General features: G+C 39.5%; 1 protein-coding gene across 3 annotated transcripts; it reads left to right on the top strand.

Moving 5' to 3' along the window:
- The first annotated feature begins 31,846 nt into the window (after window positions 1-31,846).
- KCNK2 (potassium two pore domain channel subfamily K member 2) lies at window positions 31,847-114,918 on the top strand. 3 transcript variants are annotated; one of them, XM_030499881.1, is made up of 8 exons: window positions 31,922-32,003; window positions 32,604-32,661; window positions 34,271-34,581; window positions 47,666-47,783; window positions 86,745-86,905; window positions 89,848-90,034; window positions 98,234-98,373; window positions 112,758-114,918. In XM_030499881.1, coding segments are annotated over exons 2-8 (1,236 nt in total). In that variant the 5' UTR covers window positions 31,922-32,003; window positions 32,604-32,660; the 3' UTR covers window positions 113,076-114,918. The 3 variants fall into 3 exon arrangements, with proteins under 3 accessions (XP_032776088.1, XP_030355741.1, XP_030355742.1); XM_030499882.1 differs by lacking the exon at window positions 31,922-32,003 and adding an exon at window positions 32,107-32,494; XM_032920197.1 differs by lacking the exon at window positions 32,604-32,661 and having other exon boundaries at window positions 31,847-32,003.
- The last annotated feature ends 18,998 nt before the right edge of the window (window positions 114,919-133,916 follow it).

Raw genomic sequence — 133,916 nt, 5'->3', positions numbered from 1 at the left:
TGAGTTATGCTGTCTCTTTCTAGTGATACAGTCTCCCAGTCTTCAAATTAATCCTGTCTCTACAGACCTGTTGGGCACAGCAAGTTACTGCAGATATAGCTGCCAACAGCATCCATCTGATTCTATTCATCCAGGAGGAACAGAATCCAGCTCTTTAAATCCATCCTTGGCAGGGCTGGAATTGGCAGTTTACAAGCATGTATGAGGAAATCAGCTTCTTAAGGAAAGGCAGTTTCTGTGTTTTTTGGAGGAGGATGATCTTAGAAGAAGAAATGAATGCAGTAAATAGCTGAAAGCTGCTGCACCAAACTAAAACAAGGCAGAATGGGATTGTTGGTGTCCCAGATTTCCCCCTTTTCATGCTCCATTCTCTCCTCCAAATTGCCAGCTGATTTTGTGAACACTCATTCCTTCCCCTAACTGTTGGATTAGAAGCCATTTCAAAGACGGATGCAATATCGTTGAAGATGAGAGTGCTTTTCTTTGAAACACGAGTTGTTGTCATACTCCTATCCTTCCCCCTAAAAGGCAAATACGTCTGTGTGCCACACCGTTCCCTGTAAAATGGCCGTAACGGTTAATTTTTCCTTCCCAGACCTTTCTATGGCCACAGCATAAATGTTGTTTTAACACCAACTTTGTGACTGCCAATATACTTCCCTCACAGTTATGTAGATTTTCCAAGAAGACATGGGAAGTCTTATTCTTGGAGGGAACTCCAGCTTAGCAAGGCGAGACTGAGTTAAAACTGAAACTGTGTCAATTGCATAGTCTACCTTAGGCTTCAAACTTCTGAGTCATCTGTTTGCTTTTTCCTTTGTGAAGTAAAGAGTCTGTACTTTCCTTTGGTTTTCATTCAAAGTGTTAGTAGGATGATCAGGGGCCTGGAGCACCTCCCGTATGGAGGCAGGCTGAGAACGTTGGGGCTGTTCAGCCTGGAGAAGAGAAGCTGCGTGGAGACCTCAGAGCAGCTTCCAGTGTCTGAAGGGGGCTACAAGGATGCTGGAGAGGGACTCTTCATCAGGGACTGTAGTGATAGGACAAGGGGTGATGGGTTCAAACTGAAACAGGGGAAGTTCAGGATAGATATAAGGAAGCAGTTCTTCCCTGTGAGGGTGCTGAGGCGCTGGAACAGGGTGCCCAAGGAAGTTGTGAATGCTCCATCCCTGGCAGTGTTCAAGGCCAGGCTGGACAGAGCCTTGGATGACATGGTCTAGTGTGAGGCGTCCCTGCCTGTGTCAGGAGGGTAGGAACTAGATGATCTTAAGGCCCTTTCCAACCCAAACCATCTATGATTCTATGACCTTCATTTTGCTTCTTAGCCTTTCTGACTCTGTTATTGCCTTCTCACACTTTTTATATGAGTCTTCATCTTAGATATTAGCAAAGAGAATTTTTATTAATTTCTACGAATTATTTTATTTCTTTGATGCTTTTATAAGAAGTACATGATTCTGTATGTAATTTTACGTAAAAAATAGTCATGTAAATGCCTACATTAAATTTGATCTTGTAAATTCTTGTCAACACCAGGATTTTTCTCTCAGTTTTGAGTTCATCACCTTTTACTTTCACTGTGGTTGTGTGTCAGTGTGGTGTGATGTTCCTATTGTGTAACAATACTTTTTGTGTCAACATAGATGTCTGTGTCTTTAAAAATGTAATTTTACATCTCAAATCCATAGTTCAATTCCTATGTTTCCCATTTCTTAGATGGAAACAAAATCATCATCTGAAATAGTTGAATTACACCTGAAATCAATGGTGCCACTGTATGATGGTGTTGAATGTGCTTACATTCAAACCTTTACCTTCCAGCAGTGTCACCGTTTTGTAGGCATTGCATGACTTTTCTGTAATTGATGTAATTCAGGGACTGAGGTATAGAGCAGGAGTTTTATCCCTAATTCTTTCAGTTCTGGCACAGTTAAGGTGCCTTATTTTGCCCAAGTATTTGTAGAATAGACTAGAGTCAATAGTACCTCAGTAAAATGACATGAGCTTGAATAGAAGTGCATTATGGAACCTGTAAAGAATACAGAGGATTGGCTAGATGAAATTCATATGTCTTCAAAAGGAGACGAATGTTTATTTAGAAAAATAGTTTATATTTCTAACTCTGAAGGGTTGTATGTGGGCATTTTCCGAAGTGCTGTTTTGCCGTTGATTTCAAAAGGAATTGAGATTTTCATGGAGTCATGAATCACAGAATGGTTTTGGTTGGAAAGGACCTTAAGATCTTCTAGTTCCAATTCCCTGCTATGGGCAGGGACACCTCACACTAGGCAGTGTAGCCCCAGGCCCTGAATACTTACTTTGCATATTTTACTAATGACATAACAACCTTTCAGTTGTGCACTTTCTCTTTATCTCTATAAATGCCATGCCTGGTATGGATGTGTAAAACTTTACACTTTTAGGAAAGTTACATCTACACAAGTTCATGTCTTTAAATGGAAAACACTCAGTGTTTAAATAAAGACAGCCACAGATGCAGTGAAAGAGTGCATTACTTTATTTACCCAAGCTCACTTGGGGCTTGCTTGCTGAAATGCTGCGTTTGTCTCTACATTTCATGGATTAACAGGTTTACAACCTACCAATAGGACTATTGTCAGGCATTGTGCCTGATGTGAGAACTGATAGCTGGAAGATTAGAAGCAGCAAACAACAGCTTACTAAAAGCTCATCCATTGTAAGGCAGTCTGTGAGCAGTCCTCACTGTTTCAGGGCAATGTCAGACAGTTTAGTTAAAATCAACTCCAACTATTCCTGAAACTCATCTGTTTGATTTTGTGTGGAAGCAGGAAAAGGACATGATACCTTCAGGTCCGAGTGAGAGAGGTTTTAGAAAGATGTTGAGAACTGATTTTCTTGTTTTGGTTTGGTTTTTTTGGTTATGTTTTGTTTTGTTTTGTCCCCTCTGGATGGACTAAGTGTGTTAATGGGATGAAACTTTGAGTGAGAACTTCGCCGTGTGCCGGTGTGCTGAGCCCGCAGGAGCTCACAGCCTGCATGGGCAACCATCCCCTGCCCCTGGGGCACCTTCACCCCTGGGCAGTGGCTTTGAACCTGGGCCATGTTTGGAGTTGGCCCATTTTCAGATACTGGGAATTGAAGCCAGTTACTCCAGATAAGGAAGTAAGGGGATGTCTTTAGCCTATCATTTATAGTAACCGGCTGTTATTAATTGTCTTGTGATAAGCAAGTGTTTCCTGCTTGTCTCTTTAGTATCTTTCCATGCCTTAGGTGTGAGACAAGCATCTGAACTCTGTTGAACTTTGTAAACAGGAAAGTCTTTTATTACCTCCTTCAGAGAAGGGCAATTTGAGTAATTTGTTTTATTTGTTACAAAATGTCAACGGGTTTCTATTTGATGGTAGAAGACCAAAAAGGCGTGAGAAACTTTGCATGTTTTCTTGTGTTGTCTGCTATCGGATAGTATATCTAGCCAAGTAAAACTTTCTCTTATACATTAGGGAAAGTGCTTCTGGGGTTTATTCCAAGGTTGGGTATATAATGCTACTGTGCTCAAAAGCATAGATTGCTATGCATATGCATTGCATGTGAATGAGAGATGCGTTTGCGGTACATCAGTCAAAACTGACTATTTGCATGTCCTAAAATTCCATTTAAAAGAGAAACTTGGAATTGATTCCTGAAATTTTTGATGGAAATGGAGAAATAGGTAATTTTCAGGGTTTAAGAATATTCTTCAACTCTGTTGAAATGAATAATTCATGCTTTTTTGAGAATATATTCAGAACTGCAAACTGCACTCAACACAGTAAAAAAATTACAGATAAACGAACAAAATATGGAATTAAGCAACAAATATGGCCAAACAATTTCATAAAGCAGGTAAACTTACGGAACTAATTATTATCTTTTTTAAAATCTAAAATTGCCCTGAGATGAAGATCTTCTGGGCCATCTGATGTAACTATATTCTACAGCAGAGACTAAAGAGATCCTAACAAAATGTTTTTGAGCACAGGGTTGAAGAGAAAAGATTAAGATGATGATGGATGTCTCCAGGGTATGCTGCACAAGATATCTCATAGAATCATAGAATGGTTTGGGTTGGAAAGAACTTTAAGTTTACCTAGTTCCAGCCCCTGCCATAGACAGGGACGCCTCACACTAGACCATGTCACCCAAGGCTCTGTCCAATCTGGCCTTGAACACAGCCAGGGATGGAACATTTAATTCTCAGGGGACAACTCAGCAGCGTTTTCATTCCCCTAAGAATTCCAAGAAAACCTGTTAAATAATCTCTGATTCATAGAGTCAGACTCTTTCCCCAGTCTCGATTTACACTCAAAGATTTTCATTAATGGACTCCTATTAAGTGAACTAATTTCATACATTCCAAAATATTGCCAGTACTCAAGTGCAGGCACACTAGATTTACAGAGAGTTGTTGCAATTGCTCACAGAAATGAGTTACACAACTTACAGAAATGAGAACAGGCAATTTGTGTGCTTGTGTAATAACCAAATGATCAAAAATGGCCTAAATAAAGAGAATTGATCATCTGAGAGCATTTCTGTAGAAATGCACACCAGGAAATTGTTTTGCCTGTAGAAGAAAACTCAAGCAATCAAAGCAGTGTGGAAAATCTCTCTTGCTGACATATGTTTTCAGCACACAGTGTCAGGCTGCTTGACCATCTTTGATGCTTCTTTTGATTCCTAGAACTTCTTACTTGTTTTTGACCTGAAACTCCCGGGGTTTGGTTTTCTTTGGGATTGATTTTTCTTGCTTCTTAGGTGGCAGCATTTACATGTTTGTTTTCCCAGAGAGGCAGAAAACTGGACCAAAGAGCTGCGTCACTTCAAATTAAATGGGAGCAGAGCAGCATTGTCCGTCAGAACTGTTACTGTGAGCAGTTGCTTACAGAGTAGCTGGGATCCTGTGCTTAAAATGGACAAAAATATAAAATAATCTCTAATTTAAAGAACTCCGTGCACTAGTGACTTATTAGCAAATAGTACGTTACTAAGTCTTGCTGCAAGGCAGATTTTCCTCTAATTTGCATCTACATCTTCATCATAGCTGTCAGGCTGTTGGTAAGTATGAAGTTGTAAAGTTAATAAAAAGTACTACTACGATCTTATTTTATGTGGTGTTTGTCAACTACAACTTGTATTTCCAGCTCTTCAATGCAAACACCAACTCAAGAACTCGAAGAAAATCACGTGGTGCTCTAAAATATTTGCCTGAATTCAGGCATCAGGGCTTTAAGCAAAATATTGTTTTAGAGCTCCTGGTGGAAAGCTGTGAAAGTTAGGTATGTGAATACCTAATGTAACTGAATAGGAGTGGGAAGGAGTTCTCTGTAACACAACCTTCAGAAACAGGTGTTTCAGATCATTTTCTCTTTGTTTAGAGAAGTTCATTTATTGGCCATAAAAGAATTGGGGTTGTAAGTAGTGGATTGGGAAGCAAGCATGCACAAGTGTTTGGCTACAAGTTAAAGTTTCAAGGGTCAAGCCAGACTTTCTTTTACTGATGATAATCATAGAATCACAGAATGGTTTGGGTTGGAAAGGACCTTAAGATCATCCAGTTCCAATCCCCTGCCATGGGCAGGGACACCTCAAACCAGACCATGTCGCCCAAGGCTCTGTCCAGCCTAATTTTGATTTGTTTGTGGATGCCTATATTTACAAGTGGGTTACAGAATGTTTAAGAGAGAGATAGTTACATTCATTCTCTTAACCCATTGCCGTATCTTCAAATATTTAAAATGATATGTCAGAAATTTAAGGTTATATGACTGCCATACAAATAGTATTATTTGTCTGCTTTGTTAGGTGACTGTTCTAACAATTACGACTAACAGACCAGTTTTTCTGTGTCAAATTCCTACATGATTTTGTGGAATAGCTATGTCATATTATTTTTTTAAGGAGTCAATAAAATTGCAAAGAGTATGCCTCAAATTACTGGCAGCTGAAATTGGCAAATCTGAGTGCAGCTGAAGGTAGGGAACTAAATAAATCAGGATCCTTTGTCAACATTTAGAATTGGGATAATCATGATACTGCAGCCCATGGGTAGGAAGAGTGGAAGTAACAGAAAATAAGATCAAACTCTACAGAGTATTTTATTCCCTTCTCTTTTGTCCTGATCAATAACTCTTGATGCAGTTGAAAGAAGATGCTTAAAAGCCTGGTTTGTGACTGCTACTTGGGAAACTCACAAATTAAAAAAGAAATAGTAGCAATGTAAATCTTTCTTCTTTAAAAAATGGGGAAAATTTTATACTTCAAGGCACACCTGACTCTAAAACATACTGGGGATCTTTCAGCAGCAATTAGACTACATGCTGCATGTGTATGTTTCATATAAATGATGTTTAAGAAAGGAAGAATTAGTGGGAACACTGATTTTTGTCTATTAATTTATAGTAAAGAAGCTGTGGTCTTTTAAAACCTTCTGGGACATCTGACATGCAATTATTCAATCTTTTAAGGGACTCGAGGCAATTTTGGTTCAAGTTTCTAAGTGCTTCTTAACCTGTTCAGTCAGCTGCCCTTTGTAAGGTACTATGAAAATGTAAAACATGATATAAATGCCATGTATCATAAATAACTTACCGGTTTATTTTTGTGTGTACATTGAGTATTTTGGACAGGAAATACAGAGAGAGAACACACATGTACTGCAGAAGAGAATATGTTATGACGAAATTACTTGTTTGGAAGACTCCTTAGAAACAGCAATAAAGGAAATGCTTGATCTTAGAACAAAAGCATGGTGACTTCTGACTATTACATCACCAAATGAGGAACCCACAAGCAAGACATAATTTTTACTGTAAGTACCACTACTATAGACAAATTCTTAATTAAGTCAAACTTTACGGTTTTTGTAGGTTCCGTAACTTGAGATGGCGGATTAGATTGTAGAATTGGATTATTTGGTTAATAATTAAATCAGAGAAAATGCCACAATGATGTACATATCCATTCTAGATAAAGGTGTTTTGTTTTAGTTGATGGCCTTTCTTTTGAAATCTTGATTTTGTAGTAAGGTCTGTTTAGACATAAAGCATGTATGTATGCATTGAAGATTTGCTATATCCGAATGACATAATTGCATCAGGTATCCAGTATGCTGCTACTGAGAACGCTTATTTGGGAAGTTGGAGATATCCTTAATTTTGCTGTGATCACAAATATCACTTAAATACTGCACATAATTTATTTACATATAACAGTGTGATGACAAATTTGGAGCTTGGAGATTGAGAAACTGTTGAACAGAGTGATCTTTACCCAAAAAAGCCCACTTAAAATGTGTTTTCTCTTAAATATCTTAATGTGAGTAGTCTCTACTGCAGTCAGGTATTGGAGATCCTTGTAATTTTATTTAGAAATTATCAGCAGTTATGTAAGTTCTGGCAGGAAAGTTTTCTCAGGACCTGAGGAAAATCTTAGCCAAAATCTGAGAAAAAAAAGATTAATGCTGTGGCGCTTAGACTGCATGAAAGAGGAAAATCTATTTGCAGATCTCTATCAGACTAGGGACTTGCACTGTAGGTTTCTGAATTAGAGATGAGTCTTTCAAGCCACCACGAAAGGAGCTTTTCTAGGTTTAGAATATTTCCTTTGCTTTTGTCCATTTTTTGTTCTTGGTTGTTGGATTTTTTTTGTCTTTTTTTACCCCTCAAAATAACTTCAGAAAATGTCTGCTTCCTTCCAGTGTGATGCATGTATGGTTTTTGTTTGCGAGCAGGAATTTTCGCCTTCTGCTTGGTTGTCTGCAGTCTTCATTGAATATAAGAGTAAACACAATCATGAGTAATTTTGTTGGGTTGGGAATAAACAATTTGTCACCTTCATAATGAACCTCTAGTGCCATGTAACAGAACTTCAGTCTGTGATGCAGTTCTGTTGTTTGCAGAGTTATGCGTCTCCTTTGGATCAGTGTTTCAACATTTCTGAAAGTGAGCTAAAATTTATCTTTCTTTTAAATGCTTGATTATGCTGAAATGATGCTTTCAAAAACGCGTAGCCCTTTTTATTTGTTTTATTATTCACTTTTAACTTCAATTAGTTGGTGTCTATTGGGTGAAATTGCACCAACACTATATTTATATGTGAAAAGTACTTTTCAGAAGAAAAGGGAAGGAAACAGCAACTCTGTTCTCTCTGAAACAAAAAAACCGTAACAGAAACAAGCCAACAAGATCAGATGTGATTTGCCTTGAGGATTGTGTCTAATAATAGCCATTTAATCTGTACATCTTTAGAGTTATTGATCTGAATATCTTTATGGTTATTGGTGCTGTTTCAGTATTTGCAAGACAGGTGTTGCCACAAAAGCCATGATCTAAAATGAGAAAGGTGAATTAAGAGCAGAAGTAAGGAAAAATCATAAACAGCCTAATACCACAACCAGCACATCAGCTTCTTCCTCTGAGGGTACTGGAGAAGCTGAGATGAAAGGTTGTAAAGAGAATGGAGGAGAAAATATTTCCCATATTTCTAAATGCCTTAGAAATAGGTATGTTTGAAAGCAGAGGAGAAAAGTAGAAGGCTATCCCAGAACTGGCATTGATTGATTGACTAACTATTAACCTTGCAAATATTTTTGGTACATCCTAGATCATGATCCAGCCAAATAGATGGTATTTTATTCTTGTAGCCTCTGTTCTGTTATTCCATTAGTCTTCAAACTTTCTAGTTTTCTAGATTAGTTAAGGAGCTGCATCAATAAATATAGGCAGGCATTTGTCAGCCCACTACAGCTGTAAGGACTTAGTTTGCAGAAATGTTTTAAATTTATACATGCTTAGTATGTATGCTTTGTGTTTCTCCAGGCCCTTGGTGAGAGATCTACTGTGATCTAGATTTTAAATTTGGATGTATACCAAGTGCAGGAACAGGGGAAAGCTGAAAAATGTCTGGGAGAAGATAATGAGACAGGGTTTGAAAGAGATATGAGCAAAAAAAATAGATGGTGATTAATTCCTAATACCTGTAAATTTTATGAAGTCAAAATGATAAGCAGTGCTGACAAAGCATGTTTGAGAAGTTGAGAATCATCATGTTGAGATTAAGTAGACCTTTCATACTTACTTTTAATGTGATGGATTGACATAGATAAAATATATGGTGGTTTAATTTTCTCATATGCATAACCACTTCCCATCTTAATTAATCTGTAATTAAAAGAGAGCATTTACTTTCTTCACTTCTGGAAAAGGAAGGAACCACTCTATGCTGGCAGGCAGATTCATATAACATTCAATGCTGTATAATGCAGAGATCTTCAGTATGATGCAGTAAACCACAAAATAGCATGAAGACAAATAGCTTTTTGGCCTCTTTCCAGTGTTTTATTTATTACATCCTTCTTTATTTTTGACTGGTGGAGAGAAAAAAAAATACATGACTTAAAGTAGTCATGACCACTTTTTAGCAATTTCATCTTTTAAGATAACACTTACTACATGAAACATTACAGCAAATGCATAGATTTGTCCATGCATGATATTTGAGTTACTCAAAGAGAGTACATCTTTCTAAAGGGAGGTCAGAGTGGGCTGGGAGAGGGATGGTTTCATTCAAACAGTGTTCCCTGTAAAGATAAAATGCAGATTCACAGTGAAATGTAATATACCATAGTCCAGGATTCTACAGCAGTCTGGTACAACTTTCCTGGGTTTGGTTTGGTTGGTTGGTTGTTTTTTCCTGCCTCAGTTTCACATCCTCAGGATTTTAGGCCAGATCTAAAAACCCTTTTCTCAACTGTTCTGTCTGCATACTTTGACTATTCAAGCTTGTCAGGTTCAGGTTCCTGTTGATACAAACAATCCCAAATGTTCGAGCAAAAGAGCCCAGTGTGATTTTTCTGGATAGGCACTGAGTTAAAATAGCCATGACTTTGAGTTTTGGCCTCCTTGTTGCAATAGCATTTTGCAACAATTGAAGCATTGTTGCAATAGCACTCTACTAAATCAGAATCAGTGGCGACTGTTGCAGAATGTCAGCCTATCTATCTTCAGTGTTCAGCTTCTGTTCCTATAGTGCTTTGGAAGAAGCTGGAGATCAGCTTGCTTTCATCACTGTTTATTCTTTGAAATAGTATGAACAGCACTTGATGGAGTAAGTAGATGCCGTGTTCTCTGTAAATTGCTGTAGCTGTGATAGATGTAATGCTGTTTTGCAGCTGTGCAAGATTATAGTGTCAAAGCAAGGGGTTCCAGTGGTGGGACCGAGGGAAGGTGAGTGGCCAAAAGCCAGCAGTGACGAGGCTGTGGCATTTAGTGCTCATTCTATATGGACTGGGGAAGAAGAGAGAAGAACTGAGTAGTAATACAGGCAAAAGAGATCCCATTGCCAGAAAAAGGATGCCTGGTGATAGAGCTTTCTACACAGAGCTTTTTAACTCTCGCCTCTGTCAGACTAGATCATACTAACCTGAGTACAGCTCTGCAGCTTTCCATCCCTGTATGCTTTAAAGAATTAAAGTCCTTTCTCTGATTAGACTGAACAATCCCACTTCAGTAAAATAAGAGACAATCGTGACAGGCTGAGTTCTGGATTGTTACTTTAATTCTTTTGCTGAAATGCCAATGATTAACAGAGCAGCATTAACAGTAAGGTTTTATCTTTCTCAAACTTCATCAAAATCAGCCCTTCAAAAGGAAGACTATGACAATGTCTTTTAATTCTTGAAATAAATCCATTGCATTGCAGGGACACTTAAATAACTGATCAATATGTTTTATTTTATATTTTTAAAAAGACTAATGTGTTCTGTGTTATGACACACTGAGAAAGATTTTAGAGTCGCTCTTTAAAATATGCTGTATGCACATACTGCAAAAATCTGCATTCTCAGATCTATAATGACAAGTTGTTCTTAGGCATAAAAGCAAAATTCCTGTGTTGGTTCGTAATGTTTTAAGCAGAAATTCATTTTCACTGGTGCATTTATTGAAGAAAAATATGAAATAAGAAACAAAATTCATGATACATGAACCCACATGAAACAGCAAAAACATTCAATTGCCAACTAGTGAGCTTGAAGCAGCACATTTTGCAAAGTTCTACTTAAAAAAAGTAGAGAATCATTCTGGTTTTTTTTTTTTTAAATTAACAGTTTCTTTGGTTTGTAGTATCTAAAATGCTTCAACTAATGCCTAAGCTAACAGAAAGGCATTTCCCCGCCTATTTAGGGCATATCATAAAGCTAGATGGAGTGTCTTTTTTCTTAAATTGAAACTAAAATTTCAGAGCTTCATTCTTTTTCTGGATGAATAGTCCTCTTGTAGCAGATAACTTTGCATGTGGCCAGGGGCCACAAAGTAGCACTTTTAGGCAGCTTTCTAGTTTTAACTTTGAGGCAGATCTTTGATTCTGGCTTATGAAGCGCATTTACAAGCAAGCAACGACAACAAAAGTCTACCTTGAAATTCTGATTCCAGCTGCCAAGAAACTGCGTTCTAGAAATGCATTGTCTTCTCAGGGATTTGTACAAGTGTGAGGCCACGGGGCTGGTAACACTAAGTGAACAGGAAAGGTTCTTTCATGAGAGGTTGGTTCATGTCTCTGCCTGTTTTGGGTGAAAATGGGGATATTTTAAAGACATGGTTTGGATTTTAAATAAAGATTTAATACATTTGTAGATCCATGAACTTTACTTTTTCAGATAGAAAAAATCTATCTGAAAAATGTTAAAAAATAACTATAATAAAGAATGAAAAATTGTTTTCATTAGGACAGATATTTGTTATTGGGATTAATAGCCAAAAGAATTATGATTCCTGGAAACTAAGTATCAGTAAAGTGATAGTCATCAAAAGCTCCAGGTTTGATCTTTGGGTCAAATTAAAGGCTACTACCATTATCTAGAATGTCTTACTTCAGAGGATCTTCAGGGATATCCATATATCCCATATTAGTTTAAATGACCTCTGTTAAATGAAGAATGCCTGTTGTAGATTGCATGCACAAAAAACCTGCCACTTCTTGTGAATTCTGAGTCTGCATATGAAACAATTCAAATGCTCCAAATATATCCTACTATCTCTTTGGATCTCGATTAATTTTTGTCTTAGTCTTGGACTCTTTACAACTTAAACCAGCCACATTTAAAAGCTTGATGGTGAAATCAAGTGATTCAAAATGCATAAACTGAATTAGAAAACTATTTTATTTACTTTGGGATCAGGGTTAAGATTATAATATAATGCTTTTTACTGATGATATGTGGTGGGAAGAGAAGCCCAGAGAAGAATAACTTTTTTTTCCACAAGATTATTTAGTAATTTTAGGAGTTGTTGTACTGGAACAATATATTGGACACAGATAGATCAGCGGGAAAGCAACTTAATGGAGCTCATAGGCTCACTTTTTCCTACTCCTGATAAGTATGTAATTCTCAGTATATAAAATCAGTTGGATTCTATACAGGCATAGCAGTCCTTTCAGAATTGATTGACAAATAGAAGAAACCCTGCCAATCCCATGTTCTAAGCCAAAATATGTTGCTTATTTCTGTATTTAACTGGGACCAAGCCTTGCACCAAAGCTGAAAAAAATTATTTTTGTTTCATATCTTTGCACTAAAAATGTTAAGCAGAGGTTATTTAGGAGAAAAATGATTTTGGCTCCTTCTAAGATTTGGAATAATATATGATCATATTATAAACTGAGTATCTGTTAATACCAGGAAAAAATCTTTCTCAACAGTCACTTGAATGATGGAATGGTGGTTGCTAAACTGCTCATTTGAAAACTCATCGAGTTGTGCAGTAATCTCAGAATCTCCAGTTTTATTATCCTTTATGCCACTGAGAAATGCCTGCTCTTATGTTGCTCTGTTTTCATTTTCATCATGTTCCAAACCAGAAAGGTATCACTGTCTAAAAATGTGTTGGTAGGTAATAGAGAAAGACAAGCAAAAGGTCAAATCCTCTGCAAACAGGTAAAACCATGTAACTTAAATTTAAATAGAAACCACATTATATGGCCAGAGATAAACAACTTCTGGGTATAATTTATAAAATAAAAAACATTATCATTAAGGGCACCTGGGACTGTAGCACTGACAAATAAGGCAAAATTCCCATTAAGTTGCCTGTAGATGTGTGCTGGGTCCTTGCTTGGTTGAGGTGAGGGCATTTGTTTGGATTTTCTCTGCTGCATATAAATGTCTTATTTTTTCCCACTCTTCACAAAAACATATGAACACAACAAAAGCTCCTCAGTGGGAGACATGCCTGCATAATGACTTTATCTTGCTAATACTGCCTTTATTCCCTCAAACAGATCTTCTAATTTTCCCACCTACCATTTGCTTTATATTTGCTCACAAAACAACTTAGTGTATTGTGTGCACTTACTTATGTACACAGAGGAAAGTTAGTAGAATGCTAAAGAAAGTGCTGACACCATGCTCTGTCTTCTCAGATTTGTAACTTTACCTTCAAAAGACTCTTACAGAGCTGCTGCAGGATGCCTTCAAAGTCTCATTCTGCCCCCATTCCTGGGTTGATGAGGATAGCTTCAGAGATGTTACCACATGGTGGGAGGGATGCAGAGGCCATACCAGAGGTTGTGCAGGTGATCTTTGTCATGTGGAAGACAGGACCTCAGCTCATATCCCCATCTATAAACACATGGCTTGAAGTTGTGCAGCCTCAATAGCTCTGAGAGTTGAATCTTCGCCCCCTTTTTGGAGTACTCTAACAGTGTAAGTCAATGATGCCGTGGTAGCTGCTGACTGTACATGCTAACTCACACATATACCAGAAGAGGTCTGCTAACTGATACATATACCAGAAGAGATCTGCCTTCAGCCCCACTAACATGGGGGGCTTCAGCCCTCTAACATGGAGAAATCAGAGCCTTAAACACCTGATTACATATCTGAAAAAGAGACTGTATTTGACTATTACAGTACCGGTGCTGCACAAACCGCTTCTGTCCAACTCTCCTGTAGAAAAGGAGATAGATAGATCAGCAGGGTCCATCTGTAGTGTGCCTGTTGCTGGCTGAGCCTGGTGTACATAGTCTGATCTTTCACATTAACAAGCATTTCCTTCCAAAGAAGTCTAGGCAGGCAGAAATCAAACATTGGGGCTGAGCGCAACATCTTGAAAATCACAATGAACTTGTATTTTATGCTTTTTGTGAAGGTGTGCTACCTCCAGTGTAACCTCGGCTATTGCAAAGGACCAAATCAGATACTGAGATGATATCCACTACCAGTTCATCTAGGAAAAGGTTTCTAAAGTTTTCTTGAGGCCTTTTGTAGAATGTTGTAGTGCTTCAGATGAGATATTGACTACTTTGAAATGTTACTGTAATTATTTTAAGGAACTTTGAAAACTGTTGGTCAAGAAGAGTATAAAAAACACAGTTGCAGAAATAATCTGGTCTGGGACTGAAGTGGAAAGATATATCGCCCTTGTTGCTGATGTACATGCAGAAGTAACATGATGGAAAGTGATAGGCATCGTTGTACTTTTGCTTTAATTTGGAAAACCCATGTAAAGAATAATTTGTAGGAGACTGACAGTAAAATCCTATTAATGTATGAGTCACTGCTGCCTTGGATTTGATGACCACTAGAATACAATGAACTATGAACTCGCCTATAAACTGAACAGTTGCAAGAAAATGGCAAGAAGGGCCTCACTGAAGAGCTCTGGTGATGAAGCTCTGCCCTGCTGTAATCTCTATTTCAGAATATGAGCTATAATTCACTATCTGTCTTCTGGGCCATGATCATCCCTCTTCATAGCATCAGCAAACACAGAGAGGCAAGACGCTGAAGAGATGTTGCACGCTACTGCTTCCCTTGTTCTTTGTATCTGCTGCTTGGAGTTGAGTCCCTTCTGAGACTGTGGCAAGTACCACCTAATGTGGCTGCAGTGGCTTTATAGTGGTTCTGTGACTTACTGACCAGCTCTCAGCCTGTGCAATAAAAGCCACTGAAAGTAACAGTACTTGTCCTCTTCAAGGTGGGACAGAATTCTTACCTCTAACAATCAATATTTCATTGCAGATATTTAACTGGCCAGTTTTGATTCATCATTGCCTGGGTGCTGCATGTGAACTCTGTAGCCATTTGCCTGTGCAGCAAGCGTTCTGGGAATCTTCAGCTACTTAAAGCTACTGTAAGAGTCTCGGTTCTCTTGCTACATACATACAGCCTCATATTAAAATATCCAAAAGAAGCTGATATATAATCTATAGATTTTAACCATGGCTAAGAAAAGATTAATGAACAAGGAATTGGTAGCAATGGTATACTTCTGGTATTCATAAAAGATATACAATATATAAAAAATGCATCTGAAAAGCCTATCCTTTATGAATATAAGGAGAAGAAACTGTTTTAGCATAAGTAAAATCCTCAGAGAGAAGAAACCATATGTTACTGACCTTGCAAAATATACATTTCATTTATACACTTAATTCCATTAATCCTGTCTTAATACTGACTGTAAGGAGGCTGGGATACTTCTATTCAAGAATCTACTTTAAGTTTCTATTCAATAGAGAGAATAACCAGCAGAAGTGGATACCACCACGGAGAAGAGCTCACCCAGACTGTTATTGTGTGGTAAAAACAAGGCACACAGATGAGGAATGATGTTCTGTGTAGATGTTTTCCGTAAGTTACAGATCCTGTTGCTTCCATAGAGAATTGAGCACTTGTGCAAGCAACAGAACATCTTCACAATGCCAACATGCTTAACACAAGTGCAGAGCCATGGAGTAGGGCGACTAAAAAGATCAAATTGAAAACTGGTGGTCATAAAATGTCTCTCAACTGAAATGCAAATACAGGAAAGAAAAATGCAGTGATATCCAGGAAACATGTTTTTTGGCTTTGCAGAAATATTTGGGATTTCTAGTAACCCATAACAAACACTGCAGAAATTCTGGGTTTAGCAGTGGGCAGAGAACAACTTCTTCACAAAAATTCAAGTATATTTAAAGCTATGGGGAGACAGGACTGTAACAGGACAGTGATAGCAGAACTGTGGATGCCTCCAGCTATCTGACTTGAGAGTGTGCTGTAAGGCAGTCTCTATGAGAGACCTCTAGACAGAAAATCATCAAGTCTCAAGCAGAGGGTTGTTTCTGGCACAGGTTGGCAGTTCCCAGAGTTAAGAACGGAGGGGAGGCTACTGTCTTCTCTACTGAACTCCCCCCTGTCCTTTTGAAAAGGCTTTTCAAAATGTATTCACTGATCCATTGGATACTGTGCACTTTTTATTTGCAACTAGCATTAAAGTGTGCATCAGAGCTCTTTTTCCCATAATCTTTGGGAAAAATTATGGGGTTAGAACTTTGTTTTTACTGAGTTTATTCAACACTGCATAGTGCCTTAGCCATGCACAGCTTTTGTGCATAGATGCAATTATACACTGTAGTCTAGCTACAGGTGTCTATTTGCATCACTGTAGGTAGCATCTATAGTAATAGGGATGTACAACACTCATGGAAGACTAATGGCTTCATCCAGGTTGGTGGCAGACACAACTAGGCAGCAGGAATGCACATCTGACATAACAGGGACAAGGCTACCGTGAAGTGGAGATGGTGAGAAATTCTTTTGGGTCTAATAAAATGTCTTTGATGACAGAAGCTAGTTCTTCAGGAAAAACCCCTTTCCTCACGGGAAAGCACCAGTTTAACTGAAACTTCCCATGGGAACCTGCATTTCAGCTCCACCGTGGACACAATAGTGCAACTATTTGATAGGTAGTTGCCAGGCTAGTTAAGGTGCTGGATCAAGCAGATTAATACTGTCTCTTGACTCTTCCATATTCCAGGTGAGGGTCCTGACATACAGTTTAGTTGTTTTTGCAGGATGTGTGAGGGTCTTTTACTTAGTTCTTAATAAAAAAACCCCAAAGCAAGCAAGCAAGCAAGCAACCAACTAAAGCATTCATTCTCACAGTATGTGGAAGAGGGAATGTGAAGAGAAATATGTGTGAGAAGATCCAGTTTCTGACTACCTGTGCAGTCAGTGCACATGCTGCCTTCTTAGTTTAGCTTCAGCAATTACTTGGCTTCTTAGATCCTCCTCAGCAACAAGTAAGTCATATCAGGCAATGACACACTTTAGATGAAACAAGGAAAGGTTTTTATTTACCCAAAGTAAGAAGAATAACTCTTAACAGCACAGAAAATGGAGATGGAAATATCCTGAAAGGAAAACATTTAGATAACCAAACAACCCACAGTCAGCCCATGCCCACTGCTCTGATTTGCTTTCCTAGCTCTATCCACAAATACATATTTTGTTCCCTGTGACTGCCGCAGAAAGGGTTGTGTTCCTATTCACTAGCATATTTTTTTCTATTTCACATGGGAACAAGCAAAGCCTCTTCTGCAATTTCCAAACGTGTTATAAGCAGAAGTATACTGTAGGGGAAAGTAACCTTGCTAACCTATGCAAATAACAGAGAAGAACGTGAAGATTATTTTAGAAAGGGTAAAAAAGGGTTAGTAATATGAAGAAATAAAAAAAGCTGACAAGAGGTGTTCCCACTGCTTTTTAAATCTCTCTTTAAATTATTTACTTGGCACTTTGACTGCTCACAATTTAAATTTTTTCATTCATCTTACTATTTAATCACAATTTTTAATTATACTAGTAACTTGAGGCTACTTCTTAACTCAGCAATAGCTTCATCTTCTGTTAATAAATGGCATATATCCTTGGCTTTGACACTTACTTGCTGTGAGTGTTTTGGCTTTGGAAGAACATGCAGTCCAGGACACTGCTATTGCCTCTTAAGTCTTCTCAAGTTACCAGTACAATGTTTCACCCTGATGGTGCTAATTTAGCATAAAAATACTCAGTTTTCACTGTGGTTCTTAGTGCTACTGTTGCTAAAAATACAGATCAGAGAACAAATTCTCACAAAACCAAAATCTATTCTTAAAGACATTCTTCCAGATGATTTTTCTTCTCCTTAGTGTGGAAAAGGGACAGCCTGGTACCTGAGAGCTGTAGGGTGGAAGAGAGTTACATCTCAGTGTGTGCGATTGAGACATTTTGGGATTAAAGTCTTGGGTTTTTTTAGCTGCATGCCAAACGAACTCCCATGCTGAGGTTACAGTGCTCGTATAGGAGTGGCTGCACTGGTTTGGAGGCTGCTGGGGGACATGAGCCAATGGGCATGACTTTGTCTGGGATGCAGAGGCCATCCAGCCCAAATCCACAAGGGAACAGTAAAAGATCTGAGACTTGCTGAGCTATCCACTCTCCCCACAGCTCTCTGAAGTCCCGTGTGGCTCTGTGAAGTCTGGAGAATGTGGCTTATGGGTTCAGCAGGGTTGACCATCTCTCCACTACACTGAGCCCCTGAGACAAACCTCCTGTTTTTGCAGGCAGCTTGTCAGATAACTCTTTTTCATAAATTGACCAGCCTCTATTTTACAATGTTAGGTTTTTGTTCTCATCCTCCCTCGTGAGAGAAGCTGGCTCTTCTCATGCTTTTTGTAATTTCCAGCCAAAATTTATTCACAGTAAGGTTTCGGGTTTGTGCCAACATGGTCCATTAGCAAAAAAAGGTCTTTTTCACTGAGCTACACATTGCAATCAGATGTCTTCTCAGCCTTCATTTTGCCAGAATAAGTGATCTGAGCTCTCCCAGTTTCCTCTAATACAATCCATCTAGAAGTCTTTTCTGCTTCTCTTTGGGTTAATTTTTGTGGAGGACCAATGACTACAACTAAGTGCCCTTTTCCCACTGATGTCTGACGGGGGCCATTAGGTTGTCATGCAGCACTCAGATAGTACTAGCTGGCCAAACGCCACCTCCTATTGTGTTGTTAATACTAGCAAAAAGAAGATGGTGGTTTTAACCACCAAATTTAAGGACTTCTAACCAATTCAGTTAAAACAGACTGGAAGGGCCCAGCTTACTGTCTGGCACTTCTTTGTATTCATACAGTGATAACACCAGGATCAGGAACCAGAACACACTGGACCGCATGGGTAGTTGTAGGTGCCCACAGGCAGTTTGTAGATGGGTCTGAAAGAATCAGTACCCCAAATGTGTGATATTTGGTGGCTTTCTGCAGGGGCTGGCCACTTTGGGTTCCTTTCAGAAAGTGCTAACTCTCCCCATTCACTTATAGGAGATGTACTGTTCATAAGAATCTCCTTCCTATGGCCACAAAGCTTATTTTAGACTCAGGTTGAAGCAGGGGTTTAAGCATAATTGGACCCTGAATAACCTTAGGCAGAAGTGTAATATTCCCTGTGCAATGTGTTCCTTTGAAACAGAACAGATCAACTGCAAGAGGAAGAGGAAAAGCATCAGCTTCCCTCCTTCACAACCTCCAGCACTGCATACACCCAATATATGTTTGTCAGTTTACCCGTTACAATTAGAAAGATTTATCACAGTTACAAGATTCAGCCTGGGCACTTGCATTAATTACCACCAAGAGCACCCTATGGTATCTGAAAAAGATACAGAAAAAGAAGCATGCATTCTGCGTCAGAAAAGTAGAATAAAATGGGAGGCTTGAAGGACCTGGAATAGAACCAGCTGAGGACTACAGCTGTTGCATCTGGGCTTCTCAAGAAATGCGTCAGACAGAAGGATTAAAGGAGAAGTTTTCCTCTTCAAAAAGAAAAGTTTCTAAAGAGAAAGGTGGGCAAAAGCTAGCTACTCTTTTTTTCCAGTAACCTTAGGCCAGAGGCAGTGGATATTATTTCATAACCTACAATTAAAGTAGAGCAGTCTAATTATCAGGTTGCACTAAAAAAGTCAAGTCATACTCTCCGAAAGAATGAAATTCTGAGAGGATTAATTGCCTGTGAAGTGCTTGAAAGAGAAAAATATTTAATATTTGTAAAAAAAACCAAAAAAATCAAACAAAAGAAATAATGTGTTTTTCCCTGTTTGTGGGATCTTAATTTTGAGATCAGATTGCAGGAGATAGCCAAAAACTGAGAGAAAAATATCTTATGAGAATCTGCCTTATGTTTAGAAGCAACTGTGTTAGTTCGCCAGGCTGCAGAACACTTTTGGGTAAGAATGCAAGTTGTAAAAGAAAAGAGGTGATGGCACTGTAGATTGGGCTGACAAACAAGTCTTATTTAAAGAAAAAATGGATTAACAAAGTGAAAAATAGCTTCAACAGTTCAGTTTTCATGTGGAGTGAATTTACAGGAAGTAATGTGAAAGTTTTCACTTGAAGGAAAAAATGGGGAGCTAAACAATGCCTGATCTGTGATAGAGCTACTATTTTGGCAAGAAACAAAACTATGTGTGGGAAGCTGTACCTAAAAGGAAATAAAGTATTCTGCACAACAAAGAAGATTGTTCGGTGGAAATTGCTCAGATGGTACACTATTTCAGATGATTGAAATGTCCCCTTGAACATGAATGGAATTGTTGCTTATAAATTGAATATTGATACCCAGGTCAATATGAAATCTAAAGTCAATTTGAATACAAACGAAAAAGTCCAGGTTGTGCAGAGGCAAACTCAGTTCAATAATAGCTGTGAACTAACTAAATATAATTGCAAAGCAGTCTCTTGAAAACATGAAATTTAACTTATTAGTGAGGGAGACAGGAGCTGGAAATGCATGTGGTACTTCATCTCACAGGGAGAATGTATAAACTAGAAGGCCAGAAGCACTTGGAGGTAGAAAGAAAAACAGATTTTAAGAAACCCAAACTAAATTAAGATATAGACAGCAAAGAAAAAATTACAAGGCAAATTTCACAAAGAAAATAAGATTAAAATAGTCACTAAGTTGTAAGAGAACAATAAGGAAAAGGTAGAAGAAAGATCAGAAGTTGTTAAGCATAGATTCATGAGTAAAGAACCTTTCTACCCAGGATCATGGTATCCATTATATGTTTTGGAAATTTGAGAAACAAATGTCCATTACAAAAGAGGAAAATGGCCCAGGTCTCTCAGTGCGCGTTTACAATTGAGTACACAAAGAGCTAAACCACAGCCTGTTAAAAACTCCTTATCCACAGAGATCTCCCTATATAATGTTGTCAAGTCACTGTTTTCTAGGTCCCTTTGATAAAAATGGACATGGCAGCACTTTTCCACCTCAAAAAATTAATGAAATAAAGAACACTTCTTAGTGTTTAGCATATATATACTATTGTAATGAGGCCCATACACACAGCTTACCTAGCTACACTTCGAAGTCTAGTACTAGGCAGAAAATTTATGGTAAGGACTAAAGAAATAAGTCACTTTAAACAATTGGCATGCCCTCCATTCTAAATTAACAGGTGACTGTATTTTGGCTTGGGTCATATGCTGATTTTGATCATGATGTGTAAGTGGGTTTCTACTGTAGTTCCACTTTATTTGAACAAAGCTGCATATACTTTTTTTGTGCTTTCCTGCACTCAGTATTTTCTGAGAATTGTGCTCTGCTGAACACACATCGAACCTTCTTAAGCAGGTAGACTACTTCTGGTCATAGTATGTGTGAGCCCTTCCCATGCCTTGGACTCAGAAGCAGATGCAGCCTGAATGCCACTGCTGTACTGGGGCAAGACCCAGGCATGTGCTGATCCCTTGTCCCTGCACCTCTCAGACCCAGTTCCCATGCCAAGGAAAGCTCAAGCCCAGAACCTGAGCATGAGCCACGACGTGTTGTAGCTGGGCGTTGGTGTGAATGCTCTGTGGAGCAGGACCCTGGGATGTGCCAAGGCATGCATGGGAACATAAATATAGACATAGCCATAGATAATGTGGGAACTGAGTGCCTGTAAGTTTTCAGGCTTTCTTTGAAGTTGATGGGAATTTGCCTGAATAAGGTATGCGTAAAAATGGAATAAAAGTGTTCAGTTTTTGGCCTGTTAGGACACGGGTGCCAGTAGTAGATGTTTTATTGCCGAAATCATAAGCAGCTAAATACTTGGGGATTAAGAATACTCTACCCAATGGCTTGCTGGTTAAAGCATTCATAGGGAGGTGGAAGGTGTGAGACTAGATCTCCTCTCCTGTCTCCTGTGTGGATGCTTCAGCTACTGAATTCAACTGAGTAGTGCCTTTTGGCTCTTTGCTCTCTCCCTTTCCTCCATCCCTTCTTCCTTTTTATTCCATCCTTATCAAGTACTTTAAGAAGCTCACCAAAACAACATCTGGAATCTGAAGTGCAGATGGATCCTCCCTTGAGAGACTTAAATCCCAGTGCTTGACAGGGTTTAGTACACTTCTTTTCCCGTAGTGTTGCCCTGAGGCTGGTTGATAGCAACTCCTGGAAGACTGCTGCGAGTTCCTCTCGTGGGTGACTGACTTTCCCCATATGTTATACAGGAACCTCAGGCTCTAACCATATGTTATAACTCAGGCTCTAACTTTGGTCTACATCTGCTGTGGTTAACTAAAGCTAGATGCATCACTGCAGAGCATAGCGACACTTAAAACACTGTGTTGACTAAGCCCAAAGCCTGTAACAGTCAAGGTGAAATCACAAGAGATAATGACCAAAGCTGGGCTGACTTTATTTACAGTGGTGTAAACTAAGTCAGCGAGATCACATCAATACGTGGTAACTGACAAGATGTGAATCTGAAGTGGAAGAAAGACCATGTCACCTACCCTTGCACTCTCTTACTGCAGGCAGCTAGACCATGTAATTTCTTTCATAAACTGGTGACCCTCCAGCCTCCAGCTTGACATTACACATTCAGTAGCATTAATATGAGTCTAAGGAAAATACAGTTCCAGACTTTACTACTGCAGCATCTTATATGTCAGTATGTCTGTAGTAAGGGGTCCAGAGAATGCTTACAGTAAGATAGGGAGTCCCACACTGCAGGTCAGAAAGTCACCCATTTCAATGCCAGTAGTCTGTTCAGCTAAGTGGTAGCTCTAGCTTTGTTGCATTATAGCAGCGTATATACAAGTTAATTAAACTACTTATATTTCATTATTATAAACTCCTTCTGATATATCAATATATTTTTAGTATTATAGCAATAATTAGAACTTACAGCTAGTGTATAAATACAGTATGTGTGGACAATACAGATGTATACCTATGTGAAACGTGCAAGTGGTATATTGAAGGATGCATTGCTGTTAGTTCATCACTAATATGTATATCTTTAATGTTATTTACTTTAAGAGAAGCAAGGGTCTGATACTTTAAATACAAGTTGTTTTTTTCCATATATAGCTTTCTGTTGAATATTCTACACAGCAGCTACCATGCATATGCTCTTCCCAAGTGGTCATTTTGAATGGCTAATAGCTCAGCAGTTATTGACAGGTTGCTTGCTTGTCTAAATATAGAGGAATGTGTGTATCCTTGTACACAGCGGGTGTTTGAGTAATAATGAGAGTGATTGATGATAAAAAGCTTTCTTTCTACTCTTCTGTCATCAACAACCTATTGGGATCAAGAGAACACTAGGATAGAAATTAATCTTCCTTCAGTTATTCTAAACAGTCAACTGATGGGAGATTTCTTTGATCTCATTCAGTTCAAATTGATTAATTCTGTTAATTACTCTGTTTGAACTGAGTTAGCAGGAATTTGCTGCGTGTTGCAGCATCCTTGATGGTTTGTCTTCCTGCATGCCAAACAAGTAAACTTGGGAAAGAATTTGAAGGGAGGTGTTGTCGGTGTGCTGTTTTCTGACTAAGATTGATGATGACTATTAGTGATAAATATCTGTAGAGTGATCAGATGTAATTTGTTTCTGTACTTGGAATTTTCATTAAAGCTGTCATTGGTTAAAATGCATAAACAGTCCTTGGAGCAGGAATTCATTTCTTCCTCCTCCAAGTGAATACATAATCACAAAAATAGGAATGTTTTTTTTCTTTCTCCCTCTGTCCTTTACCCACCTCATGAATCCTGAATTCTACAGGAAAAACTGTGATTACATTAGAGCTCTTTAATACCTCCTGGGTTATGGGATTGTCATAAATTTACGGAGGTCCCTCAAATCTCATTCCATCTGTATATTACCCTGATGTCTGCTGAGTAGGTTCTGATTAACATTGGTAGTGGGGGACTAATCTCCTACCTGGAGTCTGTTTTTTCCAGCAAGCAGCCTAAATTTTACAAGATAGATGAGACACTTGGGCTGCTTGGGACTGTAAGAATCCACTGACATACACTGAAGGATTTGCCACACACTGAGGAGATGGCTGCTTAAGGTTTCTCAGTCGTACCAAAGTCCATCTTTGCTCTAACTAGCTTTCAGTCAAAAGCGAAATTATTATACTAAAATGTTAAGATTAAAACATAATAATAAAAGAAATATATGTTGAGAGATGTATGAGAAATGAAACAACAAAACATGTTGTAGATATGTCTCGTTCTAGTTGGGCTTCAAGGTGATTTGTCTTTCCCATGTAGCTAGCAGGCACTTAAACCAAAATAACTTCCAAAGTAATTGCCACTGCCCTCTGGTGCTGGGATCCAGTTCTCCTGCATCCTGCCTGCCACAGGTTAGTCTTTGCACTATAAAGATGCCTTTGGAATGCCCTTCTGTGATAGCGTGGGCTCAGCTGGAAGTCAGCAACTGACTCTGAAGAAACCTTTTATGCAATAGGGAGGAAAAACAAGCTCAGTACTGGCTCTGGGCATAAACAGATCATTTACCTGTTTTCAGTAAAACTCTTTCTGCTGATGTCAAGGGAGGTTAAACTTTCTAAGCACCCCTGTAAGTATATTACTATTTATAACACTGAAGTGTAAACCTTATTTTACACAACATGTGAAAGCAAAAAATACAGCTCAGTAGTATTTGCTAGAGACCAGACTCAGTCAAGGACAGCGCACTTGAGCCTGTCAGTGATCTCTATGGGTGGCTTGCTTGAACTGGGAGAGTCCCAGTGATAGGCTCTCTCCAGGAAGGTGAAAGATGTGCATTTAAACTCCTTTATGCAGAAGAAATAGAGTCCTTTTTCTCTTCATCCTGAGAGAGTCTTCCAATCATTGCACTATTGCATAAAATCTGGTGGAGATTTTTATTTATGTTTTAAAAGCAAGTGGTAATCATCCCTACATTTTGCATGAAGTTTGTTCTGCTGGACTTCCAGACAAGCCAAATAAACTCTCCTGAGGAGATAAGTAAGGAAGGCTTATTTTCTGGATCAGTTGGGTATAAGAATGCCATTAGTGTTGAGCAGCATGGCAGGAAGTGTATTTGTGTCCAGAAGCAGAAAGCTTGCTAAAAACCACCAGTGGTGAAAACTGAGCCATGCAGAAATATAAAGAAATAGTGATTTGGGAATCACAATTTTGCATATAGGTGCCTCTGTCCAAGTTTGATACCATGTCTGTCCCCTGCACTATAGTACAGGAAAATCCAAAGTAGCTGACATAGAGGTAACTCCAGAACTGGAGGCAACACATACATGCCATGGATGTACTTAGTGTGTTTGCTCCTAATTCCCAAATGGCTCCTTGTGTGGGGTTCTGCTGTGGCAATATCCCAAATCCATCACATCTGGATTAAGCGTATTTCTGTAGATTTGCTAGCAGCATGCAGAACCTACTCCCTGTGACCCTGTAAGTTAGGAATAAGGGATATTTTCTCCACAAGTCTGCTTTACTAGTATTGTGATTATAGCTGACTTTCCCAAATATTGGAGGCCATTTTTTATGAGTGAGAAAAATCATCAGATCTTCCCTCTAAAATAAAGAAAGAAATTGCCAATGAGCCCCCCAAGAACCTGGTATAAATGTTTAGCCTGAGGCTTCCTTACTCACTGCTTTTGTTGTATTTCTTCCATTGAGATACTCTTCCTGGATAAAGCCTGAAGTAATCCCCTTAATATCTGAAGTTGCTGTAAGAGAGAACATGAAAAGCTCAGAAAGCAATAATTTCAGGAATTGGTTTCTTTATGGCTTTTCTATTAACTTTTCTTGGCAATACTGCTTCTTAAATCGGTATACTCCCATTTAAAAAAAAAAACAAAACAGAAAGTTGATATAAATTGTTACAAGGATTATGTGATATGTGTTGCCAATATAAGTAATTTAGAAAAATAATAATTTTTATTGAAGAATACCTTTCATACTGGCATAATACATTTATAATCTCATTTTGCACATTTATGCGCTAGGGCAAGTGATCTTTTTTGTCAAGTGATTATAAGAACATGAAGTTGTTGAGGATTTTAGAAATAGGAAAACCTTCATGTCCAGGCTGCTAAAATGCCATGGAAATTTCCCTATAATGATTTTAGCTGCCTTATGTAAAGGGGTCATATAAAGTAACTTTCTAATCAGTCGCTGTCCTAAGTGTGTCTGGTTCTATTTGGTGCCTGGGGTATTTACATCTGAGGTGTACGTTTATTTGCTATAGAAAGAGGAAAATGTGGGCCAATCTTCCCCTGTATTTTGCAGCTCCATTGTCCTTGGAGCCAGAGACGAGATTTTAATGTTCCCTCTAACGACTGAAAATATACCAGGGAACGGTACCAAACAGTGGCTCTATTTCCTTGCATGTTTAACATCAGTGGCACGACACAACTGAAAGACTTTATTTCTAGCAAAAATGTGAAGATAGATTAGCAGATACTTTAAAGCTGAAAAGAGGAGTATGAACCTGTAGCCTGTTCTCCTGCCAACATCATCCATAGATGCCAGCCCAAGGTTAAACCACCAAGCCCAGAACTTCAAGGTCTACACTGCAAAGAAAACAGAGGGAAGAGTGTTCAAAGATGGAAGTGCTAAGCGATGCCAATGCACCATGCACCTGAATCGTAGCAGTTTATGCTTCTTGCTGTCCAACCACCTTATGAAAACTGGGCTCTGGTCACCCAGCTTTCTGCCTGCATAGTGCTAGTGGTTTCTTTATCACAGCAGAAAGCCTTACAACAAGCTATCAAATAATAATAATAATAATAACAACAATAATAATAATAAAAGACTACCAAATGTTGTCTTTCTGTAAAAAATCTGCAGCATCTTTTCCAGATGTATCTCCGTGTAGCTGAACATGCAAAGACTGCCAGAAAATAGAGAAATGGAGTCTTTCGTGCGCATTTGAAAAGAACTCATAGATTTCATTGCACTTTCTCTTATGGCTACTGCCATGTAGAGTAAGTCTGGTGTTTTTAAACCAGAGATGATACTTAATGTTCTCCATTTTCATGTCCTCATTTGTATTCTGTATTTCTGCTAGCAAGTTCTTTCATTATCCCTGCATGATACTGATTTAGTATTGCCTGGGCTATTTTCTCTTGTCTTTGTCTGGTTTGTTTAGTTTCTTCCAAATTTTATTTGTGGATTATGCTCCAGGAATAGCACTAATGCTATTTTAGGTGATTTCCAGTGTCCTCTGTAGTTTATTTTCAGGTTGTTGTGCCATACGTCTGTTTTACTGTTTCCAGAGCTCCCTCAAATGTGGGTGTAGCACTTTCCAAATATAAAAATCAAATCCTCAGCTCCTCAAGACATAGTTTAAAAGTAAGTACCTGCTTACTTACTCAAGGAAAACTACCTTTAGCATCAGCATGAACTTTGGCCATTCTCTTGTCAGCCCTAGTGTGTGCAGTGTCATGCATAATCTTTTTCTTTCCAAATGCTTTTTTCCAGTCTGCGAAGACAATACTGAGATCAGGTTTCCATCTCATAAGTCATCCAGTAGCACCATGAAAATCTATGAGGACAGTTGCATGATTGGTGCTAATGGGTGTGGGCAGCCAGATATAAAATCTAGATATTCCCGTTGCCAGTCTCCTGTTTTGAAGAGACCACAACTAGCAGAAATTAAAAGCAAATTACAAACCAACAGTTTTGTAGAACATTTTGATGATGACAGAAAACCATTTTGTAATCATCCCACAGCACCACTAGCTTTCCCTCAAGGAGATCAGAAACTCAAAGTAGTAGTACGTTTTTCCTGTGCATGAATAGTCCATAGTAAAGGTGACATATGGCAATTCACATTCAACATTCATGAGAAAGGCATTGAAAAGTTGGTTATAATTGTTGCCTCCGAAGCTGGCCAAGCATAACACATTTGTGAAAGCAGATACGAAAAAACAGTGGCAGAACATGTAACAGATAAATCCCATTAGGTCTGGTAACATGACACAGGCAGGGAGGAAACCCACTGGGAGTGGGCAAGCCAGTAAAGAAAAATACACATTCACAATATTAATTACAAAACCAAATACTTTATGGGTTCTAAACCAACTTCCCACTTCACTGCACATAGATAAATAGGTAAGAATTACTAGTGATGGAAAGAATTAGAACCTAATTAAAACTGGCAGCTGAGCTGTATGAAAATAGATGGGCACGTGTAAACATTTTTTCTGGTAATTGATGAGGTGAGAAACAATGGCTTTTCTGCTGAACAAATAATACGTCACACTGGAAGACAGACACTCATGGTAGATGTAAGAGCTTGCTAGTGAGGTAAAACTCATTAATACATATTCTAGCTGCAGCGCATATGCTTAAACTCATTTAAAAACGTGCACTAGAAGTGATCACCATTTTAAATTGGACTGCTCGAAGGATTTACTATTTTCAGAGGCAGATGAGGGCTGAGTATCACTTATCTGCATCTCCTGCCTCTTGCCTTCTCTTTGTCCTTCTGATGCTGGTGGTGGGCTGGGCAGGCGCAGTCTCAGCATGGTCACGGGGAGCAGCCCTGTGTCCTTACTGCCTGCAAAGCACATGGTCTTTCTTCTCAAAGGAGAAGCAGACTTTATGCCATTTCTCGTTTAATGTAAATTCCCATAGCAGGATATGACTAATGGTTTAATGGCAGAATACAATAACATGGCATGGCCTTAATATCATAATTATCTATAAAGAACTGACAGAGATCTTTTAATGTCTCCAAAGAAGTCAACAGACAAGTTATTTGTAAGTCCCATTGAATAAGTAGAATAAGCCTTAAAAGTAACTTACTAAATAAGTCTGGTAGTATTTCTGCTGAGCTCTGTTGTAATAGAACTTAGCAGTAGCAAAGGATCATCCTTGACTGTAACTGGGTATATGGTTTGGCCCATTGTGAAGAGAGGCAGAGATTTCCCACTCTCACATCATGAGGAAGTATTGTTTCCTTTAGAGGGGAAGGTGCTGTGTCCACAGCAAGACCTGAAGCCTGTAGTGATGCATTGTTTGAGCAAAGGTGCAGATCCCCTGTGGCAAATTAAATAGGTGCCCACATGAACAGTTGGTTGAAGTCAGTGAGGGAAATGCCCTCGCTGGAAGCCTTCCATAACAGTCCCTTGGGAATGCAGAAATCCTTGACAGCTAAATAAGAGTGAAGAAGCCTGGAACCTGTGGCACCTCCTACTGTGCAGCCAGTTAAAGGAGAAGAGCATTTACCGCACCCAGAAGTGGGGGTTTAGCAGAAGCCCTTTGCTCCAGCACAGAGCAAGTGCTCTTTGTGGCCTTCCAAGGAACTGCTCCTGCAGTTCCAAAAAGGAAAAGGAAGCGATAGCATCCAGGGCACTTTTTGTGGACTCTTCTCAAGTTGGTCTTCCAAGGGTGCTATTTTCTGGAATAACTATTTCCTTACAAGTGTGCTCCTGTCCTATCAAAGCTATGTTTAGATCATCTACAGCTGTTATTTGTATCAATGTATGATTGCTATGTTTATCATGCAACTCTGACTTCCTCTGCATGCTGCATGCCTGGCTCTCTAGGCTGAGACTACTTTTAACATTTCAAAGAGTTGAGCAGCTTCCAGCACCCACCGTCTGTAAGTAATGTGGCCATCCCAAACTCACGCCAATACATTTTTAGACAGCATTTGACAGTCCTGTACTTTGTAGGTCTTTCTCATATTAGCATGAAATACACAAACCTGCATGTACTTAATCTTACAAGCCTTTTTTCTTTCCTTTTTGATTTGTTCAGATAAATCTCTTTGGCCCAGCAGCAAGCCCATTTGCTTGCAAGGTGTTGCAGCTTGCTGTGTTGCTTGCTGTGTTGCAGCCTCTTTTACTGCTTAATCTCATCCGTGTTGGTTGGTGGTATGTTTTGTCAGTGACACACTGCATTTGAGTGTGTTTGTTTAGTAAAGCTCAGGCCTCACGCATCAAACTGGTCGAACGTCAGTTCCAAATTTGAGGGCAAAATGGTTACACACAATATTCAAGCAATATGTGTGGTGTACATTGCAATGAACATATTGGAGGGCATGACTCCACAGAACAAATGCTGGGTCTATAGAAGGTCTCCAGAAAATAGGAGCTGCTACACATGATTGGTTTTGTTGTACAGCACTGGCTTTCCTGCTGGATTTGAAGATGTCTGTCATTAAAGGTGCCTGCTGCATATGGACTGTGTATCTCTCTGATAGAAGTGAGAAAGCACAGCTCAAGTCCACTTTATGTAAGCGGTTAGCTCCAGCTGAGGATTGCATCTAGTATGACAGTAGGTGGAAAATATCAGCGAACTGGAAGTAGACATTGGAGATATTTACTAGATAATTAATGGAAATAATTACTTTCGCAGAAACAGCTCTTCAGCTGTTAAAGTGAAGGCACCAGTGCTGGACTGGATCTCAACATCCTTTCTGCCTGTTGGGTGGAATACCTAAATTTAAGGCCTGGTCCAAACCCCTCCTGAAGCTCTTGGGAGGCTTCCCACTGATTTAAAATTGTAGGCAGCAAGTCTGACCCTTTTTCAGCTTTTAATGATAATTACTCCACTCAAGTAAAACCAAAAATCTTGTTCCAAATATTTAGATTGCTAAAGAAAGGCATGTAGTACTATTTTCCACAATACTTTATACAGACACATGTGGAGGAAAATTTTCATGCCTGTTTTCCCATAGGAGAATGGTTAAGAAACCTTTTCAGGAGAAAGGGGGAAAGATTATGGGTTTTTTATTGGAATAAAAGGCAAAAAGGTGTTAAAATCTTTCACCTTCAGGAATCCCTTGTGCAAGGGAGTATCAGTAGGCAGGAGCGGGCATTCTGCTCTTGTGTTGTTTGAGGGCTGGGACTCCATTGATGAAGTGGAATGTATGACTGAGGGTCTACTTGCAAAGGGTTGGTTGGATTGGGCCCAACAGCTCTTCTAACTCGCCAACTGCTTTGCTACTTGGTGGTGATGGGGAGCAGTGAGCTCAAACTGAAATAGCAGAGGCAGCTTCCTGCCCTATGCTGCACCCCTGGAGATACTTGAATGCACTGGGGAAGACTGGCATGATTGATGCTGCTGAAATTGGAGTCCTAAGGAAGTCGGTGTTACACTCATTTGTATTATGTCACACTGATAGGGGGAAGCGTTAAAATAAGTGGCTTCTAAAGTGTTTGCTGATGGTGCTGCTGATTTAAGCAGGATTATGGCCCATTAAGCACCCCATGTATGACTAACTTTGGCCATTTTACAGATACATCCTCAGCTTTAAATGCTTGTGCCCTGCACCCATTTGTTATATATAGGCAGTAATTTTGTAACGTGTTTGCAGAGACTTTTTACAGAGTGGTTGTGGGAGCAGGTTTGGGTTTCTCTTGGCAGATCCTCTTCTTTTAGGCGAGTGTAGATGTTCATCACGTCGGTGCGAACAACTGATAGTGTCACAAGTGACAGATGACCGGGAAATAGGGGAGCTCGTCCGTGGCAGAGATAACAAGCGCAATTTCAGGCTTTTTAGTGGCAGAAACCACAGCTGAAGCAGCATTTCTGATGTATCTATCAGACTAAAATGGAAGGAGGCGGGACGCTGGCGGTGCGTGCGATAGGAGAGCAGCTACCATCCCTGACTCCCAGTTCCCACCTAGTTAACTCCTTGTGTTAAAGCACCGGGCTGCAGATCACACGGGTTAAAAATCAGGCCAGGCCGGCAAGGAGAGAGCCAGGGCCGGAGTCTCCCCGCTCGTCTCCCCGCTCCTGCCTTGACATTTCCTGCCGTCCAAAAGTTCACGGGAAGACGCTGGCGAGGCGCCCGCCTGTGGGGCTGCAGCGGGGACCGCCGGCAGGTCCTGCCTCGCCGGAGGGGCGGCCGGTGCCTTCTCCTCCCTCCCGCCTCTCTCCTCGCTCGTTTCCAGAGGCGAGACCCTGGTCTCCGCAGGTACCGCTCTGCGTCCCCGCCGCCTCCCGCCTCCCTTTTTTTCCCCGCGCCCCTGCAGCATCTGCCCGCCGCCCGGCCGGGACGCGGGACTGCCCCCTCTGCCGGCGGGGGGCGCGGACGGGCGGAGGGGCCTGGGAAGGTGGAGGGACAACCCGGCTGCCCGGCGCCCCACAAAAAGCATCGCTCGGGCTCGGGCTGCTCCGCACGCTCCGAGCACCGGAGCACGCACGGACACACTGCCTCACGCTTACACACTGCCTCGTACGGACACGCTGCCTGCACAGACACTCTGCCTCCCGCTCGCACACTGCCTCTCACACTGCCTCACGCTCACACACACGCACTCCGCACACGATGTGCGATGAGCGATGCGCGCCCTGAGGCACCTCGCACGCCCCGGGGCCGGGGGGAGCCGGCGGGATCCGCGCTGCCAGCAAGCCCGCCCTGCCGCTCCCTCTCCTCCAGACCCATCCATCAGCCTCTTCCCCTCGGTCAGCTCCTTCCTGCCTTTTCCTCCTTTTTTTTTTTCCTTTATTTTTTATATTTTTAATTTTTTTTTTTTTTTTTTTTTTTAATTCGCTCTAACTGTATCTACCCAAGCCCTGAAAAAATGCCTGCCCGTGGAGCGAGGAGAGGGCACCGGGTCGGTAAATAAGAAGTGAGTACGAGCACAATGGCGTGCCTCCCCGCTCCCAGCCCTGCGGATGCTGCATGCGCCCCTGCGCGGGGAGGGGGGACCCCGGGATGCTCCTCGCACCGCCGCGGCGGCCCGGGCCCCTTTGTACCTCGCCTGGCTGCTTTCCCTTCCCTTCCCGGCCCTGCACCGCGCCCCGACGCGAAGCATCCCCGCCGGCCGCGGCTCGGAGCATCACCCGACGCGTTGCAGCGGCCGCGGGGAGGGGGCGGCGGTGCCCGGTGCCCTCTCCTTTGTTCGCCACCGGGCGGGTCGGCGCTGCTCCGGGCGGGCGGGCTGCGAGATCGGCGGCCCCGGTCGAGGGGGGAGCGGGGAGCGGCCGCGGCCGGGAGCGCCGCGTACTCCGGCAGCGTGTGTGTTGGCTCGGAGGGGCGGAGGGCGGGGAGGGGGTCCCCTGCTAAGATGTGGGGCGCGGGGAGGGGGGGACACCGTGCCCGTCGTCTGGGTGCCCGTAGGGCAGGGGCAGGCGTGACCGTGGGGTGTGCGGGGACCCCCATCGGCCCGGGCTGGGGGCCTGAGCCCGCGGGCGCTCAGGAGCCACACACCGCCGCCACCCGTGCTGGGGCCGTGTCCCACCTCGCCGGCCTGAGGGAGACTTCCCTCGGTTTAGATGTGGGCTTTTCCCACGGGCAGCTGGGAGCATAGTGGCGGCCGTTCAAAATGTACTTGTGTTTCAATACGTTTTAAATATAGCTTGTGTGGTCAGCTGCTGGGGCCATCTTCCCACAGGAGACCTTTACCTGCGCTTGATGTGGTGCATTTGTTTTTAGTGCCTATATAGTTGCTGGTAGTCACATGGGTTACTGAGGTACTTGACAACGCGCTCAGCTGCTCTTTTCCTAACCTGGTGGGGTTAGGAAATTATTTTATGTAAATAAAATATTTTTTAATATATAAATGTTTAAATAAATGTATACGTGTTTAACTGAAACATTATTTTATGTAAATAAAAATACACACTCTAAAATATGCATGACTTTTCCAGTAAGTACACATATGGTTTACTGGTATGTTCTAAGAGGTGTAATCGATACGCAATTAATGCTTTAAAGCTGGTATGATTAGCAATGTATTGTTAGCAATGTATTGTTTTTATGGTCGTGTCTGGGGAGTTTGGACGTGATCATGTTCTCAGCATTTGTCTGCACACAGGATAACATAGAAGAGGGAAAGAAGGATTTGTATGTTTCTGCTACTTCTGTAATGCCAAAGTAGAACACAGGTGGAAAGCTGCTTAGCAGTGCTTAAGAGAGCATCGGGTGTAAAGAATCTACAGCAAAATACCGCCTTATAGTAATGTAATGAAATGCAAGAGTGTAGGGGAAATCTGCAGTTTGGAAATCGTTGAATATCATGAGGGGACAGATGCCTATAGAAAACGTTGCAAATGTGCGTATGCATGTAAAGTGGATCACACTACTCAGAACAGCAGGTTTGTTGTAAGGAGCCATGCAATTTAAGGGAAAGTTTCAACAGTTTAAGAATTGCAGTTAGAGGTGACCTTGGCAAGAAGTTCAGTTACTCATATCCAAGTGGCACTGTAAAAATTAACTTCCCTTTTCTGTTTTGCCAGTGGCGGCACCTGACTTGCTGGATCCCAAATCGGCCACTCAGAACTCCAAACCAAGACTATCCTTTTCCACCAAGCCTACCGTGCTCTCTTCACGGGAGGAAAGCGATTCAGCTATTAATGTTATGAAATGGAAGACAGTCTCAACGATTTTCCTGGTGGTAGTCGTGTATTTAATAATTGGAGCGACCGTATTTAAAGCCCTGGAGCAGCCTTATGAGACCTCCCAGAGAACCACCATCGTGATTCAGAAGCAGACGTTTGTATCTCAGCATTCCTGTGTGAATGCAACTGAGCTTGATGAACTGATCCAGGTAACCCCTACCAAACCCTTGTCGCCGTGGCTTAGGGGAACTAATTATATATGGCAGCACTGCTGTGGTAAAGGGGATAAACTTCATTAGCAAAGCTCTGGATTGGCCGAGCGATGTGACAAGTGTTAAGACCTGAAGTTGAGCAATAGCATTTTCATGCAAAGCCTCATGGTTGAAAGACTATTGCTATTTTTAGGTCCAGTACACTTGGTAGACAGGCTTTTCACCGAGGCCTCACATTATGCTAATTAAACGATTATTCGTCAGCGATATATATAATTAATAGTTCACAAAGGAATTGATATATTGATTGTGCCTTGCTAGGTCTGTCAATATTTGAAATGTCTGATTCTGAGGAAGAAAATACACCATCCATTGCCTTAAAGGATTTCTAATTTATTGTGATTGTATCAAGCTAGCTTTCCTTCCAACTGTATGTCTCTTCTCATTGATTTTGTTTTAAGTACAGGAAAGTACCACGGACTTGATATTTTGATCTTAAATCTCATTTTTTCTCCGCTTCTTAAAGGCACATCCACAACTCATTGACATTGGTGTGTTCCTACTAACATGACTACCCTTGCAGGTCACCTGCCTCAGAACCATGGGAAGTATTTACTAGAACTAGATATAGAACATTCTGAGCCCCCCTCCAACTTAAATCCCGTGTTCTTGTGAATATCCAGCTGTACTGCAGGAGGCTGCCAAATAAATGTCAGTTCTGGGGATAAGACAATGAAACATGAGGCTGGAGTGAACAATCAAGAGTTGGCGAGGATTGACCCTTCATGAACAGTAGCCATGGGACCATCTGGGTTTGCAGAGCTTGGGATGGGACAGGGGGGAGCTGGAGAGGGTGGTGGGCATCCAGACCCTGGCTAGCATGAGCATGCCAGCTTCATGGACAGCAAAGCTTCCTGGAAGTGGCTTTTGGCTGCAGATATGGCTGAGAGTTTAGAAGCTGATTTTACCTCTCTAGACCAACCTGCCTTGAGCATCAGCAGGGACGCCTGGGTTTTGTTCAGTTTTAAACACAAAGTACCCAATCATTTTTATGGCACACTACTTCTGAATTTTAAAGGCAAACCAGGGAGATGTCTTGTAATTTGTGATTTCTTCCCTGCCTGGTTGCTAAAATGCATTTCAAAGCTGCCACCCTTTAAATGACTGTCAGGCAGTTCCTACCTCCCTGTGTCCTGACTAGGCATTCCTGAGTTGGTGTTGTCGATACTAATTTCTATACTGTGTAATAACTGTGTTTCAGTGGGTTTACCAGCAGAATGTGAGATAATCTTTCAAACACATTCTGATTAAAACAGTCTCTTGTAGCTAGTATAAATATCCCCATATGAAATTTTTAGGTCAGATTCTGTACTTGTGAAGATAAAAATAGAAGTTTCAAAGCAGTATTATCTCACATCAGCTATGAGATAGTCCTTAAGGCAAAAACTGTTGAAATTTGCTCTGGAGTGCTTAGATATTTTAACATTTATGTTTCCCTACCCAGAAGCACAGATTGGTAATAAAACCCCCCACTTCATCAGCATTCAGTGCCCATTTGATGTTCTGTGTAAAATAAATGACAGTTTCAGTACAACCATCAGAGCACAGGTACCTATATCAGCATTACCTCCCATCTTCACTAGCGATGTTGGCATGACCAGAAGGGCACAGCCTTGTGAAGCAGAGGGGGGGGTGATGCAGCCTCCCACAGCACATGGATGAGAGAGAGCTGTGGAAAGGGTTTGCTCTGCTTGTTGTTGGGGTGAATGAAAAACTTAATTTCCCCTTGTTCCCATCTGCTTCTCTGTGAAGATGAACACCACAACGTGGAGGTAGGACCATGCTGCTACTCTCTTTTTATAGGAGGAGAGCTGAGGCATAGAGAGTTCATTTGGATGCTTTTCTTCATGCAGAGTAAGTGATAACGAATTACGTCAAGTTGTTTAAGGGTTGAGAATTAAGTGACTTGCCTAAAGTAAAATCAGAAAGCAGTGGTAAAACAGAGTCTCAAATTCATTTTTCTAAGTCTAGGCTGCTGTCTTCACCATAGGGTCATATTTCTTCCCTACTTTGTCACAGAAGCTAAATTGCTGGAATACGTTTTGTCTCTCTGGGTTTATGTCTGAATGCTATTACAATATAATGCAGTGTTTCTGCAGTTTTTGTTGGATGTCTCTATGAATAAAAATAAACAGTGCATGTGAGGAAAAAGTAAACGATATTTAAGAACTCACTGAAAGCTATAAAACTGAAAATTAATATGTACTAGTGTAGCGGGAAGCTGGAATGATTAGTGTGTGCGAAGAAAATTACAGAGTTTACAGACAGTAATGTCTTCTTTAATCAAGAATTTACCTTGAGTCAAACTATAATAAAATCCATTATAAACTTTTCCTTTTGAACTTAGTGTTCTGGGAATCCAGAAACTGGTTTGGCTCTGGTTTGTGCTAGTCATTGCTCAAGGTACTTATCTTGCCAGGCTTTTTCAATCTTCGCAACTTCTGATATGCCATTTAATCCTTACTCTGACTATCCCAAGACTGCTAACTGACAAGACAATATGTGGTGGCTTAGTCAATGTGCAAATTAGGGAGACTAGTTTGAGAGCACAAATTCAGCTAAAAAAGATTGTCCGAGAGGAATGAAAGTCCAGTTCACTAACACCCAGGGGCCATCCAGTTTCCAGCACCGTTGCTAAAATCTCCCCTTTGCCACAGCGCTGATTGCAACACAGAGTTGTGTGTTTCTATAAATGCACAAAGGATAGGGAATTTTCCCTTCCTGCCTTCACTATCCTTATTTTATCTCACTAATTGCCAAAAGCCTTCCTGGCACAACAATATATATGCTGTTGCCAACTTTTCAGCACACACGGCTTTATTCCCTGGGTTTTGAATTCCTGAAGTGATGTATTTTCACGCTGATTGTGTGGCTCCTTAGGTGTACTCAGTGAAAATTATGCTCTTATAGACTTTATATGTTTGATATCCACATGAAACATGGGGCAATGGAGAGCTGCTGTGCAGCGTAGCAGATGTGCAAAGTTAATGAGTGCTCTGATGATGACAGCCTCAGCTGCCTCAGAAAAATGACCTGAGTTTTCCTCACAAGTTTTCAGCCCAGTCCAGCAGCGTTGTTCGTGTGTTGACAAAGAGGTGGTCTTCATGAGCTTCTCCATCTCTGACTTCCATGGTCCAGTGTTGCAAATCAATTTCAGTCTAAACCACTTCAGTTACTTGTTGCCTTACTACAATAAAATACACCTGCAATGGGCAACATTAGTGTATTACCCTGAGACCTGCTTCCAGGTACATCATTCTTTTGATATTTCTTTAGCACTTCTATTTAGTACCATACTTAAAATGTGCAAAAGTCACACAGAGCATATCTGTACACCCAGGAGGCCCCTTTTCCCAGGCAATTTCAACTCCTTTTGCTTGTAGCCTGAAGCCAGTATCAACAATATTAAGTGAATCACTGCATGCTGTACGCGACAGTGCAGAGGTGGGCAGTGCACAGCAATCAGTGGTAGTGTATTGACATCTATGACTAGAGAAATATCCTAGGAGGGAAGCTTATGAACGTGCAAACATTACTTTGGTAAGTCTAATGAGGATACAACAGACCCACAAGCTGTGCATGGTCTGATGTTAAACATAATTTTTTAAAGTTTCAGTTGGAAGGTCTTGAAAGGATCTCAGTTATTAATAGATGAGAAAATGTGGGTTTGCTGAAGGTTATATATAATGTCTAATACATTATAAAGCTGTAGAAAGGGATATTGCCATATACTTTGCTACTATTCCTTCTTTCAAAAGAAGATCTCTTGACAATTAATCATGGATGGTGTTTTGTTTTCTCTGTCCATGCCTGCTCTCAACTTGCCCCTGCCATGCAATGCAAAGTAACTGCCAGGTGACAGAATAAAAGCATAAATGTAGTTCAGAGTGTGTGGATTTTACGTATATGTGATAAAATATATAAACCTGATCTTCATTTACACTAGGGATATTTTACATCTTGCATGTTACAGGTTTTTCCCCACCGCTGAGCTTTGTGTTGGCAGAAGCTAATAGAAACCTGCTAGTAATCCAGCTATACACATGCAAATAATAATAAGCATTAAAGAATGAAAAAATTCCCTAATTAGAGAACTTGTACCTAATTATTTCAATCCAGTTCTAGCTCTCTTTTAGTATGTTGACTTCCCTATAGCAAGCTTGCTGCTTAACTGTTGAAAACGTTGTAGACGGTTTCCAAACTCAGATGCACAAAGTGTATTGCCAAGTACCCAGAAAAATCTCCTGCCGTGTTTATGTATTTGCGTGTTTAGGTGTCAGAGACCTTGGGTTGCAGTGCTGATGTTCAGGTTGCACACATGTCCTCCTGCACACATGAAGTACACGCATGTACCATCATGTCATCTGGGATTGTTTGTCTCTGGGAATGGGTGAGACTGACTGAATATGATACCCAACAACTTTGTAGAGTTGTCCTTATTGTTGCTTCATACACTTCATTCCCTCTATAGGGGATTCTATAGAGGGGGTAGGTGTATGAAATAACAATGAATTGCTTTCCCCCTGCCCAGAACTCATGTTGTTCCTGTGAGGTAACATGTGGCCAGTATTGTGCATTGTGGGATGTCTTGACAATGAGAGACAAGTATTTGTCCCCCTGTCAAAGAGAAAGCTGATTAAAACAAAGATAAGAGCTTTTTACGTAAATATCACCTAATTATGTATTGCTCAGCAGTTATTTGTTTCAACGTTGACCTTTATAAACTATAAGGGAAAAAAAAACCCCTTTTAATCCCCAAGCATCAAGTTGTTTAATGTATTATTTTTGCATATAAAAATTGGAAATGAGACACATTTCAGATCTATTATTTTAAATATCTAGAATGTCCCAATAAGCTGGTGTGAATTATTTTAGTTATCTTTGTGAGCTAATTCTGAAACTTAATAATGAGTTTTCAAGTGAAGGGACACTGAATTTGAGGTTAACAACAGAACATACCTCATTTCTGCTTCTTTTAGCAGAAATAGCCTTCAAATATATTTATTCTGAAAACCCTAAGAAGTGGAAAAAATAATAATATCACACTAAACAGTATTTTAATGTGTTCCAAGTGCTGTTTGTGGTAAATTTTGTCTTTGAAAGCCTTCATTTTGAAATCTGAACAAGTTTCAGGGTGCTGCACCAAGCTGTCTGAGCAATATGGGACTCTTGTAGAGTTTTAAGTCCAGCCCCTTTTAGGGAATGCGGCTTCTTCTGAAAACTGAATGCCCACAGAAATGTGTTTGCATTTAAAACAAACAAACAAAGAAAGAATGAATGAATCGCCAGGGTTAGCTGAATTGGCCTTGATCCCACAAGCTGATCTCCTTGGGTTCAGTGTGGGCTTGTGGTCAGCATGAGGAGAAGAGCTCTCCATGCTGGGGCCCATGGTCGTGTCCCATGCCTGTTTTGACCTTACATTTGCATCATCTGCATTCTCCCTTTTCTTTCCATTAATCTCTTAGATTGTGAATGAGACCAAAACGTGTTTTCTTTTTATTTTCCTTGAGGAAATATGTGGGTTTTTTCTTTATCTCTCTTGAGAGAAGCCTGACACAGTTATGAACGACATGGGAGCAGTGTTTCTTTCATCAAACTGGCATCACCAGAATGTCATCATGATTTCTTATGTGATTAATTTCTTGGAAAACTATTTTACTTTAAAATACATGTTTTCTGTATCTTCATTTTTATAGTTCCAGGTAACAAGTTACATTAAGTTGCACTTCCACCAGTAGCTTATTTTGTGTCTTTTCATAGTTTTTTTACAACTTGCACTGTAGCCCCAAGAAACTAATTTTATGTCTCCTCAGGAACATGCTTTTTATTTCAGCCAAATAAGCTGCTTGAGCTTAAGTGTCCTCCAAGCAGGAACTTTTTGAGGGAGTTGGAATGTATCAGTTTAAACTCTAAATATTCTTAGTCTCTCCCTGTTGCAGTTTCTTCCAGCCTCTCCCAAAGGAAGCAGGAAGCATCCCAAGTCTGGCTCCTGACCTGCAAGCAGCAGGTGTTTATGCTTAAAGCCTTGAAACGATTGATAGACCAACATCAAAGAAATGGATGCTGCAGCATATTTTATTTATTTGTCTGGGAATTCAAAATACCATTCCATCATTTTTTTTTAGGTACCTTCTGCATTTCAGACGTGAAGCTGATGACAAATTGCAAATGCTGGTAGCAGAGCTGCCCACTGGTGTTTTCAAAGCGACATGAAATGAATGACCTTTACAGCAGTTAAAATATGAAGCACAGGAACTGTAGTTTGTGCTGTTACCCAATGTACATGTCTGTCCTCAGTAAAGTGTCTTCCTGTCAAAGCACTTGAGCTTATGTGTGCTTAACTTTAAGTATACAGGGTTCCTAACTGGTGCAGTAAGAGCTTGTTTATCTTTTCCTCTCCCTGAGTCTGTAAGTCTAGTGTTCCTTTCTGCTTCACTCTTGTCTGAAATAAATGTTCAGATGCTATTGTCTCCTTCTACAGTAAACCCCCCCGAGTTCTACCTGTATCCCCAGATCAGAGGGATATTTAATACTATAAATAGATATAAATATTATTATAAATAAATACTATTATAAATATTATAATAAATGTTTCTAGGTCTCGCATAACCTTACCCAGACCAGATACCCACGAACTATGGTCAAGTCCGGATTTGCTGCAGAAGCCTCTGGGTTGTGTGCACTCTTCGCTTAGGGTTGTTCCAGTTCCTGCTGTCCTCTTATAGGCAGACCCCTCTTCTGGCTCTGCACTTAGCTCCTGGAGGGGGGGAATTTCTGTTGCCTGGGAGCATTCCCTCCAGTGACAGGACAGCTCCCTTTTTGCTTTTCTGTAGTTCCTTTCTACATGACGGTTAAACCAACAGGAATTTCGTTAAGCACAGTCTATATCCTTCACAAGCATAAGGGCAATACAGAGTTTGGGGAGAATACTAAATAAATTCTAACTGCCCTTGTTACTCCTTTGTTCATACAGGTTGGCTTCTAACTTTTGTGCTGCTTCTGGTGTTAGGGGTCTTAAATGATACGTGTACTTCAGATGAACGGTTTTATAGGACCTAGAACCTACCGAGCTTGAGTGCATCTGAATGACAGCTTTTGTCTTAAAAAGGGTGGCAGATATGACTCATTAGTAAGTCAGTTTTGCTGAGCAGCTGTCTGCATAATTCTGCCAGTCTTTAATCTCAAGAAGCAAAGAAAAGCCATCTTCCCTGAACGTGCATGTATACATACATGTATGCACACACACAAAACTAATATATATACTCTGGTTTTAATGCGCAGTTAGAAATAGAAATGTGTTTCAATATATTTCTACACATTTTTAGTTCAAGTGAATTGTGAACATAGGGTGAAAAGAGTTCTTAAATTCTCCAATGTGTTGGGTACTTGTCGCCAGTGCAGATTACAGTCATATGTTATACAAACTAAAAATCGAAACACAGAGTCACAGAATTATAATACAAACATCACTGCAAGCTCCTTCCACAGCAAGGCTTGAAACCGTGTGCTTTTGGAGGCTGTAGAGTTGTTTGCCAAGTGTTAAAAGCACCCTAGTGTGCCTCTGAACAAAGAACTAAGATTTCCATTCTTTGTAGGCCAAAGCTGGAATAAAACACAGGTCTCATGCAGTAGCCAGGCCATATGAACAGTATCGTTATACTGGAAAGTAGAAAGGGTTCTCTTGTTAAATGGACAGTGAAGAAAGATATCCAGGCTGAAAAATGAGTTTCCAGGAACTTTGAGGCATATCTGACTCTTTGACATCACTTGTTAAATAATTGCCAGGCAGCACAAGCTAACTCCTGACAAGCTGGGTAATGAAAGACTGCACGCTCTGTTTTTTATCAGAAGCATAATTTAAGATGCTTCTATTTTTATCTTTGGATAGAAAAGCTGAGATTAATGAAGTGTTGTGTTACATCATTTCATAAAAGCAAAGGGACTGGAAGATGGTACAAAAGCATGTATTCAGAGCCTGGTGTGGAACAAGGAGATGAGCATTAGGATGGCTGCTTTGAGATATACTTGTTTTTGCCTGATCTCTGTGTGAGACAGCAGTTGACTACCGGAGGCTAGCCCTCTCAGTTTGTAACCTCTCCTTATATTTCTCCTGTGCCTCTGCAGACCCTTGCTTAGTGGATGTAGCTCTATGGCCAACAGGCTGGCTTTTGCCAAGTCATCTCCATTGACTCCTTGCAGGGTTAAATGACCAAAGGTTGAAACCTCTGACCTAGGAGGATTGTCATCTGTTTTCACAAAATAACTGTGCTATTTGAATGGCTGTTTTATATCTCATTTTACCAGAAAGAAGTCACAAAATTCTGTGTCTTCATCTGCAAGGGTGGCTTGGTGTGGCCTCTATGGACAGATATCTGCATGAATGCAGGAATGTGATAACACAAAACTGTGCAATGCACCTGATCTTGTTGAAGATCTCTGATCATTGCAAGTGGCTTGGACTAGATGACCTTTGAAGGTGCCTTCCAACCCAAACAATTCTGTGATTCTGTGTGTGTGATTTACCAGAAAGTGGTTCTAAATTATATGGGAAATGAAAACCTGACATTCCATTAAAATGAGATTTTATATTTTCATTGTCCTTTCCCCAGTGTTCTGGTTTCAAGCAAAAAACCTACAGTGTAAATACAATGCTTATGTGTTTTTGGAGCTCACGTCCTGTTTTTGAAAACAAGGCACGTCATGCCTAGCCTATCCACTCCGGGCTCAAGCATCCCTGCCTCTTTGATGCTCTACTAAAGCTTATTCCTGAATATGGGTGTAAAGCCAGGTAGTTTGGATGTAGTAGAAGTTAGGACTTGTACTCAGATGCAGACACAACTCATGCTTATCCTAAGATACAGTACAGAGCTAGCCAAAAAATCTGTGTAACTTAAAAAATGGGAATTAAGTTCAAAAAATATTTAAATATTTGAACATTTTATTTCAGTTCTTTTCACTGTCAAAAAACCCTCAAATTTTCACCATTATAAAGACAATTACAGAAGAAAAACATTTTTATTGTAACCATATAATATTCTTAAAATCATTGCACATAGAGACCTCGATTGTGTGCCGTGTGCTGGGTGACCCCTCCTCTGCTCAGTCCTCAGTCATCTTGTATGAAACAACTAGTAGACAAAGGCTCTGGAAGGTGGTAAGGCAAGTGGAATAATCTATGTAGTTTAAGAATTGAAACTGTCCACATCCCTATTCTAATGCTGACCGGTTCTGTAGTGCTGAAGTGAAACTGATTTTTAAGTGAGAATTTAGTTTGTATCTGGAATAAAAATAAGAAAAACTAGAAATATTGCCATTAAGGCAGTCAGTTAATGTTAATACTGTAAAGTAATTCTTTAAAAGTCAAGAAATTCCCATGTTAAGATCACACAAAGTGTTTGCAGGATGCAACATATGAGAAAAGTAGAGATTGTATAGAGCTGTCATGATTCTAATTGTTTCAAGATAGCTATTGTATGAGTTAGGATAAGCTGAAGGACTCGTGACAGAAAGAAGTTATGAAGGAAGGAAAGAACGACATCCAAACTTGTGACAAATGAAGTGGTTGTGTTTGCTCTAGTAGTAAGGCATCAGTCAAGAAAAAAGGCTGAAGACCAAGAATAAAGTGGCAGAGAAAATTGAATCTAACAGCACTGACAATGACTGTTATGCTGTTTGAACACTGAGATCCTCGCCTTTAGTGAAGTTAGTGGAAATCAGCTGCATGAGCCTGATTTCCTTCTGTGCTAAGGAAATGTTAATATCCAATATTCCAGATAAGTTTGTGCAGTGAATGTAGTCAGAAGGAAGATGCTATGCTGAAATCAGAGCCCTGAAATGTATATTTTAGAAGTTATGTTATATATTATTTTCTTTTAAAATTGCTCTTGGGAATAGTCTTAGATGAGGATCTGCTCATAGGCACTGACCAAACTAAGAAGAAAAGATGTCCTGTGATCCAAAGAACTGAATATGCAATTACCTCTTCCAAAAAACCTGTAGGTAACATTTAAAGACTTTATGAGATAGTAGCATTGATCTCAGTAAACCAGCAACCTTACCTACCTATCATCCTTGTTAGTAAGGAAGGCTATTACAGAAGACTCTAAAGGAATGTAATGCAGCAGCTTCGTTAGTATTTAAGGCTATATCTCTTCCCAAACATGGTAGTAGCACATAGCATTATAATGTGTGTTTGGAAAGTTCCTAACCCACTGATGAAGAAGGCATCATCTGGCCCTTAATGACTAAAACTGTATTTAAAACAATTGATAAAGTAAATCGGTAAAGGTACAAGGAAAGTCAATGAGAAACACTGGCAATAAAAAATTACTTATATACAAATTCAACAGATTTATTTAAATAGGTAAATATATTAGTTAATAAAGTCTTTAATTCAGAAGAAAGAGGCAGCTGACGAGTCTGTAAGATCATTAATTTCTTGAAGGAGACAAATAAGAAATTGCTATTCAAGTGTTTCTCATAACATGAGAACTTATGAAATTACTTTGAAGCATGTAAAAATCTCAAAAGGGAAATGCTTTTTAAATGATCCACAAGTAAATTGCAGAACTTGCTGCCACAGAATGACTTGGCTCCCAAAATACAAGTGAGCTCCAGAAGCAGTTAGATAAATTCATGGTAAAATGATCCACCCAAAGCAATCTGAACACCATGATCCAGATGCAGCCTCCCACTCAGAAAGTCCCTAAAGCTGTGCTTAGTCAGAAGTTAGGAGGATGTATGAAGAGAAAACATCCCTTGCCTACTTGCTCTGATTCTTTTCCTAATTAGCCGTTGGCTAAAATCAGAGACATAACAACAGCAGTCTGTAAGCACCCTGGAAGTCTGTAGGTGCAGTGTACTGCAGTTAGGAAATGCAGAGCTGTGGTGGATCTTTGAGCAGTTTAGCTTGGCACCCCTTTCAAATAAAAGATGTTGAGGCAGTATGGCTTCCAAAATGTGTAGTAATGATATAAAGCTCTGAAAACATTTTACTTCTTCATCTGTATAAATCTTGGTCTTCCTAGACTGCCTAAACACGTGCATTGCTTTGGGTACTGCGTTCATCTACTACAATAAACTGTAATAAAACATGAATGGTCCCATAAAATTATATCGATGCATGCTTTAACATATGATGTCCTCACTGGAGAGGACCATTTGCAGGTACAAGGACTTATGATGAAAGTTGTTAGTTCACTGAAATAAAACAGTACTCGAAATGAAGTCAGTAGGCTTTATACTGCAGCTTTAAACTAGGATTTATAAGTCAAAGGAATATCTGAATTATGTAAATTATACAAACAATATAAGGGATGGTTTTCACATGCTGCTTAGTCTGATGTGTCCCATCCTACGCTAAGGTAAATACCTGTCAGTATGAGAGCTTCTGTATTTACTTTTGCCAGGTTGTACGTGATGTACAAACGTAGAAGAAACTTTATTCTTACAACCCAAAGGAAAATTAAACTCTTTTCCCCTTTCTGCATCCTTTCTCCTTCCTCAGTAGGGTTGAAAATTCCACATCGTTGATGTCTGCCTTTCTGGTATTAAAAAGAAAAAAAAAGTTAAGATGGAGACAGTTGAAGGTATAGAAGATAAAACAGTGTAAAGTCTCTGTAGAGATCCCCCACTTGGCTTTCTGCTGACATCCCTGGATGTAGAAAATGGCCTAGGTGGCTGTGGAGATGCAGCTGTGGACTTCAAACTGGCTACTTTGTGCATCTGAGCTTGGAAAATGGCAAACTGGAAATGGTGGATTTAAGTTGAGATCCCATCATGAAACACTGATGACGTGGTTCATCTAGCATTGGCATTTTGTCATTCTGTCCAGATCAACTGACTTCCATGGGCACTGTTTAGAAACAAAAGCATTTTCATTTGCAAATTATCAGTGTATTTTGGGATTGAAGAAAATATCGCTCCTGTAGAACACTGTTCTTCTGCAACAGACTGCCCACACGGAAAACCATTCTAGTCTGCCCTTTTGCTGAATATCTTTATGTGCATAATCAGTGTTGGACAACTCCCCAAGTAGAAACTGTTAGTTAAAAAGTTCATTTTAGTTTTGCAGCATTGCCCTGTTGTTCTTTTGTTAGACACCAATATTATAATAAGGATCATGATTATGAAATAAGGCCTGTTCTAGAGTTTCAGAATTAAATCATAACCTATATTCCTTAAAATATTTCATTTCAAGCTAAACAGTATACATCAAGGAAGAGTATTTTTAAACTCAAACACTGGTATCTATCTGCAAGAGATACATAACTAACCAGGAATACTTTCTGTGATAAGAATTCACAGTAGATGACACTGCTGAAATAGGAAATTACTCATATTTCTTGAGACTGAAAATGTCACTTGTGGCAAGCTTGTGCATTGTAGCTGCTAGAACTGAGTTTTTCAAGAACAGCATTTCTGAACTAAACAGTTGTATAAACTTAGAGATGTATGTTTGATATTTGACCCTGAATTTTTTATTAATATAGTGAAACTTCTATAACTGTAAGTGTAATTGTTAATCTTTAATTATTGATTTATCTGTTCTACAGAAGTGTTTTAATTCGAGTTCTTTTGATCTAAAGCAATGCATGGACATTTTTGCATGGTGTTTTAAAATGACTGTGTTTTATAGAGTGTATTTCCTTGCCTAACTCAATAGATCAATGTTTTTGGAAACTCACATTATAAATCTCTGTATAATGCATATTTTTCTTCACCAAATGGTTGCAACAGTAGAACTAATTGTGTTTGCCATCTAGCTAAAGTGATGCTGTTACTCATATTGCATTCTCCTTCGTGGTCTGGAATTTACAGTTCTGCTGCATGATGAAGTGCTTGAGGTGTCCGCTGAAGATTAAATTGTAGCCTGACTGAATGATAAAACTCGAGCACAGCAATGCTGATCCTTTTCTGGTTTAACGCTTGGATTCAATGAGTGATTTAATCAATTTACTGTGTAATGTATATTGATATCATTGTTTCATGAATATTGACAAAAATCTTTTTCAACTTGCAGCAAGTAGTGGCAGCAATAAATGCAGGAATCATACCTTTAGGAAACACATCTACTCAGATCAGTCACTGGGACTTGGGAAGTTCCTTCTTCTTTGCTGGCACTGTTATTACCACAATAGGTAGGACACAGCTTATTATCTTTTTGTAGTAAATGAGCTGAAACGCTTTTGATTTCCAGTGTGTGCATATATTTGTTAATTGTATATCTTCCAAATCTTCTGGTTTAAAGTAGAGAGTTACTTTTTTAGCTGCATGGGCAGAAGAGAACTGTCGGGAAGGAACCCTACCTGAGTAAAGTGCTTTCCTGTAGAAGAAAAATGTTGCTGTATGTTTCTTCAAGGTGACTAGAAGAGGTTGTGGAAACATTTTCTGTGGGGAATGTGGTCAGCTGTGTAGTCACAAGTGTTAAATAGGGCATGATTTAAAGCACATGTGCATTAAACCTTCACTGAGCTGTATGGAATGACAACTGTGTATAATCCCGTTCTATATTGTTGTTTTCTCTAAATTCTGAAAGAGATGAGGAAATGGTAAAGGTTCAGTTCAGTTTAATTTGATCGGTTATGAGCATTGTATTGATAGGCAGATTTACATTCTAAGGCTTACTTTGAGGCTTGTGTTGCATTCAGTGAAGTCCAAAGCTGTAGGGTGATTTCTCTATGCTCACAAGCCTGGGGAGTTTTTAAGATCCTTTTTGCATTTAACAGCCACTGTCCCTCGGAGTAGGTATGGATAGGAGCAGTGTTTGGTCTTTCTTCTCTGACTAAAATATACTGCATGTGATACACGGTTCAAAGATGTGCTCACAGATCACGGAAGGGACATCCACAAAGGTGGATAGAAATTTGAAGAAGAAATCAAATGAGAACAATTTAAAACCTCCATTATGAGAGTAATGTATAAGGAATTGTAGCATTCCTACAATAATTGCCTTTATATTTATGTGCATATTGTGATGGAAGAGGATGCTTTCTAAGTGTGGTGTATACCCTTGTTCTTTCTTTATGTAGAAGTGTGTCTATATTTTTTGTGTTTGAGTAGATACGTGTCTATATATATGTATAAATACTATGTCTATGTGTAATGTTGTTCCATATCTAGAGTAACTGAAACACAGATTTAGTGAAAAGAAAGAGTGAAACTCTTACCTCCTTAAGGTTAGTAACTGATTTTATAGTAGTAGGTGCACAAACTAGTAAAAACTCCAAGTATTGAAATATGTAATTTTAACAGATTATAACAAAAAAAGCAGGAACCTTAAAAGGATAACTTTATGGTTAGTCTTGTATTATCCTCTTCTGGCAGCATGAAGCTTTACGTTGTAAGTAAGTATCCGTGGTCCTGTAGAAAGTGTGTAGCATTTGCTTCAGTTCCCACTAAGAATAAAAGTTAATGTATCAAAAGTGTTCACGGAATTAAATGATTGAAAAAATATTTTAAAGCAGTGGAACATTTTGTTTCACTATCTCATTTCCAAGTAGAACTAAGGCTTTTCTAAATTGAAATGTTTCCTGATTTAATTTATTGACCTGATTCTAGCAAAACACACGAGTCCTGCTTAGAGGAGTGCGGGGGATCTGCAGAGGCATCCAGGCCTCTGATCCACTGTCCCTAAGCGGCAAGACAACCCAATAGGAAATACATTGGAAAATGAGTATTTCAGGTCATTTCTGCAAGCCACAGTAGTCAGAATCAGGTAACACTGGGCAACTGTACATATTTAGTCCAGGATTTGTGATAGAAACCTGAGAAAATGTGGAGGGGGAAAAGTCTTCCATAAAAGATGTTGGCTTTGGAGTAAGTGTGGTTTTCATCAGAGACCCTTTTTGACAAGAAGCTCCCAGTGAGTTGCAGGTTTGAGCTTTGGTTCTCAGGACCTGAGGAGAAAGCTGTAGTGTGATTGGTGTTGTCTTACTGCTGTAAACCACCTTCCCAATGGCTCACAGGGCTTGTGAGCCTTTTTCCCAGGAAAATGGTGACAAGCAAAACAACTGGGTGTCCTTTCCCTTATTCTTTATATTATTATGTGCCATCAAGTGATTTTGTGTTCAGAACAGTATCTTTTCATATATAATAACCTATTGAAAAAGGCAATCCTTCTCATTAAGAGGCATATTGTTATCATATAACTTGATATTTTAGCTTCTCAAGAGACTAAAAATGCAGTTTATGAGCATCTCCAGAGAGTTGCCATAGCTTTCAGCCAAACACTACAGATATTCTTTATGGACAAAGACATTTATAAATTCCTACAGCAACTTTACGGAAATATTTTAATAATAATAATAATAAAAGTGATTTTATAAAGATGAATAAAATTTATAAACATTATGTCCTTTCGACTGTATACCTCAGGAAGTATTTGTATAGAAGAAAAAAGGATCACTACCATTTAGAGAAAATGATAGCTTTGCAGTGTTGCAGCAGATTTTGTAGCTTCTCAAACCTCTTATTACTATAATTTTACCTTATCATTTAGCCCACACTCTTCCTGGTGATATCCTGGAATCTAAGAAATTCAAAGGGAACCAGTAGGTTTTTTTATGGGTAGTGTTTCCCAAACCCTTCTTTAATGAAAGTAAAGCCTTTCTTTATTGACAGTTACACTTACATCCCACAAATATTTGGTTCCTGGGGAAAAGGGATAATAAATAAAGCCTTTAGGGTTTGCCTAAGCAATAAGTTATTGTTTTACAGTTACTGTTATTGTATCACAGTAGTGATGAACATTGAAGTGAAAAATACTGACTGTATTTTGGTGGCTGTTGTCAGCAGTCCAGAACCAGCTGTAGTTTCTTAGTCTTTTGGGTCTCCTGTAGGCTGCTGAAAGGCTCTCTGATGGTGATGTGTGTATCTATTGAGTTTCAAAGCCAGCTCACAAAAACAGAGATTACACTAGAGAAAGCATGGCTTGATCCTGATTTCACATTTTTGTTATTCTCTGATAATCCTTCGTGTTATCTGATAAATGTTACACTGCATATTAAAAATTAATAAACTCAGTTTGAATAGAATATGATCTATCATACTGCTCCTAGATCTTTCTAAGAAGTGGATTTAGTTGAGAGGTCAGGGTCAAACAATTTCATAAGATCCTTTGTAGCTTTTTTCCCTATATCTGAGTAGGTTGGCTTTATCCTTGCATTTACTATGGTGCAACAGCATAAAACTTGTTTCAGGAAGGGCCCTCACTGATTACGGCTTTGGCTTGCTTAGTTAGGTGTTCTCACTTGTGGATATGTTTCTATAACAAATATGCCTTATCTCAACAAAGAAGCATGAAACTACGTGATTACTCTGTGTGTGTGGAACGGTTTCAGACAGTCCCTAGGAGGGAAAAGGGTAACGAAGGGAAATAGGAATGCTGAAATTGGCTATGAAAAATATTGTTGCATTGTTCCCTGGGATACTGTGCATGCTGGAAAGCACAAAAGATAGTCCTTTTGTCTACTTGAAAATGTCATTATCTAGTCAGTCCTGTTCTAACACCACATGTCCAAAGAAAAGGAAAAAGAGGGTTGAGAAGAAAAGAAAGAAAATAATGGTAGCTCCATCACAAAGCTGGAGATAGTGCTGAGGAGGAGGGAAAAATAATCTTTATGTCATATCTTTCTGAGAGCTCATTGTTGCTGCTGCACATATTTTTTTACCCTCTAGATCATATTCTTCAATAGGTAGCTTCACGCAGAAATGGGCATACAGGCCCAGCCTGTGCACTTCTTTTAGGGCCTGAGAAAATCTTAACCTGGCAGCAGGTAGGAAAGGACACCTCTCTTACTGCAAGCTTGAGACCTGTATCTAAAGAAATTAAAACAATGTAGACATGCCAAGGCCTTAAGCTTAGCAGTTGTTTTCCCAAATGGCTGCCGTCTCAGCACATAAAAAATGTAGTGTCAACTGCAATACCAGAAACCATATAATAAAAACCTCTACTAGACTCCTATGGATCTTCATCAAAAATAGCTGCATTATTTCTGCTGTTATTCCAGCCAGTCTGTAATGACTTTTTCAAGCACTGCAAATAGACATGTAGTGGAAAGGATATTTATTCAGACTCCTGGAAGATGGAGTATCATGGATAGCAGTTGTGAGCATGTCAGGAGCGCCAGCAGCCTTGCTGGTACCTGTGATTTGCCAGAGCTGTGTCTGCATAGGGGTGAGCTTATAGAACTCCATTAATAACTTAGCACTCAAGGATACTTTACAACCATATTGATGTCCGAATCCAATAGTTGATAATAATTGCATCTACAAATGAAAAAAAGGAAGAACACATCTTTTCTTTTTGTACTTTTCCACTATTTTTCACCAGCTCTTGGTTTTTGAACCCAAGCTTCTAATATGCACTGGAAACAACCTCTTGAGAAATTCACTGGTGACTGAAGTCTTTAATTTAGCTTCATGCACCTAGTTGGGGTAATATGGTTGTGTTACTTGGGTCCAAAAGCCGAGAGTGCAAAGGAATGTGAATATTTTTTAAAGAAACAGAAAAAAAAAAAATAAAAAGATTGTAAATCTTTATGTTTTAGGAACAGTTGTGAATAACAAGCAGCCAAGACTCTGAAAAAAAGATTAATATTTTTGCCTAGAAATCTGGACTTCATTTGTCATATTTAGAGTTGCAATTAGTTATGTAGCTTCAAATGCAATTTCACTGTAAGGAATACTTCTTTGGTATTTTCCTGCTGCCTGGACACAAGATTTTCTTGTGAAGGCAGGGTGTTCGAAAAAGTCTTATTCCATTGCTTATTGACTTGAAACAACAATAAAATCCTGCTGCTAAATCTGTCCCTTCAGTAAATGCACCATTTCACTGCATTTTTAAAATACAAAGTAGCAGAGTAATGTCTGGAAAACTAAAATACACCAGATATGTGTACACCAAAAAGACAAATATTTTGTTCCCTATTATGTCATTTAATCATAAAGATAAAAAATTGCAAATGACGTTGAAAATTTCATTCCTTTAGTTCAGAAAAGGAAGAAGCATCCTTATGTTAGAATGGTCTGCCTGTTTGTGCCATTGAAGCAGAGCTCTTGAGGATGAGCATCAAAATTTTACTTGAAAAGATTACTCCAATTTGCTTATCAGAGTATAAATGCTGGGATTTCTTTTTGTGTATTTGAAAGGGAAGAGAGAAGAAGCAAGTAAAAGAGAGTGAAGCGCAAATGCTGAGGTGATTGAGAACGGGCTTGGTGAAAAACTCCTAAAAGTAAAAACCATAAAAAACATTTGCCTGAAAAACATTCTGATTTGGGATTTTCTCCATCATATCGTTATTCAGATCTGCATTTGGGACTATGACTTAAATGAGCTAGACTACACGGTAGACATTGGAGTCTATGGCTTCTGAGGACCTGTTTCTTTCAAAGCTCCTCAGCTTGAAATCTTTGATTCCCTTTCCAAAGCAGCAGATACAGTTTCACTAAGGGAAGCTCATGGATCTTATCCTCCACTAATAGTCTGGATGCATGTGTCCAGATTTCATATAGTTCCTAGCAGGAGTGTGTGTGAGGCAAAGCTGAGCGTAACCAGTTGGTAAGATCAGCTGCAGAGCAATGCAGAAAACAGTGGTTAAGATTTATGGTCTGTGAAAATGTGATAGTGAGAGACACGCTAAAGAGGTCGCTGGGGAATGAGGTGAAAATGCTCCTTCAATCTCTTACTCTGCAGAGGACTCCACCAAAACCTCCTGCTTAGTTATTGTGATTTTCTATTGAGTCTCAAAGTATGTTAAACATGTGTATCTCATCTGATAAAATGTCAACAGAAAGAACTCCTTTGTTTAAAAACCAATCCCCCTGAGGTCTCTTCAGAACTCAATCTTTCCTCTTAGAAAAGGTAGGTTAGCATTGCCCTTACCTTCCCATTCCCATGCTGCTGTTCTTGATAGATGTTAGAGCTACAATAGCTTTTTGGTCTCTTTGCTTCTCTTTTGTTGCTCTTGTGAAAAAGTGTCTGAATTTGAGCCAGTTACTGGCTGTTGACAAATAGTGGTTCACCCGTGCTCTGGAGAGACCTGTTAGGATTTTTGCAACGAAATTCTCCAAATATTTCATCTGAACTGAGCATACTTTCTCCCAGGAGAGTAGCTACTAAACAAGATTTTGGCTGTAATTATTTCTCCCAGGAATAGTGAGTGGAGAGTGTACTACCACTATGCCCTTCATTTTCTCCTGCATTTGTTCAGGCAGCAAGAAAGAGAGCTTAACTGACTCAAATGCTGAGGAAATAGCACTTGGACTGCACAAGGCTCAGAAGTAATAGTTAGGATAACACTGCCGGGACCTAAATAACCTGGACCAGTGGTGGAAGAATGACCATGGTGAAGATCTGAAATGAAATTCTATTAGATGAAGAGCTCAGTTAGAGACATTGAGGGCTTGTATATCAGAAAAATTGAATTGAATTGAATGAGCAAATCGGAGAAAAGAAATCTAGTCTCACTGACCAAAATGACTGAGGCTCTGTTGTGGTTTAAGCCCAGCCGGTAACTCGGAACCACACAGCTGCCTGCTCACTCCCCCCCGTCTTCCTTCCCCTGCTCCCGGAGGGATGGGGAGGAGAATCAAAAGACTGTAACTCCCATGGGTTGAGGTAACAACAGTCCAGTAACTAAGGTATAATACAAAACCACTACTGCTACCACCAATAACAAGAATGATAAGGGAAATAACAAGGGGAGAGGATACAATTGCTCACCACCTGCCTACTCATGCCCAGCCTGACCCGAGCAGTGATCTGGGCCTTCCGGGTAACTCCCCCCAGTTTCTGTACTGGCCATGATGTGCTGAGGTATGGAATACCCCTTTGGCTAGTTTGGGTCAGGTGCCCTGTCTCTGCTTCCTCCTGGCTTCTCCTCGTCCCTGGCAGAGCATGAGACTGAGAAAGTCCTTGATCGGAGTAAACATTACTTAGCAAAAACTAAAAACATCGGTGTGTTATCAGCACTGTTCTCAGGCTGAAAGTCAAAAACACAGCACTGTACCAGCTACTAAGGAGAAAAATCACTGCTATAGCTGAACCCAGGACAGGCTAAGAGAAGGAGAGGACTACTTTTTTTCCTGCACATGCCAGAATACTCAACAATGGTAAGAGTGGCTCTGAAATTGAAGAAGTGCAAATTTATAGGAGGACACATAAATTTATGTCATTTAATTATACGGAGAAGTGCTGGTTTTTATACCAGCCCCATTTTGATACACAGGTATCCAATGTGCAGGTGTATGGTAAATGGCAAGCGCTTGCATGTTCTGTGGGCCATATTCGTAACAAAAAGGATCCGATACTTCTGGTGATACCGTTACTTTAAATTATTAGCTATATTAGAATAGCTTGGGGTGTTGTAGCCTCTTAGTAGTGTGAATGTACAAGGGAGTTTTTGTTGACCTGGTCAGCTCTGAATTCTGGACAAGAGACTTGGCAATGGATATACTGGTATAAAGGGATGCTGTCTCTTAAGGGAAAGTGTGGCATTAGTGGCATTTCATATCACTTTTCATATCTTTTTCTGCAGTGATCTTTTTTTTACACATTTTTAGACTTTTAATCTGGATTCAGGGCACTGCCAACTACTTAATTTTCTTGTAACACGGAGTTTCCAACTGTTTATATTCTGGAATGTTTTTCTGACCACCTGGAATGTATTTCAACATTGCTGTGATTTCATTAAAAACTGATTTTGTCAAAAAAACCTTTTAAATTTTATTAATTAGCTTCTTGCTAAGCAGCAGTGATGGGTTTATATTTGGTGGGGTGTCTATTTATTGTTGGATCTTGCAAAGTACGGAGGAAGATGTACCATTTTTGCAGTTTGATGTGCTTGCACAATCTGATGTTTTAATCTTCCTTTCCTCAAAACCACTAGAATTTGTGTTAAAACAAATTGCCAGGTATGTAGCTTTCCACCACTCTGTTTTATACCTTCTGTAATTTTCTAAACAGACTATGCTTAATGCAGTTCTGCTGAGGTCTTGCTGTGGAATGAAAATGCCAATTCATCACTTGCGACACAGTCCCAAATTTACACTGCAAATGAGCACGGAAGTGTTCACAGCTTCCTCTGTTAATGCTGGTGTGCTAATGAAACTGGATTTTGGTTTCTGTATTCAGATTTCTCATCACCAGCTGATCAGGGTAGGGTTTCTGAGCCTCTCAATCATGCCCATTTTAATTCCCAGGTTACAAAAGCTTGTTGTTATCAATAAAGGCTGCCAGGAAGAATTGCTGAATATGGTTGTACTGTTTACAGAATGCTAGGATGAATGAAATTATTTCCTGCTTCCCTTTTTGTTTATTTCTGTAATTGCATCAGGAGTGGTGCAACTAACCATGAGAACCTCAAATCCTATAAGCAAACAGAGGCATGGAATTCTGGTAAACAGGAAAAAGTGAATGTTTTGTGCTTTGTTTCTATCAAACAAGAAGTAACAAAACTCACTGTGTAGGGTTTAGAGGTCAAAATAAAACCACCTGTAAGTAGTGTGCATATCCAGTCAGGATGACCTGTTGATAAGTTCCCCTCTGACCAGGTTAAGCTGTTTACCTCTATGCGCTGCTTTATTCACAGCTGTTTGCACTTAGTGTTTAGTTGAGCTTCCTAAGCAGGACCAACGTTTAGCAGGGGAATGGCAGCTGTAATCAATGCCAGCAAAACGAGATTTTTAGGTTTGGGGGATTTTTTTGGCTAGCTATATAAAGACGGGGGGGGTGGCTCTAACCTCCTTTAGAGGTGCAGCTAACCATCTCAGCTGGAGTTCCTGACTTCTGATAGCTATAGAACAGAAGGCTCTTCTTAGATGCCTTTAGCACAAGCTCTGGCTTCTGAAGACTTGATCTCTTGTTGAGCAGTTTTGCAGATCTGGCCAAATAGCATCTTGTTATATACCAAGTAAGAACCTGCCTAATGTAAGTCCTGCTTTCTTTGCCTATCATGTTGACCTGAAGGTAGGATGAGGTTGTTTTCCTTCCTGGAAACTTAGATCTGACGATCGCTTGTATTACATTGAGGCTTTGCTTGATGTACACATCAACTGTAAATCTTCTCACAAGTCCCAGCAATGCCTCTTGGCACTTTGGCTGGTTGGAGCAGGGTAGGGGCTAGTGCTCATGGGGAATAGCTGTATCTTGATATTCCAGTGTTGTACTGGAGATCTACTAACAAAAAGGCTCAGTTGGTCAGGATAAAGTCTTTGCCGCCTATTTTTTTCCAAAGACTGTAAAAAGGAAGTTATATTGATAGGCTAGAAAGGCTTTAAAGATTTCTTGAAGTCAACTGCTAGCAGTATAAAATCTGATATGTTGTGCCACCAGTATTATGGAGTAAAAAAGCATTAAAGTATCACTCCAGCACGTGAGAATATGTGTTAGCACTTTATAAAAGTGTTTCTTTTACACTATTTTTCAGGTTTCTCATTATTGGCAGCAGCTTGGTTTCATTAAAAAAATGCAAAACCGAAAGGGAAGCTGGGTAGAAATACAGGCAAAGGGAAAACTAACAAAATCCATTAACTTTTTTCAGTGAGTGTTTTTCTGTATTGAATCCTCTGGTGCTTTGGAAAATCTCATCCTCTGGGGTCATCTTTTTTGCGAGAGCTGCATCAGTTAGTATGACTTGCAAGCAAATTCTAGTTCAGATCTCAGTGTGGGTTAGAAATCCATATTTTCAGGAGTACAAGGTTATTTCTACGGTAACATGCATATAATCTGTACATGCAATGCTTAAGATAAAGAGGACAAAAAGTGCTAAAACCTGATTTGAACTGCTAATGCAAGTGTAATTATTGAGTAGGAAAGTTATGTTCTGATTACCTCAGTTTTTCATTTGGGAGGAGCAGACATTTACAAAAGACGCCTGTTACTTGCAGGTTAATACTAAGGTGGTAAAAAGGACTCACAGGATGCCAATTTTAGGTGACAGTGCAGAAAAGACGCGTATATGGATTATCTACCCTCTCCTGACTGTGTCGGATTTCACCAATGATTTGTTAGATGCTTTTCTAGGTGTGAAAAAAGTGGGATGCAAGCTAAAGGAAGGACTGTTGTCTGGTGCGTACTAGCTAAAAGCAAACAAATATGTGCAGTAGTACAACTATTAGCTTGTAAAACATGAGTTACTCGCTTTCTCAATGTGGTCTTTGAGTAGTAATGATTAAAAGTTTAGTCTGGACTTGCACAGCAGGATCAGGAAGAATAACACTTTTTTCCTTCTAATTAATTTACTTTCTGAAAGTCATCTTGTTCTAGATTGATTTTATTTATCCCCCTCCCCCCCCCCCCCCCCCCAAAAAAAGCAATTAGAAACACTTGATATTATGGACTAGCAGGTATTTTTTTTGCTTTTTGGTTCTGTGGGGAAAAATCTACAGGTAATTTTATTGTTGTGTCTTTATTAGAAATGTGCTTTTCTCTCTTTTCTGCACTTGTGTGGGATTCTGAGATGTTTTGCTGGACCAGTAACCAGAGCCTGGAGAAAACCATGTATAATTAAAGAGAAGATGTGAGTTCCTTCAGACATCTTTGCTGTGGATGTTTCATAGCAACGATGCAAATTCAAGCCTTGCTTGTTGGACAGGAATTTGGTGGTAGGCATGGTCTCAGTCTCTCTAACTGCAAGGAGATCCTTTACCTGCAGGGATCCTTATTCAAAGCCAGGTGTCCACCTGAAACCAGTAATTCAGTATGCTCATATAGTGTGGGTATGGGAGTGTTAATTTAATATTTAGATGAATAAGTGGAAAGTATGAAGCAGTCTGAGTAGGAAGAATTCCAATCTTGAGAATTCAAATACTAAATCCATCAAGGTTAAGGTGGTTTTGTAATGCTTTGAATGTAACAAGTTCCACAGAACTTGTTACTCTTTTCTATAACATATGTATTTAAGTTCTAGTATCCAGTAACCAGATGCAGCTGAAAGCATAACTGCTTAAGGATGATGTGATTTGAAAATGGTGGTGGTGTTTCTTATCTGCCAGAACATCATCAGAATGTCTGAAGTCGTAACCAAATGCAAGAATTGGGTATGTTGCTCTTAGGTCCTTTCTTGTTTCTGATAGCCAGGCTCCAACTGTGACTTCTGAATAATTGCTTCCTTGCTGTCATCACCTTTTGCTATATAGATCTTTCACCTCATTTCCTTTCTCGAGACACATAATCTGGATTAAATACTTCCCAAGAATGGATTGATGACACTTGCTACTTGTGGGACTGACAAACTCTTTTGTCACTGGGGTTAGTTGTACAATTTAGTTCAGGAAGGTTTTTGGTAAAGATAAATACTTGAAGCATCAGGTCACTTTTATTATATGTTAGCATTTTGCTAACCTGTGAAAACTTCCATCATCTGGAGAGACTGCATAGGAAGGAAATTCCCTCCTCTTGTCTATAGTTGCTGTTTCTTCTTGTCTAAATTCAGATTATTTTAGTTTTCAACCGCCTGGATTAGCCACAGTGAGGATTATTGACCTCTAATTTTTGCAGACTTTCATTCTGAAATTAGATATCATTAGATCATATATTAGTACAGACTTGTTCAGTTTTCCTGTGTTCTTTGGGTAGTGTGGCACAAAATAGTTATCAGGGAAAATGTGGATGGATGGATTACCTTGGTTCACAGGTCTTTGAGGCTTTTTTGCTGTGTGATGCATCACAGCAAACAAGTTATTGTGGAACCATCGTGGTGCTTGCCATCCACTGTTCTGACCTCTCTGCTGTTGTGTTGTTTTGGCCATGTTGTTTTAGATCACAAGCTCTTTGAAGCAAGTATTTTGGGTCATAATGGTAAGAACATGGGCAAAGATCACAAGTGTCCGTATTGCTCAGTTTAACCCATGACAAGTTAGAGAGATCTCACAGCTAAAATTACTAATTTTTATCTCCTAGATCTGCAATCAAGAAAGATTCCTGCTGCAAAATTCCCTTACATTAAGGATCTGTACTATGTCTAATTTACATAATCTAATTTTATGTGATATTTGGATACTACTTAAAATAAAACCAAAACCCAAAACACAAGAGTAGCCTAAAAAGACTGAGATTTTTTTTCAATGTAGTGGTGGATCTTTAATCATACTTTATAATTTTTTAGTCAAATAAGGTAATGTCAGAGACTATTGGAGTCTCTAATTTCAGCTTTTACGTAGGTAACATAGGAATAAACTTCAGTAATTTTAACGGCTTAAAAAGGTCTTTGATTATACATTGTTGGCACCCACTCTAAAGTCATTTTGGCAGTTTGAATGTAGACTTAGACTTGGACACAAATATGCTGAAACACATTTGATATTGCCAAATGCTTTTAGAAATCTGCCAGTATTGCTGCTGGGTTAAACCGTTTCTCCTCTTCAAACTGACACGGAGATAGCAATTCATGCTTTTATCGCACCACAGATTGACAAACTTTACTCTGGTCAGAAAAGCACAGATTACCTCCAAAAAACCAGCATTCAGGCTTGATAAACAACCACAATTGCTGCTTGGAGAAATAGATGCATGGAAATACATCTGCTAGAATTCAGGAAGTGTTAGGGCACCAACAGCCATGGCAGTGCTCTTGCTGAAGGCAATGAAACTTCTGCTGTCTGGCTTGCTCTGTTATTTCCCTGATATAAAAAAGGATGGTAGATGTGAAAGAAGATTTTACGGGCTGTAAACTCTGCTCCACATTTTGGACAGTATAATTGCAAAGCGTACTTCAACAGCCTAAGAAAGGAAAGCTTCTCTGACTATATGTCTGTCTACTGTCTGGTTAAGAACTGGTCAAAGAAAATGTGCTTACCATAACAAGAATCCATTATCTGATTCACTGACCCATTATAGATCAAGACTGAGAAAGTTCTAATTTTTTTTGTGTCTCATTATGGGATTTATTGAGCTTCATCTGAGCCCCGAATTGGTATTTTAGGTCACATAAAAATGTCATATAGGTTTGCATTTGCCTGAAATAACTTATTTTGTTGTGAGCTGGTTTGTAGGTCATCTGTGTGAAGAGACATCTATAAATCTGTCATGACTTATGACAGATTCTTATTAATATATTTTTGAACCTAGTAAATAGCTTTTAAATCTGCTCTTGCAAGCATCTCATGCTCTTGTCTGAACTTTTGACTGCTAATTAGTCATTGCTGTTAAATTGCTCAGGATTTTCATGTCTCCAGACAAATATGAAATATGGATTTGGTTGTTCAACTAAATTGATAGTCCCTTTTGTCTGCTACAGGTCATTGAAGACTTGGAGAAGTCATTATTCTGTACTCTTTGCTCTCTGTTTTTTATCTTACAATCTTCAAGCTATGCTTTTCTTATGATTGGGTAAAAGGAATGGTAAGCAGTGTGATTTTGCAGCAGTGAGTAGAAGAAATGAGTCAGTGTCTTCAGAAATGCACACATGTTGTAACTGAGAAATTGCTACTAATCTCCAGATAGTGTTAGAGAAGAGTGAAGATGCTGAAATGCAAGAATGAAAGATTTCATTGCTAGATGTATGCTAAATATATAGATTCACAGATGCCTCTGAAGCTTCACTATTACCAGTAGAGTGGCTTTGGTAGATCTGGCATAAAAAGGAAAAAAGAAAATTGTATCCTTCTACGAACCAGTTGACTTTGGGTTAGGGTATGGGGTAAGATACCAAACTATTCTATGATTCTATTTCCTTCTTTTTATTTTCATTGACTTAATTACAGGAGACACAAATGTTTGCATGGAATGCTTTACTGGTGGGGTGAGAAACCAGAACTGCATGACTAGGTGTGCAGATCAATTTATCTGGGACTGTGCGGTAGATTCTTTTTGGTATGATGGAACATGAGTATGTTGCAGAGACCAAGGATAATGCTCCTTTTTGAAGAGTGGAGTTGCAGGAACTGTAGATGGCAGATACTCAGTCTTGGAGCTTAATGTATTAGAGCTTATAACGGAAATGATCACTTAAGAGAAGGCTGCATGGAGAGCTCCATGCCTACAAGGGGGCCTGCAAGGATGCTGGAGAGGGACTCTTCATCAGGGACTGTAGTGACAGGGCAAGGGGTGATGGGTTCAAAGTTAAACAGGGGAGATTCAGGTTGGATATATGGAAGAAGTTCTTCCCTGTGAGGGTGCTGAGGCCCTTGCACAGGTTGTTCAGAGAAGCTGTGGCTGCCCCATCCCTGGCAGCGTTCAAGGCCAGGTTGCACAGAGCCTTGTGCGACATGGTCTAGCACGAGGCATCCCTGCCAATGGCAAGGGGTTGGAACTGAATGATCTTAAGGTCCTTTCCAACCCAAACCAGCCTGTGATTCTATGATCCTAAGACATGAAGTTCAGCTTTTTTGTTTCATTGAAGTAGTGATACACAGAGAAGGCAGGAGCATAGTTTATTCAAGCACTGTAGGAGAGGTGTGTTATGTTATGCTGTGTTCTGCCACCCTGTGAAGTAACTAGCCTTAGCAACTGCCCCCAGTAGTAGTGAGCTTGATGACCCTACATGATAAGTATGGAAAGTATTCAATCCTGCACACTAGAGAGATTTACTGAGTTAAACAGCCTTGGTGATCAACAACAACAATAGGGAAGGAGACATAAGAAATTGGTAATTTTAAAAAATTAGTTTAAAAATTGAATTTTAAATTCTCCTTAAAATTAAAACAATTCTCAGTTTAGTCTAGAGAAGGCAGTTCATATGGGAGTGGTTCTATGAAAAGTAGGCTGTAGGAAGGTACTAGATCACTATTTCTTGGCGATCTCTTAAGAGTTTATAAAATGCATTTTGTAGGGTTTTTTTCTTTTATGAGGAAGTCTTACTATATATTGATAAAACCACAGCAAATTATGCTGCAGAAAAATTACTATAATTCAATAATGGGTCATATTTTTTTTTAAAGGGGTATGATTTGTAGGGAAAGGAACTATCACGAGAGCCACTGAAATAGCTGGAAGAACAGATTAGCTTTTGGGGCATAGCTGAGGAAAGCCTCATTTACCCAAAATGCTGTTGGTTTTTTTGATTGTGTCTGATACTCTACTGAAAGGCATTTTGCTTTTTTACAATTTCATCCAACTTTTGATGTTCTACTATTCTAAATATAAAAGAATATATATATGATTATATTGGGCCTCTCTGAAATGTTTGAACCATCTTGCAGATATTGAGACTCATGTCTCCATTCTCATAATAAAACATTTAAAAGTCTTTATTGTTCGTTGTTGTCTTTTAAAATGAGATTTCCTTAATGATATGCTGCTGGATCATCATATAAATATTTAGTACAGAACTGACAGAGGAAATGTAAAGACCTATCTGTGCTACTTCTCCCCGCCTTGTTGTTTTAAAAATGATATTTAGAGCATCTCAACCTTAGTGGTTGTCTAATGTTTCTGAGTGGCAACTTACAGAGACTAATCAGAAATAATAATTCTTTCCATGATGTAATGAAAAGAAGATATCAGATTTAGAATAAATGCATTTAGAACTATGATTCATAAAAGGTAATAAAGCAGTCAAAATTATTTGATGAGCAAGAAAATAATTTGTGATACATTGGCTTCCATGCTAGAAGCATTCCTTCTCCATGCTCTGGCTGGTTGAACAAGTCCTGTCCTGTGTTCTGCAGCCATCGAAGGGCAATAGAGGTGGGAATCAAAGAAACATGAGGATTTTCCCCTAGAACTAGCATTAAAACAGAGAATAACAGTATGATGGGACCCATATTCAGCTTTCGTTAGCATCAAGAAGTTTTGTATTTGACCTGGAGAGAAACCAACCCATCATGTTTGAGTGGGTAGCTTTATGCTGCATTGCTTTGTGAACCTTGTTTTACAGATGTGCAAATGCATGTGCATATATGAATATATAATGTTATCCACCATGATAGCACCTATCTCTAATGATGGGATAGAGTAATGAAGTATTGCAAGCTGCTGGAAGATGTGAAGGATTACCATATGCTTGTTAGAACAGCATGTTGCTAAGTAGTCATGCAGAGAGAGAATAAGAACTTCATCTACAGTCCTCTGTGAAAATGCTCCCACAGAGATCTGCTTATTAACCAACACCAAAAAAATCATAGCAGGAGAAGCTGAGAAAGCAGCTGGGATGGCGAATGCTTGATTGATGAGGGACCACTGGATGCAGAATAGTGCCAAGTTTGCTCGGACTCTTCTGATGTTATGCATCTCCCTGGCATATGGCCTTTGGAGGAATTGCATAAGAGAGACTCCTACCATAAGCATTAGAGCTGGGATGTTCCTCTGAGTTTTCTGGAAGCCCAAGTGGACGTTCTTCATCCTGTGCTGGCTGCTTTCTCCAGCACTCTCTCCTTCTTGCCCCATCTTTTTATAACATCCCTTTTATCTCAGGTTCATCTGCACCCACCTTTCTTGTCTCCTTTTCCATCTGTCCTCTCTCTGAACTCACGTGGAAAGATAACCACAGAACTAACAACATCTTGCCAGGAAAGGCTGCAGCCTTCATCTGATTGAGGAAGGGGCTTTGAGACAGCGAGTGGCACCATTTGGAGCTGCTGCTTCTTATCACAAAGTATTTTAAAAACTTTGGTTTTGGGCCAGTCCAATTCTGAGCCCTTAGTAATATATCTGTCATGTAGTATATTCGATATGGCATTGTCATTAACACTATAGCTAAATACTAAATAGCAAATTTCTAGGGAAATTAAAATCTGAAGATTCCCCAAAGAAAAGCAGATTTGACAGTATTGATGCATAAAGCTAGTAAAATCTAAACATGAGCCAGATGGGATCATATCCAACCATGAAAATTTAAACATAATGCATGTGTGATATGGTGTAGTTGAAATGCTAGGTCCTGATCCTACAGGCACCTTGTTTTGAGGACTTTTGAGGAGCACGCGGAGGTTCTCTGTGGGTCACACCTTGGGTGAACTCATGTGGAAAAGGGATGATTAGATGGCTAGGAGAAGAAAAGACATGCCTGGTGTTACAGCTGGGCTCAGTATTTGTGAGTTCAGTGAGGTCTAACCCCAGAATTTTCCACTCTTTGGTTTTGGTCTGTGGTAGAGGCGCATGCTTCTGAAATCTTATTGCAGTTATGACATTTTGTGCTTCCTGTGAGGCACTCTTTAGTAATAATAATACAAATTAATTTAAATACACTGAGGAAAAAACAGTATTAAAAGAGTTTTCCTTCAATCTGGGGAATACCACCAGGTTTGAGCATAGAGTTAATTTTACTGAAACTACCTCTGGGTTACTTGGCGATATATTCTTTAATATTTCTTCAAATCTATGCCATTCTAGTTTTATCTTTTACAAATTAGATTCTGATGAGTTTATTTTGTTGCTTCTGAAGTCCTCTCTGCCAATCTTTGTCCTTTTATATGCACATCAGAATGTTATTTTTCATAGAAGTTGTTTTTTCTATCAACTCACTGGCTTTCAACCTTGTTAAAGCATGTAAGTTCAGCAGTCTTGTACTTCACCAATGGCTCAGTTGCTACCACACTTACTGTATTTTGGACACTTTCCACTGCAGTCAAGGGAGGTGATTTTGCTCCTCTCCTCTCCTCTGCTCTGATGAGACCCCACCTGCAGTCTTATATCCAGCTCTGGAGTCCTCAGTAGAGGAAGGACACAGACCTGTTGGGGAGGGTACAGAGGAGGGACACAAAAGTGACCAGAGGGCTGGAGCACCTCTGCTATGAGGAATGGCTGAGAGAGTTGGGGTTCTTCAGCCTGGAGAAGAGAAGGCTCTGGGGAGACCTTGTTGTGGCCTTTCAGCTCTTAAGAGGGATCTATAAGAAAGATGGGGAGAAACTCTTTAGCAGGGCCTATTGTGATAGGATGAGGGGTGATGATTTTAAACTAAAAGAAGGGAGATTCAGGCTGGATGTGAGGAGAAAATTCTTTACCATGAGGGTGGTGAAACTGGCACAGGCTGCTCAGAGAGGTGATGGATGAGCCATCCCTGGAGACATTCAGGGCCAGGCTGGATGTGGTTCTTGGCAACCTGATCATTGCAGGGAGTTGGACTAGATGAGCTTTGAAGATCCCTTCCAACCCCAACTATTCTATGATTTTAAGTCCTACTCAAATCTGGTGACTTGATGTGCAGATGCTGAGTTCAGACCTTTGTACTGCCTTGAGTGCTGCATATACTGTCCCAGCTTACAGTGCAAAAAGGATTCAAGTCCAACCTAGTAAGGTACTTCTGCATTGAGAAGTTTTGGGGGTTTTCTCTTACCTGTTCTAACAGTGGAACAACTTAGTTCCTGGTACCTGTATTGTAGGGCAGCTGCAAGTGTTCCCATAACTTACCTCAGCTTGCTCAGAGCTAATGGGGGTTAAAATAACTTAATTGGAAGGACATGTCTTGTTGTATATAAGAATATAAAGATTTCCTGGGATTTGGCTACAATACCATGGCTCAGCCATGTGGTAGGAAGAACAGTATAACACAATCTGTGTACACTATATTTCTTTCTAACTGCGTAAATAATGTATGATTAAAGGTTTGAGCATATGTTTACACATATTTGTTTGCATCAAGGTATTTTAAATATATATGTTAGCATCTCTACAAGCAGTATATGGGTTTACCTTTTAATAGTCATTTATTATTCCCACCTCTAGAGTATGTTAACTTATTCATGCAGAAATTTCTCTTCAAATTGATGCAAAGAGGAGAGAGGCTGCAAGGAACCATTCATATATGTATATATGTATATGTACCGTGTGCCTAAGATCTCCTTCTGGGTGTGGAGTGTTACTTCACACATAGCTCATATACCTTGGTAATTGCTGTATAATGTCCAATGAACATCTTTGTCTCTGAGATGCAAAGACACAAATGATCCCCTGAACCAGCATGTAAGTAGACAACTGGTTTAAAACCTCTGGTGTCTGCAGTTCTAATCTGAACTGGGGCAATAGATGGTTTTGCAGCCAAATGGCTGCACCAAGGGTATGACCCACTAGCTTGTGGCATTGTAGTGACACCTTTGGTCATCTCCACTATGCCCTGGTACTTCCCCACCTGGTGGGAAGGGGTCTGCAGCACTTGGTGCTCTTTCTTGAGCAGTTGGTGCACTTCTCAAGAGTGAAGCTCTTGACTGACAGGTAACGTTGACTGTCTGGGGAAACTCTTGGTTTGAGCGATAGCAGGAGTGATCTTGGATGCATATTATCAGTCCCTTTGAGGATAGTGCAGTTTTATGTAATGTCTCTAAGGGATTTTGCAGGAATTTTTTGAGCCCTGAGCAGTGTTCTAGCTTATGCAGCAATAATCTCTGTAGAAAAACTAAATAGTAATATATTTTGTTAGGATACCGTCTTGGGAACTTTGGTACTGTGATCAGAGCCTCTGGCTAACTTCTGGATCCTGGTCTCATTTCTGGTCAGAGACATTGAAGGTAAATTCTGAAGGGTTCAAGAGTTTGTCAACCTTCTCTGAAGGGGGTGTTGTGAAAGGAGTGTGGGATCAAATAAAAGAAAGCTAATTCAGTAACAGTGGGTGAAAAAACTCTGCCTTTTCTTGTTGTTTTTTTTCTGCTGTTCTCTTTTGTTTCCAGCCTCCTCTGCCGTGACATCTTGTGTCACTTGGCTAAAAGATGCGATTCCCTCCATGTTAGGAGATAAAGCAGCACAGGGGTAGTGGTAGCTGAAGCCAGAAACAGTTATGTGGATAGTAAAATCTGGGGACAAAGTGACCTGCCCTTTGTGCCTTCTTAGGAATACAGTGGGGGGGAGGGAAAAAGGACACCCTCATGTAGCTTCCCGGAAGAAAAGGAGTTAGCAATGTGTCTGGTTTTCTGTTCGTGCATGAGCAACATAAAGGTATTTTAAATAGATGGTTTAGTTCATCAGAGAGCTCTTACAGGAAGAAGTTGCATTAGAATTTATAGTTTTAAATTTATTACACAACTGTCCAAAGGACAGGGTATATCTAGTTTTCATATATGTTGCAAGGAGATCTTTGTTCTCAAATCAGCTTGCGAGGAGTAGGGATTAAAAGGAGTGAGGTAGTAAAGGAAAGCAGTAGCCACTTTGAGAAATGTGCAACATTTTTGTCCACTCTTAAAAATTTCATTTGAACTTCCTTCACTCTTATATCACTTGCCCAGTTTCTCCCAGTCTTCCACTATTGTTACAGGCAGGTCTGCATCTGAAAATACCGATGCCAAATAAGAAATAGATGCTGCCCTGTGTAAAGATGATACACTGACTGGAGAAAACTTCTGGTTTGGAGGATGTTTTTATGTGGAATCCTGTATTTCCTAGCCTAAGTTGTTCAATTGAGTGTTAAGTTTGTGTGGTAGTTGCTAGATTCTCAGTTCATCAAAATCATGATAACAGTGCTGTAGGGAAGACTGGTTGTGCACCAGATGTTTATCAGGACTCTGGAGTGTTTACCAAGAGTTTGAGTACAGGGTTGTGTGACACAGCCGTAGCACACAATGCAGTTTTCAGCTGAAGAGGGCTTCTCTGAAAGCTCTATGCCAGCTTCTGTGCCAGCTTTTGTTAAATGCAGATTGTGTTTCTCCACTGCAGACATTGGATTTATAATTTTTTCTTTAATTGGCAAAAGTCTTCTCCAAATAAGGAAGGTGATCCATGTGTTTCATGATCAACATCTTATGATGTCCAAGTACTTAAGCATCTCATCAGAATTGATAACCTGAAATTCGACTTCTGGAACTCTGAGTACATGTTTTCTTGATGGTTGCTATGTACCCATGATGAGAATTCTATTCGATTTTTAAAATTTGATTCCTCTTTTTTGCTTCAAGAGACATAAGACTGGCTCTTTGTATACAAGCTAATGATTTGTTCTCTTTTCAGTATTGTCTTCATGTATTTCTAATCTGTGTGCGTGGATCCTGAAAGCTAAAGTGTTCAAAGCTTAGTCTTAATATCTTTTTGGAAGGGCGTTTCTTCTTTACTTAAACACACTAATATGCATTCATAAAAATAACTGTTACTGTATTTCTGGAGCACTTTGATTTAGTATGAGCTAATGTCCGGAGCAATTTTCTTGAAGTGAGTAACAAGAAGAAAGGAATAGGGTACTACTGTGTAGAGTCTTCATATATTCTCTGTGTTTTCTGGGTATGGCTGCATGTGAGTTCCATGTCTACTTACTTTCATAATGGCTATTCCAATTAGAGACAGCTTTGGATCATTCAGCTCTGCTTCTGTGAATTCCTCCAGAAGTCATAAATAACCATTTTAATCTAGTAGAAAAATGCATTTGAGAACAGTATTTCTTTTGAGAGTAAGTTTAATTTGTAGGCATTTCCAAAAGTTCTGAAGAGAAATAAATGCTTATTATCTATTTTGACCCTTCTGAATTTTAAAACTAAGTATAAATTAAATTTAGAGACTTGTTTAGAAAAAAATATTTCTAGTCTGATTGTAATTCTAATGTATGCACTTCTGTAGTATTTAGCTTCCCAGTAACATAAATTGCCAACGGTCCCATTTGGAATTACTGTTTATTCACTTCTTGCAATATGGGATGTTCCCCTTTTTTGTGTGGAGGCAATACACTTTTGTTATGCTCTGAATACTAAAGTACTACTTTAGATTGATTTTGGGAACTATAGTATGGAAAGCCCTTATGTCCTGGAGTTTCGTGCTTTTGGTTGGAGCTAATATATGTTGGACTACAAAACACATGGAGTTAATTCTGCGGTCTTATTTGGGGAGGGGAGAAATGTCGTGCAAAAATTCTTTTGACTTCAACCTTAACACCTGGAGTGCAGTAGGGATTTCATGAATGTCTTAGTAGCCAGTTGAGAGCCTAAAGATACTTTTTTGGTGTGTGAATTTTTTAAAATGCCAGATAATGCAATATTCAAGGCCAGGTTGGATGGAGTCTTGGATGACATGGCCTAGTGTGGGGCGTCCCTGCCCATGGCAGGGGATTGGAACTAGATGATCTTAAGGTCCTTTCTGACCCAAACCATTCTATGATAAATATTGTAATATTTGTACATGATTACTTGAAAGGTATCAAAAGACACTAATGAATCCCACTGAGTCTTTGGGAATATGAATAGACATATGATAATTCAGCTTTCATCTGTTTGTTTGTAAACATAAAGAAATCATTCAATGGTTTGTTTTCTACCAGGAGTTAGAGCTACCTGGAAAAAACCAAAATGGCAACAAACAATTTGTTTCCTGTTTTTGTGTTGACAAATGAAGCTGTGAAGATACCAAACTGACACAGTTTGCTCTTACAAATATTTCTGGTCCCAGAAAAGAAGTCCTGGTTAAAGCAAGCTAAAAATTGTTAGGCTTCAGTTTATGATAGATTAATTACTTGCTGCAAAATCAGTTGTTATTATCAGAAGATTATGGTATTCTTTTGAATGAACAGTGTCCAGTAGAACCAGAAGCAAAGTCTAAATGACTGAATTTAGGCTTTGAGTGGGACTTTTTTAAAACATTCACTGCTTTTCCAGTTACTGTCCCAGTTAGCTTCCATTCTAGGTACCTGGGGAAGATGAGATCCTGTTGCAGCTGGAGTTACAAAATATTTTCAGTAGTAATCTTTCCATGTAAAGTAAATATGGCTTAATTGTTATGCAACTTCTGCAAAATTAGCTGTTATTTTCCCCCAGAAATTGAGGAAACTGTTTTGTAGCATTTGGCTTCTTATAGGCAGTCTTGTATTCTTAAATAAAAATGAAAGTCTTTTGGGATGGTAGAGAAAAGTGTGATGAATAATACTCTTGTATTAACCTAGACTCAAAAATGTCTGGGGTATCACATTGTCCTATCAGGATGGTATGTGAAATAAGCACAAATACCTGTTCAGGATGGAAAGGCTTATAAACAACAACTTAGTAAATATTTGCGTGAACAAAAGCCATGTATGTAAATGTTATAAGTGTCTTAGAAGCCCAAAGGAATAGAAACATGCTTAAACTTAACACTGGTTCAGATCTTCAAAGACAGTTTATGAACACTGCTGCAGATTACTTGTAAAAAACCTAAATATTTTAAGGCAATTATTTTCTGTGTGAAAGAGCAAAGTACAGTTAAAGAAAATGAGTGCAGATTTCTTTCTCTATACAGGATATTTTCCTGAAATACAGCTTAAGGAATATTAATTTCCATGCATATTTAGTATTTCAAACTGGGTTGACTAACAGAATTCACAGCAGCTAAAACACTGATGAAACCTTCCCTATAATTAAGGATGAGTCTGAGCTACAATTTGCTTATTTCTGGTAGTAATGGAGTAGTAGTGACCTTTAGTGAGGCTAAGTAATGCATGTTCTTTTCTGCAATGCGTTTCAGAATGCTGTAATAGCAATAGAAAAATCAGTATCAATATTTGCTGTCTGCTAAAATACTGTTAAAAGTATTACTGTTCTCACCTCCATGTAACTCTTAATTTTTAAGGTTGAATAAGGGCATGGGGTATACTTTAATGTAACTGTCCTTCTCGTACAAGAATATTCCTATTTAAAAGTTATTAAGATTTACTGGCCTTAGCTTGCATAACTGCTGTGCTGTCCGTACCTCTATATGCTTTCATTTTTTAAGGTAAGAGAAACAATATTATTTTATTGAGGATACAGTTTTCCTCGTCTTTCAGTTCAAGGAGATACTGTGCTTTTGTTGAAAAGGGAGCTGTTGTTTTTACAAGATGCACTTACACTTAAGGGGAGACAGAGTAAAAACATCAATTTATGTTTCTGCGTTTTAAAACTGGCATATGGGTGAACATGTTTGTTCCAAGTAGGAACTAGATCAAACCTGCATCCATTTAGCCTAAAACATTGATATTGAAAGACACCAATAAGCGCTCCCCAAAGGTGAGTCTCTCCCTTTCTTACTCCCATTTTTCTGTTTGGCAGTGCTAATGCAACCTGGACTTTTGCTTCTGATACCTTTCCTGGGTCATCATTTGTTTTCATGTGGGCTGTTAGACCAAAGGATGGGGAAACCAAAGGGCTTGACCCTGCGGGTGTGAAATGCTTTCAGGTAGTTTAAATTGAAAGCAAGCTGATAGTCTCCATGAGGATGTAAGGTTGGGGAATACCTGGAGGTCTTTTGGGAAGGCCAGGTAAGAGACAGGTTGTACATAATGCCACACAGCCATGAGGGAGAGGAGCATTAAATGTATGAGCTGGTGATCTGGGCTTTTTAGATGTCAAATTCTCAAGTTATTTTCCTTTTGAAATTTCACTTTGCTTAATAAATAGGGTTTTTACTCTTAGTTGTGTGCTTGGTCTAACTGAGACTGTATTCTTGATTTCAGGAGACTGTATTCCATAGTGTATTCCATAGTCCAAGCAAGACTCAGAGCTGTGTTTGTAGAGTCAGATGGCTTAGTCTATACTGATTTAGCTCTTTGTATTCCAGCTCAGGACTTTGGAGGGAAGGGGAGGAAGTGGGATAATGTTTGAGAAGTATATTTACATGTGGCTAATTTTTATACATTTTTTACTGTATCTTTTCCCCCTCTGAACTGAAGTGCAAGATTACATAAATTTAAGACCCTTAGCTGAAAGCTGTATTCTGTTTCATGAAGTACTGTCCCATTTTTAATTTCTTTCTAAAAGATTCCTTTTACTTTGTGAAAGAAAAATCATAGGCTATGTATTTCAAAGAGAGGCATGAAGGACATGATTGGTCATGATTTTGCTACTTGCTGAAAGTCCCATCCACTGTAAATCACATTGGCTTCTTTCAAAAGCAAACTGGGGAGGTAAACCCAAAAGCACAAAGTTTGGAATTAATTTTGCACTGCCTGACAGTTATCTTTTAAATGGCTTTAAAGTACATACAGAGACAATTTTATATTCCATTACTGCTCTGTTACGAACTTTTGGTGAGAATCATGAACTTATCTTTATAAAAGACTTGACTCTATACTTTTATAGAGATCTTTAGTCTGTTCTCTTTGCCAGTCAGGTGAGAACCTCCAGAGTGACAGCTCTCAGAGTAGCCTGGGTGAAGACAGGGAGTTGTGCTGAGGGTTGGTAGGATGCTGTTGAGCCAGAGAGTGCTCACCTTCCACTGCCTTCTGCTGAAGCACTCACTGCAGAGGAAAAACCCACACACCTGTATAGGTTTAAGTCACTAAAGATTGAAAACTGTGGAAGCACAAATTAATTCTTGCACCTCTGAAGTATTTTAAATATTTTTGCAGTCTTGTAATTGCACTTTCTTTGATTGCTTTAGATAATGACATTACAACAAAAGATTTTTTGATAATATAGTGTGAAATTCTGGGAAATAAAAGAGCTGGTGACAGCATGATTTCCAGGATTGATTTCTACCACATCACGACGGTGCTGAAAATCAACTGAAAAACCTGTTAAGACTTTAATTTTCAAAAGTATATATGCTTGTTCATCTTTGCAGGTGTATATGCTCACAGAATAAATGTGCTTTCAGGTATTTAAATGTTACCTGAATAGAGATAAATTGAAACATTTTTGAAGTTAAGCATGTTACTTGCTTTGCTGAATCAGGAATACAACCCATAAGTAGCTAGAAGCTAAAATGTGAAGTCAGAAGTTATTTATGCATAGTGGTTCATTTTTTCTCTTTGTAAGATCCTGTGTTAGCCCTAATTGTAAAGATTGCTCCAGAGGGGAAAAAAAAGAGAAATAGGAGAATGACCTCACACTTTCAGATACTTGATGGTGAGTCTCACTGGCAAAACCATCTCATTTTCTTTTTAAAGAAAATAATGCTATGAATAAAAATCTTCAGAGCTTTTTCTTTTAGAAACTTGGTAGTGTTCTAATCATAACTTTTTTGATGAAATTGTATTTCTTAATGTGCTGGTATGTAAGGACTCACTGCATCAAGAGGCATTTTTATTGGTAATAAAATACTCAGCTCTTTGATATCATGTGCAAAATAATGTGTGTGTATGTACATATTTTTTCTTAAAGAGCCTCCTTGCTACCAGTCTTACTAAGGTTAAGAATTGTGTGCTTATATGTGCAAAGGAGGAGTTTCTCTTTCATGGCAGTCTCCTTGCCTCCCATTTTCCCTGGACTGCCGTCTCTTTCCCAGAATTTATCTGCCTATTTCTGATTCAGGGTAAATGATCTGAATATATGGGATGCGTATGTGTAGCTTATAAGCAAGAATAGATACAGAACAGAGGAAAAACTGAGACAAAATATGTGCGGTTTTGAACATTGACCTGGTGAAAGGTCTCTTAAAGTGAAATATGGTGCATGAAGAAAAGCTTAAAGCCACAAAGAAAACTCTAGCTTACCTAATGTGTCATGATACAATCATGGAATGATTTGGATTGGAAGGAACCTTAAAGCTTATCCACCTCTAACCCCCTGCCCCGGGCAGGGACACCTTCCACTAGAGCAGGTTGCTCCAAGCCCCTGTGTCCAACCTGGCCTTGAACACTGCCAGGGATGGGGCAGCCACAGCTTCTCTGGGCACCCTGTGCCAGTGCCTCAGCACCCTCACAGGGAAGAACTTCTTCCTGATGTCTAATCTCCATCTCCCCTCTGGCAGGTTAAAGCCATTCACCCTTGTCCTGTCCCTACAGGCCCTCATCCAAAGCCACTCTCCAGGTTTCCTGTAGCCCCTTTAGGAACTGGGAGCAGCTCTAAGGCCTCCCTGGAGCCTTCTCTTCTCCAGGCTGAACAAGCTCAGCTCTCTCAGCTTGTCTCCAGAGCAGAAGTGCTCCATCGTACCTGCGTTCCTTTTGGCGAGTTGCATCAGCTTAACATGATCCAAGGACTGAGTCTGCTGATTGTAGGATTATGGGATTTTTAGTTCTTGTTTTGAATCTGTGAACCAGGGTGCATTTACAGAATGCCTGTGCTGGCACAGTACACATTTCACGAGAAAATGGATGTCCTCACCTCTGGGAATAGCATTGCTCCTAGGGAGAAAAGGCAAAAGCTGGTGACTTGGCATTTCAGCTGTTCATGACTCATTTGTTGCTGTAAATCCACCATAGTTTTAGTTTGCTAACACTTTTGTTCCATTTTATTGTTCATATGGAAGACAGAAGCATGAACAGGCAGGGTAGTTTTTAACTCTGCTGGAAAGCATGTGGACTGTTTTGTATTTGGGATGGAGAGGCCAGAAAGAGCTTGCTTTACCCAGCACCAAGAATTGCTTTACTTGAAAATAAAAAAACAAACCTGTTTCTTCAATTACCTTCAATTATAGGGAACAAAAAGTAAAGGTATTAAAAGAAAGCCCCCAAACTTGGGGGGGGGGGGGGGGGGGGAAATCAAATGTCCATTAAAGTTGCAGCATCAGAAAAAATTGTTCATAGATTGTTTTTGTCAGTACATCTAAAATTTACATTTCTTGTTTTTCTGTGGATCACTTGGATCTTAGAATAGCTTGGGTTAGAAGGGACTTTCAAAGCTCATCTAGTCTAAGCTCCTGCAATGAGCAGGGACATCAACTAGATCAGGTTGCCCAGAACCACATCCAGCTTGTCCTTGAATATCTCCAGGGATGATGCATCCATCACCTCTCTGGGCAACCTGTGCCAGTGTTTCACCATCCTCATCATAAAGAATTTTCTCCTCACATCCAGCCTGAATCTCCCCTCTTTTAAAAAATCATCACCCCTCATGCTATCGCAACAGGCCCTGCTAAAGAGTCTCTCCCCATCTTTCTTATAGGCCCCTTTTAAGAACTGAAAGGCTTCCATAAGGTCTCCCTGGAGTCTTCTCTCCTCCAGGCTGAAGAACCCCAGCTCTCTCAGCCATTCCTCATGGCAGAGGTGATCCAGCCCTCTAATCATTTCTGTGGCCTCCTCTGTACCCTCTCCAATAGGTCCATGTCCTTCCCGTACTGAGCACTCCAGAGCAGGATGCAGGACTGCAGGTGGGATCTCACAAGAGCACAGTAGAGGGGCAGAATCACCTCCCTTGACCTGCTGGCCATGCCCCTCTGGATGCAGCCCAAGATACGCCTGGCCTTCTGGGCTGCAAGCAGACACTGGATGGCTCATGTCCAATCCTTCATCCACCAGTACCCCCAAGTCCTTCTCTTCAGGGCTACTCTCAATCCCTTCATCCCCCAGCCTGTATTGATATTGAGGGCTGCCTCAATCCAGGTACAGGATTTTGCACTTGACCTTGTTAATTATTTATTACTTTTGGTGCAGAACGAGTGTCAATTTGTCACATTTGATAAGTGTTTACACATGGTAAGAATACTTGGGTAGTAAAAGTTTCATTATATTATGAACTATTAACTTTAAAGTAAAAAGTACATTATGTTTTCGTTAGCTGTGTTAGCCAGGCATCTTGCTCCCATGGAGCAATCTCACTTAAAGGAAAATAGCAAGTGGGAGTTTTGGGGTTTTGGCGCTGATTCAATTTTGCTAGAATAAGAATTAGAGGTAAAATGGATATAAGCAATAACAACAAAAAAAGAAATAATTGAAAAAGGGGCATAAGTCCTACTGCTGATGAGAAGTAGATACTTGTCACTGAACAAAGTGACAGCTGAATGAAATGAGGAACCTGTACTGGGAGGCAGAGCTATCTGAGTTCATGTTTAAACTTTTAAAAGTCTTTTAACAGCTATTACCTAGTTCCTTGAGAAATTGCCTTAGCAACTGAACGTGAGTTACTGAATACTGCAACAGCTTCTATACCCATACCGAGACTTTCCTTACAATGCTCCTTCACCTCTCCAGCACAGCACTTTGACTTGAAGGAAACTTATTTTCTATGAATATTTATAGCCTGTTCTTTTACAAGAAGTTTTATTGATTTTGATTACTGCTCCCACAGAACTCAGGTTTAAAAAAACACTGAAAAGAGATCAGCCTCTGTCTTGTCAATTCTTGAATATTCCACATTTTATTAATGTCAGTCTAGGTTTTCTCATTATTATTCATAGTTCAAAAAGAGAATTACTGGAAATCGAGGGGTTTTTTAATAATTTTTTTTCTTCCAGGCTTAAGCCAGAACATTATAACCTTCAAAATAATATATTGACATTTCTGTGACACAGAATTAAGAGTTAGTGCTGAAAATCAGAATTCTGTAGGTTAGAATCCAGATAATACCAAAGGGAGTGCTGTGCTAAGCAATGATACTAAATAAACAGCAGTGGAATCATAGAATCATAGAATGGTTTGGATTGGAAAGGACCTTAAGATCATCTAGTTCCAACCCTCCTGCCATGGGCAGGAACACCTCGCACTAAACTATGTCACCCAAGACTCCATCCAGCCTGGTCTTGAACACTACCAGGGATGGAGCATTCACAGCTTCCTTGGGCAACCTTTTCCAGTGCCTCACCACCCTCACAGTAAAGAACTTCTTCCTCATAGCCAACATAAACTTCCTCCGTTTAAGTTTGAACCCATTACCCCTTGTCCTATCAATACAGTCCCTAATGAAGAGACCCTCTCCGGCATCCCTGTAGACCTCCTTCAGATACTGGAAGGCTGCTATGAGGTCTCCACGCAGCTTCTCTTCAGGCTGAACAGCCTCAACTCTCTCAGCCTGTCTTCATACGGGAGATGCTTCAGCCCTCTTACCATCTTTGTGGCCTTCCTCTGGACTTGCTCCAACAGCATCATGTCCTTTTTATGTTGAGGACACCAGAACTGTACACAATACTCCAAGTGAGGTCTCATGAGAGCAGAATAGAGGGTCAGGATCACCTTCTTCAAACTGCTGGTCACGCTTCTTTTGGTGCAGCCCAGGATACGGTTGGCTTTCTGGGCTGCAAGCGCACGCTGCCGGCTCATGTTAAGCTTCTCGTCAACCAACACCCCCAAGTCCTTTTCTGCAGGGCTGCTCTGAATCTCTTCTGTGCCCAACCTGTAGCTGTGCCTGGGATTGCCCCGACCCAGGTGTAGGACCTTGCACTTGGCTTGGTTGAACTTCATGAGGTTGGCATCGGCCCACCTCACAAGCGTGTCAAGGTCCCTCTGGATGGCATCCCTGCCCTCCAGCGTATCAACCGAACCACACAGCTTGGTGTCGTCGGCAAACTTGCTGAGGGCGCACTCAATCCCACTGTCCATGTCACCGACAAAGATGTTGAACAGGACCGGTCCCAACACCGGTCCCTGAGGGGCACCACTGGTTGCTGGTTTCCAGCTGGACATCGATCCATTTACCACAACTCTTAGCATGTGGCCATCGAGCTAGTTCTTTATCCACCGAGCGGTCCATCCATCAAATTGATGTCTCTCCAATTTAGAGACAAGGATGTCATGTGGGACAGTGTTGAATGCTTTGCACAAGCCCGGGTAGATGACGTCAGTTGCTCTGCCCCTTCATAGAAGGCCACCAAATTGGTCAGGCAGGAGTTCCCCTTAGTGAAGCCATGTTGGCTGTCACCAACCACCTCATTGTTTTTCATGTGCATTAGCATGCCTTCCAGGAGAATCTGCTCCAAGATTTTGCCAGGCACAGAGGTAAGACTGACTGGTCTGTAGTTCCCCCTTCTTGAAAATGGGGGTTATGTTTCCCTTTTTCCAGTTGTCAGGAACTTCACCTGACTGCCATGATTTTTCAAATATGGTGGACAGTGGCTTAGCAACTTCATTTGCTCCTTCAGGACCCACAGATGGATTTCATCAGTCCCATGGACTTGTGCACGTTCAGGTTCTTAAGATGGTCTCGAACCTGATCCTCTCCTACGGTGGGCTTAAGGTCTTCGTTCTCACAGTCCTTGCATCTGCCTTTCAGGGCTCTGACCATGATGTGGTCAGAGCACTTGCTGGTGAAGACTGAGGCAAAGAAGTCATTAAGAACCTCAGCCTTCTCCAAATCCAGGGCAGCCAGTTCTCCTGATAGCTTTCAGAGAGGGCCCACCTTGTCCCTAGTCTGTCTTTTATTTGCTACATACCTATAGAAGCCCTTCCTGTTATCTTTCACATCCCTTGCCAGATTTAATTCTAGCTGGGCCTTAGCTTTCCTGACCTGGTCTCTAGCTTCCCGGACAATGCTCCTATATTCTTCCCAGGCCGCCTGTCCTCACTTCCACCTTTTAGAAGCTTCTTTTTCCCCTCTTAGTTTCCTCAGCACCTCCTTATTCATCCATGGAGGCCTCCTGGCCCTCCTGCCACATTTCCATCTAGTTGGGACGCAACACTCCTGAGCTTGTAGCAGGTGATCCTTGAATATCAACCAGCAGTCTTGGGCCCCCCTGCCCTCTAGGGCTTTATCCCATGGAACCTTACTAAGCAGGTTCCTGAAGAGGCCAAAGTCTGTTCTCTTGAAGCCCAGGGCAGTGAGCTTGCTGCATGCCCTTCTCACTGTCCTGAGGATCTCGAACTCGACCATCTCGTGATCACTAGAGCCAAGGCTGCCCTGGAGCATCACATTTCCAACCAGTCCCTCCCTGTTGGTGAGCACAAGGTCCAGCATGGCACCTCTCCTTGTCAGCTCCTCTGTTACTTGCAAGAGGAAGTAGTCTTCTACACAATTGAGGAACCTCCTGGATTGCTTGTGCCGGGCCGTACCCTCCCTCCAACAGATATCAGGGTGGTTGAAGTCCCCCATGAGGCCAAGGGCCTGTGAGTGTGAGGCTGCTCCTATCTGTCTATAGAGCACTTCATCCACAGACTCCTCCTGATCAGGCGGTCTGTAACAGATCCCCACAGTAATGTCCCCCATCACTGTTCTCCCGTTGACCCTGACCCACAAACTCTCTGTTGGCTGATCACCCATCCCCAGACAGAGTTCCAATACTCTTCAGCCTGTCACTGACATAAATAGCAACTCCCCTTCCCGATCTGCCTGGCCTGTCTTTCCGAAAAAGCCTGTAATCTTCCATTCCAACACTTCAATCATAGGAGCCACCCCACCATGTTTCTGTGATGCTGAGGATATCATATCCCTGTAGCCATGCACACATCTCTAATTCCTCTTGTTCATTACCCATACTATGGGCGTTTGTATAGAGGCATCTGAGCCGAGCTCCAAATGAAGCCAACTCATTGGCTGGAGCAGCTGAAATATCTCTGCATCGTGCCAAGCATTTATTACAGGTCCTGGCAACTGACTGGGAGTGTTGGGATGGATCGATGCCTTCCTCCCCCAACACATCTAGTTTAAAGCTGCCTTGACCAGCCTGGCAAGTCTCCTACCAAAGCAGCTCTTCCCCTTCTTTATCAGACCAGTTCCAGCAGCCTCCAGTAGACCCAGCTTCCCAAATTGAGTCCCATGTTCTAAATAACCAAACCCCTGGCTATGGCACCACTGTTCTAACCATTTATTAACGTGCCAAATCCGCCTGTCCGTTTCAAGGTCCTCCCCTTTAATCTGGAGTATTGATGACAAAACTATCTGAGCTCCAGAGCCCCTAACCACCTCTCCCAGGGCTCTGTAGTCCTTCTTAAAGTTCTCCAGGCTACTGCTACCTATATCGCCAGCACCCACATGGACCACTAGAATTGGGTAATAGCCAGCAAGACTTGCTAGACCAGGCAGCCTCTCAGCAACATCCCTGATCTGAGCCCCTGGTAGGCAACACACCTCCCTCAAGACTGGGTCAGGCCAACAGATGGGTGCCTCTGTGCCTTTCAAAATAGAGTCACCTACTACTACGACCTGCTGCTTTTTCCTGGAGGCACCAGTAGTGATCCTTTTTACGGATGCATCAACAGGTTGTTCATTTGGCAAAGTGTGACTGCTCGCCCTGCCTGTGCGAACTTTTTGACAACATGTTGCCAAATCACTGACTAAAACTATTCAGAGAATTGGCTTTTATAAACTAAAGTGAGTGAGGGAAGTAGTTGAGTTGCCATCCCTGGAGGTCTGTAAGTGACATATAGGTGTGATACTTAGAGACATGGTTTAGTGGTGGACTTGGCAGTGCTAGGTTAATGGTTGGACTCGATGACCCTAAGGGTCTTTGCCAACCTAAATGATTCTATGATTATCTTTAGAAATTACTCCTAACTTCTGTAGATCAGAGATTTTCAGTTTCATAGCAGCCTGAAGTTTAAAACAGAGGTACCTTCACCTCTGTGTTACTGCACAGGGCCTTTCCTTCAGCAAGATTTATGCAGCAATTTCATCACTTGCATGTACAGAAAAGTATTTCACTTTTAAATTGAAGGATTAACTTGGAAGGGGAGCATTAGCTACATACCCAGAATGGGATCCACAGGCAACAGCTTGGGAGCAATAGCTGTAAGATGTAGTTATAGTATGGGCATGTGTGGTAAAGCCCCATGTATGTGTGTAACACAGAAATATTGCGCTTTCACTGCAAGGGTATTCATATTCAATTCATTCAAGTATTCAGATGCAAATAGTATTTGTCCTTATTCAGCCTTCAAATTCTCTTGCACTGTGTTCAGGAATATACGTGCATGCACATATGTGTTAGCCCTGGCAGAAGGGGAGTCCAGACGTTTTGTAAGTATTCACTTGAACAAGCTTGACAGAGGTTCTTTGAGGGCTTTAGATGCCAATATTTCCCTAGCAAAGTGTTGGTGTAATGTGATTGCACACAATCCTTTCCTTCCTTCCCTTGGTGATTCAGTTACCTATTTGCAAAATTGGGAATAGGAATTTTCTGGCTACTTCACAATGTTAGGTTCGGAGTCACAAGGAAGACTAAAAATGCCCTTATAGTATTACTAACCAAAGCCATAAACCCCCATGAAGTATTTATTTGTAAATATATAAGTATATGACATGGGCATATACAAGCATGTCAAACTTTGGAGTGTAGGACAGAGTTAAGAAGAGGAAAGGAAAAGGGATCAGCGTAAAAAGGGAGATGTTTCCACACTGAACACAACCATGCATGTTTTGGTATTTCTGCAGTGTATGCAGAGATTTCCCCATAGCCAGTATGGGTGCATATACTGCCTTTTTGTTTAACGATTATATCCAGACCATTATTTATGCTAAAAGGGGTATTTATCTATGAATAAGCGCATACCTTGTCTTGGCACTAATGGGCAGGCATGTATATAAACGCTGGTCTCCTGACCTGAAGTGGCAATCCAAAGGGAAAAACCATCTAAACTACTAGAAATGCAGCAAAGGTACCTTTCATAAAGCTTTCATCAGATAGTTCCTCAGGGCCTGGAAAAAGCATATTTTGATCTCTTAAAAATCCATTTGACATTTGTTATCAAAACACATGTATACCCTTTGAAAGGGTAATCACTGTAATTGAGCTGCCTAGTCAGGGTGGATGTGAACCTGCGGCAATGCTGCCACCAGTTGCACACAGCATCTGGTGGCTGAAGCCAAGGGCATGGAGCTGTTTCATCTGGCTCTGGCCTCGTGGGATTCAGCAGCCAGGAGCTCAGCCTTTCCTCTGAGCCTCTACAGTCTTCTTAGTATCAAATTTCTCGAATCCATTTTCATGTAATTGAGGGCGTGCATGTTCACCAAATTGTTCATCTTCCAGTATTGAACTGTTTCATCAGTCGACCACATATCCAAACCTACAGCTGAGAGTAGTTTCTCATATCTCAAAATATATGACATTATTTTGCTATAATTTTCATATTGTTTGCTGTCTGATGAATGATGTCTTGTGTAATCTGAAGTATGTCAAAAACAATGGGAAAACATTTACTGGTATTTGAATTTACATTTTCTTGTTTGGAAAGAAAATGCTTCAAATCTTTCCCCAGACCTTTCAATCCCACTTGATATAAATGAATCATAAGTGGTGACACTCTTTTCCAGTCAATTTTGCAAGTAAAATTTAGTCTTAGAACTCTCAAAAGCACCTACAATCTCTCACATGAGAAATACTTAATTGTAGCCAGCTTGCTTCAATAGATGCCCTGCTTTGTCTAGGAATTCTCTGTGAAAAACATACTCATTTGGAGTCTTTATTCTTCGAACTCCACTTTGAAAGAGTGGATCTAAAGGACCTTTGTGAAAGGCTGAGATACTGTTTAACTAAAAAGCAAAGGGATCTTTTTCTCTACTTAAAACAGAAATTTTCTTAATTGTCAAGCTTCCTTTTCATGAACGTTTGCATGCAAAGGCAGTCTCATCTGAACAGGAGTGTCTTATCTATTACAGGAAAAATTCTAGCATTTCAAACTTTTCTACATTTGCAGTATAACCTGTTGTTTGTCATGGGTAGGGGGACACACACCCCCCCAACTGAAACTTCAAACATATGCTGTTTTGCTCAAAAGCAGTAATACATTTGTAGTTATAAAAGTTACTAATTTCTACTTAATAGCAAATCCACTTCAGATGAGTAAGTTACATTTTCATCCTCAAATAGGTCAAAAAAGAGGACATAAAAATAAAATAATCCTATAAAGTGTTATTTTCTGTTTTGTTTGGGGTTTTTTGGGTTGGTTTTTTTTTTCATTTAGCATACCTTTTCTTCTGTCTATTGCTGACCAAAGGGGCTGAGCTTCTCTTTGTATCCAATTTTCATCTTGAAGGCTCTAAGGATTCTGGACACAAAACCATGGAATATGTTATTTTGTTGAGTGGAACAATTAGTTACAATCTACATAAAATCTGCCTTTTATTCTTAATTAACTCAGGGGTTACTGGAAGTTCCTTGCAAAATGTATTTCTTGTTCACAGCAGCTGTCAGAGACAATGTGTTTTGAATGCACAAAATCCTTTGGGCAGTAAAGGCATGCTAAGCATTTAGCAGGCCATGAAACGGATTTGGTGGCACTAGGAGGCAAATCATGCTCCTGGTAATGAAAGTGAAGTGGGGAAGGCATGTTGGGGAAGTACAGGCAGAAAATGGTCTTGGGTGAAACTGATCCTATTGTGCAAATTAGATTTTTATGCTTCATGCTATTCATTGCAGATAGTATTGGTTTAAAAGCCTTTGAGGGAAATTTTCTGGGAGATTTAGCAAGTTTAAATCTAGTGCTTTCTTCATTTCCATGTTCAGAACCAGGTGTATTGGTTGTAATGAAGAACCAGCCGGTTCTACTCATTTAGCAGAAATAGAGGAAGAGAAAAACTGCATGGGACTAGGTGTGAAGAGTACCAGAGGTACTGAGGCTGCCTGTACAATTAGTGTGCGCCATCCCCTCTAGGCAAGCAGCTCAGAGGGAGGGAAGAGCAGCAGAGAGCATGGTGTGATGTGGCTGATGATCCAGGGCTTCTCAGAGAGCAAGACTGTCATAGCCAGACTTTATGCCAGCCTCTGGAGCAGAAGTAGGAACCCTGAAGTGAACATGCCATGCCACTGAGCTGCTGCAGTGGTGCCAGGAATTCCTGCCCTGCATGTGGAAAAGAGCTGCATGGTACACAGGGATAGGTGGTGGCATTCCTGTGGCCGTGTGCTACTCTCCAAGCACAGTGCCTGAAACAAAGTTTTCCTTGGGTTAGAATTAGAATTCCTCTATTTTTTTCCCCCCATTTTTTAAAAAGAAAGGAGTAATACTGTTCTGAGACAAAACCCTCAGCAATTACATCAACCATGTGAAATATGTTTCCTCTCCCATTGCGTACATGATGGATTAGCTTTTCACTGGAGAAACTGAGAGTAGGATGTAAGGACAATTTGTGTAACTTGGGAAGTAGGCTGTGGTGTACAGCAGGAGACTGCTATAAAACATGACGCTGTAGGAAATACGATTAATGTGTGATGGAAAGCCCTTGGTAGATCAGTTCACTTAAGTACATGTCCTATTATGAGAGTGCCATGTTTTGTTATGTGCAGTGAGCATCTGGACAGAGAGAAACTACTACCTGCTGGAGTAGGATTATTTTATCCAGTAATTTGTGAGATCTTTTTGTAAAGTACAGTTAATAATACAAAACCTTCTTTGTTGCTTATGGAAGAGAATTTTTCATTTTTCAGGCTGGAAAGTGAGAATTTGTGACTGTAGAAGAAGGTACCATCCTTTTCCTGAGCAAGATGTGACTGATTTAGGGAGGAGAACACATCAAGCTGAACTTGAACTTCATGTCCTCATAGCAATTGGCAGCAGATGAGAAGTATGCTGAAGCAGCAATTGTCTCTGTAATAGCTGTGGGATGCATGGAGAATGCCAGTTTGCTTTATGAAGCTAACTGGGCAAAACTGCCTGCTTGGTGTGTGCTGCATGTGTTTTGTCGCCATTATGAGGCACTACTTTGAAGTGGATACAGTTCTTAAACAACAAAAAGAAAAGAGGGGGGAGAGCAATTTCCAAATCCCCTAGTATGAGTTTTATAAATCTGGTGTATCCAGACCCCTGATTCTGAATTGCGTTAGGACCCCTCAGGAATTACACCCTGGAACTATTCAGGCTCCTGCAGATGCATAAACAGGCGCGTTTATGTAAACAGAGGAGCTTGGATCTGTTTGTCCCTTTTTGGTTGGTGATGAGCTAATTTTATTTGAAAACTCAAGGGTCTTTTCTGCTTGGTGCATAAAGGGTCAGAGAAAACTCAGTGGAGCTGAAATATCCTGAATTATAATAATCAGTAATTTTAGCCCTGGGTTAGAGAAGGATACTAGGTTGGGCTAAAGGCACTGTGACATTTTTTCCAGTTGCCTGAGTCAGGCTTTCTTTTCATTGTATTAGTGCAGGGAAAACTTAAATTTGGAGGACTCCACAACCTGTAATTGATGATGTTTCCTCTAATTTTGTTGATTTTGTTTAATTTGTCAGGGTTTATTAGTCATCATTTGGGAAAAATTAATGTAATTTTTTTTTTTTTTCATCTAACTGCACTCTATCACACTGCACTTATTGTTTAAACAACTATTATCTGGAAACTGATGTTGGGGCAAAAGATCTAGGAGTAAAATATATTCTCAATGTGATTCATTTTTATTTTAATGCAATTGAGTGAGGGGCAGCTTCTGTCTCTGTACTGAAAGGAAGAAGTAGTTTTGAAAACAGGGCTTTGATGTAGCTTACCTACAGGATAGCAGAACCAAAAATTGAGATAATAGATTTCGGAAAGAAAATCTATGTTAAACTAACATGCTCAAAATAGTTAAATACAAATTCTGATAAATACCTAAGATCCTCATGAAATGTGCTTTATCTTGTAGAAGCTTACAGTCACATTGTGCAAAAATACTAAGGTATTTTGAAAAGAAAATGACATTGCAAGCTCTCAATAGAGATGATAAAATTTGTCCATCAGCTTTTTCACAAGAAAACTTGGTTTTCATTGAATGATTGTGTATATGAAAAGCACCTCATGCAAAATTTAAGACACGAAAACAAATCTCTCAATTACTTGCTAAAATATTTTGCTTTTCATTTACAATTATTTTTCTACCCAAAAAGCTTTTCTTTAATTTCTCCATGGAAAATAAGCCTTTTTCTGACAAGTTCTCTGTCTGGCTGCCTTTTGTTGTGCGGAAAAGTGAAACGGTGTCAAAAATGCTGGTCTGTTACTATTTCCCCCAAAGCACGAGTGATCCTTTGCAGGAGGAAAACTTTGGAATTAAAATGGAGGAGTGATGCTCATGAAACTTGTCTGTAGGGTTCTGCCTATGTGACCTTGTCAAAATCATTTCTATACCCATCCTGTGAGATATGTTTCACAGATGCTGGGGCCTGTGTTCTTTGTATTTCAGTTTCTCCGACTAAGTGGGCCAGCAGCAATTGAGGTATCACAGGCATATCAAGCCAGTGAACGCAAAATGATTTACACTTTCAAATGGACAGAGCTATAAACTGTTTCTCTCTTTGTTTGGAACACTGAAAGAACCAAAGCCTTTAATAATGAAGACTCTAAGCAGTCCCACATAGGCTAGAAATCCCTGTTATGAGGGATTTTTTTGACAGTTATGAGCAGTCTTTTTCAGGCTGCTTCTCTTTGAAACTGAGCACTTATGAAGCAAAATTGTATCTTGTTTACCAGTACTGCAGCCTTCCAATTACAAGTCCAGTAATAGACATTTCCAGGTAGCAGGGGCTAAGGCATAGCTTAAGCAATTGGTATTAACTACATGTAGTAGATGAGAAAAGCTGTCATTTATTAAAAAAATTGAGTTCTCCACAGTACAGAAAATACAAGTTGGTGGATTGTGCAGCAGTTTAATTTTAGCTCAGAGAGGACTGTATGACCTACACTTTCATTTCATTTTTCACGTTTGCTGTGCCGTATGATTAACCTAATAGGACCTAATTTTTAACTGTTCTGTTCCTGCAGAACAGTTAAAATGTGTAATGTAATATATGTAACTTCTTAAACATCTCAAGTTGTTTGTAATTTAGGCTTTGGAAACATCTCCCCACGCACACAAGGTGGAAAGATATTCTGTATCATCTATGCCTTACTGGGAATTCCTCTGTTTGGGTTTCTGTTGGCTGGTGTTGGAGATCAACTAGGGACAATCTTTGGAAAAGGAATTGCGAAAGTAGAAGACACCTTTGTTGTGAGTATGCTGCCTGCCTCATTTGTCCTTCATGCTGCTTGTTGTTCTGAAGTTAACAAGTGAAATTGGAAGTATGAAAACCAGGGTATAGCTGCTCATCATGACCAGATGCATAGCAAAAGGTAGGAAGAACTTTGCAAAGTCTGAACATGCTACTGAACATGTCTAATTGAGAATTGGATGAAACCAAACGTTTTCTACAACAATTATGGTTGGGAAGAGGAAGAAGATCCAAAACAGTTTGGTTTGCCCTTATAATACTTCTAAGTTTGCTGTAGTGCTTACCTTTAAAGGTTTTCATGCAAGTCAATAGGAAATCAATGACTCAGGGAGATGGAATACAGGAACTGTAGGGGTAATGTGGAAATTGTTTCTTTAATTCACAGAAGACATTTGGTGTTTGAGTCTAAAATCACAATTCTTAAAATCTCAGTTGCCATCACACTTAAGGAAAATAGGCACCTACATTTTGAGATTTACAGGTTGTAGGTGGCTAAAGCTTTGGGCATCCACAGAAGCAGGACAGCCTAAATGGTACAGAGCCTGTTGGTGCCTCTCTAACATGGGTGTTCTCTTTGTGGTCTCCTCACTAGGCTGTAGGATACTCTACAGTTTAAGGTATTTTCAGCCTCTGCTACTAAACTGCTTAACATAGCCTAGAGGTTCATGCTGATCTTTAATTATTCGTGCAAAGTGGCACAGCTTCAGTAGAGACAGAGACCTGTCAAACAGACCAGAAGCTTGTGCAGATATTGATAAATCTCAGCCACAGCCTACCCTTAACAATCTTAAATGCCTTGAATTCTAGCAGAGGAACTTAATTTACTTAGTCTCTGTTTCATACATAGAAAAGTTTAAGGTTGTATTTTACTAATGCAGTTATTAAAAATGTATTGACTGAGATTTTTGAAGCATAGAATAAATGGTATAATGAAACTTAATAAAATTAATTATTTAGGTGTTTTACCACCTTCAATAAAATGTTGTAGGTTTAACTATTATCTAATGTTCAAAAGGCATATGAAATACTATTTGTCTTTTGATATGTAGAACATGCCATATCCAGTGAATACTTAAGAAGCAGCCTGACTTTGTAGTGGTTTGCATCAGCATTGCAAGTGTTAGAAGGGTTGGTTTTCTGCAACAAGCCCTGATCTTGCATGCAGGACACCTTTACTATATAGAAAGTGTCTGCCATGGCTTTATTTTTGAAGCAAAGCAAACAGGCTGTGCTGAGTAGATTTATGCAATAGGTAAATAAAAGCTTGAAAGGTTTTTAAGAAAAGGGAAGTATTTTTGACTTTGAAACATCAGTTCAAGTCCAGACAAGGTACTAGTGAATAATACCAGTGAGATTTGTCTAAATCCATTTGGTTTCCATTGAGATTTGTCTAAAAAAGGCAAGAACAATCCATAAGAACGTTTTATTTTTGTCCTTTCTGGTTTTTATAATTGAATTTTGGGGGGTTTGCTGAAAAGTACAAGAGATTTGAGACCAATTTGTGTCTCTTTGCCTGTTTCTCATAGGGATAATTGTTTTCCTTGTTTTCATAACGGATGTATCCCTACAACAAGAGTGTCTCAACAAAAAGCAGCATTTTGCACACCTCTTGGCAATATCTGAATGAGAACACTGATCTATATGTTGCAGTCTGGGACGCTCCCTTGTTCTCCTTGCTAGTTCCCCAAAAGAACAAATAGGAGATGCTGATGGGTCAGAGCAGGGAATTTCATGTTGCCATAACCCAAACTGTGATTTGGGTTACAAGAGCTGGACCTTGGTCATGCTGACTGTAAAACAGAGTTTCCATTGACACTAAACTTAAATAAAAGAAAATATATATTGTGAACAGTCTGATTTCATTTTTGGTCTCCTTTTGTGGAAGTTTCCAGTGTTGCGTGTTCCCTTGCTTCTTTTAAGTTGAATCAACATGCTTCGGATGGATGGAAAACTCTTTGGGAAAAATGTCTAATTGGCAGGGGCTGTCAAATGGGACTCTGGGCTTATATGCTAACATGGGTTAATGTCACACTGCTGTGAAATGATGATGGATCATAGCTAGAAGTATAAATACAAGTGTAAATAAATAAATAGGCAAAGGGCTGGAGGTTATATCTAGCTTTGAGTACAACACAATGAAACATGTATTATTTTGCTGGAGTCAACAAATAGCAACAAGAATAGATGGGTGAAGAAAGACTGAAATAAATGCATGCATTTGGTCTGTAGAATGTATGATTGAAAGAAAACACCTGTAAAAGTTTGCTGGAAAGAGCAAAGTAGTGCCTTGGATAAGACCATAAATAGTAGGCTTAAAACGAAGGAGATGAGGTGCAGTTTAAGCATTAGGAAAACAGTTAAGCATGATCACATGTTGCCTGGCCACTAGTGTGTCTACAGTGACTTAGGTGGGCTTGCTTTTGTCTTGGGGCAAGCTTGGAAAAGGTGATCTCTTCACATCCCTTCCCACTCTATTTTCTGTGGTTCTGTTTAGCCAATTACTAGATTAGAGAGAACTGCACAGTTGAAAAATAATGGTTTTATTCTGTTATTTGTGGATGCACAAAAGTAGAGATATTGCAGGTGCAAGCACTACTTGGAGCTCACTCAAATATCTGTCCCCCTCTCAAAACTTCAGCATGATCAACGGCTAACCTTAATGAATGCTACATGTGTAACTTGGCCAGATCACAAATGTGGCCACAATGAACAGTCCAGCCCTGCTCTGCATTTCCTGATGCAAATGTTTCCTAGGATAGTCATGTTTGCTTTGAAAACCCTGTCGAAATAAACCCCTACTTGATTTCTGTATTTGTTTGATAACTATAATGCACTGTGCTCTTCAGCAGCTGGTGCTCGTTGTGGGTGATTGCTGCTGGGGTACTGCAGTTCAGTTTTTTATTAACGATGGGTTTCCTCTTTTTTCCCCTTCCCTTTCCAGAAATGGAATGTGAGTCAGACAAAGATTCGCATAATTTCAACAATAATATTCATACTGTTTGGCTGCGTGCTGTTTGTTGCTCTTCCTGCAGTTATATTCAAGCACATAGAAGGCTGGAGCACACTAGATGCAATTTACTTTGTGGTTATCACTTTAACTACCATTGGATTTGGTGACTATGTTGCAGGTAAGATTTCCTTGTAACTCTTCATCTTACAATGTTTTGCAGTTATGTTCTGCTCTGTTGTATTATTTTGGGACAGATGCATCTCCCAGTTTTACCCTTTATCATTCCTGTGTCAATGTACCTTAGAAGATATGGCAGGCTAGAGACAGGAGGTGCCTGTTTCTGCGTCATCTTTTTTTCTTCTATTGTACTGTTAAAAGATGTTGTACTTGATTTTTAGGTAGAGTTTTTTGTTCTTACAGGTTGAGTGGAGTGCAAGAATTAATAAAGTATTTTAGTCTGCTGAATATACTTTTTTCCAGCTGGAGTTGCTTAAAATATCTTGCCCTGCGAAGTTATGTGACATAGGTTTTATGTAAACCTCTTACTTTCAAAGTGCTCTTCCAGAGCTCTGTTTCTGCCATTGAGATGTCTCTATTGCTGTTGCATCCTGCTTCTGTGTTTTCTTTCTTTTGTTTTTCATGTACGTGCTTGACCATGTGTGTTTTGTAATGTAAGGAGAAGGTTTGGCATAACGCATAGATAATGCATCCAGCTTCCATGGTTCTATTAACCCAGGTTGGATTGGTTGCAAGTAACTTTGACAAACTGAGTTGAAAATGCTTGGGTCAGTTCTCTGCACCAACTTTTTTCATGAAAAGGTGTTTAGAGGTGTTAGATCACTTCTCAGAATAGGATTAAGTATGTTGTGTGTGTTAATTCAAGTCAGTGATGTGTTGAGGTGAGGATTAGAAATTCAGAGCATTATGCTCTGAGTCTGAGACTGGCTTTCTTCAGCCTGATTTCATGTACCTCCTGATGCAGCATCATCATCTCTCTTTCATGAGATGTCACTCTCCCACCTCTGAACACTATGCAAGGCAGAGGTAGCTGAGAAAGACAGCAGTGCTGGGCTGCTGTTAGTGAGCTATTCTGCTGGAGGAAGTTTTTCTAGTAGACATCCTCATGGTGTTGGCTCCTCCCATGTCCCATCTCACCTGTAGCTATTGTGTGAGTCCAAGTGCCCCAAGGTAAGGTTCTCATGTTGTGTAGCTCCTCCTAGTGATTTGGGGGCCTGCCTGAAGTTTGTCTTGATGGCAGGGATGTGACTGGTCTTGTTGCTGGTGGAGTCCCACAGAGACCTCTGAAGTGTCTGAACTGTTTGGCATATTCATAAATGACCTGGGTAATGTATTTGGACTTTTACATAGTTTTTTTGTTATGTTTTCATGTTTTGAATGTGTCTCACTGATTTCTTCCTTCTCCTTTCCATTTTTTTTTTTTTTTCCTTATTTTTATTTTGTCAGGAATTTGTGATTCTGGTCAGATTCGAACTAGCACAGAATAAAAAATTTATGCTGTTTCCAAGTCAAGAGTCTGGGTGGTTTAGACTTCTGTTCCTGAGGGGTACGTGTATGTCAGGGAATAAAAATAATAGTGTATAAAGGTTATATTTACTGTAAAGCATGATGTGAAGTGGCCCACTTGGCTCTAACTAGAACACTGAGTACATTGATCATTACTCTCATTATACAGTTCCACAGAATTTTCTATTTGTAGACCACTTGATATCATAATTTGTTCCTACATCATGTCTGGGTTGTTTGGGTTTTTTGGGGGGTTTTTTTTGGCTTTTTTGTTGTGGTTTTTTTTTGTTTGTTTGGTTTTTTTGTTTGTTTGTTTTTTGGTTTTGTTTTTTTTTTTTAACTTTACCAGGAAATACTTTGTCTTTCTACAGAATATCCTTGAATTATACTGTTCTATAGCCTTTTATGGTTCACTTTATTTATTTATTTTAATCAAAGTTCCACTGTAAATGCATGATGTCAAAATGTCGTGAACGTTTTCTATTTTATTTTAGAGTAACATGCACAAGATGTATATTTGTACTGTAATATGTTATTGATTTGAATGGGGGAATGAGATCTGTACTTGCAGAGATGATAAGAGAACAGGGTTAGATGACTATCTCCATCATAACTGGGAGGTTAACATTGCCACTGGGCTGTATTTTGTCAGAGATGAAGTTGACAATATTAGAAGTGTGTGGACTAACATAATCATTTCATGGCAGATGACTTAGGATTTTCCAAAAGGTCTATTTGTTTTCTTGTCATTCCAGTGATAATTGTCTAGTTAAATAAAACTTACGAAAAGTGGGTAAAGTATTCCTTGACTGTGCTTTGACTGTCAGCTTCCACAATGCATCAGTGTGCATAAATACTAAGGTGTTTGAGGAAAACTGACATTGCAAGTTCTCAATAGAACTGATGAAATTTGTTTTAAGGGCTAGGCATCTTTATTACTCTTGAGGAAGTATGCAGAAACTTTTGCACACTAACAAAGTAGTAAGTTTCCTTGTTTTTCTCTTAGGCAAGCCATAACTGTTATGCAGACACTAGTGTCTAGTGTGAGGAGTCCCTGCCCATGGCAGGGGGTTTGGAACTGGATGATCTTAAGTTCTTTTCCAAGACAAACCATTCTATGATTCTATGATGATTCTATATTTTTGTGGTAGACTTCATCTAGAACTCTCTCCTTGAAGTTTAGGAAAGCCGAATACCATAAACAGAGATGGAAATAAGCATGTAGAGTTAAGGCATGTAACGCTGTAGGGGAGGTTGTCATGATAGGATATAGGTATTGCATCTGAAGCTGTGGCTCTAGAGCATGGTGTTCTTGGTTTTCGTTTGTCACAATGAGGCATGCAGCAGGCAGAATGATGCTTCAGTCCACTTAGTTCCTAGATGGCAATGCATCTGGAGAAAAAACTCACACTGGCATTGATTTATTCCTTTTTCAGGTTCTTCCTGAACAGAAAGGCATATTTCTTAAATAATAGAGTGAAAATTACCTTCTTACACTGAGGATTAGTAAAATCTAAAGCAGGGTGGTGTGCAGTACTAATATTCCAATTTGCAATTATAGCAAGTGAACTCTCTTAACAATAAAAATAAAATTGGCAATTCTTGTAGCATATTGGAGGTCCACGGGATATTTCATGGTTATGTGCCAGTTTTGGCTCAAAGTGCCCTCGAAAATCCAAAATCCCTAAATATTTGAAAACTTCCAAATATTCTGGTAATTTTTTTCCCTGGGACTGTCATCCCAGAGGAAAAAACAAGTTTGCAAGCCCTACGTACAACTGTCGTGGTTGTGATAACGTATTTTTTCTTTTAACCCCAATACACTTCATGCAATATGTGTCATTTTTCACTAGCGTGGAACTTGCTGCTTTCTGGCACGGCTGCAGGTCAGAGCTGAAGAGAAGCCCTGAGAACTTTTAGGAGGTGAAGGAGAGAGTGTTTCTGAATAGCTGTACCAAAAGGGAGCTAACAGAAGAACTTGGGATTCGGGAATGTAATGGTGCTAAAGGCTGTAGTGCAGGTTATCATATTAGAAATTCCTGTAGCGTTCTCCGAAATTTTTCTGCAAGCTTCCTCTCATTTGTACTGGAGACCAAGTACTCCGTTCCCAGAAACTAGAATACCAAAACATCCCCTTTTGTGCTCAGAATCTGTTTGGAGCCTATGGAAATTTCAGTTGCAGTTTCCACCAGGGAGAGAAGCCTTAAGGCAAACATAAGACTGATTACTCACGGTGCATGCAGGGAGGGAAAAGATGAAGAGCCCTTGTAGTGCATGTTCAAGAAAATATGTGAACAGTATTCCAAAAAACAAACCTAACATTTCTCTGTCTTATGAAATGGTTTGATTTTTCTAATATTTGGAGGGGTTGAGTTTTTTATTTTTGTAGGGAAATAAGTAATTTTTTATGGTTGGTGAAAGCTTATTCTTGTAGCTTTTCACAAATAAGGGAAGTAAACTGTACTGCAGCCTGCACTGTCTTATGAAAATCAGGACATAGTCAAACATCCCTTTTCTTGTTTTCAAGAGAAACCACTGACTTTAATATGACAGAAGAAAATCCAGCCAAGATTATTAATATTCTGTGAAAGAGAAAACTGATCTTTTTTTGATCAGAAGTGTCATTCTTTTTAGTATAATGAAAGATATTATTGGGTACTAAAGTTAGCACTGAGGTACGTGTGTGTGTATATATATGTATAAAATGAAACTATATTGTTCATACATGCAGATAAATCCTTTAACTGAAGTACAGATTAGAAGGTATAGTCAAATATTTCTAAGTGATTTAATCTAACATATTTGAAATCTAAATCTGATGAGCTGTCCAAAACTTGACTGAAATAAGTAGAAGTCCAAAATATAAATAGCACATCAGCAGTCTGTTTCACAGTGCAGTATAATGGTAAACTGACCCTGCAATCAGTCCCATTCAGCAGATCACAGAATTTTTCAAGTCTCACTTAAAAAGTATATTCTGGTGCTTCACCTGATGGTTGTAGCAGCCCAGCTGATCTGCTCTCACTATGTGATATTACATACCAGGCAGAAAGACCTCTACAGGAAGAAATCACTGTCATGCCAAGCAAGAGGCATGTGTTGAGCATCCCATGAAAGCCGTGTGCTCTCCCACAGGCTCTATGTTCCTTTTTGGCATTTGGAAGTCCTTTTTGCCACCTCAGGACTTCATGTCCGTAACTGGGGCTGTCTGGTGCGAACCAGGCAGACAGATTTAAGCCTAAGTCAGTATGCTGTGTCTTGCTTGATTTCTCTACAGGGCAGCCTGTAAGAAGTGTTTTATTGCTGTGGTTTGTATTCTGAAGTAGCTTTCCGTTTTCCACTGGGTGGCATCAAGTAACTCATATGGCCCTCTTGAATTTTCTCTTGCACATAGGGCAATGTTATCTTGTCCCAAACACACTGCTTTTCCATGTCTGCATGAGCTAGCCTTTCTCTGTCCTTTTTTACAGTCCTCAGAGGTAATTCATTTCGAGCTTCAGGGCTGAACCTCTGTATTTCTCTGGCATGGGACTAATGATGTTTCTGGACTAAGCCTGTTGGCCAGGTTTGCCACAATGGGCATGATGGACAGCTACTAATTTTTCTGCAATTAAAACAGTGTTTGGATTTTTATCACATTTCCATACCCAGGATAATTTGTACTGCTGATAAATAACAAAGACGTTTCCTGGTTTGAAGGGCCAATTTCTGAATAACTCAGAAATTTGTGCTGGTATGGAGTTAAGATGTTCAATGCCAATAGCACTTTCTATTCTCTGCTTATACTTTTGAAGCAAAAATGCAAACAGAACCAGACAATTTTACAGAATAATTGCATGTTTCTATTTTGACTCAGCTGTAGAAAGAATGGGAAAAAGAGTGCCAACAAGAAAGCATTATTTACTTTCATTGTACCTGGTTTATGTAAATAAATAGATACATTTATTTCTTTATAAAAGCCTTAGCCCTTACATGAGATCCATAATCTGTCCTAATGCACCCCTGAAATCTTTTCTAATGCCACTCTTCACTAAAACAGGGGTTTTCACCTGAGTAAGGAATATGTTTAGGCCATAAAATAACCTATGCCTTCCAAAATGTTAAAAATTCCAAATAAGAAGTTGTTTGGCAGATGTAAGAATGGTAGCAGCAGGATTACAATAGCCTGTGATGAAAATGGATGGAAAAATTCTTTGATTTCTCATACATTTTAAGTGACTTTGGATCAAATTTTTACCACAAAACATGTTGGCAATAAACTGTGGCTGCTCTTATCATATAAGATTCTTCATAATCTTTGTAAAGGATTATGGCCGTGAGACTTCTAGTTAAAGAGTAAGAGCACTCCAGTTGTGAGGTATTTCTTCTTTATTGTGGTTGCAACCTATTTTAGGTAGAGGTCAAACAAAGTTGAAAAAAGTTTTTTGTCCCTTGGCCCACAAAATTGGTTTTGACCAACAACAATATTCAACTTCAGCCTTCTCAGCATTTTACTTCCTAAAGGGCTATGTAAAATGATCTTTTGCAAAAGAAAGATGATAGCATTATTAAGTTATGCTATGAAAAATCCATGCAAAGGTATCATATTGATATACTTTTTACAGTGTTACCAGTAAAATTGAGATGAATTCTCATATGCTTCAGTACACATACATTTACCTATACATACTCATACCCAAATACATTCATACCCATTTATGTGAATTGTAAATCGGTAGATAATGAGTTCCGTTTACTTTAAATTCACTACACTGACTTTTGATCATGTTTTTCTGCCGGTGAAATACTATTTAATGACATTGCTGGGTAACTGTGTTATAGCACTCCATGATGATTAAGCATCACAGGAGACAGTAGTTATCTCAGGACAAACACCTTTAGGTATGTCCTCTCTCTTTCTGGTAGTCTATTAAATTGAGACCTCACCTGAGGAGTCCTTGAAATTCAGAAACCCAACAGCTAATAAGGCTGGTGAGCTGTTAAGCCGTTTCCGAGAGGGTTGTTGGCTGTCCCTTTCTAACTGTAGGAAAGCTGAACTCCCTTGGGCATGGCTAGATGGAGCCCTCTCCTGGCCAGACAGTAAAGAGAACTTGAATGTGAGCGTGTCCTAACTCCTGCCCGGGTGATTAACCTTGCTGTAAACAAATTAGGTAGAAACTCTGAAGGAAATGCTTCCTGCAGACTGGCAGAGTTAGCTTCCAGTTTCGGTTTCTGAACTTAACAAACAAACAATTAGAAACCAGCTGAGTGAATGTTCTATATGATACTTTCTTGTGCGTTGTAAGAACAGTTGGAGAAGGTGAACCACCAAGCATGGTTCATTATTAGCTGCAGATAGAGCAAAGGCATGGTGATAATCAACCATTCTTTTAGATGATGACAAATTTTGGGCAAATCATCCCTAAAATCCTGTTTTACTGGATTGACATGAGCTGGATGATATCAAGAAATAGCTTCATTTCTGAGGCTTTGGTTATCATGGGCTGTGACAAACTCAACCTTTTAGTGGTTGACTGTCTTCTGCACAAGACAGAGCCCTGTCTTCTGCCTTATTTGTGACAATGCAAGTGTCAAAGTATTTCACATTTTTGCAATGTGGATTCGTCTCTTGGATAGCTGAATAAACTGTCGCAGCTCAATGGATTTTATTGATGAAAAGGCTTATTGAAATGACAATAACTAAGTTTCTGTCTGAGAGCTTCCATACAAAGATAACCATCAGTAAAATTCTGTGTTATTTGCATGTAATCTCTGTGATTATATAGTAACAGCTGGGCAAAAACATTACCGTTCATGAGAGTTAATCTTGTTACTGTAACAAGGTGATTGAAAATTTGCCCCCAAACATCCTTGGGCTCTTTCAGTACAGGATGCAGAGAGGTAAAGCGACATACTAGGTACTCGTACAGGCTACTTTAGTGTGCCTGAAAAGGTTTTGGTGTGCTTCTATTGTGGGCACACGTGCACATCAAACTTCTACTCACAGCAACCCGAACTAGGAGCCTGATTTTATTTGTCATAACACAGTTGAATTGCAAGTTTTAGGCTTCTGCTTTATTGTACTGTAAGATGTGAAATGTGAGTTATTGTGTTGTCAAGAGCTCCAGATGAACATAACTCTCTTGTGTGAAAATAAGGCATCTCTTCCCTATAGCTGCATTGTACCTGAAAGCTCCATTACAGATCTCTGAATTGTTTTTACTTTAACGCTGGAAGGAAGTGACTTGTGCTAATGGCAGTGGGATTCAAAAGAGCAGCTTTCAGCTGACATTTAATTTATCCACCTTTTCTTGAGTATGGATCAGTTTAGCTCAAGTCCCTCCATCCTGGTTTCCTCCTCTGCAAAATGGAGATAACGTTTGCCTGCCCAGTAGGGACACTTGGTAGTGCAGGTGCTATTCTTTACTAAGGCTAAAGAATTCATGTAAGCATTAAGATGTTTCAAAGTCCTTGCAAAATCTGATTTATCAGGATTTTAACTCATTACATATTCCAGAGCAATACTTAAAATTTGGTACAGCGTTGTTACTTGGAGCAGGTGGGAAGTCCTTTCATTCAAGCTGTCCTCAGCGACCTCTACCTTAAATAACAATTTATCAGAACTTGAATTGGTCTGTCAGTGCTCATTTTTTAATTATTAGGAATGATTAGCAATCATTGTCTAACATTTGCGTACCCCAAACTGTATTTTCAAGAGTGTATGAATTTAGATCATCGTTTATTCAAATTCAACAGAGCGTTTTGCTATGAATTATTGCATGGGTAAGAAAATAGGAGAAGCTTTAAGAAATATAGCTGGGTTTGCTCCTATGACTATTAATTCTGCTTTAATTTTAACCGTATTGTTTTCTAGGGGGATCGGATATTGAGTACCTAGATTTTTACAAGCCAGTGGTGTGGTTCTGGATCCTTGTTGGGCTTGCCTACTTTGCAGCTGTCCTCAGCATGATTGGAGACTGGCTAAGAGTCATATCAAAAAAGACAAAGGAAGAGGTAAGAACGTGTTGAAAGGGGAAGAAATACTACTTTTAAAAAACTTTGTTTAGAATTCAGGTAAGCTTATAGCTGCTGTTGCTCTTAGAGCATAGGTCAAAGCTGTTTATGTATAAAGTATAAGTTGCAGCAAACTTTGTAGGAGTCTAATCAAACAGTGATTTTTACATGGCTGCATATAAAATTAATATTAAGTGTATATGCACAATTGCACCTGACTTACAGGAAAAAAATTCTCTAAAAGGATTGTTCTAGGCTGAGAATGTAGCCCTTAATTTTTGAACCAAAAGTAATTCTTTTTTGTTTCTATATGGCATGCAGGTATGTAAAGGAAAAATACTAAATCACTAAATACTTAGATACCTTTCATTATTTTATAGTGGTAAGAGAATAAATGTTTTATATCATGAAAGGTGTTGGAATGAATTATTTAAATATGCCTGAGTGTATTTTTCCATATCTTCAGTGGCATGTCTAGTTATTTGTAGTCAGGTGCATTGCTTGTAGTTCTAATACATTTTCACTTGTAAATGTGTATTTATCACTTCATCAATGCTACGACATTTTACCTTAAATTTTGTCATTTAAGAAAATGTACCAGTTCTGAAAACGTTAGAGGATAAATAAAATTTTCTTTGATTGCAGCTGGCACAGTTCAGGTTTTGCTAGAAGTTTGAGAAATAAATGAATTTTGGTTTTAGCAATGTAGTATTTCCTTCTAATATGCAAAAATACCTTGTTCAGGCTTGGCTTTGCTGCGATTCCTCAGACACTGGTGACACGCTTTAGTTCTTCAGACGATTTCCTAGAACTAATCTGGTCTTTAATCTCACTTTACTCATACTCTTATCCACACAGCATCTTATCCAGAGATCTTATTGTCTTGACTATACAATTGCACATAGCACACTGAAGGTTCGTTCTCGTTTAGTGTCTCATTATCCATGTTATTATAATGATGATAATGCATTAAGAATGTTTGAAATTTGTATCTTGCGTTTATTTTATAGTGAAGCTATTTCAATATAGACTAACTTCAGAAAAGATTTAGAAAAACATGAATTGAACAAATGCATGGATTCCTATAACACATTAAATAGATTCCTATTTTATCAAGTAAAATGTCATTTGTTAGTTTATGCAGCGCAGTGCTATGCCAAACTTTATTTTCTCAGACACCAGGAATGTATGCCCTATTTCATCTTTCCATTCTTTCTCACCTTTATAGCCTAAACAAGCACATTCATTTTGTCTACAGAAAGGAAAACATCATTCTTCAGATATATCCAAATTGTCTTGGCTGATGCAGGTATTCATGATTTTACTGTATACACGTCTTCTGTGTTAGGTTAGATTAAAGACAGACATAATCTGTACCGTTTGTCCAAAGAATCATATTACTGATGGTCAGAAATCACTCCCAATTCTTAACCCATTGCTCAGACACATCTGAGAATCTATACCAGAAAGAAAATGTGTTAGCAGTTTAAAAATGCTACAGTTCTGAAAAATTAAGGAGACCAGTTTGAGAACTGAATTATGGCATAGCACAAGTTGTGTTCTAGTTAGAAAATATGAAAAATTACTTCTGTATTCTATCCTAATGATGCTTTGTTGGAAACTAAAAAAAAAAAAAGTTCTGTAAATATATTGCATTTTGTTATAAGATTGGCTGTGTATGAACGGAAGTGCTGTACAAATGTTCACTTTACAGGTAGTATTTTATGATACAAACTGACTGCTGCTCTTAGCTCATCCTTACTATCCACCTTGGAAAAACTGAGTAAAGAAGCTGGGCGAGTTTAGTGGAAATGTAGTCATTAAGTCTCTTGTATGCCAGCAGAAGCCAGGGGAGACGGAATTTCTTGTATTGTCTGTTTTTTCAGTTAAAACTAAATTTACGATGATCTGTTCCAGCTTCTGTGGATACAGATTATAGCAGAGAAACCTATCTAAGTTCAAAGAGTAGAAATAAGTGCAATGGAAAAATCATAGTTCTAAATGTTTTTTTAACTGTCTTAAGGAAATGTCCTGTCAGCCCTTGGGGAAATAGCTCATTATATCTAAAGGTAGCCTTTGAAATCAGAAACAATATCATATATTGAAATCTACAGAGACACAGAGGCTGTGATGAAATCTGTAGGACTCTGAAAACTAAAATGGTGTAATAAATTTCTTAGGAAATATAACACACTGCAAGTCTTCCTTCATGAAGCTTGCTTGTTGTGGATATCAACACCTGCAAGTAAAGAAGATTTTGTGTAGGGTTTGTATCATACGTTTCATGAAAAAAAATAGTAGTAGCCTACCATGTTTTAGATACAGGAGGGAGCAGATCATTCAATACCCATTGGTTGTGGTGGCTTCAGTGGTCCAAGACTGAGGGCTGGTGTCGGCCAAATCTAGTGAATTGTACCAGAGTGCAGGATGAAGACGGGGGTTACAAGTGTTGAAAAGCCCCTCTCTTTACTTCCCCATGGTAACAAAAACTGTGTATCAGTATCTCTTTCGATAGGCAGCTGTAAAAATCTTCTTTTTGCCTTTTCCTGTAGTCTGAAGTAAAAGATGGTCTATCATAGCATATTTAGGATGTATATTGTGAAAGGAAACCTCCATATTCCAGAAAGTGGGCATGCTGATAATGAATATCACATAATATCTATAGTCTTGTTCGCATTTTTCTTAATGCTGTTGCATTGTTCTTAAAAGCAGTTTACATAAGACTGTAGTAATAATGCATTTCACTGTTTCAACAAAATAAAGCATCTATTGTTTTCAGGATACTACCAGTAAAGTTTGCCATATGCAAGTGGAACAGAAAGAAAACAATCTGATCAGATATGCACTGATCCACAATAGTGCTGTATTTGGATATTAAAACCCCAGATAACTGGAATGAATGTCAGTTGCTCAGGTGGCTTTTGTCTTCTGAAATACACTTGAGAGTTTTGATGCCTGAAATGGGGAGGGAGGTGAAAGACAAGTAGAGTCAGAAGTGGGAGTTTCAGAAGGCTACATCTGCTGCTGAAAGCAGTTCATACAGTAGGATAGATGAAATGTCAGAAAGTCACTGGAACATGCTGTGTGCTGTAATCTTAAGTAGGTGATCTGCCTCTGAAGTTCAATTTCAGCTGTACTAGCTTGCCTTAAACTCCCTCCTCTTCATTATTCTCTAGACTCTGATTAGTCAGAGCACTTTTAAAGTCTTCTGATTTTAGTCTTTTTGAAAGGTAAAATTTCAGCAGGATATTTTTTTCTTGTCATTTTTCTTCAGCATGCAGCAGTTTCTGTATTTCTGTATTTCAGTGTTTCGAGCACAAATGCCTGTCCAACCAAGAATCCTAGTCACGTGGGCTATAAATTTCAAACTTGTTTTTAAAATTAAATGCTTCTGTCCCTTGGCCTCACATTAGTCTCCTTGTTAAGCTCTAGTCCAGACCCCATTCAAGTCAATGAAGGTGTGATTCATCTCCAGTGTAGATAACATCTGACCTACTCATCTACATTCCCTTTGGTGGAAGGAAATGAGTGTTTCTAGCATGATCTATTTGGAAGAAAATGAGAGTTTCTAGCATGAATCATTTGAATTTTTAAGGCATCTACCATATGACATGAATTGCATCCAGGAAGAGCCTGTTCTTTTCACTGTGTATCAAGAATCCAGGTGACTGACTTATGTTAGACATTGGCTGAGTTTGGACAAGTGATTTTTTTCATGCTGGGTGTCCGTCTTTTGAAATGAACAATATGAATCCAGCTTTAAAGACCAAACCTAAAATTTAATGAGAAAAAGCACATTTACTTCTTGAAGAAATTAGAGGCAATTGTTATCTTTGGTGTTTCATAAACAAATTGAATTTGACTCATCTGAATCATCATTTAGTTTAGTCTTCTTGGCATCAGTGACAGAGGTGTCACTCATATCTGTCAAAATAGAACTGTGCTTGTGATGATGGTGCCGTGGAGATTATTGCACCCTCTGTAATATTTGTTTTTTCGTTTTACTAGCTTCAGGATGAAGGTAAACACCCAACATAAGGTCCCAACCTAAAAAGAAATTGAATACATCTCTCACCCCTCAAGGAGGGACCCTAAACGTAGGCTGTATGCATGAAAAGATGAAAAACAGAGTGGACTAAAGTGAGAGAGTTTCACAAGGTTTTAGTGAGTTGAACTGGCAAACAGGGTGTGTGACCAAGGAGGAGGAAGGATAAGTTCTTTCAGTGGTAGTGAGCTCTTAACCTGGCTCTTGCTGTTTTAAGAAACAAAGTGTTTTCACTTAGAAATGAAGTTGGTAAGAATAACTCTTCAGCCTGGTGATCAGAGGCTTTTTACAACAGCGTGAACCAACTGCTGTTCCATTATTCATTAAGTTAGATGGATTGGCTTCTGTTGAAGAAAACAACTGTTAGGGCTTTTCTTTTTCTTACAATAAATCAAAAACAATTGCTATAGTTCTAAGAATTATATATCCACAAGTTCAGTGGGTTGATCAGACTGACTTGATGGAAGTCTCTTCCTAGAAAGCACGGAAATATTTGTGGGAGACGGTCATGACGCGAAAGCAACTGCATGTAAAGTCCTTTTGCAAGGCAACAGTTGATACGGGTGGCACAATTCTAGGATGTGCAAGCAGGGGATAATAGCATTTCTGCAGGAATGCTGCAGATGTTATTGAAAGTGCATTACCAGAAAACAGACCCTAGATTTGTGGTCTAAACTTCGGAAAAAATGCAAAGAGCTACAAAAATGACACAAGAGCTGTCTGAAGAGAAATTCACCTAGCATTAAGGGTGCATCCAAGATGTACAGAAAAGTGTATTTGAGAAAGAATAGCCACATTCAAAAAGTAAATACAGTCATAGGTCTAACTAGTTAAATTTGACTAGTGAAAAAACAAAACAAATAAAAAGAACCAACTTACTCCTGCAAAAAACCCCAAATCCCCAAACAAACCCAAAAAATGAAAGATAGGAGTAGTCCCTCCATAATGTCTGTGTGTCCAAGACGTATAAAGAGTGGTACTGGTGTAAGGAGAAGGTAGAAATGGCTGACCTGGTTTTGAAGTCAATTTGGTCCCTTGCCTTCTCAAAAGTATAAAGTCATCCTGGTGTTCTCAGTCTTCCCCCAGCAACAGTCTGTAATACTGAGTTTCTGTACCGATCACTCTCTTACAAATACACTGTAATACTATGTGCAACAAGGAATATGACAGAACTTGTTGTTCTGTGAGTCCCAGGGAAACTGATCTGCTGATGGCTTTTGACACTTTTTTTTGAGATGTCTTTCCTCATAGCTTTGTGTACTTTGGACATGTGGTGGCTGCTCAACTTCAGATTCAACACGCACACACAAACACGTAACATCTGCACTGTTATTTTGGGGTGATTTATATTTATATGACATATATTTACATAATGCCTCTTAGCTAGGCATATTGAAGCCCTTTAGAGATGGCTGTTTTGTTATTGCATATTAAGTGCCAAGTCCCAAAGTGATGCTGGTGTGCTGCTGATTTACAATAAAGAGCTATGCTGCCTAAATACATTTCCCTGAGCAGCATGCATGCTGTGCTGGCTGAGGGCAGGGGGGCACTGTCAGTACGTCACCTGCCAGCCCCTGGCCCTGGCCCTGCTTTCCCACCAGGCTCCCCCTTGCCTCACTGTGCCAAATAGATGGTTCAGGGGAGATGGAAATGCCTCTACTGAGGGCTTCTTGCAACCAGGTAGTGATGGTGAGAGCTATTGAATTTGCAAAAATAAAACTGGAGCAAGTGACTTATACTTCATAATAAGATAAATTGATTAGAGAGCTCAGTTATAGCAGTGGCATTTCCTGGAGTTGATTATCCATGAGGATTCCCTGAGTGTACATTATCATGGTTTACATCAGGAAATCTTGATTTTTGGAGACAAGATGTGACTCATGACAAAGATATCTTTGATTTAACTCTATCGACAGAGTGATACTGAATCTGGAATCTGTTAATCTTCATTATTAACATTCCTGAAAACTTTATTTTTTATTTTATATATTTATTTTTTTTTAAGCTATTCTCAGTGCTTGGTTACTGTTAGAAGAAGATGCCCAATATGTGTTAGTATGCACTGAGTGTGTATGCATTTGATTAATAGCTGTCTTGTGGGCAAGTCCCCACACAAAGCCAGCTCAGCAGAATACGCTTACATCTTTAACAAATTGTGTTGACAGTGAGAAAACTGCTTTGCAGTCATGGATAAAAAGGACTGGAGAAACTATGGAATACTTTCCTTTACAAGGGATGACTGCAGTAGTAAAATAGGTGTTGAACAAGTGGAGTTTTAATATTTCATACAAACATCATTCCAGTTATTGCATTAGAAAGTTAAGAAATAAACAGTTTTTAGTGGGATTTGGCCATGTAGTTACAGTAGCCATTCTTTACTCAGTACCAAGTCAAAATTAAAAATCCTTTTTTTGTTGTTTTCTTTAGCATATCTTTATAAGCTAAAGAAGTCCAATGACTTTATGAAATAGTCATTGTCTCTTCCCTGTGGGAGAAAGTTGAGATAGTCTTTCAACTGCCTGTGGCTTGGCTTTCATTATGCTTCTAGTATAATTCTTAATGTTTGCTATTTCTGGCTGCAGCAAAGTCATTGGCTATATAGTGCAGACAGAGGATACAGGCTGTTCTCTTGAATCACCTTAGGCTGAGCTTTCAGTGAACCTAAATAGTTTCTTGTGGTTAATACAGGTGGATGTCACTCACACTCAACTAGTTGAAAGAAGGGTTGGATGGCTCTCTGAGGTAGATGAAACAACTAAATAGAACAACTGATTTTGATAGGAAAATGCCAGCATCTTTCTCTTGCCTTTGGAAGTTATTAACAAAGAGGAATATTAGGGACTGGAATAATTAGGCTGATAACTTGTGTACAGTACTGAGATACAGACATGCAGATCTATGCAAAGAGGTGTCTGATGGGCAATATTCAGTAATAGTTCTGAGGAGGTGTCTAACATAGGAGAGTTCATATTTCTGAGGTAAAATAAAATGAATGTGGTGACTGTTAGTATATCTGGTTCTGGGTTTGTACACAAGGATATGATTTTTATTATTTATTATTATTATTTTGTAGGCTTCCTGGGTTTATTTTGTTGAATCAGATCATGATAAAGCAAAAGGGCCATTTCTGCATCTGCCATCTGTCACATCTCCACAAAACATATTCTCACAGCTGCCACCATAGATGTTCCTCCACAAAAAAAATAATCACAATTCATGGACTCTCTGCATTGCCATTGGAGAATGTGGGTTATTTCATCCAAGGCAGCAGATGTGCTCATGGAACTTATGTGGGTGAAACCAAATGATCATTGCTCAAGAATGAACTCACGAACATTACTTATTACAGGACTGAACAATCCAATTTCCAGTGGGGGAGCATTGTTCCAAAAACATTTCTGACCACCGTGGCTGCAAAAATACAACTGTCTATGTAATTGAAATGTTACACTTTCACAAAATAGAATCTTTTCCCTTCTAATATTTGCCTGAAAAAGAGGGATGTCGGGAGAACAAAAAATAAGATGTTGCTTACTGCTTCATTTGTGCCATTCACTTTGAAATTAAGTCTGGTAGCTTAAAGACCTGGTGTAGATGAGTTCTCTGTTACAGTTCTGAGGTCTTGACAGATGAAGGAATAAAAGGCAGTGGTTAAACACCTGGGAAAGCTCAGCAGAGGTATCTCATTAATGCCTGTGGCATTTCTATGTTGCATGTTGTTACTATTTTCCTTTACCTTTAAAGACACATAGATCACAGTCTTCTCTAAACACCTGTCCATGGATTACAGCACTGTATGGTTTGGATACTTACTAATAATGCTATAATTACAAAAATCGTAGAATTATAGAATGGTTTGGGTTGGAAAGGAGCTTAAGATCATCCAATTCCAACCCCCTGCCATGGGTAGGGACACCTCACACCAGACCATGTCGCCCAAGGCTCTGTCCAACTTGCCCTCGAACACTGCCAGGGATGAGGCATTTACCACTTCTCTGGGCAACCTGTGCCAGTGCCTCACCACCCTCACAGTAAAGAACTTTACCTCTTGTCCTATCGCTACAGTCCCTGATGAAGAGTCCCTCTCCCCTCTCCAGCATCCTTGTAGCCCCCTTCAGATACTGGAAGCTGCTCTGAGGTCTCCATGCAGCTTTTCTTCTCCAGGCTGAACAGCCCCAAATACTAAAAACCAGATAACTGGCATAGGAATTTATTTAGTTGGGTTATAAATGAAATTTCCTTAACGTACGGGGAATGCACAGGCTTCAGTAAAAACATCTGTGAATCTTGTCTTTTTCTCTTCTACAGTACTCTCTTCTCTAGCCTGTGGATAACTGATGTAATGAACATAAATTTGTGGCCAGCAGTAGCTCAGTTGGGATGAGGTGGTGTATGCTTACCCAGAGCTGCAGGCAAGTGAGATGGCAGATAGCAAAACCTACCCACGCAGGGAATCAACCCACTCAGAGCTGCATTGTTAAATCCATCAAGCCTCTCCGTACCTGCATTTTTTATTGTGATTTTTAAGTGGGACTTGGAGAACAATTTCTCCGTGAATGCTGGATGAGTTTCTTGAAAGCTGAGACATGATGTTATGTACTCTACACTGCTGCCTGGATAATGTGACATGTTCATGCTCTTTCTGGTTTTGTCTCTGAGTAGCATATCATGGAGAGGTTAATTGGATGTATTATTTTTAAGTAACAGAAAAAGTACATTGGAATGGAAAAATGAAGCTGCTAAACTTTAGAGAATGCATTAGAGATAAATGCTAGAAATTATATACTGAGGAACATGTAGAACATTAAGAATATCTGTAAGGAAGGTCACTTTTTTTTTCCTGCCTAAAATGCAGTCAGATGGATATTTCCAGCTCATCTACTTGCTCTTTTTTTTTGGCTTACACTAACTTGGCCATCATAAAATGTATGAGCCCTGTATGCTGAAGGGAAACAACATAAAGTACAGCTATGAAAGAAAGCTAGATGTATTACTTAGAAATGTTTTAATTTTCTTGCATAGTGTATTTAATGATACTTTTTTTTTTTTTTCTTCTGATTTGGTACTTAGTGGGTTTGCTCTTCCAAGTATATCATAACACTCATGTCATGTATTTGGGTTCCATCCAAGCACGATATCTTTCTTCCCACTCTGTAAGTAGATTAACTTGTTATACTGTAATGTTGGGGTTTTTCAGGAATCTCCTGAAAGAGAGGAGTGAAACCAAGGTGAAGTTAGACAAGTATGTATTCATTTTGGTCTATTTAAGGACAACCTTCATTAGGCTTGTGGATTTTTTCTGTTTGATCACAGCTGTGGCTTAATTCAAACCACAGATTACTCTTGTAAAGGTTGTGGCTACGTGGCTTGTGCTGTCCAGACCACACTTAATAGGATGAGTGGTCTTCCTGCATGGTGGGCAGTTTGATTTTTGTAATTACTTGGATATTTGTGTGGAGTTTCCAGAAAGATCCCCAAACTCCTGACAAGTATAAGGAATTAAAGTAAATGTACTGACCAATGAAACATGTGATTCAGTATTTTCAAATGTGTTTTTTGGCTGGTATTTTTTGTTTGTTTTTAACAGTAACACCCTTTTGGACATACTTAAATTCTGGGTTATGCTGCAGGCCTCTATCCAAGCATGGAGCTCAGCTAGAGAGTGAGAAAGCTAAAACATGGTGGTGATGAAAATTAATAGAGTTTTTGTCTCATCAGTGCTATTGATTGAGAGCTGGTTTTAGGTCATTATTAATTTAGATGGGTTGCTCAATGTCCATGTTTTTTCCTAGTTCTGCCAAATTCAGTATGTCTGTCTTTAAATGATACTGGGGATAACATGTGTGCACAGCCTGGGAACTGTTTGGACATTCAGGAAGTTCATGCAGTACTTTTTTTGACGTATAGTTAAAAACAGACAACCCCCCAAAAACCAAAAGTGACTTTAATAGAAATGAGTAGATACGCGTCAAAATTGTTCAGAGGCTATTCTTCATTATATCCTTATAGAATAAATGTGACATTTCCACTACAGGTAGACAGAAACACCTTAACGTAGACATTTAGAGATGCTACTAGAGATGACTCAGGGTATTTCAGACATCCCCATGGAGCTGTCAGATATCATACAGTGTATGGGATATCCAGGCCCATCTGCAGTGGTAGCTGGAGGCCAGCCTGCCTGTGCTGGGCAAGGAATTGACTCATTTTTTTATTTGATAGGAAAGTATCTTTCTTTTGTGGTGAAGTGTGCTGTGTGGAATATTTAGTTGTTACCATTACCGTATTTCTTAAATTTGTCATTGAGACCTGTCTTCCCTAGATCTCTAAGGATATTGCTGCATAAATACCTAATAAAAGTTACTAGCTCTTGATGTTCAAAGTACAATGTTAATAGGTTAGAGTTGTGCTCCTTGTGAGCTATGGCTAACAACTTTCAGTCTAATCTGGATTTTGCTGTGGAGGAAGCCAATCCTGGAGCTGGGCTAGGGACTGTGTCCCCATTACTGGTGGCATTTCTATTCCCAGAAGGTTAGGCGTAGGCATCATCACCGGATTAGTGCTGCTTATTGTGTGGCTGAGCCAAGTGCTATCGCTGTGACATATTTTTCCTATTACTTTGGAAATACTTTGTGTTGTTCAGCCTTATGTAAAGGACTTAGTTGTCAATAATTTCTGTGACTAAGGCCTCATCCTCATGTCACATTGCCCAAAATATGACAGCTGCAAAGTCTACAGAGCTGTGTGCTGTAATGAGGCAGGAGAATTGGAGAACTGCAAACAGTTGTTACAATAGGAAGGTATGTTAAGATTATTCGCTTTATTTGAGTAGCATGGGCAACTGGCATTTTGATCACTTTGAATAAGACATTTTGTGATTGTCAGCCCCCAGATGAAGAGGGGCTGAAATGCACTATGATAAAATGTCATATCCGAAGGACAGAAAGAACCTGAACATATACAGAAATGCCCCTATGGATAAAGGAGGGATCAAATTATAAGAGCATATTGCTTATGTATACTGGTTGTTAAAAACTGCACATTTCTTTTCCTATAACCTTTTGTGCTTGAGCCCATAAGTGCTATGGAATTAGGAGTTTTATTCTGAAGAGATAACATTTTTGAGTGCATTTCAGTTCACCCAAAAGCTAGGGGCTGAAAACAGTAATCTGGGGCATAGTTTGTGCAGCACTCATTCTAGTTTCTCATGCTGTGCCAGTTACCTCTGTTTTACTACTAATGCATTTTCAGTTCTGCTTAGAAATAGCACTGCATTTTTATTTTTTCCCCCCTATGATTTCTAACATAAAACAGCATCATAGCTCTAGTCTACAGGTAAATAGAATGGAGTCCACCATGCACATGTTCCACATCACCATCACCTTTAATTGGAACATGAGCCCCTCTCCAAAGGCATATCTAGTAATGTTCTTTAGCTGGCTGCATAAACTTGCTTCCCAAAAGAAGTCTAACTGGAATTTAGTCACCACATATCCTAACAACTAACAGGTTTAAAATTCTTCTGAATAACTTGTATGTGCAAGAGTTAAAATAGAGCAGCTTGCCCTGTACAAGACAGATCCATCACCAGCAGTGAGGTGAGCTGAAGGGGGAATTCTGAGCCTATCCTAAGGGTTACATAGGCTTGCTTTCATCAGGAGCATGGCCAACTGTTTTTCTTTTACCGGGAAAACATGAGGGAAGTGTGAATTGAAACTACTAGTAAAAACAAGTTTTAAAAGCATATGGGGAGACAGTTCAAGATGCTCATAGCTTCCAGTAAGTTGCTAAGACACAATTTTAAAGTTGCCAGTCTGGTAACATCCCTTGAATGTGAAAATATGCAATGCCAGAGATGTGTGCCTGAGCAAATTAACTGGTCTAGCAAATGCTTAAAACAGCTGGTGAAGGGTACAAATGTGTAGGATGAAATAGGAACTCGTATGCTGGCTCTTCGCTCCCCTGGACAGAAGTATGCTTCAGACAGGGGAGGTTCAGGTTGGATATAAGGAAGAAGTTCTTTACCGTGAGGGTGCCAAGATACTGGAATGGGTTGCGCAAAGAAGTGGTAAATGCTCCATCCCTGGCAGTGTTCAAGGCCAGGCTGGACAGAGCCTTGGATGACATGGTATCTCTGCCCATGGCGGGGGGGATTGGAACTAGATGATCTTAAGGTCCTGTCCAACCCTAACTATTCTATGATTCTATGACCGTAAGAAGCCTGCTTTTAGTAAAGCTTTGGAGAAGGACAAAGCTGCCTGAGGGTGTGCACTGATACAGCTTATCATATCTTTATTACTTGTTTACTACAAATAAAAATATTGGAGCAGCTGAAATGTTTCAGCATTTACAGATTTCGTTATTTTCAGATCAGAAGTGCAGTGTGTCTGACCCTAATTGCACAATTTAAATACTAATAATCATTCAGCTGGGCAAGTCCTCTGTGTATTACATATAATATCCTTGTTTTAGAAAATATACGTAATGGGTCTATGTTAGTCATCTGTGTAATTCACTGAAGCTGAGACAAATGTAATAAAAGGACCCCTGGGTAAAGACATCTTTTTTGTTTTGTTTCTGGAGGAGGAAATTTTTCCTGAAACCCTGTCACTCCTGGGTAGGCTGCTTATTTTTTTTACCATCGTTATATTCCTGTTTTTCACTGCACTTGCAAAGCATGAATAAGACCATTGGCCACTTTTCTCTGATGGTTTACCCCCATATTTCTCTGTTTCTGGTTTTTTTTTTTTTGTTTTGGTTTTTGTTAATTTCTCTGCTCACCAAGTCCAAGCTTGCCTGGTAATGATTTAAATTCTGGACTGAGCAGTACCAATTAGACTAATTTGTTTAAGTGGGTTAATTCATCTGAAATGCTTTGCTTTGGAACAGTCTATCTATCTTCCCTGTGCTGTAACTTCCAACTATTAACTGCCTACAAAGCAGAGATTTAAAGAAAATCAATCTATTCCTTTTGCAGTTATAACCTTCTCAAGATAACCTTCTCAAATGGTGCCTCCTTTAGTTACCTAACTTAATATTGTAACAGTGGTTTGGTTGAAATATAAGCAAAAATAGAATCATAGAATCATAGAATAGTTTGGGTTGAAAAGGACCGTAAGATCATCCACTTTCAACCCCCTGGCATGGGCAGGGATGCTTCACACTAGACCAGGTTGTTCAAGGCTCTGTCCAGCCTGACCTTGGACACTGCCAGGGGTGGAGCATTCACAGTTTCCTTGGGCAGCCTGGTCCAGTGGTTCACCAAAATATAAATAGCGCATAAATTACAAGGCCACAGTTCACCTCAGATAATTATCTGGGTGAGCTGCCCAGTCTACCTCATACTGTAGCTGAGGAAAAATAAGGATAATCTGGGATTCCATGCCAGCAACTGCCTTTCTTCCCCTCCTCAACCCTACCCTCAGAGCTTGGGCTCATGGGATGCTCCAACTTTCCTAGTACTAAAACATTGAAATGGTGGGAAGAAATCTTACAGAGTAAAGATGATGGTTAAGTGAAAGTAGATCAGTCTTTCCATAAAGGCAGTCAATAGAAGGATAAAGAGAACTGAGCAGGCAGCAGGGATCTACATACATATATGAAATTGTAGTGATGGTACAAACTGGTACCTTGCAGCCAATCTGACCGGAGATCTGCACATAGCAGGGCAAATACCCACCTCCAGGGTGTAACTGGTAACAGGTCTCTCCAAGTCCTACTCGGCAATTGTCTTCAAGCTGCTCTTTAGTAGGTCATTGCAATGGAGTCAGTGGTAAAAGCAGACATGTCGCTGACATGACTGGAACTGTTGCTGTATTGGTGCTATGTTTGAGCAAGCACAGAAAAGAGGGAATACAAGCAGCTGATGTTTTCCTTTAAAAAAGCTTTTCTGTCCAAATTTAGAAAAATCTTTGCCAGGTCTCTCTGGATCATTCCAGATACAGTAAAAGTGCTCATAAATAACCCTGCACCCTAGTAAAAATACGTAACAGCCTGGACTGCTGGGATTTCAGCATCCCCTGACCAGCTGGGTACTGTGCAGCTGTCAGGGCTTTGTAGCTTTCCTGTATTGCTGACTGCCTATAATTAAAAGCAAGAAGTATTAGCAGACAAGACTTTTATTGTGGTTTTGAACTGTTGTTAACTCTTACCAGTGTGACATTTCTTTTTCAGTTGCTAACAGTAAAAGAATGAGTTTGTGACGTGAGAAATCTGTGCTGGCAGCAGCAGCTCTTTGCCAGCCCAAAGCCACATTGCGCTCTCACTGGGCTCTTGAGACTAAACAGTGTCTGAAGTCCTTGTAATGCTTCCTTTCTTTTTTCCCTCACTTTTACCACAGGTAGGGGAATTCAGAGCCCATGCTGCAGAGTGGACAGCCAATGTCACTGCAGAGTTCAAAGAAACTCGAAGGCGCCTGAGCGTGGAGATCTATGACAAGTTCCAGCGGGCTACCTCTATCAAGAGGAAGCTCTCTGCAGAACTCGCTGTCAACCACAACCAAGACCTGACTCCCTGCAAGAGAACCCTGTCAGTCAACCATCTCACCAGTGAGAAAGACATCTTGCCAGCTCTAACAAAGACAGACAACATTTACATGAATGGTTTGACACCGCACTGTGCAGCAGAAGAAATAGCTGTTATTGAAAACATTAAGTAGCCATGACTTTGGATCCCGGCCCTTGAGAAGCTCTTGGCTGAGACTAGCCATATACCATTTTTTTTTTTTCCCACCCTGTCAATGATCAATGCTAATAGCATTTTTATATGTGTGCATGAGTTTCACAGAAACTACAGTCCAGAGTTACCATCAAATCTCTTCAAAGACAAAAAGATGAATGGCACTTCTGTTATCGAAAGATGCTGGAACAAGCAACATCTTCTGCCTTTATCTGCCCAGACTGTTTTTCACGTCTCCTAATGTGCCATACGGCCTCAAGAATGAATTACATTTGTTTATGGTAACAATGTAGCTTTGAGGGATCAGTCCTTAAAATTTCAGGGTCTACCTTACTGAGCCTAGGAATGGACCATTTCTGGACTACAACACATTTGTAAATGGCAAGAAATTCTTATGCAGCCTTTTACCTAAGAAATTTTTGTCAGTGCCTTATCTTTTGAAGAACCTGAACCTCTACAGTTCCTGTACGGTTTTTGTTTGTTAGGTTTTTTTCACGAGAAATGTGTTTCATTTGAGCTTTCATTCTTCTTGAAATGATGGTGTTTTAAAAGGTGTCTGTTGTGAAGATACCAACCAGCATGAATGAATGCCAAAACTCAACAATCATCAAATGATGTTCTTAGCTCTAAATTTAAAGGCACTGCAGTTTCAGAAATTGAAAAGGTCCCCCAGAAGCATTTTATTTTACTCAGGTCCAGCTGATACTTGTTCACACTGACTTGTAGAATTTGCAGGCCCTCTTTCGGTGTTATCTTTTTCAAGCAGTGTTCAGGAGTTGTCTTTGTGTCAGATGTACCAAAAAAATCTGCAGCTTATCTATCGTTTAATTACTTGGTAGATGACACGAGTAAATAAAAACTACTACTTAGAGGAGAGGCTTTTTAACTGCTGTATTCTAATAACCACAACCAGAAAACAATGCAGAAAAATAGTGATTTTTTTTTTTTTTTTTTTTAAAAGGCATAAACCTTCTGCCAGATATTTGCTCCTTGAAAAGGATTCTTAACTTCTTCAAGTTAAGTCACACCAGATGCCATATGATATTTTACCCAGGAATCCTGCTGGAAGTGCTTTCCTGAATGTCACACTGTACAGTGGCTGCCTGTGATGGAGCTGTGACTAACGTGGTATCACTGTGACTTTCTACATTTCAAATAGAGATGGCTCTGAATAGAAGTGCAGGCATGAAGAAGAGCTGATAAATAGCACAATCTGAATACTGATGATTGTTCAGACAGGATAGGCTGACAAGAACCATATCTAAACCAGACTACGGGGGTTTTTTAATTGGTTTTAAGAAAACACTTTAATTTTGTATCTTCTGTTTTGCTTATAGATGTACATGAGATTCAGAAAAAATGCAGGATGGAATGGATAATTTTGCATTTTTTTCTTATGTTAGTCTATAGTAACCTGGCTGTACATAAAATGAATAGAACAGGCCTTAAAAGAGTAATTTAGGCTCTGTGTAAATTGAAGAATGGGACTTTGCTGATTGGGCATGATTCAACTGGCAAATCTTACAGCATCTCTGACCATTAGATAACATGCAAGATATGAATGTTAATGTATTTTGGATGCTTAGCTTGTTTTCTAATAAAATATAAGTTAATATGTAAATTCAGACAATTAAGTGTAAATATCAGTCAATTAACATTTACAGAGAGTATGCTTTTAAAACAAAGGAGGTTCCATGACACAGCTTATAACAAAGATCCTTGTCTCCCCAGCACAGTGTTCTGAATGTCCACATGGCAAGGGTTTGTTTTGCCGTGTATAAACTGTGAATTGTAATGAAAAATAAAGTTTTTAATTAAAATAAGCTTTTCCGAATCTCCTGCTTGCTACAAGTGGAATGCTAAGAAATGATTTGTGAAACTGATTTTTGTGCTTTCATTGGTTACAGAGTATAGCAGTTTGCCACCTGCTTTAATTTAAGCTGGTTTAGCAATAAAGGCTTGACTCATCCAGCACAAATTATTCTTTTTCTTGATATTAAAAATGATGCTCTTTGGTTGCTCTGCCTGAAGTTGTTTCTTGCTGTTTTGTCTCAAAAACTTGGCGGGCTGCAGTTTCTCCTGTCATGTGCTACAGAGCTGTTGGCAATTGCTCTGTCTTTACACTGAGGGACATGCAGGGAGTTCTCACCTGCTGTCCTGCCAGTTGTCCTGGGGTTGCTTCCTGAATAAGCAGCTCTAAGGGCAAAGCCTTTCACACCAGAGCCGTGAATATTTTACAATGGCCTCTTTAATTGTGTCTGTGTGGTGGTAAGTAAAGAGGACTGATTTCTTACATTGTTCCAAACTGATTTGTGTGTGATATGTCTCAGTGCCTTTTGGATCTGACTTTCAGAAACGGACTGGTAATGCTTAATGTTTATTGTCTTTGACGCTCAAAGATGGGATACTTAGGTTAAATCCTCAGATCGTTCTAACCAGTTTGTTTCCAGTTACCAATCTATAAGAGTGAGTGTCTGTGTGGTTTCTTGCATTTTAAAGAAGCTTTGAGGCATCTCAGGACCTGCTTGAAATGGGTATGTTGGTTTGAAATCCTGTGACAATGTTTAAGATATTAGTATGGATATTTGTTAAATCCCTTCAGCACTTACTTACTTTGACTTTGTATATGATCTTTGGGAGAAGAAGCCCTGTTAATTTATACGTAAAAGATACTAGGGTTTTCCACTTTTGTAACAAATGTAGATTAATCCTATTTTATCAAACTAGATTTGCTTGTTTGGAACAAAGCATTAACAAATAAAATCCTTTATTTGTAAGTTTAGTAAGTGAAGACTAAGAAAAAAGTACTACAGTCCAGATGGTATAAGTAGGAGTTATCATGATCCATGATCCAACTGTGACTAGTACCATTACGCTAGTGGAAAATTTTTCCCTCTTCACATACGGTGATATCACAATTGTGAGGATGGTGATGTGAATTTAGAAAACTTGATGAACTCTATAAAGGTTTTTGTTCCTGTATGAGCAGACTTTTCTACTAAAAACGTGTCTGTCTTGCCTCTGGAGATTTTGTGTAGCTCACTCTTCCCAGTATGGAACTACAAAATCATGAATTACAACTTACTGAAAATCTATTTGTAACCTCCCTTCTCTCAAATATACATGGGGACATTTCCAGACTGTTAGGCTACTTGCTACTTAAACAGGTTTCTGAAAATGGTATTTCATTTTGGTAGAAGCTTTTGTACTGTTAATCAAATACCATTTTAAAAGACACTGGCAAAACATTTTGGATGAGACACAAGTTGTAGCAAATAAGAATCTGTAAAGGCACTTGTGCCACTTGACAAAACAATTTAGTACTCTGTTAGAGGAAACATTGCATTAATAAAATCTGTTAGAGAAGTCGTTAGAGAAAATCTGTATTGTTTACTGTTGCCAATTATAATCATGCCTTTTTGGTTTTTTGGTTTTTTGTTTTTTTTTCATTCTCTGGTATATTACATCTGGGAAAGTGTCTATTGGTCAAACCCTTGATTTTTTTTTTGATAGCCCTGCATGGGAGGTATGGAAAGAATTAGGGAGTTGCAAAGAATTTGTTCCATGCCCTGTTCTTCCTTGAGTACCAGGGCAAGCGCTGACTGTGGCATCCCCTCTGTGTTCTGTAACTCCTTTTTCTGATGTTCAGGCAGCCTTGAGGTGCTGCTGTCTGAGCTGCAAACAGCCTGGAAGGATCAATCCCAGAAGTTCATCAGCATCTTTAGACATGCCTTCCTCTCCTCACTTCTTCCTGAAACCTTTTCTGATAGAACAGGAGGAAAGCTGAAAGGTAACACAGGAACGCACAGAAGGGACCACCCTTGAACTGGAATGGACCTTACTTAGGTCACTAAGTAAGCAGTAAGACCAGGGTGGCAGATGGGATAAAATCTGGTCTGTATATTTGTTTGGAGTTCTTGCTCCTCCCGCACTATTTCTACTCAAATGACCTCTAACTAGGAACACAACACACCCTGTGGAAGAAGAAATGGAAGGCTCCTTTACTTATCATCAACTCTACGTGCACATCACAAGTTTACACATGTATATAACTTTACTTCTTGAGAAGGAAATTTTCCTGTCAGGGGAACTACATACAGTGTTGAAATATAGCAGTAATATTTCTACTGAATTGCTGTGATACAGTTATGTGGTAATTAACTTTTCTTGCCTACCTTGCCTACCTTTTCTTGCCTACTGATTGAAAGAATTTTATATATTTTACAGGAATTTGTCACAGTTAAAGTAATTATTTTGTCATAAAACATGAATAAGACCTTTTGTGTACGTGTGTCGCCCTGCAGATTTAAATGAACAACGGGAAAAATAGAGAAGATGCTGATTTTACTATTAGAGGTAAAAAGCTGTTGAACCACACATATTAAAAAAGCTAGCTCTTTCATTTGAGCAAACATTCTCTGCTTTGCCAAATTATTGTTATAATTGTAAAAAGCCGGTGTGAGAATCAATTTGAATAGGTTTCTTATGCTTAGAAAACTTGAATATTTCACTTCTATGCCATTGCTTATCATGCTTTCACAAACTTTCAGAGGAATATGTTGAATAAGGTTGTAAACAGGTATATTATTTATGGCAGAACAACATCATTTTACCCTTTGTACATTACAGCTGATACAGTAGCTTATACAGCTTTTTATTCTGGACCCATATATAGTTGTGCCTTTAATGTGTATTGACGTTGTATCACCTTAAATTGACTAAAAACTTCACTTTGGTACATGGATTATTGCTTCATGTAAATTTAGTAATTTGAAAATACAGCTCAGTTTAAAATCAGTATCTTAGAAAACCAAGGGACTTCACAACTTTTTATGAATTATAGCAGTATATAGTATACTGGTGGTGTAATAAATAATATATTATTTATTGCCTATTGTAGTTATTTCTGAAAGTTTTTCTACTCTTGTTGCTGTAGACAGGTAATTATGAGAAAGCCACTCATCACTCTGGTTTGTAATTAATACATTTTGACCAGGCTACTCATATTAGAATTCTTTGTGACTAAAACTGCGATAATACGTTGTGTTCTGTCTCCAAATGCTCTGGGTGCACTGTTTTTTCTGGGAATGTCACAAGACTGTTTATATAAACATATTTCATCTGATTTTGAAGATGAATAACAGCCTGAAATAATTTCTTAAATAGTTTAGTGATAGCTCCTTTTTTTTTTTTTTTTTTTTTTGCCTTCAAATCTAACAGGCACATCTGAGAAGTTTTGCTGAAGAGATACATGTCTTTCACAGTAAGTGTATTTTAGTCTTGTTTGGCAACAAAGACTGATTTTGCTGGATGACTAGAAATATGAAATTATTGGTTAAAAATTCTCTTGTGGGAACATGAAAGAATACATTGGTATAGTTCCTGTTTTGTGTGAATTTTGCATTTTTTTCCAGAGATCCAGTATTCGTGTCCTCAAGCATGCTAAAGTAGATTGGTAGACAGTATTCCTGAAGTTTTTCCCAAGATCGTGGTTTTGCCCAAAGTTTCCCTGTATTTTCTGTCACACATAGATTTTCCTGACAGTTGAGTGGCAAATCCAACAGGGTTATATGAGTATTGAAATTAATAGTCTGAAAGGGTCAATTATAGAATTTGTCCACACAAGGTAGAGTGCATCCCTGCAATGGACAATCCCTTCAAGTCCATTAGGTCTGGTGTTACCATGATAAAGGAAGGTTCTACTTTAACTAATACAGATATACTCTTTAATATAATCCCTGTAATGTATAGAGCACTTAAAAGACTTTCTCATGTTTGCTTGTTCTGTAATAGAAGAATTGGAATTTTATAGATTTAAAGGCACTGTCTTGCACAACTTGGAAAGAATAATAGACGAAGAGTTGCAGTCAAGGCCCTTCTGAACTACAGAGTGAAAAGCCACAAAGTCTGAGTGCTTTTTTAATAGAGAATAACTTCTTACTTTGTAGCAAAAAGAAGGATAAAAATTAGGCTCCACTGTGAAAAGTGAAAGTGGGAGTAACGTGTCATGTACTATTGTGTGCTTTGTAAAGTGGAGGTGGAACAGGCACAAAGACCTGTTCATTTCTCGGTGTCCTTAGAGACTGTCAGAAGAGAGTCAGAGTGTAGCCCGCATTATATCAGTGTATTCTTGCTCTTTTGCAATGCTTTTGCAAGCTCTGAAAGTGCCCCAGCTATAAGTGTATTATACCTTTCTTGGGTGCTGGTTGGCACTATGATGGGATAGCTTGAAAGGGAAGAATCCTTTTCTCTTGCTTATACTGCACAGGCGGAGTATGTAGAGCTGGCTTTGACCTTTGTAGAACAGGAACAGCATTTGGGGAGTTCCATAGCTGAGTGCTAAATGATATTCATTTTCTTCCAATATGAAGCCCTTAAAACACTGTTTTATGTAGAGAAAGGGTTTTGAAAAAATGGATTCCTATTTTCTCTCTCAAGACCAGAGCAGAGGCTGCAGTTTTGTTTTATCACTGTAGCTCCATGTTGCTTTTGAGCTTGGCTTGCCTTTTAACAAGCAAGACTGTAGCACAGAATTAGCATTAGAAGTGGCTCCTGTGACTTGCAACACATAAAAAGTCTGGGACTGTTTGGAAAACTTGATAGGATTAGGTGGAGGTTTTTTGACTAAGTATCTTCATGCTTTGCAGTAAAGTGTTTCAGGATCCATGATGATGAGCTGTATCACCTTTCTCTTGGCTTTTTTTTCCGATCAAAGAACCTTAGCAGAATTTCTTTGATGTTTCCCTCGCTGTAGCTGTATCCTAAGCAGTTTAACACAGTAAAAAGAAAAATGCATTTTTTCAAGCAAGAGGATTTTTCATTTCAGCGACTAAACACTGCGCAGAGGCAAAGACTTCTACAATCAGTGGTGTTTTGATTCCATGCTCAGCCTTCAAGGAATGGAGCACTTAACCAAGACTTATTTTTTCATTATTCATGTTGTTTTTTCTTTTAGATGTTCCCGTTCACAACCTCTCAGAGCCAATCCTTGCACTGACCACAGAAAGCCTGCTTATTCCAACCCAATCGAGACTTAAACAAGCGTGAAGCCCATTCTGAGTGAAAGGAAAATCAGGCCAAGTGTGTTTATATTGTGAGTTGTTAATAACAGCAACAGCTCTTGGCTTTTGTGAAGCACTTGTCAGGCAAGGAATGCAAAGTGCTTTGAAAGCAGGCATCAATTAAGGTTGACAACCTCCACACTCTTCCCTTGTGCCCTGGGTTCAGCTATAGCAGTTATTTTTCTCCTTCTTAGTATCTGGTGCAGTGCTGTGTTTTTGACTTTCAGCCTGAGAACAACACTGACAACACCAATGTTTTTAATTTTTGCTAAGTAATGTTTACTCCGATCAAGGACTTTCTCAGTCTCATGCTTTGCCAGGGAGGAGGGGAAGCCGGGAGGAAGCAGAGACAGGACACCTGACCCAAACTAGCCAAAGGGGTGTTCCATACCACAGCATGTCATGCCCAGTATATAAATCGGGGGGAGTTACCCGGAAGGCCCAGATCACTGCTCGGGTCGGGCTGGGTATCAGTCAGCGAGTGGTGAGCAATTGTATCCTCTCCCCTTGTTATTTCCCTTATCATTATTGTTATTGGTGGTAGCAGTAGTGGTTTTTTATTATACCTTAGTTACTGGACTGTTGTTATCTCAACCCTTGGGAGTTACATTCTTTTGATTCTCCTCCCCATCCCTCCAGGAGCGGGGGGAGGAAGAAGTGGGGGAGTGAGTGAGCGGCTGCGTGGTTCTGAGTTACCAGCTGGACTTAAACCACAACACTTGTCATGAAGTTAGGAACAAGGAATATGCATTGCTTTTTAAACTCACTTCCCAAATTGCGGCCTGACCCTCCAATGCTGTGGTGAGTGCATCAGGCAAAGGCAAAGGATGAGATGGCACTTCTCCATCTGTGTGTGGATGGTGCAGCCCACTCCTCACAGGAGGGGCTTTTGACACTGACTTACATGACCTGAGAAGCAAATCATAGAATCATAGAATATTTAGGGTCGGAAAAGACCTTAAGATCATGCACAGGCATGGACACCTCACATTAGATGATGTCGTCCAAGGCTCTGTCAACCTGGCCTTGAACACAGCTGGGGAGGGGTCATTTACTACTTTGGGGAACCTGTTCCAGGGCCTCACCACCTTCACAGTAAAGAACTTCCTTATATCTAACCTGAACTTCCCCTGTTCCACTTTGAGCCAATTACCCCTTGTCGATCTCTGAGATGTGTTTTGACCTCTCTGTAGAAATGGCTGCAGTGCCTTAAATATTAAAAGTTGGGACTTGCTCAGTTATCTACAGTGGGAAAACACTGCTCACAAGGTCATTGGCGCCCACAGCAGCTTACTGTATAAAAAATCCCAACCCTTTTGGACTAGAATTGTTCAAATCTAAAAATACTAATAAAGGGGAGCTGAAAACCATTCACATTATTTATTGTTTATCATACATGTTTTCTGCAAATGCAGAGGGAACTTGGTCATGTACATCTAGAAGAATGTATAGTGGCTACTTGGTAACTTAAGCATTTATGTAGGCACTATGAATACAATGCTCTCGTCTTTGTTTGATAGAATACTAGGATGGAGTTATCTGTAGACTTCCATTAACTTCAGTAGGCTTTGAATTGAACTGACCTAAGAACTTGCCTTCTTCCTGTGCACAGATCCAGATGCTTTTATGTGGACCTGAGTCTTCCCTTGAACTGGCTTTTGAGTAGGACCTAGAGAAACTTTGATGCATGAACAATAGAGAGGAAGTACACATCTGTTTACAAAACAGGGGGCCTTTAAGGTGTGAAGTCATTAATTAAGGTGGTTTCAATTTTGCATGCTTCCAGTTTTTCCACATTTTCACATTGTTCTGCTAGACTCTTCTCTATACCATATATACAAGCTGTTCATCCCTGTAAATCAGTTTGTTGAAGAACATGTAATTAAAAGCCTATTTTGGAAGCTTGCCCAGTGAAACATCAGCACATGGAGGGTCTGAAGTGTCTCTCAACCTGGTAAAAGACCATATCTGTAAGGGGTACAATTTCCCAAGTAGGAAACGCGTCTAACCTGTTTTCACCTCTTTGGGGCAGGGGCGAGGGATACAGGATTAAGAAAAGAGCAATTAAAAGACTCAAAGAAGTTGCATATGAACAGTGTGATAATAGAGTGATTTGATTAAGGAAGGCATAATGCCTAGAGCAGACTTTAATTTACTTGATTTATTTTTGTGCAGTTCTTCCTTCCAATGTAAATACTCCGTTAAAAATTCTATGCATTTCCTGTTTCCTATTTGTGGCACCTGAGAAATCTGAATTTATATTGAATTGTCAAGAATAGTAATCATGCTAACAGCGAAGGATGAAGTCCCTGTGCCTTATTTTCTGCCATTTATTGAGTAGTTAATTGCAATTCCTAAAACTGCATCTCTGTTCTCAGTGCACAGTGCCGTATTACTAAAATCATTTAGTTTCACAAATCTGATTATGTTCATACTATTTCTGAAATAAGACATTTCCCTTTCTGTTATCTTGGCTAATACAATTTCCAGTGTGCATTAAGAACATCAGAGAACATCAATGACTACAGCTGCTCCTATTTTTATGGCAGATATTGTTCATGGTTCTCCAAAGCTAGAGATGACTTTGTTACGTGTTTCTGATTATGAAACCTTATAATAACATAAGGCATGCTATACAATCAATTTTAATAAATTACTGTATTGGCAATATCTAGTAATTTCTGTTATTCTTATCTCAATTATTTTCAAAAGAAAAAATTGCCTAAGGGCAATTATGGGTGTTTTATGAGTTGATCAGTGTGACCTTCATGGGCAATGCATGAAAAGAGGTAGACAGGGCCTTGAAGATCATCAACCATACTTGCTCATTATCATGTCTCACTAAGGAAAATGCTAGTTCACTAGCAGCTTATGGTGGTAAAGGAGAGAAGTTGAAAAGGTGTTAATGGTACTGTCTAATTGCTAAACACCTAGGGGTTGACTTATAAATTATTAAATGAAAAAACCCATGCTTCTGATCCTTGGACTATCCCTCTGCAGCAATAAAAACTAGAAAAGTCTTTGAGAGGACTGAGATTCTCCCGCAACCTCTCTGTGAACCAGCAAGTACAACAGATCACAGGGATAACACTGGAATGATGCTAACATTTGGCAACATCTCAAGCATTGCTGGCTCTGCAGAAGCATGCTGAAATCACAAGAGCATGCTGTGAAAGGCCAGCTTGTAAATGCAGAGAGAGCCACTTGCTGAACCCAAGAATATGTACTCCGAACCATGAGACTGATGAAGTTCATTTTATAAAAGACATTAAAGTGCAAAGCAATGGAAAAGAAGTTACAAATTCGGTATGTAACAGGATTTACAGTGGAGCCCAGAGGTCCTTATTTCAAGGTCAGAGAATTATCTTTAAATTAAAAAGAATCCCTTTCTGCGTCAGCATGTGTATAGAACTGAGAATGTAGAACAGGTAGGAATCCTCCTGGTGTTCACAAACCCACCATAATTAGTATTTCACAGGCTCAAGCTGAAGCATTGCTGTTGCTGTGCTCTCTCTGCCTGCATCCCTGCTGTCGTGACGTTCAGTTCAGCAACAAAGGTGTGATTATCAGCATCCATTTTTATGGCATGCAGCCACTGAGTTTACATCCTAAATACTCTTTAAGCCATCGATCCTGTCTAAGGTCTAGAAAAAACAGGATTCAGACCAGCTTCTTAGATGCATATTCAAAGCAGATGATAACACTTGTGGCTATTATCCCATACTTGCCCCTTGCCATGAGGAGCAACAATGACATCAATAGTTAGTCACAGCAAGAGTGAACATTTGGAAAACAACTTCTGAACATTCACTGTGGATGAAAAAATAAAAAAGCCCAGAGAATATCTTTGAAGCAGCTCAGCCTTCAACTTGTCAAAAAGTAGGACACCTAAATCAATGGATTTCTGTTATAAGAAAAAGATACTCAAGATTTCTTGTTCATTATTAAACACTTCAGTTGGCTTTTGTGCTATAAAAAATCAACTAATTTCGATGTGACAAGTTCAATTGTGGGACATTTTTTTGTATAGTTTTTATATAGGCTTGAAAATACATTACAAAACCGTGTTCAAACAAGGTTACAAGAAAATTGAGAAAGCTAATAGAAAGTGAAAGGGAAATTATTTGCTATTCTTCTATAGTGATGAAAAATTTGTTTCCATTGGTGCAAACTGGAAGAAAAATACAAAACCGAAGCAGGAGAAAGTAATGCAGTTTTAAAGTAAGCAATTTCTATGACAAAAGGAAGATTGTTTGTTTTCAGTATTCTGTTTTATTTTTCAAAATAGAATTGAAAGAACATTCACTTCGAGCTATTTCTCAGTAAGGGGCTACTTAAATGAGTGAAGAACTGAAGTTCTAGGGGTGTTTGTTTTTAGTGGTGTTTTTTTGTTTGTTTTAATTTAGCTTTTTTAGCTCATTTTAAAAAGCTATTTCCTTTCATAAATAAAGTTTCCATCATATAGCAGCATTTGGTGTTGAGAAAATCAAGCACTGAGCAGGTAGGTCTGTTAAATGTTTTGCAGCATAAATCATAATGAAAACATATTGAAATATTATTTGTTGGTTAGAAAGCTGCAGCAGTTGGGAATCATGTCCAGGCTTGACCAATATCCATGTGACTGACCCAAGAGCATAATTTAAGAGCCCAAGTTCCCTGGGCTATGGTGGGATGAGGGATACAGAGTGGGATGTGTTGACCCTAGCAAGCCCTTCCCATCCACTCTGTAAGATATCTGAACAAATGGGTTTTAGCTGTGAGGATCATATCTGAGAAGTCTCGACACCTGGTTTTCACCAGGTTTATCTTTTTTATCTGGTTTATCTTTAGATGGACACCTTCAGTGTTTTCAAATTTGAAAATAACTTGAAAAATATCTGTATCCAAATGTAGAGGTGTCTGATGTGCTTCGAAGTGGAATTAGTTGCTGAAGCTTTGATTTTCTGGAATTATTAGACTAGTTCTGGTCTTCACAGGTGGCTAGTTAATGAAGTGCTGATAATAAACCACTTTTCAGGCTTTCTCCTTTTCCTTTAGAGGTTTCTGCAATGCATCTGGAACTGATCTGGTAAGTGGATGTTCTTGCAAATTGCACTACTTTTTTAGCCTAACTGAGCTTACACTCTGCAGCTCTGCATTACAATGGGCTCTGCAATTTCTCTGAGAAGCAATAATTTTCATACAACTCTTCACCTTTCTGTCTCTTAGGCAATGATAATAAATAAATAAATAAATAATCCAACTTGCCTGCAACTCTATTATGAGATCAAAGAGGAAGGGAAAGTGGATTGCTAATAATAGACCATCCTCTAGCTGAACAGGCTGAAATATTGATGAGATATAAGGTGGGGCATCTTTTTGACTTATGGTGATGTGCCAGAGCTTCAGAATTTTGAAGGTTTAACATGAGGCCTTGAGTGTATTTCAGTGTATGAATAGAAAGGAATTTCTGCCTTCATAAAAATTATGTTACTTAATCCTATATTAATGCTGACACAATTTTGAAACAGCAAAAACATTAATATATTTATTTCTCAAAACATGCTGAAATAGCAAAGAATTTAACCACTTGTTTAAGACTTAATGTTAAAATGAGGATGATTTCTTTGCTTAAGGTTTACCACTTTCAATGTTTCGTTCATTCTGGGCATAAAATTTTCTGCTATGTTTGAATATAAGAGAAGCTTGATAAGGGAAATACTGATTTCAGTGTCTTCTAATATAGCCTGTCTTTGGGAGATCCTGCTGCTTTGGAATAGGTTCTCTATGAATAGCTGGGAAGCTAGTAAAGCATGCACTAAAGCATGAAGTTAAAGCTGTAATATTATAAATATCTTGCCATCTTCCTCTGTATTTCTGTGGTGAGCGTCATCCTTTAAGTCATGTGCTTCTTCAAGTAGGTGTCTGTGACTTGATATCAGCCTTCAGGATCTCATAGGAGGCTGCAGTACTACCCTGTAAACTTGCGTGGTGAGACATACCACTCTACCTCCATCTCAGCTACACACTGCCTGTTTTGAGACAGGAGAGAGATGGGAATTCCAACTCCACGCTATTAATATCTTGACGTTGGGACTAAAGCTCTAACAAACGCTATCCAGTTTCAGGGCATCATTACAGCCCACAGTGAGGCCTGATCAATTCAGGACACAGGCTTACTCTGTGGAAAAAGGATGTAAACTTAGTCACATTGTTGTGTGGGTGGATGTTCACGGGGAAGAGACCTCCACAAGACAACGAGAAGCTCAGCTCAGTGGGCTATAAATAAAAGGCAGTCTCCTGCTCATCTCCAACACACTTAGCTACTAAACAGCACCAGTAAGACAAGACAAAACAGATAGATAGATACAAAGGAGAGATTGATTTGGAATATAGTTTTAAACCAGTTCCATATTTACACGGCCACCAGACAGCCCTGGCGAATCCGGTGGGAAATGTGGGCAGATTGAAATGTCTGTCTTCAGAAAACATCCTCCTTCCATTGAATGTGCAGGAGAATAAAAACATCTTAATAAAATTTTTAGAATCTGAATGAGATTAAAATAAGATCATGCCGCCTTTGTTGCCCTTTCAATGAAATCCAGAACACTCCAAGAGAAAAATAAGGAAACAGGTCTCACTAAAAGTGATCTGGGCAAAAATGGGATGTTAGTAGTAATAACACAGTATTTCTTATATGGAGTTCACTTTTACCTGAAATAGGTTTTGTACTTTGATGTATTTAGTGTCATTTTTAGATTATTGCTCTTAAAATACGTATGTTGATTAAAAATCAGTGGATCCAATACTAGCCTTATTTCAGATGGTACGCAGAAAGTGTTCTCTTTATTACACCTGATCTGTCTTTACAGATGTATGTTTGAGAATGATTTTGGGACCCCCTACTGGGCAGGTAAATAAGAAACACGTTAATATTTATCCAGGCTTTAGTGAGTAAAAGTACCCGTCACAGATAACTGAAAGGCTTTAACAAGTATCTTAGCAGGGAGGCTGGGAGAAACCTGTACCAGGCAAGGCTGAGGCACAAGTTGAAATGTGTTTGTCCTTTCTTTCTGGGAAAGAAAAGAGCTTTTCTATCCAGAGTGATTGATTAGACTTCTTTATGTGGGCTTAAACGAAAAAGAACTACGATCTTTAGAGAGATGGAGAATAACCATAATTAAAATACCACCCAAAAAACTCTTCTATACCCTGAAAACAGCAGTAATAACAGCACAAGAGGTAAAAGGACATGAAGTATATGAGAGTTTTAATGTGATAAATCCAGGACCTTTAGCTATGTCCTTAAGTATACTGCTTTCAAATATCAATCCAGTGTCAGCAATTCAATACCAAGTACAACTCAAGAAGCAATCTCAGTAAGAGGAAAAGTTATCCCCTTTTCTGAACCTTAGGCTAGCTGCTATTTCAAGGGCCAAAGCCTGACTGATTAATCCTGGCAGAGGTACCACAATATATATCAGAGGAAATAATTTTTCCTTTTCTGGCCTCCTGTACCAGTGCATAATAAAAACTTATCAATTCCAGCTCTTAATGCTTGCTCAACTTCACATTGTAAGTAGAGTAAAAACAGGATCCAAGTGTAAATGAAGATTGTTCCTGTCAACATTTAAAATTGAGCTTATTCAGTATAACAGTGATCTGTTTGCACTATATCCCCCGCCTGTGGTCTGTTACGATAGTCAGAACACTTTCCATCAGAGCAAAAAGATGATGCTACCTTAAGTGGGAGTCAATTCTTCTTCTTGAATGTTTCTTGTCATCCATGATTTCCTTGAAAAACCCAGCATTTTATTTGTTGAGTTTCCAAATGGATGCTTCTCTCTCCTCAGGTAGCAGAGAATAATTCAGAGTGAAATTCCACTTGTATGTGAAGATGCGCATATCACTTATTGTACCCCCTGAAGGTTATATAGGACCAGGTTCAAAAAATGCAGTGTCTCAGAGCTGAAGGAAATGATACAGGAGAGAACAATACGGTCCATAAATCACACCTCAAAAGTCTGCAAGAAATTTTACACACATAGTTAATGTATATGTATGTGTTCTTTGCCTGGCTGAATTTTGAATACCTTCAGGGATAGACATTCTCAGACTCTATGGATACCTTTTTCTTATGTCCATCTGGAATGCCTCCTGCTGCAGTGTTCAGAAACTGCCTCTCCTTCTTTCTCTTTGTAGCAACAAGAAGACTTAATTAGAAGACTTTAGCAGAAGATAACTGCAACTGGATCCCCTTTACACCCCTCTAAGTTTAAGTCCACATTATACAAAGATTTAGTTATATACTTATTTTGCCTGTTGAATGCCACGTAAACTTTAATGAATTTATAAAATACACCTAACATTACATATAATTTGTTCATATTATTAAATATGGTAGTATAAACTAGGTGCTTAAGAAAACAGTTCTGTTAGTTTAGATGTTCAGAGTGATTTTTATTATTTTCTTCTTTAAATTTTAAATTCCTGTCTCCAAGAAACATACAAAGGACTAAAGTCTTTTGAAAGTGTAGTATTTGCATGTGGAACTAAGTGATAAAAATATGCAGTACAATCACTCATGCTTTGACTTCAATTTAACTTGATTGCAGTTTTCTTTTAGTCCCATAGACTTTAAGTTTCATTAGAAAAAATACCTCAAAATGGAAAACAATCAACAACTTTTCTTCCTCTCCAAATAAAGTATATAAATCATATGTTCAATCACATATTTCATTTTAGTTGCTTGGGCTTCTCAGGCAAAAATCCTGCACTGGCAAACAGAGCCAGCAGCCTGTGTTTTATGAGGCCCTCTGATTCAGTAAATAGTCTGCTACAGATAGTTGGCAGAGGTCAGCTAGAGGATGCCCAACACCACAAGGGTGTACCAGATGATATGCTCATATTGAGACTGGTCATTTTGCTCTCTGTATGTGCCAGCCTACTACTGAATCCCATGGGAGTCTTGAGGAAAAAAGGTTGCCTCACTTGCTTTTTTCTATACCATGTTCATTCCGGTCCCTTTGCCTAGGGGCAGTGGTGGGTGAATGATGTAGCAGAGGAAGGTCAATTAGTGAGCTCTAAGGCAAAGCTGCCATGTTCAGTGCCATGGGACCAGAGAGAATGCATCCACGGGGTGCCATGGGAAAGCCGATGTCATTGTCACTGCCATTGTCCTAGACAGGTTGTAGCAGTCAGGGGAGGTTCCCCATCACTAGAAAATGACAGCATCACAGCCATATTCAACAAGTGGGAGAAGGAGAAGCTGGGGAACTACTAGTTGGTGAGTTCCGGGGAAGATCACAAAGCAAAATCTCATAGAAGTTATTTCTTCTAGGGAGAAGGTGACTGGGAACAACCTGTGGGGATTGCTAAGAACAAATTTTTCTTGCTAAACCTTATTGCCATCTGTGATGAATTGACTGTTTCAGTGGATGAAACATTTTAACATTTAACATTTCAGTGGATGATCATTTTAACATGGCTTACAGCATGGTCTCCTATGGTACTTTTATAGTCAGACTTGGAGAATAGAGACTTGAATGGGTGAACTACAAGCTGAGTGTCAAACTTGCTGGACTTTTGGGCTAGAAAAGTACTTGTCAGCAGTAAAAAGCCTGCTGATGTCTGGCTTTTAGCAATATTCTTTAGGTTTCAAGAGAGGTGTCAGCAATGTCTTTGTTCCTGGATGATGAGACAGTCAACTTTTGCAAGCTCACCCATGTCAACAAGCTGGGGAGCAGGGCAGGGAGATTTTCAGAGCTTGGAGATGTTCAGAACTTGAATGGCCAAGGCTTGAGCAACCTGATACAAGTCTGGCATTAACACTGGGTTGAAGGAGGGTTGGATCAGATCTACAGAGGCCCCTCAGACCCTATCCCATGATTTTGCATATAGCATATTGCAAGAAGCACATGCTGTACATACACATGTTGGGAGAATGTCCAACTTTATGGCAGGGACAGAGTTATACAAGGCTCTTCACCCACTGAAACTGTGCTCCTAAGTGAGCAGGTATGCAAGATTTAGAATTTTAAACATTCTTCCTCTATTGCTTATACGTGCAGAATCTTCTCATCTTTCAATTATAAAGCCATTTTGTTCCTTATGGAAATAATGAACCACAAAAGATGCCATTAATAATGCACCCTTCTAGATGTCCTAAATTTAGAAATGGTATGCCAAAACAATATTCTTAGCTATTGATCATCCTGTAGGCACAAATTTATCATACATTTACACATAGATCCTTTTTGTCTCTGAAACTCTGTCTAATAGAAGGGTGCCTCCTCTGTCAGCTTTTCCTTCTCCATAGTAAAATTTACTCTTATTTCATGCCAATTTGGGCCATGCAGTTAGTAGAGAGAAGTTCAAAGTGATTGCATATAGTTCGTGCTAGCCTAGAAACTGAAAATTCTGGTGGATAAACTTTTCCTTTACCCAAACAAGTGCAAGAGAGCTTGGGAGATATTTAAACACAGTATAACTGAAACTGGCACTCAAGGGAAACAGCTCTAAATGAGAAAAAATGACAACAAAAATTTAATCCAGGAAGAAACCTACCAAAGAAAGAAGTCTCTCTCAGATGATTAAGGAGCACTGTTGATAGAAAGCGTATAGAAACTGAGAAAAGAGAGGTCCTGAGAGACCCATGGGAAATGCTAAGTAGAAATCCAGCCTCTGTTCTGTAAGTTTGTGAAACAAGGACAGAAGCAAGAGGCCTCTATGAAATGGAGAGGTGAGCTTTTGTTTGGCTAATTTTTTGGGTAAGGTGAGGTTTCCTTTGGTTGCTGTATTTCTTTCTTCAGAAGGTAAAACCTGAATGAGTGCATCCTGTTCTACATTTGAGAAGAATGGTGGAAGAACAGCATTTAGGAGCCTGTTTACATGGCTGGCAGCACTCTTTAGTGACCACAGCTGTAGCCCAGAGCCTCCTGAGGGGTTGTGCATGGCACAGGCAGAAGAAGGTCAGGACAGGACGCCGGACATACTTACGAGTCTGCCCAGGGCATGAGCACCCCAGGGCGGCTGAAGGCAGTTTCCACAAGGGATGTGGCTGAGATCAGAGGGAAGAGCTGGGAGCTCTTGTTCCCTCTTCTTCTGTTAAGTCCAGATAGCTAGCAGCTATCTGGTTCTGTTAGGTCTTGCAAGAATCTTCATGCTTCCTCCACACCATTTATAGGTGCGGGGATGAGGAAAGGATCATAAATAAGTTAGGTGGTGAAGCTGCCTTGCTGACTAGATGTGAGCTGTGAGGATATTCGCTAGCAGGAGGGCCCACACTGTTGGTTACTGTAGCTCATCTGATAAAAAAAGTCTGTTGTGCTTCGATTATTGCTAATTAGGTATCCATACTTTGATTCATTTGGTGCTATTTCTGTTCTTTAATACCTACAAGAATAAAAGAAGTTCTAAACCCGATTATTTTGTTTATTATGTAATTACCACTAATGAACAGCTGCCAAAAAGACTTTTTTTTTCTAGCTAATGTAATAACAATTTGCCAATGGACGGCAGTGTAGGCCTGCCATGTAGCACTTTCTTAATTGAAAACAAAAGCCTTCTTTTCCTTCTGATCCTGCATAAATTGAATTGAAAAGGCATTTTTTAAAAAAAAGACTGTAAGCTTATACACAATATTGTGACTGATAATGTGACTCAGGAAAGGAGTCAGAGATCAGATAATGGAACTCAAAATCATCTATGTGCTTTGTGCTGCCAACATGCTTACAACCGAGAGTAAATGAGGTGACGAGGCAGCTCCCCGTAGGAATGAGTGTACATAGTTTGATGCTTGAATATCTTCTCGCAAAGGCACATAAGCTTGTGCCAGAGGAGTGGATGCATACTCAAGCCAAGATCAACCCAGAACCCTGCAAGCAGACACAGAGCTGTTGCTTAGTGCTTGGAGTCAGTTCAAAGCCAATCTTCTTGACCTATCAACAGGACATCTAAATTCTTATCCTTTTATCCAAGCACAACACACAGGTATTTTGCTGGGAAATCTTCAGCAGTAAGGCACAGATGTTTATGTTACATATTGAATTGCAATTGAATTTAATCTGAAAAAGCAGTCTTCTGTACGACTGGACCTACTTGCAGGGCTGATTTTACATTTCCCACATCTTTCTTTTTATTCTTCAGGTGCTTCAGCCGTGTTGCTAGAATGCCTACCTGCGCATTCTACTAGAAACATGTCTCAATAACAACCCAGAAGCAACCAGCGAAGAAACTGGTTCTTCAGAACACAGTTCCTTCTGTTCCCTTCCACTGTTCTGCTGTCATTTCGAAAAGGGGGGACAGCAGTGCTTTTGAGGTGCTTGCCATAGAGAGACGTTGAGGTGCTAGATCAAAGACATTTAAAAAAGGAAAAAGGCAATAAAAGAAAACAAAACCAAACCAAACCCTATGTGTTATTTGAACTCAATTAGCTTGACTCATTAATTTTTTTGTCGTGGTGTTTCTCATTTCAGTTAACTTTTGGAGAGGTGGTTGTTAACTCCGTGTTGGCAGTATGTGAGCCCACTCTCCAATTCTGTGTTCCTTTCCAGCCTCGCAATAAACCACTTGCAGGCTTGTGACAGCAGATCTTGTGGGCAACTCCCAGTTGTTGCCTGTCCTTTTTCATTTTAGGTGCAGAAATTGTGAGTTTTGCTTCATCACAGTATCTGAGCACCAGCACAATGTCAACATAAACATTTATAACTCTGCAGGTGTTTGGCAGTTGTTTTGCTCCTGCCTTCTCTTGGAGCCCAGGAAATCTAGACTACCTTTCCTAGACCAAGCAGTGAAAGGAGTTGGATTTCTGTGATGGAAAAGGAGAAACTACAAAGGAAGAGTACCTTGAAAAGAAAGAGAAGTAGTGGGGGGTGTGTGTGGAGGGGTTTCTTGTTGCTATATTTGCACAGAAGAGTTTAAACCATGGTCAGATCAAGCAGTGTATCAGAAGGCAGGGAGATAGCAGGATGGGATTGGGGGTGACATCTGCTTCTGAACAAAGCTAAGTGCTGTTTATAAGGCATAAATATCAACATATTAACAGCAGCACTCTTCTTTGCATGTAGGTCTTTTTAATAATGTCCAATATATGACATTTTAAACTTTCTAATAAGGTTCAAACAGTGCTTTACATACGCCTTCTGCTGGTTTAAAGTAATAACATTTTGCACTTACCGATTTACCATTCCACCTTTTAAAGAAGAAAAAATGCTTACACATGTTAAAAAGTTTAGTTCAAATAATCTAGGCAGCAAATGCTTTTGCTTGATAGCACATATTGCCATCAGATGCAAATTATCATATGGTCCTTGGTTTTGGAATCATGCAGTGAAATCTCAGTGTAACCAGGAGCAGAAGCAAGTAGGTGTGAATGAGGACGTAGGGCAGCAGAGGATGGCTGCGCATTTTATAAGTGGCTGGGTCCCCTTTTACATGATGTCAATTTTTTCATTTCATGTTGTGTTATTTTTATGATATCAACTTTCTTTTTTTTTTTTTTCTTTTTTCTTTCCCCCTCTCTAAATGGAATGAAGGCTTACGAGACCATGCTGTGAACGGTCTGTGATACACTTCTCTGTGATACTGGAAGCTTTTTGTATCTATCAATTACTTTCAGTGCAATGTAATAGGTTTCTCTCAGGTAGGCAGATGAAGGTGCAGAACTGCAGTTCCCTTATTGCCTAGGCAGTTGGAGCTCATGCTTCATTAGAGAGTCCAGGCAGGAGAGGCTTCAAAATACCTCCTTGGTGGCAAAAGCTTTAGTTAAAACTTGTATGTCA

The sequence above is a fragment of the Strigops habroptila genome, chromosome 10, assembly GCF_004027225.2.
Source record: "Strigops habroptila isolate Jane chromosome 10, bStrHab1.2.pri, whole genome shotgun sequence".
Lineage (NCBI taxonomy): Eukaryota > Metazoa > Chordata > Aves > Psittaciformes > Psittacidae > Strigops > Strigops habroptila.
Note: the sequence above shows the minus strand (reverse complement) of the source record. Positions and strands in the feature narration are given on the sequence as shown.

Coding starts and splice junctions, on each gene's coding strand:
- KCNK2 (XM_030499881.1), top strand. Junction 34,582..47,665: donor AGCTTGATGAACTGATCCAG/GTAACCCCTACC, acceptor TTCAACTTGCAG/CAAGTAGTGGCAGCAATAAA. Junction 47,784..86,744: donor CACTGTTATTACCACAATAG/GTAGGACACAGC, acceptor TTTGTAATTTAG/GCTTTGGAAACATCTCCCCA.